The following is a 144,179-nucleotide window of genomic DNA, read 5'->3' as shown; positions in this document are numbered from 1 at the left end:
AACACTGATGTATAGGAATGCATTGATTTATGGGTGTTGATTTTATATCCTGTTACTTTGTTAAATTCATTGTGAGTTCTAGAAGTTTTCTAGTGGAGTTTTTTGGGTCTTCTAAATATAGAATCATGTTATTGGCAAATAGTGATAATTTGAGTTCTTCTTTTCCTATGTGTATCACTTTAATTTCTTTTGTCTGATTGCTCTGGCTAGAATTTCAAGGATGATATTGAATAAAAGTGGTGAAAGAGGTCATCCTTGTCTTGTTCCAGTTTTTAGAGGGAATTCTTTCAATTTTTCTCCATTTAGAATTATGCTGGCCTTGGGTTTAGCATAGATAGCTTTTATGATGTTTAAGTATGTTCCTCCTATCCCTAGTTTTTTCTAGTGTTTTGAACATGAGGGGGGTGCTGTATTTTGTCAAATGCTTTTTCTGCATCTATTGAGATAATCAAATGATTCTTGTTTTTAAGTCTATTGATATGATGAATTATGTTTATTAATTTCTGTATATTGAAATAACTCTGCATCTCTGGGATGAACCCCACTTGATTGTGGTACACCATCTTTTTAATATGCTTTTGTATGTGATTTTCCATAATTTTATTGAGAATTTTTGCATCTATATTCATCAAGGGTATTGGTCTAAAGTTTTCTTTCCTTCCTGTGTCTTTGTCTGGTTTTGATATCAGGGTGATATTGGCCTCAGAGAATGAGTTTGGAAGGATTCCTTCTTTTTCTATTTCATGGAATACTTTGAGGAGTATTGGTATAATTCTTCTTTGAAGGTCTTGCAGAGCTAAGCTGAGAATCTGTCTGAATCCCAAGCCTTTCTTAATTGGTAGGCTTTTGATGGTGTTTTCTATTTCATTTGATTAAAATCATGGTACTTTGTAATATTTGAGGCCAAAAAAAAAAAAAAAAAGAATTCCCCAATCAAAACCCAAATGTAGCTTCTGAGTTTGGTAACTCAGTAATTCAAATTTGCTGTGTTCTGATTTTAGCAGAAATAGTGTAGAATCTGGATTAAAATTTAAGTGAGATGCTAAAAGTTCTTTACTTCACATCATTCTCCAAAATTCAAACTGAAATTGATCATGACATGTATTGAATATATATGACTCAGTAACAACCAAGAATTCATTTGATAATTGTTTGCTAACTGCTCACCCCCTTCCTGTATACATGGACCAATGATTTTGATAGGGGACAGATGAGAATGGCAGAAACATGAGGTTAATAGAATAATTCTATAAAATGGGCTGATTGTCCTGACCCCCACATGTTTTCTTTTCCAAGAAGCAATTTACCTACAGCACTACCTGGCCTAAATGAACAGGCTTTGTCACATTCCTCAGCAAACTACGTGTTACCTGAAGGAGAAATGCAGGCCTGAAATAATGTTGATAAGAGGACCCCAAGTTACCCTGAAGGGGGAGACTTTTGTGTTTCACAGACCAGATCATGAAATTCAGAGAGAGAAGGATAATTCCCTCTAACCATAAAACCTATAAGAATGATGGTTAAGAATCCAATTAGAACTGGTCAGCATGGGCCAAAATGACCTAGAGTTGTCATGGCAATGGGGACTTGAAAGTCTAATGTCATCTTGCTGTCAATTCAAAATCAAGGGGTGAACCTGGGCAGGACCCTCTGGAAACTTCTTAGGGATCCCCAATAAAACTACAGTGAAGGAGAGTGCACTATTCCTCTTCTCTCTGAGAGGACCCACTCTCCCCCTTGAGAGTGTCCTCTTTCCCTTTTCCTATCTTTTCAATAAATTCATGCTGTTACTCTGAGTGACACATCTGAAATTTTTCTGACTTGACTGCAAGAATAAGGATTTGAAAGAGAAGTCTTCATGCTGCGTCAGTCTCCTGGGCAGCCCCAGCCCTATAACATTTTTTTTCCCACTGACTCAGGAGAGACAACTGACTCACTTATTTAACTACATTATAGTTATTAAATAAATAAATAAATACAGGTTAAATAAATAAATATTATTATTAAATAAATAAATACAGGTTCATATTTTATGTGCCCATAAAAAGTTTATATATTTGATCTGATATGTTAAATGATAATAATAGAAACTCACCCATAGGTTTATGGAATTATTAAATGACATAAATGCAAACAAGGCACACAGAAGGCTACCTGATATATATTGAGTAGTCAATAAATGTCAGAAAATGTTATTGACATTCTCATTAGTAATATGGCATAACTGTAGACTGTCACTTTATGAACTATATAACATTTTATTTTATAATGTGCAAATCTCTTCTATGAACTTACTTAACTGCATCCATTTCATAAAAATAGAGATGAGATATCCAGCTTTACCAAATCAGGCAAATGTTATCCCCCAATCTTCTTAAAACATAATTCCATCAGATTTAGCTTGAGGCTCACCACACACTAGAATCCAAGAATTCTAGTACTGAGCATGAAAATACAGTGAACACAGGGACAATTTGATGCCATCTCCCAGGCCCTTCTTCCCATTCCCAAGGTGAATGGAATTCCACACCTGTGGCATGATCATCCCATCTGTGTCTCACCTTTTACTGTATCTAAGTCATAAGTAAATAATAGCTAGTGGCCAGGGACTGATTCTAGTTTTTTTGCAACAGAAACTTGTAAAATCTTTGCAGTCTTTCAAGTGAATTTTTTTATAATAAGGAAATAAATCTTCACAAGTTATAAATTAAAAAAACAAAGAGTATCAGAAACATTTAGAAAAAATATTTTTGTTAACTGACACACTTCTGATATACTTTTTCTCCAATTTTTGAACTTTTTGTTCAAATTTAGTTTGTAATTTAGTAATATTTTTGTTTCTAATTTAGTAATGTTTTCTAGATATGGTTTTCTGAATTAACTTTTTAAATGGATATTATTTCCTGAAGTTTTAGAGAAATATCTACCTAAATAATAATCTAAATACAAAGATAATTTTTCCTTTAGCATGATTAACCAAAAATGTCTTTATTTTTGATAGGTGAAATTCATAAAGTGTGAAACTTTACATGCAGAAATATTCTTTTTTTTTGTGATACTGTTATGGGTTTTTCCCCTATACACACAGAAGTTAGGATAGATTCTCATTTGTAAGGGTTTCCCCCAAAGAAAACAAAGCAGTGTGTTTATAATTTCCTATATTGAGTTTCAAGTCTATTCTTTTTTTAAAAAATTTTTGTTTTAGTTGAACATGGACACAATACCTTTGTTTTACTTGTTTATTTTTTTAACGTGGTGCTGGGGATCAAACTCAGTGCCTCACATGTGCAAGGCAAGTGCTCTACCACTGAGCCACAACCCCTCAAGTCTATTCTTGACAAGAGAGATTGGTGTTTTGATTAGATATCTATGAAAATTGAATCTCCCACGGATAATTTTACATGTCTGACAACTACAAGCTTTTTTGAAACCCAGTTTTTGATTCCACACATTTCAAACCTTGCTGCTTTTGAGCTCTTCCACATTTCCAGTACATGGTGGTACAGAGTATGTTTATGTCCTGAGCTGACCTTGGCAGCACACCTTTGAGTCATGACACTGTACCTGTGGGTCAACAGGGTGGACAGAAGTTTTCCTGCAGGAGGAGGGTAGTGAAGCATGTGGACCCTTCTCACAAAATTCAACTAAATGTGTCCCCAATGGAACTCCTAACTCAGATCAAAAAAAAAAAAAATGCCCATTGTCACTCCAGTGCTACGTGACATCAGGGAAGAGAGACACGAGTTTGTGTGGGACCAACAGTTGTCTTAACAAAGTATAGTTAAAAATGTTTTACTGGTACAAATTTTACAAAACATTTGACCCTGTGAATGCACTGGCAGAATCCTTCCTGGGACTTTGGAAGGGACCCCCAAATGCTTAAGGGACACCGAAGTTTATGTTTCATCAATACTGGAGTAACTCTGCCTCTCATAGCATTGTTATGTACATTGGAAAGTTCTAGATCAATGTGACAGTACGGTTCTTATCTTTCTGTAACATTCTTTTCATCACTCAATGTTGAGTTTTCCAGATTTATTGACACATGTTAAGTCTCATTTATTTAACACCTCTCCACTATTTAATGAAGATGTCACGTTTTATTTTCATTTTTCTCCTTATGGCATTCAGGTTATTTCCAAGTTTTTTTTTCCACTATAAATAATACTAAGTAAATATCCCAGTAGCTATCTCCTTATGCACATGTTGAAGAAGACTTCTAAAGAGGTAGCTAGCATAATGAGTAAGCATGAGCTCTGGGGCCAGATTGCTGGATTTTAATCTTACATGTGCCATCGATGAGGTAGGTAGTTTTTGAAAAATCACTTAACATCTCCATGCCATGAGTACCTCTTTCTTGGAGTAGTAAGGATTAAATGAGTTAATATACAAAACATTTAGAGCAGGATCTGGCACATAATAAACATGTATGGGGGTTTATATTTTTATTTACCAAGGAATGGCATTAGTGGTTTGTGAAATATGCTTATAGTTAACTTTATTAGATGTTGCCACATTGCTTTTCAGAATTTTACATATTTATGCTCCTAATCATGATGAATGAGTGTTCCAGTTACTTTGCCTCATTTTCTACATTTATATTTTTAAACAAAATTTTTGACATGCCAGTGGTATGAATTGATATCCTGTTGTTTTAATTTGCATATTCCTTGTTATTGCTGAGGCTGGACAACCTTTCCTGTGTATTTGGTCATTTGAGATTCCTCTTTTGTGAATTACTTGTTCATATCCTTCACTTTTTTCTTAGTTTGATTATTATTTGTCTTTTATTTATTGTTTATGAAAGTTCTTTATACACTCTAGGTATTAATTTCTTATTGGTTTTATGCCCTAGATGATTTTTCCTCTATTTTGTTGTTTTGCCTTTTAATTTGGCTTGTGATTTTTTTTGTTAGAAGTTTGAATGTACTCATATTTATCAATCTCTTTCCATTAAAATTAGTTACTATTTATATATTTGAAAAATTGCTTCTATGCTTTTCAGTCCTAAAAATATTTTTGCTTGTGTATTTTTTTCTAAATGTTTTTTGAAGTTTTTTTTTATCATGTTTAGTCTTTAATGCACTTACAATTTATTTTTGAATTAACTATCAGGGTATGATAAAAAAAATTTCTTTCCCATGTGGCTAGCTAGTTGTTGCATAATTTCCTTTCCTCTTCCTTAGTTATACCTGCAAGTTCCCATGTATCTGGGGAGGCATGTGTCTGTTTCTGGGCTGTTTATCCTGTTTCACTGCTCTATTTATCCCTGAAATCACAGCATACTTTTTAATTGCTATAGGTTTATAATACATCTTCAAATTCTCAATCTCTAATGGGTCTGTAAAGCTGGTGAATTCCTATTGTCCTTATTCTTTAAAACTGTCTTGTCTATTTCATAGTCTTTAACTTCCATGTGCATTTTTGAGTCAGCATGTTAAATTGCACACACATACCCCACCACTTCATATAGACACACCATGTTGGGGCTTTGATTGAAATTGTATTGTGTTTAGAGATAAATTTGGTGAGAAGTGACATATTTATGTTAAAGTCTTTCCTTAATAAGCACTGTATATATTTTCACTCATTTAGATCTTTCTTTGATAGTTTTATAATTTCATCCAAAAGATTTTTGTACATAGTATTTTTAGAAAAGTTTCTGACTTTGGTTTTTAATCTGTCCCTCTGGATGTATTTTTTGAGAACAATTTTCCACTTTTCTAATATTTTCTTTAGCTGTGTCTAATTGGTTGTTAAACAAATTCATTTGATTTTTAAATTTAGTTGTTGGATTTGGGACTCTTATTTCTATGTAAGTCTTTAAAAAAATACAAATCTCTGCTGAAATTCTCTTACATCATCTACTTACTTAAATGTATTAGCCCTTCTACAGGGTATGCTGTTTGTGTGTGTGTGTATGTGTGTGTATGAGAGAGAGAGAGAGAGAGAGAGAGAGAGAGAGATGGGGGGGGAGAAAGAGAGGGAGATTGTGTGTAGAAAAGGAGACTCTGAACTAGACAGATGCTCCTGAAAATATCCATTTTAAAATACATTTGACTGTTATTACTTTTCAACAATAGTTATTAGGTTAATTAGAACATAATTTTTTAAAGAAAGAACCCATTGTGTTTTCATATTAAAATTCAATTAAGCATTAGAATTTTTGAAATAGTCAAATTATATTATTTTTTAAAACTAGGATATTCCATTCACTTAGGGTTTATAAAGTACCACTAAACTCGGAGGTTTTTTAGGATGGGTTTGTGTTTCTTTTTTCTTTTTGGCATCCCAGTGCTTAGAATAGTATTTGGGATAAGTTAAATGCTCAACAAATGTCTTAAAATTGAAGTGAATTAATACTTCAATACAATTACCTTTCCTGAACACAGCCTGACTAATTAGGGTTAGGGGATTAGAAGATGATTTTGTGGTAAGTCTATAATATAAAGTTTTCTATGTATAAACCAATATGCTACTAAATTATTTAATTAAAAAAAACTATATTCATCTCAATAGAAAACTGTCAAAATGTTAAACTTAGATCAATAAATAATGTAAGGAAAGAGAAGAATGAAGAATTCAGGCATAGAGCCCTGGAAGAAGAAATCCCTCCTGCTCAAAACAGTCCATAACTGTTGGAGACTCTTGGATATGTTCTTTGAGTTTGGGGGCTGGAGAACAGCATAGCGACCACAACTTCTATGGGTTTCAGTACAGAATGGCCACCTAGATGTGGCTAAACTGAACAATCTAGATTAAATATGCTATTTGATATTTACATTTTTGGATAGTCTCAATTGATTATCAGGAGAGAGATTGGGGCAAGGTTGAACATCTGATTGAAGAGTAATTTGGTGACAGGCAAGTTCCAGGTGGCTCCTGTTAGTGATGTTACTGTTACTATCTGCTTAAGGTAGGTGGTACGATGGTTGTAGTTTTCAGTTGTGCCTTCCTTTTAGAAGCTGGAGACAGTTTAGTTTGCAATTAAAAATAAGACTAAGTCTTGATATACCTTGAGAGCAATTTTCTGCTTTTTCAGATTGCCACTAGAAACAAGAAAGCTAAGAGATTTGTCATGTCCACAAGCAATCTAGTTTTGCTGTATAAACAATTTAAAATATAATGTGCTATATGGTCTGATAGCATGTGACATGACCACAGGGAAAGTTTACTTTTTACCTGTGGTCAGTCTTCCATCAACTAGAATACTCTTAGGACTCAAGATGAAAAGTCTGGAATCACATAACCTCTAAATTGTCATTCATCACTTGGCCAAGCAATGGCTTCTGATTGAGCAAACAGGAGTATTATTTATTGGTAGAAATAGTTGGAAAGAAACAGTTTTGAAATTGTAAAAAATAGCCTAGTATTTAAATCAGCTAGTACTCAAAATGCAAGAAAATATCTCTTTATCCATTTCTCTCATTGTTCCAAAATGACCCTGAGTCTTATATAAATGCACACACACAAATAATTATATACTGTTTTCTATGGGAAAAAATAGGATATGATAGATAGGTATAGAGATAAGATTGGAAAACTACTAGAATAACTAATATCTTCTCTCCATGGTGGGATTCTGGATTACTTTTATTTTCTTCTTTGAGCTTTTCTGTATTTCACAAAATATGAATGCATATCATATTTTAAATTTATGTGTTAAATAATAACTCATTTAAAAGTAATTTCCTACAAAATCTTATTAAATGATAAATAGCAATAAGTATTTAAAATTATGTACACCTACTCAGTAATTAACAGACAACCACTTGAAATGATGAGAATGTGAGAAGAGGAAAGGTAAGCTGAGAAGAGCTGGGTTTGGCCACAAAGAGGCAGGCAGGGAAGGATAGCACACTTGGGAAGCATGGGCTTCAAACTTGTTTTCTCCACCAACATAAGGGCACCATAATTGGTGTTGTCTCACAAAATGGTGGGGGCTGAAATAAGTCAGTTGCTCAATAGAAGCAAGATTTTGGTCCTTATAGCAAAGGCTACTCTCTCTTAGGGGTCTTCTTAAAAGAAGCTTCTCTATGGACGTGTGGACATTTTGGAGGGCAGCCCCCCAGCCCAGGGCCCAAACAGCGCAAAGGGAGAGTCTGGGCAAGCCAACTCTATGTCACTGTGACAGTTCTCTGGCATGCTGCCTCCCTCCTGAACAGACCTCCAGCCCCTCTCTCCTGGGTTGCTGCACCTGCTGATGAACTCACCTCTTGCATTGGGACTTCCCTCCTGCCCACTCTCTGCATGGAGGCACGGGGCTGAATCGTACCTTGATCCATGTTGTCAACCCTCTTCCTGCTTCTGTTCTTTGACCTCTTTGAATCATGTCAACATGACAATCAGAATGATCTGAATTCAGTTAGATCATGAATATCTCTATTCCTACCGTTCAAGTGACTTCAAGTTCATCTTATGAGCAAGAACAAAAGTCTTTAGAATGGCCCACAGGCCCTTGATGATTGGGAATTGGCCCTGGCCTGCCTCTCCTCCAAGTGTCCGCCTGTCCCTCCTCTGCCCTCCTGGGTGCAGCTGTGTGCACTGCATGCCTACTTCAGCCCCTTTGTGTTTGCCATTCCCTATGCCCTTATCCCTTTATGCCTGTTCATCTTTCTTTTATTAATAATTCAGCTAAAAATCCAGATAAAGTCTGCTCACCCTTTTATAATTTCCCATGGGAGCTCACACCTTTCCTTCCCAGCATTCACCACTTTATGTTTGTGTTTATATTCATTTGAGTCATTGTTTCGTATGGTGTTGGCTTCATGAGGGTGGGGAATGTTCTGCTCAGTATCATGTCTCTTGTGGAAACAGGGCTTAAGCACATGATAAGAGCTCACTGTTGAATGACTGAATGAAGGTCCTGAAGAGTTGGTTGGAGAGTCCTCTATCCACTCCTCACACCCTTCTAGCTTTAGTCACTAGTTTGAAAGCAAGATTGGAAGCCCACTTGTTCCTTCCTCTGGAGCATCTCAATAAAAAATGGGGATTGTGGGTTGCTGGGCAACCAAAGAAAGTCCCAGAAGAACACACCTGGCAACATCTCCCAGTCAAAATTTTGTATTTGGAGTTCAACATGCTGTTTTATGAATAGCTTCAGCTACTTTTGGAATAGGAACAATTTTTCCTCTCCTGTCTCCTTTCCATTCAATTTTTCCAACCTTAAGATCATTACTGGTCTCAGTTTTGAAGGGAGAGAAGTGCAAGCTCTAAAATTACATCTAAATCACATTTGGATTCTTGGAAGAAAAGAGAATACATGGTCTTTGGGTGGAATTGTATAAGGGTGGATGAAGAAGTTTGAAAAGTGTGTTTTTGCGGTGCATGGCTATAATCTCAGCTATTGGGGAGTCTGAGGGAAGGACTGCAAGTTCAAGGTCAGACTGGGCAACTTAGTGAGGGCCTGCCTCAAAATAATATATATAAAAAGGGCTAGGATGTAATTAATGGGTAGAGCATCCCTGGGTTCAATCCCCAGGACTGTTAGAAAAAAAGTTTCTTAAAAGAGAATGTTCTTTGGAGAGTTGATTTGTTTAATTTGAAGGACAAGATTTTAATTTGGTCATGATCCACCTTTTACTGTTACTCCTCCTTTCTACGACTGGAGAAATTTTATATCCAGGATCAAAATTCCATTTGAAACCTCCAAATTTGCCTCTGAACCTCAGATGGCAAAATGGAGCATCATACTTCAGTATTTGTAAGTAGTTCCTATGGGAACATGACTGTTGCCTTGCAATTAATGATCCTTGTGGTCCTATTCAAAGCTTTCTTTTTACTCTAATGGTTACTTCATGGATTGGCATGGTTTTCAAGCTTATTGTTTAGAATTGTTGTCTCATTCCATGTCTCAAAAATAGCTATTTGATATTCTAAAATCTTTCATTGTATATGTGGCATGTAATGACATTTTATGTTGCCATATCTACTATAAATAGGTTAGAATATATATCATCATCATAAGACATTTTTTATTACTAGCTGTTAGTTAATTTCTCTAAGTGGGAGAAAAGGTGCAAATGTTGTGGGATGGGGAGGAAGAGGTGAAGTAGAGATACATTTAACTTAGTAGAGAGGAGGGGTTGGGGCAATTGTGCAAGTTTGGGAAAGGGGGCTTTAATTTCTGAGGTCTGGAGCAGAGAAATTCTACTCCTTCAACCAACAATGTGGATATTATAGGAGGCACTACAATGGTAAATTTAGAGGTGAAAAAAAATAATGATGCCTATCTTCATGGAGTTTGCAATGTATTAAGACAAAAATAGACATTAAACAAATACTCATATAAATAAATATGCCCCTTCAAATTATGATAAAAATGTAGAATTAAATTATATTAGGCCATATACAGATTGCAGAATCACATCAATTACACATCCATTGATTTACATATTGCCATACTAGTGACTGTCATGTTCTGCTACCTTTCCTATCCTCTACTATCCCCCCTCCCCTCCCCTCCCCACCCCTCTTCTCTTTCTACCCCCTCTACTGACCTTCATTTCTCCCCCTTGTATTATTTTTCCCTTTCCCCTCATTTCCTCTTGTATGTTCTTTTGTATAACCCTGAGGGTCTCCTTCCATTTCCATGCAATTTCCCTTTTCTCTCCCTTTCCCTCCCACCTCTCATCTCTGTTTAATGTTAATCTTCTTCTCATGCTCTTCGTCCCTACTCTGTTCTTAGTTACTCTCCTTATATCAAAGAAGACATTTGGCATTTGTTTTTTAGGGATTGGCTAGCTTCACTTAGCATAATCTGCTCTAGTGCCATCCATTTCCCTGCAAATTCTATGATTTTGTCATTTTTTAATGCAGAATAATACTCCATTGTGTATAAATGCCACATTTTTTCAATCCATTCGTCTATTGAAGGGCATCTGGGTTGGTTCCACAGTCTAACCCACTTGAAGCAAAGTGTGAAAGATGATATATCAAGAACTATGTAATGTTTTGAACAACCAACAATAAAAAAAAAAAAGAAGGATACCACATTACCAAACCATAATATTTTGGTTTATGATTTCTTGTTCATATTTGATGTAATTATGTTCTTTGTTTCTCTAAAGACTTGATAATATTGTTCTATAAAGTAAGTTATTTAATGTAAGTTACTGAGTAGAACTCACATTGTAATTGCTGCTTTTATTAGGAAGCCAGATCTTAGCATTTAATTTAAATGTGTATTGGAATTTGGGCTTCATGGAAGTGAACAGGAAGATTTTGTTGTTGTTGTTGTTTAGGTAATTTGTTCCCTCACCCTAATAGTTGCCTCCTTCAAGTATGACCCAGGACCACAGTTGAAAAGCAGAAGTTATCACACTGTAACCACTTAAACATGGAGAGATATTAATAATGTACATTAAATCTTCAAGATCATGTCTGCCATAAAGACTTGTCTTTATCTTTCCTCCTCTCTAGGCTCATAACTGCTTAGGTCCCAGGTTGTAGCAAGCACAACTGTGAGTCAGAGCTTTTGACTAAACAAGAAGTCTCATTCCAGCTCTTGGCCCCCATCCCTGTTACTCCTTAAGAACCAGACATCCCCCGTCCCCCGCCTATACTTATCTGTGCCTCACTGTGGCTTCAGCCTTCATCTCTACTGGGAGTTTCTATTATTCTGCTGCTCCATGAAAATTCCAACCCTGATTTTTGCCCTAGCTTGGTAACTTCGGATCTAATTTACTACACCCTATGTATTACCCATCCAAATTTAACCTTGTAAATTTCACCAACCTTCAGTCATAAAGCATTTGTCAATAAAAATGCAATGGAATAAGCAGCAAGAAAAAAAATTATATTAGGGATACCTGTTTTAGAAGAGGAAAGAAATTAGGGAAAATTTTTTTATTAAAGAAAGTTGTAGGCTGATACCTGAAAGATAACTTAGAGTCAGCTAACTTCAGAGCACCCCAGGTGGAATACTGGGGTGGAAAAGAATGTGTTGCCTTTAAGAATTTGGAAGGTCAGTATGGCTAATGCAGAGAGCAAGGGGTGAGGGAAGAGGGCAGGCCATGTGGGTCAGAGGCTTGAAGTTTCTCCTTAATGCCATGGATGGCACCTAAGAGTTGACAGTGAGGAGTGGCATGATGAGATTGTGTTTTTAAGTCACTCTGGCTGAACATGGTGGATGGATGAGAACTAAGAGGAAAGATGTTGGGAAAATGCTAAAAATAATGACTGTTGAGATAATGAAAGGCATATTCTCTAAATCTTCCATATCCACAAATCACTAGTGACTAAAATTACCTCTTTGGGTTGAAATCTTAAAGACTTCCTGTGTGTTATGAGGTGGGGAGTATAAACCACTCTGAGGAATCACAATATGAAGAAGTTGGTGTTTTCTGGAGTTGCTGATGGCAGAGCATTAGGGTGCAGTCACTTTAGGAGGATCCAATGGTGCCTTAACCGCTGTTAGTTCAAACAATAATTTCTTTCTTTCTTTTAGTACCAGAGATTAAACCCAGGGGTACTTAATCACTGAGCCACATCCCCAGCCCCCTGCCCCTTTTTAAATATATTTTATTTAGAGACAAGGTCTCATTGAGTTGCTTAGGGCCCGAGGATGGCTTTGAATAACTTATTTCTTTAAGAAAAAGAATTAGAAGGAAATCGAGTAAAATAATAATTGTGGAATATGTGTTTTGGTGCATTGAGAACAAGTTTTTTACCTTACAAAAGTTAGAAGTGTGAAATTAAGTATAGATACTGGGCATGAGATTGCTTAAGTTATCTGTGTGTAGAGATGAAGCACAATGAATCCTGCCATGGTGTATGATTAAAATGCACCAATAAAAAAGAAAAAAATTAAAGAATGAAATCCTTTGAAATTAAACAAAATCATATTTTTAGAAGAGAAATAGAATGGAGCAAGGTGAAGAAAGATGAAAAGGAAAGGGCCTGTTGGTGGACAGTTTACCTACAGTCTCCATTCCCCAAATGCTCACCTCTGGTTTGTCCAATATCAGCCTCTGTGTTGAGAATACAATTCCTTTTTAGTTTTTTTTTGTCAGGGGGTCAGGGTACCGGGATTGAACTCAGGGGCACGTGACCACTGAGCTACTTCCACAGACCTATTTTTTGTATTTTATTTACGGACAAAGTCACACTGAATTGCTTAGTGCCTTGCTTTTTGCTGAGGCTGGCCTTTGAACTCAAAATCCTCTTGCTCCAGACTCCTGAGCTGCTGGGATGACAGGCATGTGCCACTGTGGCTGGCTAGGTATTTTTATGTTTAGCTGTTTCTCACCTCCTTACTGTAATGGAGAAGAACTGGTGATGGAAAGAGAATGAGGAAAACCAAGAAGATGTAATCCCGGCATCAGGGCTGCTGCTAGCACAACTCTGGGAACAAATGTGAATTATACAACACAACTGCCCTGTCTAGGGTTGATTTCGTGTGTGGGGGGAGGAAGGAGGGAGCATGGAAAACTTGAGGGGCCTCAACTGTATCTGTAATATTTTATTTCCTTAAGAAAAAATATGATCCTCCTGCCTCAGCTTCCTGAGACAAGGCCCCAAACAACTCAATGAGACTCTCTCTATATATAAAATACAAAAAAGGACTGGGGATGTGACTCAATGTTTAAGTGCCTCTGAGTTTAATTCCCAGGATAGATAGATGGATAGATAGATAGATAGATAGATAGATAGATAGATCTGAGGCAAACAGAACAAAATGTTAAGCTGTAACAAAATTAATAGTGAAATAATTGCATGTGTGATTGTTAAATGATTTTCTGTCCTTATTTCTGTTGCATATGTCATAACAAAACCTCTGAGATGTATCAGAAGGAAAGGTACTAGGGCTGCCATTAGGCACAACTGCAGCTACAAGCCAGGTGCCGGTGTAAATCTGCCCACAAAGGCCATCGGACTCACTGTGCTGTCTTCACCTCGATGGTTGACTATTGTAGGGAGTAGGGTGGCTGGATTGGAAGGTGCACCGTTACCTAGTTTCCTGGAAAGGATCAGTAACTTGCTATGTTTCCCCTTCCCTAGATTGGAGACAGTGCATCCAAGTCCCTTTGTCTTTCTTTCTTTTTTAAGAGCTTCATGGTCACACACAGTACTTGGGCACATCCCAACAAACTCACACTCATGGAAATAGATTTCATTTCAAGCACCCAAACCTTGCCTCCCCTTTTTCTTCCTCTATTAGACTTCCTTTTGCTCATCTATTAAATTATATTTGATTGGTTCTTTCTGTAATCCTTGCTTCCCCTTTCCTTTATTTTACTCTAGCTTCCACATATGAGAGAAAACATTCAAAATATTCAAGCTTTGAGTTTGAGTTTGGCTTCTTTCACTTAGCTTGATAGTCTCCATTTCTATCCATTTACTAGCAAATGCCATAATTTCATGCTGAGTAGAACTCTGCTGTGTGTGTGTGTGTGTGTATGTGTGTATCACAGTTTCTTTCTGTCCCTTAGTTGCACTAAGCTCCAGAAACTGTTTGGTTTCAGAATGGTTTGCAAATATAAGAAAAGTGAATTTTAAAATATAAGTATTATTTCATGTTAGCATATTTTCATAATCCTTGTTAGGACACTCCATACTTAGACTCTGTGTGGTCTGGAAGAGTCACCAGATGATATCAGAGATTCATTCAAATTTCTGAAGCCTGATGTGTATCTTAATATTAGTGATACTAGAAATAGAAATAAGAAGCATGGAAGCTTCCAGAAGAACTTCTCATTTCTGTAGCTGCCAGCCACCTCAGTGTCTTCTTACTTTTTCTTCTACTTTAAAGGCCCAAGTGTTAACTTTATAAATAATGCTACCAAGCTGCATGAAGCTAATGTCCCTGGTGCTTGGGGAGGTTTGAAATTAAAGCAAACATCATGAAGATTTTAAGAAATAGAAATGAGTTACAGAGGTGGAGAACTGAATGTGTTCATGTATGCTGGGCTTCAGTCTGTCAACATGGGAAATTTTAAAAGAAAAGACAATTAAAAACATTCTCCTGACAAGAAAGAGTGGCTATTTGCAAACCTACTTCCCTTTCCTAACCCTATTGATAAGAAAACAAGATCAGCATCATCAATTTTAAAGGGAACCCAAAGTTCTTGAATAACAATTTCACTTATCTTGAAGGTTTTCATTTGATTCATGGTAAACTGGACCTTAGAATAAAATGTCTTTCTCCCCTTTTCCTGTCCTTAGTAATATCAAGTAAGAACTGCGAAAGAAAAAAAAAATACATATAATTTTCTTAAATTTTCACCTGACAGTTGATAGAATTCCTGTTTTAAATTTTATCTTTTCAAAAAGACCATAAATTCCCATACTAAATATTGTGTGTATATAGTTGCAAAGAGAAACTTGTGTATTTCTTTTCTTGGTTCTCAATGTCTTTTCAACCTGTCAACACAGTAAGCTAAATTGTTTTGTCCAAATAGCATTTTGTGGCAGATGATTATTCCGACATGAATAAAGTCCTCATTTTATGTATCTATTTGATGGTGCTGGGGATTAAACCCAGGGCCTCGTGCATGCTAAGCAAGCATTCTACCACTGAACTACACTCCCATCCCTGAACTGCTCATTTTAAACAGGAAGGCCTAGATGTGTATCACCAGTTCTCAGAAACAGGCAGGACTGTGTTTTGATGCCATTAATGCCTTCTGATTATCAAACTGCTATGTCCATGCTAATTGCTAAATCCTGTGGGATCTCACTAAGATGAGATACAGCCAAGAATCAAGAGTGAAACTCCAATTCAGCAGAGGTGGTGCTTTTAACATCTTAAGACCATATTCATTATAGCTATGACTGTTAAGTTGGTAGAGGCAGGGGCCATTCGTTAATGATTACCTGAGTGGGGTGAGAGCAACCTGTCCTGATGCAGGAAGTTAACTTTTCTGTTTCCCCTTTAGGTCACTTCCAACTCCAGAATATCATACCATTCCTAGATTACTGTGGGCAAAATTAAGCTGAAGATTCAGTCACTTGGACTTAAAATGACATTTTCTTTCAGTTCCCCTGCGTGGTGGAAACAAAGCTGTCTGTCTGTATCCCATGCTTACCCTTCATAACCTGGCCTGATGTCTTGGTGCCGCTTGGGGAGAGCTTTTCCATCACTGTTGAGTTTTCAAGGTGCTGGATTAATCCTCCTCAGACAACCATTCTTTGTCTTCTAATCTTGCTTTTTCATCATTTTGTCTTTTTTTTAATGGATACATGAAAACACAAAAAATGTCTATTAATGGAGTACTCTGTGATGTTTGAATATAAGTGTCTATTAGTTTAATGTTTAAATAGGTTGGAACATATGCATCTCCTCAAATATGTTTCATTTCTTTATGATGAAAACATTCAAAATCTTTCTTCTAAACTTTTTGAGCTATCTCGAACAATATCAATAATCTCCCTGGTGTGCAAACTATAACTTAACACTGTCAATAGACCTCTGCCCATCCCACCCTGCTCTGCTCTCCTGGTCTCTAGTATTCATCATTCTATTTTTGACTTCTATGGGCCCAATTTCTTTAAATTTCACAGTTAAGTGTGATCCATGTGATACTAGTCTTTCTTGTGCCTGGCTTATTTCACTTAAAATATTAATCTCTAGTTCCATCATATCACAAATGACAGGATTTCACTCTCTTTTATGGCTGAATGTGATATAGGTACCACATTTTCTTTCTCTATTCATTAGTTGGTGGACACCTAAGTCATTTCCATTTCTAGGCTATTGTGAATGCTGCTGTGATAGACGTGGGAATGTAGGGACCTCTTCAACATACTGGTTTCATTTCCTTTGGACACACAGCCAAAGTGGGATTACTGGATCATATAGTAGCAGTTCAACATTTAATCTTTTGTGGAACCATTCTCCATAATAGCTTTGCAGTTGCTAATTTTACAGTGGAAAAAAAAAGGAATGTTTGGGTATGATAATTTTAATCTTTTCTGAATTGAGTTGACTAATCTGGTTTTAAAGCAAATTGGTAAATACTTCCTATTATTTTCCCACCAAAAGTGTACAAGGTTATCCTTTTTCCTATGTCCTCCCCCTTTTCTTGTCTTTTAGTCTGGATTTTAGTTGCATTGAGGATGAACAATATCCTTGTAGTATTTATTTCCAGAATAAAACTAGTCAATTTTTCTTTGCTTTTGGTTTCCGCTGCTCTTGCTAATTTTTGTTTCATTTGGGGGGGGGGGTCTTAAACAACATGCTGAGTTGAAAGTCATTGGAAAAACTTCCCCCAAAGTGCTTCCTTATCCCTAATCAGTGAGTGGAAAGGACCCTCTGTTCTTATCAATAAAATAGCTTTCTGGCTATTAGCCAATCCTGTTCTACTCCCACACTAAGGAAACGCCTGTAGATTGCAGAGGATTAGAGATTTTAGTGAACATTTCCTTTCACTGCACTCAGTCCTGGGAAGCACAATTTTGAGACAGAAAGACATAGAGACAGGCCCAAAAAGAAAAGCTCAACCTGATAGAGGAAAGGAACAGGCAGAGATGAAGGCTGAAAGAGATAGCAAGAAGGGGAGAGTGGGGCCAGAGAGACTAGCAAAAGGTACACAGAGGGAGAGCACTGAGGAAGAGAAAGTAAGAGAACATAGAGGGAGACTGAGAAAGAGAGAGGCAAGGGGGGCTGTGACCATTTTTCAAATAGAAACATACTATGTTTGAGAAACATCTAATAACCTATGCTGGCTGGGTACGGTCTCACACTTGTAAACCCAGTGGTTAGGGAGGCTGAGGCAGGAGGATCACAAGTTCAAAGCCAGCCTCAGCAACTTATTGAGGCCCTAAGCAACTCAGTGAGACCCTATGTCAAAAAATAAGAAAGGCTGGGGATGTGGCTCAGTGGTACCTAAATAAATAATCTATGCCTTTAAATCATTCCCAAACACACAGATCTTTTGAGCCCATGTCTTCTGTGAGAGAAAACATCAGAAAGTGAGCTGGAGGTGTCCCTATGACAGGCCAGATTTCCCTGCCAAGGATGAGAAAAATTCAGCTGAAGATTATAGTCAGTAGATGATCAGAATAAATGCTTTGAAATCACCTAGACATCAAACCCATATTAACCATCCAAAGAACCTTCCAAAGCAATGTCATTTTAGAAAGCATGTTAATGAAATTGGGTGTGATGAAATGGAAGCGATTCTCTTGTTTGGTTTTATTAAAATGAGTCCATCTCGTGAAATGGATCCATTTCCCATTTCTCAACATCTTATCAGAGGATGCCATTGCAGTGGGGACTAAGAGCTCCCTTTCCAATTTAATGGGAAATCAAAGGCACAGAGCCACCTGCACAGGCGAAAACCAACAACTCTGAAGGATGACCCTTCAGTGGAAATGCATTCTGGGGCAGGCCATGTGTTTTCCCGGGACTCGTGTTTTAACCCCAGTGTCGTTCCCTGTACTTTATCTCAGTAAGATCCTGGCTTAGGCTGTTCTCTACCCAGTGTCAGCAGTGGGCAAACAATAATTGTCAGAGCTCAGATTTCTCTAAGACCTCATCTTCTCAAAGTGGATGTTATAGGTGTAAAGACCAGTGAAGTTGATAATGAAATAGCAAGTATTCCTTTAGGATTTTGATGTCGGAGAAAGGAACTCATTGTCTCCATTGCCAAGAAGCTGTCAAATCTGCTTTAATTATGATTAATAACATACACATACCTGAGAAGGTTTTTTTTTTTTTTTCTCTCTCTCTCTCTCTCATGCTGACTTTCTTAAAATGCCTCTTTGCTAAATATTATCTCAGAAGCCAATGCAACTGTAGCTTTAGGGACAGACTGGGACAGTGTTGCTGTATGCAATGGTGTTTATAAACATTTCTGCTTGGCTGAATCCATCAGGTTCCAACATCTCTCTGTGTGTAATTACTTTTCTTTGCAGCCTTTTTTCTTTCTTTCTTTTTTTTTTTTACTTAGAGGAGAATTAAATGGGGAGTAATTATAATATTGGTGTAAGAGTTAAGAAAGAAGCACATATTAATTGTGAATTGCAGCTAAATCAGTATAATAGAGCTATCTTTTTAAAATTTTAATGGACACAATTCCTTTATTTTATTTATTCATCTTTATGTGGTGCTGAGGATTGAACCCAGTGCCTCAAACATGCAAGATGAGTGCTCCATCACTGAGCCACAACCCCAGCCCCTAATAGAGCTATCTTGATAGTTATAGTTTAGTAAACAACCTCAACCACTGTTAATCAGACACACACACACCATCAAATGAAGATCATTTATGGTTGAATTCTATGATGCCCAGTTAGCTCTGCATTATTTAGACAGAAAGTGATTTTCTAAAGTATGTGTATTTGAAGAGGATATTATAAAGAGGTATGAATTTTGCACAGGTTTTGACCCCTTTTTTTAAATCTAGACATATCTTTTGCTTATTCTTGTTAACATTCCCAGAGTGTTTTATATTTGCAAATTGCTTTACTCTGGTTTTGCTAGTTATTCCCAATGCTAATACACACCTGACCTCATTCTATTGTTTAGGTAAAGTTAACAGGCCTCAGAATTCAGTGAGTTGATGGCTTCATCTCTGGCTTAATTAGACAGTTTAAGCTCTAATTGGCTGGTGTTAAGTCAATCAATCAGTGAGAGAGTTGCACCTACACTCACTGGGAATTGTGGGAGCAATTGATCTAGTCAGCACCAGACACTTCAGCAGAAATCACTTATTCAGAGCAAAACTATATGTTTCAGAGGGCCCTGGCAGTGAGTGTCTGTGAATTTCTGGTCAGTGCTGTGGCAGTTCAACCCTATCTGTGTGCAGAATTTGAGGAAAAGCACATTGCCCGATCCCCTGTGCAGCCGAAGGAAAACATGTTAGAATTAAGTGTATTTGCTCACCAGGATAAAGACAGAGGTAACTGTCAACTAGAATAAAATTTGCCTTTTGGAAAGGGAAGCAAAGGCAAATTGGAAGGCACAGATATCATGAGACTGCTGTGTAGGCAAGCGTTCTGGAAATGTTGGTATTGGATGGAGCATAGACTCATATATATTCTGAATCCATTGGTTTGTGAATTCCTCAAAGGAAGGACTGGGTCACACCTGTCTTTGTATCTCTTATAGAGTCTAGCCCTGGCCTCATGTGCTGCATTTACTGAATGAATATATAAAACACTTGTTCTCAGAGTGGCTAAACCACTGCTCAAAATGTGAATTTCTTTAAAACTTAGTATTTGTCATTGAATGGCCATTTATCGTATTATTTAAACTTGGTCCAAAAAATGTCCCCAAGTCAACCTGCTCCTGTAGGGAATATGCACAAGAATGTGCTTGTATCACTCTATATACATGGGTTGGTTCTCAGGATACCCACCTTGAAGGGATTAGAATCATTTAATGGCATGAATTCTGATATGTGTAGAACAAAAAAATACCAGCCATTGACACAATGCAGATGAATTCTGAAGACTGATAATGGCTACGTTTAGCTTCGTTATGTATTCTCTACACTTCTGTGAATGTTTAAAAATGTTCCTATTAAAACATTAAATAAAATAATCAACTGCATAACTGATATTCTCACCTTGCACATTTTGATTCACAGACTTGTAGGGCTGCCAAATACTCTAAAATAGCCATTTAGTTCCTATCCTTTTCTTTGCCTGAGAGGGAACAGAAGATATGATGATGGGAAGAGGTTTGCAGAATGGATAGCAAGAGAGCTGATGAAAGAACCAACTAGGAACTTATTTTTCATGGCTTTGGCTATTTTAAAGACAGCATGACAAATAAGTGGTATGATAAATAAATCCAGAAATCAATGTTAACCTGAATATCCAGACAATGGAGGGAAATGGTTTTCAATGTAGTCTTGAATTTTCTTCTTGTTGATTTTGGGGCATTAGACTGGTTTAGTTTATAGCACCCCAGAGTCCCTTCCTGCGTGGTATAGACCCTGCCAACCTCGCTGGGCTCTTCTGCAATTTTCGTCCTGGTTTATCATGGTCCAGCTGGCTTTTATGACCCTTGAATATGCCATGATTATTCCTACCAACAAGCCTTTGCACTTTGCTTCTCTTTGACTGGAACTCTCCTTTGACCATATCTTCATAAGGCTGGTTCCTTCTGACTCTTATTATTTTAAATGGATTTTATTTATTTATTGAACAGTTTTAAGTTCACAGCAAAGTTTAGGGGAAAGTATAGAAAATTCCCATTTATCCTGTTCCTACACTTGTACAGCCTTCCCAGTATCAACAACCTACCCCAGAGTGGTACATCTGTTACAAATAATTAACCTACACTGAGACATGATCAACACCCTAATTCCTATGGTTCACTCTTGGTTTGGTACATTCTAAGGGTTTTGGCAAATGTGCAATGGCCTGTAACCTCCATTGAAGCATCATATAGAATAGTTTCACTGCCCTAAAATTTCTCTGTACTCCATCTCTTCATCCTTCTCTTCCTCCAACCCCTGGGTTACTATTTAGTTATCTACCTTTTCAGAGGAGCCCCTCCTCAACAGCCTAGCTAAAATAGCAGTCTCTCTTGGCCCTGGACATTTTGTACCCCTTATTTTCTTCCATTTTCTAATACTTGGAATTATCATGTCAATTTGGCTGCGTGGTTTTTTCTTACCTGTCTTTTATAAGATCCCTGAGTAGAATATATCGGTCACTGCTCCATACCTTAACTCCTAAAGCTATGTCTGGCATATGTAAATCCTCAACAAATATTTGTGGAGTGTATGAATCTACTGTGTTTAGAGAGGAAGACAGTCACATTCATAAAATGATCTGGCAAGTGCCAGCATACAGCATGCTGCTATGAGAACCAAATGAAGGCCTGTCTAACTCAGACCTGGAGAATCAAGGAAGCTTTCCCGGGGAAAAGAACCATCAGACGAAGATTCAAACATAGGGGAGTTGGCCTGGGAGTGAATGCTACCAGTGCCCTACCCACATCATCTTGGCATTCACCGTCACTGTACCTCCAACTCAGCTCTTTCTACATGTCTGCAGGCCTTTTGTGGCTGGCAGGCAGAAAGTGCTGGGGAGTTAAGTTACTTTCCAGGAGCAGCCCGCAACCAATGACTAATGGGAGCAAGTAGATAAGTACCCCAGCTTCCTTGCTTCTGAGATCCCCCAGGGAGATGGAGCCTCCGTTGGTCACGATATGAACCCATTCAATGGTCACCCATCATCAGCTGCCTTCTCTTCCCCACCTCACATCCACACCCACCCTGCACGTGCTTCCTGACATCATCCCCTGAAACCTTTGTTTCAGGTTCTGCAACTTTGGACATCTGGCAAAGAAAAAAGAGCAAGGTCATTCTGGACAAAGACAACAGCTTTTATAAGAAGCCCAGACTTGTTTTGAGTGTAAGAAATTAATTTTGGATAAGTTGTGATCTGAGTGTTAGGAAATGAGGTTAGAAAAATATCAGACTGGCTTGTTTGTCTCTTGTATGGGTTTTCCGGGGAATAGTGGTAGTAGATCTGTACCATTCTATCTGCAGTTCTCTGCATGTGAACAAGAATATAAGTCTGTCTGTCTGTATGTATCATGGGTTTTCCTCAATGCTGAAATCTGCAGTTCTAGAATACAGCAGAAGTACCTGGCTTAGGCTGGGAATTATACCCATACTCTTGTTCCTCTTTGGATCTCCTCATCAAATGTACTAATTAGACACAGCAGTAATATGGGCAAATCAGTTTTGTATGTGAAGTCAAAATGAGAAAAAAAAAAAAAAACCCAGCCAACATAAAATAATTGGTACCTTGATCTGAATAAAGACCTGAACAGCCTGTCAGGAATAATATGGCCTGTGCCTTTGGCCTTCCCCTGCTGCCTGGCAGATTTGGTGGCAAGAAGCTATCTGTGGCTTCCAAAGTGCTTTGGGTCCCCACGTCCCTGACCTCATGCCTTTTTCAAAGGGGAATCTTCAGAGAAACCCACGCTACATTTAACTTCAGGAGCTCTCTCGTGGGCTTGTGTCTAACCAGACACAGCAGATCTGAATATTTCCTGCATGCTAAGCAGACCATTGTCAGCCGCTTCCTCTAGGCTAGATTGTTATAAATGCTGTTTATGATCCTGCTATGACAACTGTGAAGGACATGGCAAAGAATTTATCACAGGATTATTCATCCACCAGCAGAATACCTAATAAGATTCTAAATGACCCAAGATGATAATAAGATCTAGCTTGTAGCAATAAGGTATTAATAAACTGCTTTTTTCAATAAGGGAGAATCCTGGCATCATTACCCTGACATATTTGTTTTGCTTATATTTTGTGAACAAAGTAGGGCTGCTGGATTGAATAGTAAATTTATAAAAACCCCTGATGTATGAAAAATACAACCCACGTGAAGTGGAACCCATAGGTTAAAGTCAAGAGCACAGTGTTTGCCTATGACATCCAAGTGCCTGACTCCCAAGCCATCGATTCTAATTGTTCCATGCCATTTGCCTTTGTATTTAAAAATTATATAAGAATAATATATCGCCTGCTGTTGACCACAAGGCCATAATTCAAATGAAGAAATTTAGTAAAATCATAAACCAAGAAAAGTGCAGCGTGGATGAATAATGGATGAAGTGGGAACACTGAATTCAAAATGAAACCTGGGAATCTGCTGCATGTCCCTGTTTTGGAAATAAAACTATTCAATATTAAATTAACAAAAAAAAATGGATCCCATTCATTGTCACTTAACCAGTCCTAGTGAGGGAGAGTGGCAGAGATTCAAGAGCCTGCTGTTACTAATTTTTTAAATAGCAGAATACAGAAGAGTTGCCTCTTCCCTTGGAGGTGTGAGTGCACCCTGCTTTGGTTTTGCCTTTCTGCCTCACAGTTTTTCTGCAGCTGTACTGTGCAAGGACAAGACCCAAAAGGCTCAAGATGCTTTTACTTACTTTCTGGCAAGATAGTCTTGTGCCTTAGAAGGTGTTTTCTGGTGAATTAAATACATCAGAGCAATATCAGTAGAGAAGTTAGCAATGTTCTTATTTATGAGATCTAATGTACACATAATAAAATGCACAATTCCTAAGGGTATACAGTTTGAAGCGTTTTAACCAGTCAATTTCTGGAACCCACCACTCAAAACAAGTTATGGAACATTTTCAACTTCTAGAAAGTTCCCTTGTGCACCATTCCTCTAAGCATCCCTCATTCTCCAGCCCTGGCAACGATTGTTCTGACTTCTGCCATTGGATTTGCTTGTTGAACGCCACATAAATGGAAACATGCAGTGTATGCTTTTGTGCCTCCTTTTTCTTACTCAACACCGTATTTTTGAGAGTCACTCATGTCGGTGTGTGATTATTATCCACTCCTTTTTGCTGCTGTGTGGATATACCACACTGAGTTTATCCATCTTCTTGTTGATGCACATGTGGGGCCGTTATGAATAAAGCTGCTATAAACATGTACCAATATTTTGTTAACTCTAAGTGGATCATGACCTAGATATAGATGCTAAAAGCATAAAACTGCTAAGAGAAAATAGAGAAAAATCTTTATAACCCTAGGGATAAACAAATTTTCCTAGATAAGACACCAAAAACATAAACTAAAATAAACAAGTGATAAATGAGACTTCATCAAAATAAAGAACTTGTGCTCTTTGTGTATGAGTCTTTTTGTGAATCCACTTTTATTCATCTGAAGCACCACTTACTAGGTCACAGGGGAGATATTTAAGAAATAGCCAATGGTTCTCCAATGGTTGATGCATCTTACACTTCCACCAACTGTCCGAGAGTATTCCACATATGCCACGCCCTTTTCAACACTTAGTGTTGTACATTTCTCTGGGCTGTTCTGGTAGCAGAATGTTTGAGCAGGCAGCTTGTTCATTGGATCTTTAATTATCGATTATAAACATAAAAATCACCAAACAGGTAGACTGGTGACTGATTGGATTTCACAATTCCCAAATTTCCTTTTGTGTAAAGTTCACAGATTGAACATTTAAGGCAGGATATTCTGATCCCTGCATTTTAGACTGCCAGACCATCTTCAGGTTGGCTTCTCATTCCTTTAGTATTTGTCTCCAGTTCCAGCTCCTTTGCCCAGTTTGTAGACCTAATTCTTATAAAAGATTTTAACACACATTTAATTGAGGATTCCGTCTGATTGGTCTAAAAATCTCGCAATAAAATGACTCAAACTTTAGGGAACATAACACAAATTATAAAAGAGTATTATTTTATGTAGAAGAGAAGATTTGAAAGGCTCCTAAAACTGTCTGTTTAAAAAGTGGCTTGTCCAAAGCCCACCCTAGGGCATGGGTGGAGATGATAGCCTAGGGTAAAAAGCATGCTAGGCCTTCTCAACAAATTCCATTTGGGAACTACATTTATAAAGAGAAATAATGAAACTGCTGCCTGGCATTCGCCATAAGAATCTCTTGACAAATAAAAATCAGAACTTTAACTTCTCTTTAAAATGAATTTATACAATTTTCAGCCCACTGGGTGGGACCCACTTGCGCATGGAATGGGACCTACTGAGTTGTGATGAAAGTCCCTCTATTCCTTCTCTCTGTCACTCATGGGTCACATGAAAATGGCCCTCTATTCCAGGATGGATATCCTCAGGACAGAACTTAAAGAACTCAAGGACAGAACTTAAAGCCAGAAGCCTCCAAGTGTCTGATGACTGCACTGTCCCCTTCTGAGAAAAATAGCCAAAGGCTGTGTGCTGAACACTGTTTGCCCTGCTACGAAGGACCTTGCAGCCCTCATCCCGTTTGACGGCCTAGAAATTCCTATCATTACAAAAGTACTTAGCTATAGGCTGGGCACAATAAAAACGATGCTAAAGATGACAGTAAAAATGGACATTGATTAAACATATCACAGCAACTCTGGTCCACAGCTTAATACTTTTGTTAGGAAGACAACTCCTAATTATCTTCACTGTCATGTTTGGTTTGCTGTACTCTGCCACTAGAGGGTAGCAGCATTGCTATTGTTTCAACTTAAGTCAATGCAAATTTTGTTTACAGTTCTTAATCTTTCTAGGGGCATTTTTTTTTTCCCTCCATTTAGAATGGATATAAGTGATCTTCCAGCAATTTTTAGATAGTAATTCAATTATTTAAGAGATGAACCTGGTGTCTCATAAATGCTGCAGAAGTACAGTGACATAATTTTCTTTTTCCTTTCAATCCATTATTCTATGTCTTCATTAATTATTCTATTTGTAATAGTTTTGCTTGTTAAAAGAAGTGTCTACTGTCAGTAATAAATTATTAGCACATTCCTTCTGTACTTTGCACTTGCCTATAGCTCTTAGTTTTTCCACATCTATATGAGCAGGTGTTATATTTGGGAATTCTTAGAGGAAGAGGACTTGTATCTTGTGTACTGGGGAACATGGCAGAAGACAATCGCTCCAACTCCCAAGGATCTTAAAGTCTGGTTATGAAGATGAGATGTCTGCATGTTAAGTGGACTTATGAGTCTAAAACAGGAGTGTTAAAAATCTCCCAGCATTTTAGAGAATTTATCAATTTCTCTTTGTAATTTGGTTAAATTTTTTGCTTCAAAAAGTTTGAAGTAATGTTCTTTGGTTCATTCAATCTCATGATTGTTATATATCCCTGGAGAACTGGTCCTTTTATTTCTCATAAACTGGAGACTTTCTTAACTTCTAATGAGGGTTTGTCCCCTTAATTTTTTTTTTTTTTTGATCTTAATAGTTTTAAACTTTCTTTGGGTTTGTATTTGACTGATATATCTATTCCCCATTCTTCCCTCCCAGATTTTTGGGTCATTATATTTCATGTATGTCTCTTCCAGTAAGAATATAACTGAATTATTAAAAACACAAGAATGACAGCCATTGCAATACATAGAGGTCCATGGAGATAGCACCGGGCAAGTTGGAGCCGGATGGACCCTGGGCGACTCTGTGCCTTGCTGAGGAAAAGCAACTAAACATGGGCAAAGGAGAGTCTTAAAAAGCTGAGAGGCAAAATGCCATCCTATACATTCTTTGTGCAAATTTGCTGGGTGGAGCACAAGAAGTACCCAGATGCTTTAGTCAGCTTCTCAGAGTTTTGTAAGAAGTGCTCACAGAGGCAGAAGACCATGTCTGGTAAAGAGAAAAGAAGACTTGAAGACATGGCAAAGGTGGACAAGTCTTGTGATAAAAGAGAAATGAAAACCTATATCCCTCCTAAAGAGGAAACGAAAAAGAAGTTCAAGGATCCCAACGCACCCAAGAGGCCTCCGTTGGGCCTTCTTCATGTTCTGTTCTGAGTATCGCCCCAAATCAAAGGAGAACATCCTGGCCTATCTGTTGGTGATGTCCCAAAGAAACTGGGAGAGATGTGGAATCCCACTGCTGCAGATGACAAGCAGCCTTACAAAAAGAAAGCTGCTAAGCTGAAGGAAAAATACAGAAGGGATATGGCTGCCTACCGAGCTAAAGACACGCTGGATGTGGCAATAAAGGGAGTTGTTAAGGCTGAAAAAGCAAGCAAATGAAGGAAGAGGAGGAAAATGAAGAGGAGGAGGAAGAAGAAAATGAAGAAAGTGAAGATGATGATGATGAATCAGTTGGTTCTGATACAAGTTTTTTTTTTTTCTATAAAGCATTTAACCTCCCTGTACACACTCACTCCTTTTAAATAAAAAAGGTTTTTAAATGTAAGGCTGTGTAAGATTTGTTTTTAAATTGTACAGTGTCTTTTTTGTAGAGTTGCACGACTGACTGGGTCTCCATAGCCCTGTCCTGGTGGTATTTTCAATGACCACTAACCTTGCTTTGTAGTATATGGAAATTTAAGGCAGGTTCTTGATGGGAACATAGCAGGATTAGTTGTATATGAGGACAGTACTTTTTCATCTTCAGTTGTCTCTGATGCAGCTTTATACAAAATAATTGTTGTTCTATTAACTGAATACCACTCTAATTGCAAAAAAAAAAAAGTTGTAGCTGTTTTGTTGACATTCTGAATGCTTCTAATATCAGTAAAAGAAAAGAACATTTGTCTTTAGCTGCCCAGTTTAGTCATTTGAATTTCATGATTTAAACATGATTTCTTTGGACTCTTTTCAATCATCTTGTTTGTTGTTTCAGTATTCTGTGCCTTTTCCTGGCTTATTTCTTTCTCTTGCTCCCTCCTTGTCCCTCTCCTTCTCCTTGTCTTTTCCCTCTCTCCCCACCCTCATTTGCTTCTCTTAGATAAACTAGACTTTCTCTTTATTCCTTTTTCCTGCCCCTGCTTGTTTTATTTCGTATCTTTCAGTGGTCATTGACTTTTTAACATGCATTCTTAAAGTCAAAATGTAGTATTTTCCCTTCTCCCAAATAATATCCAAAGATTCATCTTACCATCAATGCTATTTTCCCCCAGAATTTTGATTCTTTGTTAAAAACAAGTCATGTTTACCATTGGTTTTTCAGTGAAAGCTTTAGATTTATCTCACACATTTATTAATTTCTTGCCTCACTACCTGGCAACGGTATGCCTTCATTCTGAATTCAGTTCTCTTCCTACCACAGTACTTCCTTTAGTGGTTCTTTCAGCAAGGTAGGGAAGAGGAAAGTCTCAAAATCTTCATTAGATTGAAAATGTCTTTATTTTGTCATTCTACATGAGTGATCATTTTTGCTGATTTCTTCTCAACACTTTGAAGATACTGTTCGTTTCTCTTCTGGTCTTCAAATATTTGTGTCAAAATACATCGTACATGTTAGAAAGCACATACCGCATGAATGCAGTCAATGCATACATGTGGTCAGAATTTAAATCGAGAAATCCAATGTGTAGACAGCACCCCAGAGGCCCTCATTCTCCCTGTTAGCTACTGTCCCCCAAAGGCTAAACATTATCTAGACTTCTACCAACACAGATTTTTTAAAAAAATCTTAATTCAAATAATAAATAAGGTTTTTTTTAGAAAAAAATCAATACATAATGTACATATTTATGGGATACAGCTTGATTTGATACCTGTATGCAATGTGTAAAGATTAAATCAGGATCATCAGCACTTTCCTAGCAAATAGTTATCGTGTGTATGTGTGTGTGTGTGTGTGTGTGTGTGTGTGTGTTGGGAGCATTCAAATCCCCTGTGCTGTGGAACAGTAGAACTTATTCACCCTATCTAACTGCACTTTGACAACTGTTGTCCAATTTCCCTCAATTCCTCCTCCGTACTGTTTTCCTAGCCTCTGATGACCACTGTTCTATGTTCTAGGTGAAATCAACTTTTTTATGTGAGAAATATTTGTGCAGTATGTGTCTTTCTGTGTCTTATTTATTTCACTGAGCATAATGTCCTCCGGTTCCATTCAGGTTGCCACAAATAACAACATTTCATTCTTTTTAAATGATTGAATAATGTTCCTTTGTGTATCTAATCATATTTGAATAATATTCCTTTGTATATATAATCACATTTTATTTACAACAAAGATTACTTTTGTTTTGTTTTTTATTGATGCTGAGAAACCTGCCATAAGTCTAGTCTTTGTAGTCAGTGTGCCTTTCAAACCCTCTAATTTCTTTTAAGATCTTATTTGTGATAATCTGAAGTTTCATTACGATATGTATAGCTGTAGAATTATTTTTATTCTATTTTATTGTGTTTCTTGGATCTAAAAATATGTTTTCCTAAGTTCTAGAAAAATTGCATCCATTATTTCTCTGAATATTGCTTCCTCTCATACTTTTTACTCCATCTTTCTGGAACTCTTTAGAAATATATACTGGATCATAATCTGTCCTCCATAACTTCTAACTTTTGTATCCTCTCTCTCTTGTATCCTCCGCCCCCTCGCCCTGTGTGTGTGTATGTATGTAGATAATTTTTTTTTCTACACTATATTCTGTATAATTTTTGGATTTGTCTTCCCTTTTGTTGATTCTCTCCTGTTGTATATGATCTCCTGTTAACCCCATTTGTTTTGGTTAAATTGAGTCCTTCAGAAAAGATATGTTGAAAAATAAAAGGTCTGATAAAAACTAAAAATATAAATTAAAAAAGATATGTCCTAACTTCCAGTAATGCAGGATGGGAGTACTGTCCTACAAAAAGAGTGTTCATCTTCTGGAATGAGTTCTTTCTTTTAAAACATTTTTCATTGGTGCATGATAATTACACATTGTTACATATTTGTACATGTACACAATATAATGGTATTATTTAGTCAATTATTTGGCTGTTCCCTAGTACCTTTTCTTTCCCTCTCTTCTTCTCTCCCCTGGTTCCCTTCCTCTACCAGTTTCCCTTCTGTTTTTATGAGCACTCCCTTGTACATTTTTTTCCCTTTCCCTTTTTTCTCTGTCACTTTCACATATGAGGAAAAAACCTATGAACCTTGACTTTGAGTTTGGCTTATTTCACTTAACATAATGTTCTCAAGTTCCACTCCTTTTCCTACAAATGACATATTCTCATTCTTTTTTATGGCTGCATAAAACTCCATTGTGTGAGTATACCATGTTCTCTTTACCAATACATTCCACTGATGGACACCAAGACTGTTTCCATAGTTTGGCTATTGTGAATTGTGCTGCTATAAACATAGGTATGCAGTTTAGAGTATGATCAGTTTAATTCTTTAGGATGAATACTGAGGAGTGGTATAGCTGGGTCTACTCTTTTGAAAAATCTCCATACTGATTTCCATTGTGGTTGTACTAATTTATAATCTAACCAACACTGTGGAAGTGTTCTTTTTTCCTCACCTCCTCTCATTTATTATTATTTATATTCTTGATGGCTGCCATTCTGATGGAAGTGAGATGAAATTTCACTGTAGCTTTGATTTGCAGAAAATAGGGCCTTTTTAAAAAATGATCTTAGACCAAGAGATTTGTATTTTATTTCGGAACATCTTTGACCAACAGAAATAATATGCAATTGGAAAATGCCCCCCTTTATTCTTAATCTAGAAGACATTTGCTTTTATTTTATGATGATGGGGTTCAAACCCAGGGTTTTGCACATGCTAAGCACAAAATCTACCACTGAGCTGTGCTTCAGCCCCTAGCAAAATGTTTTCTCCAAGCATCTGTCTGGAGACTCAGTCATTCAGTGATGACAAGACAGGTTGACCGTGGTGAATTTGTATCTGCCACAGGGGGAGGTGGTGTGTTACTAGTTCACAGAGGCACAGGCCATCTACTACAAAGCCCTTGTTCTCTATCCAATAGCCCTGTTCCTGTGGGCTCAGATATATCCTCTAACAGTGTATCAAGATCATTTGGAGATAACACAGGATTAACAGCTGAAATGAGACAGTTACAACAGAAACTTGGGAAAGTTTCCAAAGCTCTGGGTGCGACCATGTAAAGATTTTTCTTTCTTGTACAAACAGATAAGAGTATGACTGGTATTGTTAATCTTTAGATACCAAGCAAAGTTGTTGCAGTTTCCCATAAAAGAACTGTATGGGGGAAATGAGAAATACGTAATTCTTTGCTTAGAGTCCTATTAGTTTAGAATCCCAGTTTCTGAGATTTTTTCAACATGTGTCTCCATATATATATTAGGAAGAACTTGATACCTTCTATTCCAACTAAGGCAAGGGAAATATAATTAGGTTAAATCAGAAGCCACAATATCTGCCACTGAAAAATGAACAGACAGGATCTTTGGCTGTAATGGAAGCAGCCCATTGCGGTGGTAGAGACTTAGCCACAAGGAGGGGAATACTTTCTTGTTGATCATCTGGACAGTTGAAGATTCCCACTCTGAGGCAAAGGGATGATGGAAAAGGACCATTATAGGCACAGGGTCTTGGATAGAGGTTATACAATTAAAATGAAGGTTGTTCACGTGGGTCCTAATCCACTATGGCTGGTATTCTTATAAGAAGGGGAAATTTGGACACAGAGACATGCCTGGAGGGAGGATTAGGGAGAAGAGGGAAAGAGAACACCATGAGAAGACTGGAGTGACAGTGTTATAAGTGAAAGAGCATCTTGGGGCTCTCAGAAGCTGAAAAAGACAAGGAAGGATTCTTCCTCACAGGCTTAAGAGGGAGCGTTGCTCTGCCAACACTTTGATTTCAGACTTGCAACCTCTAGAACAATGAGGTGATGCATTTCTGTTCTAAGGTGTCCAGTCTGCGGTCCTTTGTCATGACAGCCATGGTGTTATGACACCATTTATTTCATTCTAAATTTCAGTGATTCTGTTTTTCTTTTTATTTTCTAGAAGGACAACATGATTCTTTTCCAAATATATTTCTTCTTATTATACACTATCTTCTTGCAACATGTTTTATATTTTATCTGTTTAATCATTTTAAATACATTTTAAATACAGTTTCATTGCCTCCTTCATAGTTCTATTACATTAAATTCTCAGTCTATTGTTTCCTGTTCTGTCTGCTTACTCTCACTTAGGGAAGATCATTTCCACTTGTGACTTATAATTTTTTTCCTTTTAATTGTGAGCTTCCTTTCAGCAAGAATTTTCCACACCTTGAGGATTCCCATGCCCCTTGGATTGTAAAACTATTTCTATAGAGTAGTTTCATTTTTTCTTAGGATGGTATCTCAGTGGATTTATTGGTCTGTAGCCAATTTTTATTTTAATTTCTTTACTAAGATTTCCTTACAGGTAGGCGACATGAGCCACCCTACCTGCCCTAAAAGGCTTGGAGTTTTTATTTCTTATAGTTGATTTTTGTACCACTTGGAATTAGGAAAAGACAAAGTGCCTTGTGCCTTCCCTTGGATGTGCCTTCTAGAAATCTTGATTTCATACTGAGCTGTCAGTTGCAGCTTTTCCCTTGTACAGCCCCCCTTCTGCCTCTCTTGTTGTGAAGTAGGCATTTTGCTCTGGACTTGACATTAGCGTCTGTGTCTAGCTCACGCCTTACTGGACCACCAGAGCACTGCTGCACAGTTGACAAGATGGCAGCTCTGGCTACACATTGCTCTTCACTTCTGGGATCGGTGCATTTCTTTCTTCTTATTCTCTCTCACAAGAGTTGGGTTTTGTTTCAGAAAAGTTGGTACTACATCTCCCTCAGCATTTTTATGCATTTTTTTTATAAGAAAAGGGTTGGGGCTGTCCTTATACAGTCTGCCATTTCACTGGAACAGAAACCAGGACCAGCGTCTGACATTGAATGATTGTGAGGAATGGGCGGTACATGCTGATAGAGGTTTTCAGGAGGGAGAAATTCACCATGGAGTAGGCTTGCTGAGCACTGAGGAATGCTAGAGAGAGTTCAGAGAAGGGAAGGATTAAAGTGTTTTTTAATATATTTTTACATGTCAATTAGATATAAGACTATATGGGAGGAGAAAGTTATGCGTCTAATGTCCAGTGTGATCACATGTGCATAGTGCTTTTCTACAGATTGACACATCTCCTCTTCTTCCTGCTCTTCCCTATGTCTTTTCCTTTGTAGAAACAAAACTGCTCCGTGAACTGCAGGAATCCAGGTTTTTACAGGAAACACCACATCACTTCAAAACCTTACCATGCTGACTTAGTTCTCAAGGCAATGGATGATTGTGAAGAAAGGAATCAAAGATGTTCCCAGGGTGTATCAACCTGTAGCTAATGGAAGGAAAAGGCTCCAGTCAAAGTTTTGTTTTTTAATTTTTAATTTCATCAACTGTGACTTGGTTGTCTGAAGAGAGTATGGAAAGCGAATCCCCTGTTCCACTTAGGAAATGCCCTCAACACCTTCTAAACTGGAGCTGTCCACCTGATCTAACTCCTGGGGTGGTTACAAGATTAAATGAAAAAGGAGATGTGAACATGCTTTAAAATAAAAATGTGATATGTTAGGCAGGCACCATAATGTAATAGTTTAGAGTACAAATGGTGAGCCACACTGGGTTTGAAGCTAAAAGTCTGCTACTAACTGTTTGGGCATTTTGTTTAAATTACCTGTACTTCAGTTTTCTCACCTGTAAAATGGGGTTAGCAACAGATGTTCTTCTTAGGATTGTTGTACTTGAATAAGAAGGCATAGTGCCTGACATATAGTAAGTTCTTAGTAAGTGTTAGGTTTTTATCATATCTTTTAACACCATGATCTGTAGAAGAGAATTAATTTTAGGTTCAGGAACCCAAAGCAAATCTAGAGATCAGTATTTGAGAACTCTCTAAAATTGAACCCCAGATTTTTGGGGGACAGTGTTGTGTGTGAGTGTGTGTGTGTGTGTGTGTGTGTATAAGTGCATGTGTGCTCACACATGCCCACATGAATGTGCTTGTTATGGAAGAGTGCACATTTTCCATGGCAGACAGTTCATATGTTTTTATCAAGTTCAAATTTAAGATTTTGTTGGACTCTCAGGATCACAGAACTAAATACTTTTAATATTCCAAACAGTTTTTTGGCCCTTATTGAGCTCAATGAGCACTGATGAGGAGATGGGCACTGGTCATCATCCAGGTAGCTCTCTGTGTTCTTAGGGAAGAAATGGTGGCCTACTGAGGGACCTAAATGAGAGCCCAGAAATGCACCCAGGTTATTTCTGCTGAAGGCCATTAATGCCATGTGTTCCTTTCTGGTCAATTTCATTGCCAGGTGAGGCAATCTTATTACTATGATTATCTGTGAAAGGACTAAAGATTCATTTCAAGATTTTACTTGAAAGTAGCATAAAATTTTTTCCTCTTCTCATGAAATACCATGAGCCTTCTGGTCTTCCTAGTGAAAACTGAATGTCACAAGGTTAGGAGGCCTTGTTGAATTATACCAGGATACATGATGGAAAACTCCCCAAACTTGATGAACTGTTAATAGTCACAAAGCTTGCTGGACATGGTGGTATGTGTATGTAATCCAAGAAACTCAGGAGGATTTCAAATTCAAGGTCAGTCTCAGTAACTTAATTTCAAAATAAAAAGGCTGGGTATGTAGCTTGGTGGTAGACCCAGACCCCACCATCCCTTTACCCCTCCCTACCCCTGCTTCAATGCCCGGTATTAAAAAAAAAAAAAAAATCACAGGCTCTTTCCTTCTATCCTTTGTATCCCCTTGACTTAGCCCAGGCACTTCAAGAGATTTGGAAAGACTTGCAAACATGTAAGTGTCAAACTCTATTTCTTTTTTTTCTTTTTTTTTTTTTTTTAAGAGAGAGAGAGAGAGAGGCAGAGAGAGAGGGGGAGAGAGAGAGAACTTTAACATTTATTTTTCAGTTATTGGCGGACACAACATCTTTGTTTGTACATGGTGCTGAGGATCGAACCCAGGCCGCATGCATGCCAAGCAAGCGCGCTACCGCTTGAGCTACATCCCCAGCCCTCTATTTCTTTTTAATGATGTGTGTCATCTAAATAGTGATGCCATCAATAGGGAATGCTATATTTTGTTGTTTTCTTATGTTTTGCTCTCAGATGCCTTTTAACATATGTAAAAATATTTATATAGTTTTTCAGATCCACAGCATTCAGTGCAGAAATGCTCTTTGGAGTTCTCCCTTTTGGTAATTTCATATTTAACTCAAACGAAGTCATAGGCATATTGGGGGCAGATAGTAGGTACAAATCTGACAAAAAGCTAATGAGCTCTCCTGTGATTATCAGGGAGGACGGTGACTCATTAAATCTCATTTCCTGGGCAAGTCCACATAGGGAGAAGAAATTAACTGAAATAAAGGCCTGAGAACCTAATGCAGTCAGATTTATGAGCATCTGTATAAGCAGCCACATGATAATCAGTGCAAATAGTAAAATGTTTTAATGAGGTTCTCTGAAATATTTAATTAGTTACTCTATTAATTTTTTTCAAGTTTTGTTATTTTCTGTTAGGAATTGACCCCATAGCAGGGAGGGTCCTGAAATCAAGCAGGTTGTCTTTTGGCTGGATTCAATCCAAGCTGTGTTCCCCTCTGTAGGCTCTTTATTAACTACGCCATTGATATTCATAGTTATGCTGCAAAGAGGGTCAGAATGGTTAGAATCTGTAAAGATTTCTTTTGGTTCAAAAGTGTATGTCTCTACTTAGAATTAATCCTCTTCCAGGTTCCTTGGAGAGAATTATTTTTCATTCTGAGGGTTTTCCCCTGCTAGGAAGAATTTTCGCAAAACATAAGAGATATGAAGAAGGGATTGCAGTTGGGATTTGACACCTTAACTTCCCTTTATATATCCAATGTCACTTTCCAGGTGTTTCTATCTTATTCCTCAAAAACTTGGTCCTGGTAGCTTTTACAGCATACATTAGTTAAGTAGCAATAACTTAAGACGTTGTTCTGCCTGGAACCGAACAGTCTCTAAGACTGCAAATAAATTCATTGCCGGTGGGAGGATTTGGGATATCATAATCAATTGGGTGGGGTTGTGGTATTTGGTAGTTCTCAAATCTCACCCATTCATCAGGCCAGCTTCTTGGTTTGATCCTACCATGTGTGTTGGGACCTTTAATTCTATTTTCCAGGAATAGTCAGTTGCCTGGTGAGGGGAGACTAAGAAGTGGTCTGTGTGGTACATGTCAACATACAACCAGATATCACCCAGTCACAGGACCTCATTTGGGAACTTCATCCTGACACAGGAGAAGCTGTTCTTAGTTTCTATTCTTTGCCTGATCTTTGTGTTTCCAGACCCCATCCATGCCATTGACTTCTAGACTTGTGACTGAAATCCATGCTTTCTACTATTAACCATGAAGAGACCAGTCACCTATAGGTATGATTTATTTTTAAAGGGCCATATGCAGGATTCCTAATGGAGAAATCATCCCAGATGGCCTTTTCATAGCAAAAATGAGTGTGCCAGTACAAATGTCAGGATGGTTTAGATGAATTCAGATTCCAGCTCATGTTAAATGTCCAATATTTGAAGCTATTTATCTTTTAAGGTCTTCATTACCTATGAAAACATTGGGTTAGACCATGCCAAAAAGAGGAGGTGAGAGCGGGCATGGTGGTGCAGTCCTGAAATCCCAGTGGCTTGGGAGGCTGAGGCAGGACCATTGTGAGTTCAACGCCAGCTCAGCCACAGCAAGGAACTAAGCAACTCAGTGAGACTCTGAATTTTTTTTAAAAAATTAGAAAATTAAATTTAAAAAATAGGACTGGGGATGTGGCTCAGTGGTCTAGTGCCCGTGAGTACAATCTCTGGTATAAAAAAAAAAAAAAAAAAAAAAAGGCAGGGGGAGGTTTGTGAGATTAATTCATAACATGAAAGATGAGTAAGTGAAACTACCATATTATCTGGATTTAATAATACACATAAAAACATTTCAATGTTTTAATAGTTCATGAAATCCTGTTGAGTTCATAAGTATGCTTAATGTAGTAGTTTGTTATTCTCTCCATAAATGTCTGTTATTAAAAAATCTTACAATCAATATTTTCTTGGAATTCAGAAAACACTGTTCATTCTCTCTGGCTAGAAAGTTTTATTCACAAATTATTTGCATATAGGGCCCATAAAAAGATCATGGTTAAATCTCTTTTTTTGGCTGATGAGGGGACAGGCAGGCAATTCTTTAAAAACAAATAAAAGGTGTTCAAGCTGCAGAAAACACACTTGAACTTGATAAATGGTTGAACCGACTCACAGTTTGGACAAGCTGCCCAAGCCCAAGCTGTAATGGGTAAGAACCTGACCCAAGGTCCTGTGGCAGATACGAAGTTAAAGGTGTATCTAAGGTTTGGGCCAAGACAGCAAAAGGGAAGGATCATATTCAAAGTGATACAGGTTTCAGAGGCAGAATCTATAGAGAACAATAGGAACAAAAACCTACGATAATATATTCAGGTATCTGTGCTTAGAAAATGTTTTGGAAGAATATGCCCCAAGTGTTACAGCGCTGAGGAGCAGGTGCTGTGGGAAAGATATCCAAGCACTCTTTTAATTTGTGTACTTATATTGCTAAAATATTTTATGATAGCTTATGACTTTTTAAAGTAAAAAACTATAAAAATAATTAAAGAGATAATTGTACCCCAGAAGTCAAAAAAGCTACTGAGATACAAACCTGGGAAATCCAGAATAATTTATTTAAACAAGTGTTTGTACTTGCTCTGCTTCCATCGCCACATTGCCCCAGTGCCCCACCCTCTGCCTTTTGGGCCTGCCCCTGACAATCTGGGGCCCCAGATAATCTCCCATTCTAATGGAACTCCACTTCCTGTGCTTTTTATGAACAGTGATGGAGGAGATAGCTGACTCATACACTGCAGAGGCTACTGGCTCAAGAAACACCCAGGAGGGGTTGGTGGCTGAGGTTCCCCTTCTGTGAACCTGGAAGGGTAGATCATTTGCTCTATGCCAGTCACAGAGGAGAGGACAAATTCCTGTTTTAGAAATCAAACATTCAAGTTTTCCAGTGCTGTACTCTGAATATGCCTGGGTTCCCCACTCCACCAATGCATGTGTTGAAATTTAATACCCAATGTGATGATGTTGGGTGGGGCCTTCAGGAGGTGACTCAGTGATAGGGATGGAGCCCTTTGAATGGGATTAGTGGCCTTATAAAAAGTTCAAGTTCATTCTTTCCAACACGTGAGGATGTGGCAACAAGGTACCAAAAGTGGAGCAGAAAGTAGCCCTCACCAGACACTGGATCTGCCAATGCCTTGACCTTGGATTTCCCAGCCTTCAGAACTATGAGAAAAAGAAAAAAAAAAGTTTCCATTATTTATAAATTACCCCCATCTAAAATATTATAGCAGCCAGGAAAGGCTAAGATCCCCATCCTTTGGAGTCTTGGGTCAGTGTCTTCCTTGATAGGTACCTTGCTTTCCCCCAAAGGCTGGAAAAGATAGATATCACTAGTGCTCCTACATTCTGGTGCCAGGTCAAGGCAGTTCAAAGCAGAAGAATATTTTTTTCTGTTTCATGTGCAGGATACCAGAAAGTGAAGGTATGTGGAGGCTCATCTGTGACTGTGAGTGGATAAAGCATCCCATAAATCTTCATCCATGATTTAAGTCATGAGGGTGAAGGGGTGCCATTGAAACTACCAACACCATTTATTTCTTTTCCCAGAAGATGCTGGCCCACAGGATAGAGCTCAGTCCATTTTAATTCTTGGTTTTGAGTCCATGCTGCATCTTCCTCCTCTGAGTGTCACTGACTGCCTGTTCCTATGCACCTTTTTACTTAAAATTCTTCTGCAACTTTGGAAATGAGTGTGGCTGTCAGGTGTGTGCATATTTTCTGAGCTGAAAGTGATCTTAAGTGAATAAAAAAAATGCATTAATTTTCACAGGGATTGATAATTTTGCCTGGACCTCTGTGGTAAACATTTTGAAAAATATTCTTGTGGGAATACCCCGAAATGGCTTGTTGGTGGTATCCACTCCCTCCCCTGGGGCCACCTTCTTGTTTCACTGCAGAATTAGCCAAGTGGGCACAGGGTAATAGGTGAACACTCAGGAAACACTATGAGACCCTGCAGCAACCAGTGGAATCACAGAGTTGCTTTGCTATCTGCTGCTGCCACTTTGTATCTATTCTTTTCCCTTCAAACTTTAGTGGTTTTTCCAGTGCCCCGCCCCCCTTTGAAAACAACCAATGTAGCTAGCAATGGCCCGGGAGGGATTAATGTGAGTAACAAATTATTATTCTTACATGTTTGAAGTTATAGGCCTATTATACTTGTCCTTTAGGGAAAAACTGGACTTTACCAAGCTTCTGTTATGCTCAACACATTTCAGTAATTATTTGTGCTAAGAGTTGGTTCCTTAGTTTAAGCTCAGCTTATACAAATTATGCCTTGGGGGAGGCTCCTTGGACTACTTGATTCACAGCGAAGGTTTCCCAACCCTAAAATAATCTTTAAATTCTCTAAATATTTTGCATTTTAGACTTTAACCATGACAAAGAGACGGTGAGCAAAGAGAACCTAGAGAAATTGTGTTTGTTCAGGAAGTGGTGGAGGAGAGGGGGTGGGCACAGGACAGGAGTAGTTTGTCCTTGAAACCCACAGAATGGTTGTTAGGGAGTAGAGGAGAAATAGGAATAGTGTCAATGTTGCAATTAAGTGGCTGGCTCAAATATATCATCAGGTCCAAATCAGTTATGTGACTATGTGGTAACTATAAAATTTCTCAGAGCTATCCTCTGCTCATCTGTAATATAGGGATAATAAAATATTGATTTCAGTCTTTTAGAGAAGTAAATAATATAAATGAAAGTTCCTTACTATGCACATGTTCTTTAAAACATGTTTGTTTTTCTTCTTCTTTTTTTTAATGATAATACAATGATCTTGACATATCATACATTTGAATCAAATGGAGTATAATTTCTCATTTTTTCAAGTGTTTTTTATTCTTTTAAGCTAATAACTAGCTTGCTCTTGAATCTGAAATTCTGGTGATAGTCTCAAAAAAAGAAGACCCTCCAATGGGCTATTTTAACCAAAGAATGTAGGTCAAATCAATACAATAAATTTGCTACTGCTGCTACTTATTTGTGCAGCCAGATTGAAATCCCAGCAGGTCCCATTACTAGCTGTGTGACTCTAGAAAAGTTACTTACAATTTCAATGTCTTGGTTTCTCTGTCTGTAAACCAATAGTTCCTATTTCATGGGATTGTTGTGAGAATTAAATAAGGTATTTATCTATAAAACACTTAGAGGAGCACTATGAAGTTATTGTCTCAGTATGAGATATCTCTGAGCTTCATGGCAGCTCCACAGGGTAATTCTATGGAGATAAGAAGAAAATACATATGTTTATATTTTCTTAGGAGGCTCTGTTCTTCCCAGGGACAGGTCTCGCTATTTCTTAGGGGTGCCATATTGGCATTAACAATATGGTTGGGTTGAGCCACTTCTGGGAGGACATTTATGTGCCCTAGTTTCCTGTGAGTAGAATCTCTAACTTAAGTTGCCCTTCTCTCCACAATTACCATTAAAGGATTAGCTACCTGAGTTACAACAAACATTACAGAATTTTTCATTAACAATAACTTCTAAAACCCCAAATCCCATGGTCTTATTTCCTTTAGTGGAAAAAGAGTTTACTTCCCATTATCAAATGAACCGTGCTATCTGGGTAAAATTTCTGACAGAAAGAAAATAAGTGAATGAATGAAAACATGGTGGAATTAAGATCAGATATTAAGTTACTCAAGTAGAGGATTGAATGAAGTAACACCAAAACATCTTTCACTTAGCATAATGTTCTTCCATTCTATCCAAGTTGTCATAATGCCTTCTTTTCAACACTGAATGGTATTCCATTGTATATATGTGTGTGTGTATGTATATCATTTCCTTTATGCCTTCATCTATTGATGGACACTTAGGTTGATTTCATAATTTGTTTATTGTGAATAGTGCCTTAATGAAACATGAGCGTGCAGATACCTCTTTGACAAACTGATGTCAAATCTTCTGGATTAATATCCAAAAGTGGAATTTCTGGATCTCATAATAACTCTGTTTTAGTTTTCCATAATGGCCATACTAATTTACACCTCCATCACCAATGTACAAGAATTTTCTTTTCTCCATATGAACATCTTCTTTTGGATCCTAGGAGTGTGCCTCAGTGTTGATATATATCCTTTCACTTGAGGATGAACCAAAAGTCTAAAATTGGAGGCTTTTATGGATGGGAAGCTCAGACATGCCCCCAGCTCTGCCTGTGATAGGCAGTTGCTTGGCACAAAGTGTACTCTCCGGTTGGTTGAGAAGGTGCACACACTTGAGGGCTTTGGACACATATGCGTGCAGGGCCTCTTCTGTTAAAAAAGAACTAAACATATTTTACAACTGTCTTGGTATAAAATGAGCATAACCCCTTCTGGATTCATTGTTATATACAGTCATACATTGCTTAATGATGGGGGACACATTTCGAGAACTGTGTCAGTAGGTGATTTTGTCATCATTTGAGCATCATAGATTATACTAACATGCTACAATGTTACTAGGTGATACAATCTTAGAGGATCATTATTACACATACAGCCCTTCCTTAACTGAAGTGTTCTGTAGTGTGTGGCTGTGTTTATCATCATAGCATTCAGGGGTTTTTTTTTTTTCTTATTATTTTAATATAACTCAGAACTATGACTTTTTTTTGTGGTCCTCTGAAAGAATCATGTCTGGGCATGGTGCCTATGTGGGAGGCTTAGATGGGCTGGAGTGTGTTGGGTAATTGGTCCTAGCTTAAGCTCTTCCTTTCCTTGCAGAATTGCTCTTCTCTTGGGCATTTTCTCTGGAGCTTCATTCCTCTGCCTCTCAAGAAGCTCCCCTTCATCATTGGAGAGTCCATCTGTGGGTGCCACAGTATTAGAATTTCCTATTTACCAGTCTGTTTTCAGGCTAGACTCTCAGTTCAAGTTCAAGCAACACCCCTGTCTCCCCAGTGGTAAGCACAGTGTAGTAGAATTAATGAGTTATTCCACTTGATTGGGTAAAGGTATCACAGTCGGGGAAGCAGCATGCATGAATGGGGCCAAGGACATCTTAAGGAGGTTAATTCAGAAAATGAGCAGTGTTTAAAGACAGACTTTTTATTCCCACTTCCTACTGGCATCTGAACACTTGTGGACTTCAAAACGCAGAAAGAAGAGTAGACTTAAGATAATTCGAGAGTCAAGTAGCTTTATAAGACAGTTGCCTGCGCAGTAGGAACTCCCCACTGATTAACATTAACAGGAGCTCGACTCATACATCACACGGAGAACAGACCCCTAAAAGCTGATCTGCTGCCTCATTAGAAGCCAATCAAATGCTTTCAGTGTTGAGTAATTTGTTTGGCTGGGCTGGCTCCAGGGAGCAGAACAGCAACTAGGTTTCATGGTATTTTCAGATGTTGTTTCAAGGGTGGTGCAAGAGTGGTTCTGGCAATAAGGATGTTGTGGCTGCACCATAGGGTAAAGCTCTGTAAGAGGTTGGTCAAATCTGATGAGATTTCTTGCTACTACATCTTCTCCACCAGGCGGAAACATGCTTTATTTCACAGCAATACCCAATCTCAACAGCCACTCATTTTTGCAGAGATTCTTCAGTTGCAGGTGTATTAGGAACACCTGGGGATCCAGATGAGCAAGCAGACTCTAGGCTCATGCACAGAGCTTCTGGATCAATGGGTAGCCTAGAACGTTCAGGTTTAACAAGAATCCTGAGCACATAATGCTGCAGAGGACTTGGATCAGACTTTAAGTACATGGACATGGTTGATAAACTTGGAACAGTTAAAATCCTTTCTTCTGTTTCTGACCCCAGTGGTTTGTGCTGGAAGATCTTGGCTCTTACTTCTTGGATGTCTGGAACATGGTATAATTCTTAAACTTGGAAGGAAACTAGAAGCATTCCCTGTATGTCTCAAACCAGCTCCTTTGCATATCCTAAATCTCCCAAGAGTTCTTGCTCTTCTGATTTTAGGGTTGACCCTTGGATGTCTGCAACAGAGTTGAGTCTTTTTCCAACTCGGAACTGAGTCCTATGCTGTGAAACCAGCTCTCTGGAACTCTGCACTGGGGTTCCATTTGCTATTAAGTGCACTAATGAAGAGGGACAGGCAATTATTATTATTTATTTCACTAATTAGCCAGATAATCATTCATTCTGAAACTACGCAGGGTTGGAAATCTGTTCGTCTGTGCCCTTTGTCTGATGCGGATTCATTTTATTTTTTTTTCCCCTTTCCTTTACAAAAAAATGGCTGCTTTGTTAAATGAGGGGCAAAGGCAGGAGGTGAGAAGGGGAAATTAAAAAAAGAATGAGAGATCATTTCTGAGCTGTGAAGATAATGCAACAAGGAGCCAGAGTCCATAAAAACATCACCTTTCAGTCTCTGAAGACATAATGCTTGATGATAACCATAAAACATGTTGGTGCAAAATAAATTGCTATTCTATTCAAATCCTTAAATGTACTACTGTGGATGTCACTGGAGATATGCAACTCTTTTTTCCAATCCTGAGGTATATTTTATCATAATTTGTGGGGTGGGTGACAGCCTTGTACACATGATTGCCTTTTCTTGCTCAGTTAGCTTGTCAAGGTCAGAGTCCTTTGGCCTTTTATGAATGTAGGACTATTAAGAAATGAGCAGGATAACTGAACAGCATGGAGAGGAAACTTTATTTTTCTTCACTAATAAATACATTTTTTTCATGGTGTTTGCTTTGGGAAGCTACCCTTTTCCATTTCAGGTTCTTTGAGGGGGATGGGAGGAAGCTGTTAGTGCTGCTGCTCTGATGTTCTGCTTTCGATTTTTGTTGTGACATGGAAGAACTTTGGGGAAGTTGCGATTCATCTTCACTGCTACAAAATAAAAGGTCCAGGATCATTTCCACCCTCATGTAGAATTTTTTTAAAAACTTTTTAAAAAAATATCTTTAGCTGTAGATAGACACAGTATCTTTATTTTATTTATTTATTTTTATGTGGTGTTAAGGACCAAACCCAGTGCCTCACACATGCTAGGCAAGCACTCTACCACTAAGCTATAGCCCCGGCCCCTCATGGAGAATTTTTTAAAGGTAGGTAATTACAATGTGAAATAGATTCTTAATATAATGCTATTTTTGAAAGCCATTTTCTAGATAAAACTAGCCTGGTGGATTAAGCTGAGAGTTTTATTTGTTTGTTTGTTTGTTTTTATTTTTTTAAAGATTATTTGGGGGAGATAATGAGATCCAAGGTGATAGAATGGCAGAAGCTATAGCCAAGAATCTCAGTATAAGAAAATGAGAGATGGTGGCCATTTTTTTTTTTAAATATTTATTTATTTATTTTTTAGTTTTCGGCAGACACAACATCTTTGTTTTTTGTATGTGGTGCTGAGGATCGAACCCGGGCCACACGCATGCCAGGTGAGCGCGCTACCGCTTGAGCCACATCCCCAGCCCCGGTGGCCATTTTTTATAGAAATGAAAACCCTTGGTAAGCAGGTGGAGGGAGTCTGAATTTTTGCAAAAACAAAAGAAGGTTTCATTTGCCTAAAGGATGACTTAGGGTGTTAGTCAGCCTTCCATCACTATAACAAAGTACCCGTGATAATCATTATAAAGAGAAAAGGGTTGTTTCAGAGATCCATGATCAGTTAGCATTGCCCGGTTACCTGTGGCAGCTTTTCAGACCTCAGTATACATATAAGTTGGTAGTTAAAGTAAGCTTTACAAGCAGTTGACCCCATCATGGCTCAAGTGCATGATGGAGCGAAACTATTTACCTCATGGTCAGGAAGCAAAAGAGAGTAAAGAGGGGGCTAGGGTCTCATAATTGCCTTCAAGGGCATGCTCCCAATGATCTTAGGACCTTCCACTAGACCCTACCTCTTGAGGTTTCCACACCCTCCCAGTAGCACTTTTAACATATGGGCCTTTGGGAGACATTCAAGTTCCTAACTGTAGCACTTAGCAAGCTACCATAGCTTAACAATGCACTCTGCCTTTTTCTCAACAGGTTGAAGAATTCAGTGTAAGGAATTTCTAGCCTGAATGGTTTTCCCTTTAGTGGGCTCTTGTGTTGCCAATAGCACCAGAAATTGCTGATAGACGACGTCAAAGCTTTCTTGTGCAGAAAGCTTGAAAAATCATTGTTTCCAGGTCTTTGATGGCTCCTACCAAACTTTCAGAAGCCTCTCAGATGAAACTTTTTATGTCCCAGTATCCTGGAGGTATAAGGGCTAATTCTGGTAGAAATGGCAGGAACCATGTCTTGGTATCTCTTCTATCCACCACTGCAGTGGTAATACACTTACCAAAAGGAATAGCGAGAACTTTAAAAACAAGAAGCCCTTTACAATATTGAATGTGTAAATCCTAACACATTAATTTATTGAAGTTGGTCTTTACTTTTTAATAGAAGACAATAATGTCATAAAGAAACGTTCACCCTACTTAAAAGTGAAATTGCCAAATTCAAGAACCACTTAAATATAGTGCTGGCATATTACCAAGGAATTTGAAAGAATTCTGCTCTCGAAAGTACTTTCAAGAGCTCTAGGAGAAGGAAAATTTGAAGGTACTAAATTTCACTAGTCAAGCTGCATTTTTAGACTTTCAATAAGCTACACTTCTCCTGAAGGGCATCTCAGTGAGTTATGCACACTGCCAGATGACAAGAAACAGAGGTGAGTCCCAAATGCCAGAAGCCTGGCTCCAGACTAGTCACTGGAAGGGATTGAATTTTGTAGTAATCATTCAACATGGGAAAAGATAGTAAGAGCTAAGAAAAGAGCACGGCTGAATAGAAAGCAAAAACGGAGTTGGAGGAGGTGAAGGTCCAGCCTTTAGTCCAGCATGGAGTGGGCTGGCAGAGCTAGATCAAGGCACTGGCTGCAGGTGGCAGTGTTTGCTCCCAATAAGCAGAGGCTCCCAAAGTGGCACCTCTTCAGACCTGGAGCCACTTAGGAGGGGTCGTCCAAGTGTGTGTTCTGTTTTCCTGATAGACTGTGATAACAATTTGCATTCTTCCCTTCCCCTCCAAAGTTCTCCCTCTGGTGTCTGTGTGGCTTGCTTTCTAACTTCATTGAGGATTCTATGCAAATATCACTCATCAGCACCCCCTTCTTTCTGCAACTGTCCTACCAAGAATAACTGCCTCCTCTCTACCTCACCTTCCCTTTCTTTTGTTCATAGCAACATAGTATATTGTTTGTCTTCACGGATAGAAAGTAAGTTCAATGACGGGAGCGTGTGTATATGGAACCCCCCAACAATGGAAGTTATATTCACTGCTGTATTCCAGTGCCTGTGGGGTAGTGGGAACCCAAAATATTCTTGTTGAAAGAATAAGTGAACAGTAGCAACAGTGGCTTCCCTTTCTTAGGCACTTTTCCCACGTGCTAACGTCCCTGCACGCCTCAGAGTGTGCCATTGAGATGCCTTACAAGGTAGGTCGCTGTTCTGTCCCACTCTGTTTTACACAGGAGGGTGCGCCTTTAGTGACCACACATGCACAGAACCCTGCTGTAAGGAATCCAGAGCTGCCCTGAAGATATTAACACTATGCACCTTTTCTTAAATAAAATTTTCTATCACACCGATTTAAAAAGAAAACAAAATTAAGAAAACATCAAAGTTACAGAGAAGTTAGTAGGACTGGAGAATTTATCTCAGGCGATTCTTAATTTTAACAGTTTCCTGGAAGAGACCCTTTGCTTCAGGTCGCCATAGTTAGAGGAGAAAACACAAGATACCCACATAAATTTAAATTTCCAGATAAGCAATGGGTATGGATAATGTTTAACATAAGTAAGTCCCATAGAGCATACAGAATAAGTATATAGTATACACTATGTGGGACTTATGCTAAACACTATTCATTGTTTATTTGAAAGAAAACAATATATGGGACATACTTATACTAAAACAAAACAAAAACCCTATTCTTCATCTAAAATTCAAATGTAATTGGCATCCCATACTTTGTCTGGCAATTCTACCTTTACTCATTTTATTTTCTAACAAGATAAAGCAGGAAAATAGTACTGAAAATAAGAGCAATAAAAACAATTACTGTTTCTGCTCCCCAGGAACTGTCTGTTCTTTGCATAAATTATCTCTATTCTTCAAGGGAACCCTGTGAGGTAAATATTATCTCCCATTCATAAGTTATGAAAACTGAAACTCGGGATGAGTAATTTACCCAAAGCTACACAGCCAAAAAGCCCATCTTTTTTCAAAACGCTTATCATCATCTGACATAAAATATTTTGATTTTTTTCTATCCCCCCACTACAAAATATGTTCTATGTCTCTAGGAACCTTCCAATGCCCCAGTTTGTCTGATTCCAAGAATAACGTTTCCTAAGACCCACTCTGTCTGTGAGATGTTAAGTTAGAGCTGATCCATAGTAGTTCTTAACTGAACCCCCAAGGAGCTGCAGGGATCTGGAAGCCCATCTTGACTTTCCTGGACTTCACATCCAAGGACTTTTTGTGCCAAGTCTAGTTGATTCCCTGTGAGGTCACTGAGACTTTTGTATTATTACATTTTTTTTTCTGTTCACTTGAAAATAACTAAGGATAAACAGAAAATAGCAATGGCTTGTGCAATTTCAGTCTCCAAGTCCCATGCATTTTATTCTAAATGACAATATTTAACAACAAAATTGCTTCATTTCAACCTCATTGCATTTCTTCAAGTGGGAGTACTATAATTTAAAAATAATAAATGCAACAGAGTGAATATATTGCTTTCATTAATCCCAATACTGCTTATTTTCAGCACTTTTAAATTATTTGGGTGTGCTCAATAGATTTAGTTGAAGTGGAAAAAGAATCATTCAAATTTCAGACCATTTGCAATTATCAATTTATCTGCTGTTTTCCAGCCAAGTAACTGAACTTCAAAGTAGCATTTAGTTTGAATGATTTCTTCCCCACCCCCTGCCTGGTATAAAACAGTGAATTAGTCAAGTAAAAATGTCTGTGGAATTGAAGGTGCTATAAACAAGGGCATCACAGCCTCTGAATTATCAGCCAGTACAGGTGCTGTTGATTGCATGTCATGGCATCCCAAGGACATCCAAGTGACAAGGGAAACTTCCTGCCTCTATGCCCAAAGTGAAGGAAAGAATTAAGGCAATGATCTAAACATTTCATTTCCCACCTTGCCTTTGCTTGATTTCCTGAAAATTAAAACAAGGCATGAAATCCTAAGGTCCATAAGAACCAGAACTTAAATATGAAGTTGCCAGATAATAGTATAGGACACTTTGTTAAAGCTGAATTCCAGAAAACTGAGTAATGTTTTTAGTATAAGTATGTTCCAGATAGTGCATTCTATATTTTTATTTGAAGAATCTGGTAACCTCGATGGGGACCAAGACTTGGCATCTTATTAATTTACCTGGTACTGTTCTTTAAATACACATGGCAGGGACTAATTATAAAGTCTGGAATTCATTGAGTGATTGTTATGTGCTGAACATTAGTCTACATGCTTTATATTTACTATCACCCAATCCTCACGGCAGTCATGTCAATCAGATATGTTGTTATCCCATAATACAAATACAGGAAAATGAGACTTAGGATTTGCCTATAATCTCAGCAAATACAGGAAAATTAGGCTTAGGATTTGCCTACAATCTCAGCAAACGTAGTGGTAAGTGATGAGTGGTGGTAGAGACGGAGTCCTTTCTGATTTCACTACCCCATTGTGCTTTCTAATTAAGTGGAAACAAATGACCAGTTGCAGGTGGGAATCTGTGACCACTCTACTTTTCTTTAAGGGGACAGATGGAGTCTTAAAATCAGACGGTCATACTCAGCATTAAGCTTTGCATTGTGCTCAATGCATACATCCAGTACTCATCTTCTTGGCAAATGAACTGACCCTTCCCGTTATTAAAAGGAACCTCCCAACTCAAAGAAAAATAAAAATTCAAGGCATGCAATGCAAGGGCAGGAATTGGGCAAAACTTCAAATGGGTTAAAGCGGTTCTCAAACAATTAGTTGTTTTGAATTCAGTAAAACTGTTATTTCATTTAATTTTCAATTCATTATGGGTTGCCCCAAGATGTTAAAGCTTAATTTGAGGCGGGGTGGTGAATTGTAGATTTGCTTAAATTTAAGCTCGATTTCCTAATTGAATAATGAGCAAGTTCATTTGCAAACAGACCATGTTCCATGCTGAGGGTCTCCTAGTAAACATTTCTTCTTAAAAATCGATTGCTTCTAATTATTGAAAATATTATGAAGCAGCATTTTGAGAAAACCCCAAAGAAGAAAACAGTGCCCACGACACGGCACAACTGTTTTCATTTTTGCACATTCCTTTCCTGTTACTGATTTCTGAAGTGGCCAGAACTGACAGAGATTCCACAGAGCTTGTTACAAATGAATTCATGGTTTCTGTCAAGAAGAAACTGCCAACATAGAAGAAAAAGCAGATGAGGAAAGGAAACCCATCTTGCAGTCTGAGCCAATTTTACTTTTGTTCTTTAAAAAAGATAAACAGGGCATGCAATGAAGTGTTAAGTAGCTTTCTCTTCATTCACTATAATTGTTCTCCTTCACTTCAAAGGCAGTGATAAACTGAAAACCAGTTTCTGGGTTCTGAAATAAGGAGGTCCGAGCACCTGCCACAGAATTAATGGAAAGAGACTAACATTGAGGTGGTGCTTCTCTGTCCATCCAGAACTTGTTGGACACTCATGGTCCTGGACTGCATGCTAGAAATTAGCAAATATGTATTAAAGTTGAACTTGCCATTCTGTGACAAAGGTCTGAATGGTTGCAGGCAGATCTTTGTATTAATGTAATAAAAGTATCGACATGATAAGAAGGAAAACAGACTCTCTTCCCAAAGTGACTGCCAGGACACTAGACAGTTTTCACGTGTGCCTGGAAGAACTTTGGATATTTGTCAGGGCTTTCTCCTTCAATCAGTTAGCAGTACTCCTGGAAATGAGAAGACTGGTGAAATACTTCAAGGAAACAATTCTTTGCCAGAGAATGAAGGAAATAGACCACAGCCCTGGCAGAACTGCCTTGTTATGTAATACTACAAATTGTTCAACCATGGGATCCATGCAGGGGCTGTGGGGAGCAAGCTATACTAGCAGAGTCGAGTGATTTACATTTGAAAGCCACAGCTGGTATGAAAATAAACATTGAATCAGTTCCTTCCTCTAACTCCATGTTCCATTAGAATAACTACGGTAGGTGACATTTTTCACATTTTAATTGGTGTTTTGCTGATTTTATCAGAATTTCTGCTGATCGAAGCAAATTGGCTATTTATTTATTTTGCAATGAAGCTAACTGTTCACTGCAAGTTTAATGTACTGTAATGAATTTTAAATATCCTCCTAGTCAGATTACAAAGTGTTTGAATCAAGACGTCCTTGTTCCACTTAAATTATTAATTACTCAAATGGACAAAAGGTAACTTTCAGATAAAATGTCACTTTTTAAATGGATCAATTAGATGGAAATATTAGGCTTGCATTAGAAGGTATCGGAAAATAACTGTTTCCCCTGCCATCTGCTTAACCCACTCGTACCTGCTTGGTTATTAGACATATGATAAATACTTTCATTATTAGTTTATTTTCAGTAGCTTACAGAACAATAAGTTTTTATGTTATTTACACTCCAGTGACTTTGGTTTAATTGGCTTCTTTTATGTTATTTATATAAATATAAATCATACTGGGTTTTAAAGTATTAATGATGCATTTTATGTTGTAATGCTGTTTTTGTCCAGACTAGCACTCTATAAATTCACACTATCCATGGGTAACAGCTAAGGAATTTTACAAAATCTACTTCCAAAGTGGAAGTAAATGCACTCTGAACCTTAGCAGAACTTCATGCATGGGGTGAAAAGATCTACCAAATTGCATTCTATTTGCAATTGAGTTAGCAAATTAATTTATTCAAATAGGGCAATTCTCAGGTCTGTATGCTTGGGAAACAACATAGACTTTTTTTTCAAGGCACCATAACAAAGCAAAGCAAAAAAAAAAAAAAAAAAAAAACCCATTTAAAGAAAACTGAGCTTTGAGTCTTGGTCCTGCCAGTTGCAGGAGTGGGTAGAGTCTACCTCCACCGCTCCCAGTGATTGCACCTGACAAGTGAGGAGGTTGGTTGAAAGATCTTCTGGCTCCATGTAAATTTCTGCAGTTCTAGGGTTTTTTATGTATACCCATTTGGTGATCTTTGGACATTTTTCTCTCAACTCCTAAGAAGATTTCCATGAATAGAGAGAGTTATCTTATGTAGTTTACATTTTAAAATAAACTTTTAGATATAAATAGACTTTTCCAAGTGACTCTGTGCTAACTGGCTTCTTTCAGGGATGAAAAAATATATTTAAAGGGCTGGGGTATAGCTCAGTCATAGAACACTTGCCCAGCACACAAGAGGCCCTGGGTTCAATCCCCAGCACTGCAGAATAGAAATATTAATAATAAATATATGCAAAATAAAGTCAACCAAAGATGTTTTGGATGAACAACTGGTGTCTTTCAATTGTTGGTCAAAAAGCAATGCCCCCAGTATGTGTGTGGTGGAGGACCACAAATAAAGAGGTACATTTAAACTAAATAATCACAGAGTAATGTGACGGGAGGGGATGGTTGGGTTCATTTGGGGGAAATTAGGTGCCCATCCAAAACAGAGTCTTGATCTTATTGGTGACAAGATAGCACATGGAGAATGATGAGGTGCTTCTCAAGCCTTCGTTTCTAAAACATCACTGGTGCCCTACTCAAACTCTGGTCTTCCTATCAAGGGGTGTGGGATGTGAGCTGAAAAACCTGCCTTTGTTGCTGTCTTAATGTTTTCAGTTTTCAAAGCACCCAAAGAGTGGCAGGACAAGATGATTTTACTCTTGCATATGTATCCGATACAAGAACTCTTGGAATTGAAGAGATCTTCTTGAAAGAAAACTTTGATCTAGTTTCTTAATCTCTCAGCCCTTATTTCCTTGTTTGTAAAATACAGATGGTGGTAATTCTTTCCTTATGAGGTTGTTCTTAGAAATCAATGAGGTCTGTGGAGCCCTAGCACGTACCTTGTTCCTAATAGTTGCTCAATAAATGGGTATTATTATAATGCATCTTCAGGGTGGCTACTCCAAACTCTAGAAGGACGTCAACCCATCAGTCATGCTACTAATTTGGGCATATTTTCAACTCAGATGGAAACTACAGGGGAATAACAAGTGTTTGTTTAGTAAGAATTATGTCACTGAGGAGGAGAAAGAACCCCTGATGCTGAAAAAAAAGCACTACACAACACCCTTAAAAAATAACTAGTAGGCAATGGTAGCTGCTTTCAATATGAACTGAATGCTGTTTTAAAAGAAGGTAGGAGGATCAGCTGGTGGAAAGAAACTAAAAGAGATGGCTCTTTTGGGTTTGTACTGGAGCTAACGAGGGAAACTCACATGGCCACGTTGATGAGTGTGGCATAGGTTAACTTCCTTGCCTGGATAGGCTTTCAGCTTACAGGACACTTAGGAATTTTCTCTGTCTGCTGGGCAGCTCAGTGGAGCAAGTGGTTCAGATGTAATTGTCTATTTTCCAGATGAAGTTATTGAGGCTGAGAGAGGTAAATGGTTTTGCCCACAGCAGAGCTTAGGCCAGGACCTCCTTCTCTTCACAGAAGCTGCCTTGCTGAGTAGTTGAACTTAATGAAAATAAATAGATAACAAATATGAAATAATTCATTGGATCCTCACAACCATCCTGAATAGGTAGATTTACTACTATGGACTTCATTTTACAGATAAGGAAACTGAGGCACACAAAAGTTGTGATTTATGCATTATTATCCAAAGTTAGTTGAAAATGTGGGGTTTAAAGACAGAAAGTCTGGCTCCAGAGTTCACATTCTTCACAGAGTACTCTACCTCCTCTGCGTGGACCAGGATTGACAGTATAGTTCTCAAACCTTAACAAGCATCACAATCACTGGGTAGGCATGCTAAAATCCTGATGACTGGGACCCTGCTGCCAGAGCTTCTGATTCAGTAGGTCCTGAGTGGAACTGACATTCTGCATTTTTAACAAGTTCTCAGGTTGATGCTGATGGGTGGGAGGCCACCCTTTGAGAATCAGGGGTCTACGCCAGAGGTAAACTAAATGGTTCCATAAGGACCATTGGCCCAAAAAAGGCTAGTAAGTATCTGACCTGGATAGCGTAACCCAAACCTGCAGCACTTGAGTAGACTTGTATATCAAGGCTTCTGAAGGATCCAGAAAGTACAAAAGGAAATCACTTTCTTGGATCCTCATAGAGGACTCCTCTTGTAAACGTAATGGCTTTGTACAGCTATGGCCATTTCTAGGGACTGGGGATAAGGAGCAAGAAAAATCACTGGATAGCTACCAGTAACCACACAGGTGCTATCAATTAGAATGATTATAGAGGAAGCCTGGAAATGGACAGAGAAGGACAGTTGGAAGGGAAAATAGGAGCATCATCTTTTTGCTGTCCTAACAGGGGCGGGGCGGGGGGCACTGAAGGAAGACAGTATTCAGATCTCTAAAACTATGGCTGCTTTCCTAAAATTTTTGGTGTCATGATTTTAATGACCAAGGTGGCAGTTTGGTAACATTTGCTTTAAAATGTCCAGGCTATACTGAACTTGCTTATTCATTTGCTGACAGGTTGCAATGAAAATAGCACAGCAGTGAAGAATACAGTAAAGACTTTATGTTCTTGTGTGCTGCCATTTAATATTTAATATTGTTGCCCAAGTGGCCTTGTCATTGCATTCATTAAACTTCAAGTGAAAAAAAAAACACTAATCATTCTGGTTGATTAAATTGTTCATATAATAAAATAATAAATAAAGTCTGAATGGTGGTGATCAACTTTGCATAGAATCTGGTGCCTCACCGTTCACCTGCCTAGAGGTCAGTAAGCTCCACCTTCAAGTACCCTCAACTGTGCACATCCAGGCACCTCACATCCAGTCTTCATAGAGCTCCGCAGTCCTTGAGGAGGGGATCTGCTCTGTGTCAGCTTAGCTAAGTATCCAAGACACTGAACTTAATAGAAGACAGGAGTACTTGGCAGAGAACCCAGGGCTGGTGCTTATCAAATTCTCATTTGGGAAGAAACACATCTGGGGAGGATTTCCTGAAGGCAAGATATTCTTCTTCCCCTTGTCTACCATGGTACAATGTTGGGTAAATCACCAGAGTCAGGGACCCAGTACCATCATTTGACCATCTCCCCACTGCTTTACCAAATTGTTCACACTGAATCGTTTCCTTCAGCGTTTACCATTTACTTGCACTGAGCAGTGTGAAAAGATGGCTAGAAGACCTTGTACTCATATTTACTTCAATGAGCAATGAATTGCAACATCCTTATGTTACACATACAAATCTTTATGAAAATTTTCAAACATATAGAAAATAATGAGCTCCAAAGTAGTCATGAAAAAGTGACTTTTTGCCATATGTATTATTTTTGAAAAATAAAATGTTATATAGTTTAATGCTCCTCTCCAAATCATTCCAACTCCCCAGAGTTATCCACTGCTCCAGAATTGGTATGTATCTCTCTTATCCACTTTGTGTATGCTGTCAATGCACATTCTAGGGTCTACAAACAGTATGTAATATGTCTTTGAAGGTTTTCAAAAGTTTATGTAAGTATCATACAACATCTCTTTTTGCACAGAGTGGGCTCTTTATGAAGACATTGAGAAACTTTTAGTGGGTCTTATGCTGAACTTCTAATTTGTTTTTCACGTGAACATCATGGGACATGAAAATGGTATTCCTCTGTGTACAGAGGTGGTTGGGAATCTGGACTCCAGTTTGTCACACTGCTTTATCAATTGTGGGAACTTGCAGTCACATTGTGTTATCTACTTCATTGAAACAGTTCATCAGCTTATTTGCCCATGCACTCATTTTGCCATTTAAATTCTTGACACTTGCATTTATGTTTTTGTAAGAATAAATTTATTTTCAAAATTGTTTTTGAGCTCTACCTCTTTTTTTTTACCCCCATTCAATGCTTCCTCAAATTACACAACACCTGCCACTCCTTTACCCCTGAAACGTTGAACAGGACAATTGATGTTGTGCTTAGCAAAATTAATTTTATAAATATAAAATATGGATGCATCATCTGTCAGTATCCAAGAACATGGATGTAAATGTGCAATGGATTTCCATGTTAAAAATACTTCTTAGCTGGGTGCTATGGCACATGCCTATAATCCCAGTGGCTGGGGAGGCTGAAACAGGAGGATTTCAAGTTCAAAGCCAGCTTCAACAACAGCAAGGCACTAAGCAACTCAGACCCTGTCTCTGAATAAAATACAAAAATAGGCCTAGGGATGTGGCTCAATGGTTGAACAACTCTGAGTTCAATCCCTGGTACCAAAAAAATAAAAAAGTACTTCTTGCCCAGAAGTGGATATCTGTAGTTTATTCTCAAGTCCAAAACTTGTTTTCAGTAGTAGAAAAAGCCTTAGGATAGAGGCTGATGGGCATGTATCATACTATTTTTATATTTCTGAGCTAAAAATGATTGCATGGCATAGGATAAGAAGGAGCCTGGGGAGTTATTAGCAAAATAAGAATTTACTGTTTATCATTTACACCAGCATAAGAATGTGAATTCCATCTATAAAGAGAAGCATAGAAAGGATGTGTTTTGTGAATAAGGTCTCAAAGCTGTAGATAAGAATCTTTGAGAGTCACTGTGTGCAGCGTGTTATTAAAATTTCAGAACTTGATGTTTTACCCTTGGAGCCTTGACTCAGTTTCCCTCTGACTTACAGTTAAGCAATGACTCTGGGACTCTTCCTAAAAGTGATCATTCTAAACACATCTGAACCCATTTTCTCAGGGTTGTGTTAGCCACCTTGACTGGCTGTTAGCCTCAAAGATAATCACATAATCCACCAACTTCCACCAGGAGACAAAAGAATTACATACAAATTTTAGTATAAAACAGCATTTTCCGGTATTATTAGACATCAGGGAAATATTTGAAGAGGGGCAAATGATTATATAAACCATAGAGACAAATGGGTCTTCACAATTTGTTATTTAAAAGCAACAAAGATGAATCTTAATAATATTTGCTAATCATCTGTGTGTTCAATTAAGACTATCTTTTTCATACTTAACATGTTATAAGTCCAACATCTACATAAGTTACTGTGTTAATATATGAATGTCGTTTTTATATGCTGACATTACTAATGTCATACCTCATTCACCCATCTAAGCACATATTCATGTATATTAAAAAGCATTTTCTGAGTTTATGTTGTGTTGTAGACACTCTTGGGTACTGGAAATACAAAGATGAGTGAGGCCTCTACCATGCTTTCAAAAAACTTACAACTAAGGCAGAGAGAGAATTACAAATAACTAGTCAAATATGATAACTGATGTGGCTGATGAAAATATGGTGTTCTGAAGATACTGACAGAGGAGTAATTAATCCTGCTGAAGCCAACAAGGAAAGTCAGAAATAGTAAGCTACATTTGAATAAGAATAGCTTAAGAAAGCACTTTCTGACTCTCCAAGGCAGATTTAATCATCCTTTATTCATCTCCCCAGAATAATGCATATTATCTCCATTAGATTTATTATCATATTTCATTATAGTTAGGGATTCCCATGTCCTTGGATTTTAGGAACTGAAAAAGGGCAGCAGGGGTGGGGGGTGCACATGCAATGCAGTTGCAAAGTACAGGTTACAACCTTTAAAGTATTCTTACCAAAGTGCTCAGTCTGAATCTAACCAAACTTTTCAACCTTACTTTGATTTGGAGAAAATATGAGGGATGAATGAATAGTCAACACTACAAGGAAGTAAATAGACAAATATCAAATGCTGCATCCTCTATAGGAAGGTAGAAGAAAAAGGAGGAGGCAAGACCAGGCAGCAGCCAGGAGAGAAAGAGGGAAAAAAATAGGGGGAAATAAAGTTATCAAAGAAATTTTTCCTACACTGAAGAAAACACTTCCCTCAGGATTCAACATTATAAAGTAAACAAAGTTTTTTTTTTTTTTCTTTTTGAGTGAAATATATGTACCTAGTTTTAAAGCCAGTGAATAAAGAATTCACATCTTTCATGCAACTTTTAAACTTTTCTTGTAATTGATTATTGGTCACAATATGTTTCATTTTTGGTTTATTTTCTTAATGGTAATGTTTTTAAATTTTGATTTGCAAATTTATCTTAAATTGGATTTTGATCTCTCTTCCTTTTTCTCCTGCCCCTACCTTTTCTACCTGGCACCTTCACTTGGGAAACAGCTTATACTGGTGGCTCTGGCTCCCATATTGTGATAATAAAGATGAACCCACCCCCTCCCCAAAAAAAAAAAAAAAAACCTGGTAGCATCTTGGCTGCATTGTCTTTCTCTTTCCCTCATTATCCTGGCAATTCTTCACAAAGTGTCCTATAAGAATTGCACTATTTGTCAAGTCGTATAAACTATCCCCCTGGCATTTTGAGATTGGCTTGATTTTTAAAGGAGATAATTGAGATGATTAATATATATATGCAATACTGAATTTTCCTATCTACAAATAGAATATATAGCTTACTTTTTGGTCTTTTTGTATCAGTTAATGAAGTTTATAAATGATTTTCATATTCTTGTACTTTTTTTGTTTTTTTCTTAATTTTCCAAATTAGCTATTGATATATAGAGTTCTTGATTTTTATGTCACCCTTACATCCAGCCAGCTTCAAAACTCTTATTATAATTATTTAAAAATTGTACATAATCTAAATAGTCATCAATAGGAGAATGATTAAATTAACTATGGCACATCTATTCCATGGAACATTGTACAGCTATTTTAAAATTATATCGATTAAGGCGGGGGGGGGGGATGCAAGTAAACTTAAAAAAAACAAGTTGCAGAATAATATAATATAATTAAAACACAAAACTATTCTGTGTTAATGTATGCATTACAATATATTTCATAATTTCAAAAATGCATCCCAATGTTAACATTTTTCCTAAAATACAAATTTATGTATTGTGTTTGTAATTACAATCACTTTTAATGTAAATACAAGATGCTGGGAAATAGACAAGTTGATAAAGATTGACCTGGAGGAAGCTCTAGGGAGACTAGGTAAAAGTCCATAGAAAAGCCTCACGGGTCATTAATTTCTACAATATCTTTAAAGTCACTTTCATTTGGCTTTGGAAAATCTATGGCACTACAGAACCCATCAAGGGGCATTACCAGCATCTGTTAGAGCAGAAAATGAAGATAAAATGTAATACAACTGCCCAGTGAAATCACTAGAGACATCCCATTCCCAGTGCCTATTTCCTGTGACTCCTCCTAGGAGAGGGACACAGACTAGTGAAGGGTCTAAATGAATTAGCCAGCTAAGTGAATTGGATCATTTTCATCTCCCCTTTCTCATTGCCAGGTGGAAACCAGGTGAGCACAGCCCTTGTTTCCTAGGTCTCCCTGGTGCCTACAGTTGCTCCCCAGAAAGTCTTCTAACCTGAATTTAGAAAGAGGATCCCTGTTGGTTTGACTGAATCAGGTGGGTGGAGTCACCAGCATTTGCCTTGAAGCAAGGCTCTTCCTTGGCTTGGCACATGGTCTTCATGGAAATGTCCGCGTATGGGTTTGTAATTGCCTACACAGTACTCTTTTGAATGAGAGCTGTATCTTAATGTGTCATGAGCAAGTTTTGGTAAATGTGTGGGCTAGGCTTTTATTTGTATAACACATTAAATGGAGATCAATGGTGAGCAATTAGCACAGTGTCTAGCAACCCTTCTCAAAGTTTAATGTAGGCATTGCCTCGGGATGCTGATTCAGGAGGTCTGCAGTTAGACCCTTGAACTTGAAATGTAAGAAAGGTTATAGGAATGTGCTTGGTTCAAGAGCTTCACAAAACAGTAAGAGTTTACTGTATAGCATATGAATTGTACTCAATAAATATCTGTTGAATGAATCCTATTCTTTTCTGATCCCCAGAAATTTGAAACCTCCTTCCTCTTCGTTCTCCTCTGGATAAGACTGTAAGGAATGTGCACTCTCTAGTAAAAAAAAAAAAAAAAAAGCTTTCTAGAAAGAACACTCTCAAGAAATTGTGTTTTACGAAATTCCACTCTTCCTGATTCTACTCACATGGAGACAGGACTCAGGGCTGCTTTTCTCTGTTTCTCACCATGTGCACCCTGATCTGGTCACCCTTTCCCAGCACCATCTGGCCCAATTAACAGCTTGTTCCCAGCATAGGTGCCCCACTGAGGCTATAGGTCAGCCTCACAGACCAGGCCACAGGGGGAGCAGGAGACCCCTCTGCAAGAACAGGTTCTCTCCAGAGCCCTGAGCCTCTTTCCTCCTGAGTTAGGGACTTGGTCAAGCACAAAACTCAATAACCATAAAAATTAAAAATCAAGCAGCTCACAGACTCCAACCCAGAGGTGTGTCCTAAACTGAACAAGTTCTGAAAATTAACAGGGTTGGTACTTGAGAAATGTATTGCCTAATTAGTTTTCCCTTCCATTGAAGGAAAAAAAAATGTTTACCTATTGAGCAACAGTGAACATGCCTCATTAATTAAAACCTCAAGCCTGGTCCTTTTGGGGTGTACATTTACAGTAGAATCAAAAGCCAAGTCAGAAAATGATTGAAATGTGTGTTGAAATAGTCCTTTGCAATGATAAAGGCATGACTGGAATGGAGATGTTAGTTTTATTCTATAAAATCATGTTTTAAATTTTAAGACTTGTTCAAGATCACTGAATTCTGTAGACAGAAAAATTCTGTTGTGATCAATTTAACAGTTATTCTCGCTTATTGGCTGTTCAGCTGGGAGCTCTGGGCAGTATAATGTTAAGGGAATTCACAAGGGGGTTGTAGCACGTGCACATTAGCAGAATAGATTGGCCTGTGATTTGTAGCGTGAGCCTGGTTTTACAGGGAGCATTTTCCACCCACCCACAGCTCTGTGGTGATGTTGGAATCTGTCTAGTCGGTGGAGGATCAGTAGCTTAAGGAGCTAATGAATATTCATTTCTTTTCCCTGGGTACAAAGTAAAATAACCAGTAATTAGTATAATATTTAATACTTCTATTCAAAATAAATAAATCTTTTGTAAAAAAAAAAAGCCTAATTATTATAATGTAGCAAATTCTGCATCTATAACTGGAGTTAGATGTGGTGTTTTGAAATGCTTCTAAGCCCTAATTTACATGTTTTGAGATTAGTTAATTATTCCCCTTGTATGCATAAAACAAAACTCTAAATTTCTACCTGCATTTATTATTCATTTTCCCATCTCCCAAGTTTAGCTGATTCTAATATTTAAATTTGTGGGGTTTTTTTTCTTTCAACCAAGTTATTTGTATTTTGAAGTAAGGTTCTGACTTTGAATTCATTCTGGTCTCCCCCTTCTTTTGTTCCACAGATTAGAGACATATATGGTTTATGAAGATTGCTAGCTGCTCCTCACCTGATCCTAAGTTTATGTGGCAAGGTTTTGCTATCCTGAGTTTTTAAAATCTGGACTTTTGAGCACATGGGAGGCATTGTGCAGGTTGTTTTCATCTATGATTATGTTTTTATTCTACGATAATCCTGAGATATTTGTTTTTCTACCACCATCTATAGATTAGGAAACCGAACTCAAAGACGTTCACTCCCTTGACATCAAGTGTAGAATTCTAAATTATTCATGTATCTGAGTCCAAATCCAGTTTATGTCACAACTACAAAGTTCTAAAGTCCACTCTTCCCAGATGCTAAAGGGAGAAAGGTTTGGGAGAGTTGATAGTATGCTGGTTGCTATGGTTTGGATCTAAATGTTTCCCAAAGCACATATGGTAAAGACTTGGTCAGAAGCCTCTGGGGATATTGGAAAGTGGCGAAACTTTTAGGAGGTGGGGCCTAGTGGAAGGAAGTTAGGTCATTAGGAACGTGCCCTTGAAGGGGATATTGAGACCCTTGGCCTCTTTGCTTCCTGGCTGCCATAAGGTGAGCTGCTTTGCTCCACCACATGCTCCATACCACGACATTCTACCTTGCCACAGGCCCCAAAACAACATGGAAACAGCTGACCATGGAACGAAACTTCTGAAACCATGAGCCAAAATAAACGTTTCCCCCTTTGTTTATCTCAGGTATTTTATCATGGTGACAGAAAGCTGGTGTATTAGAATTAGGCTTGGGAACCTATGGGAACCAATGTCTGTTAAGTCTGGGAGCAGTGACCCAGGCAAATACTTTCTGTGCCTTTGATAAACAAGGAAGCTTCTGATCTATAGCATAGGGTTTTTGCAGTGATGCTGGCTAGTGCCTCTCAGAGTTCACATTCTTGCTCATGCAAATGGATAGATATATGTTGGATTCATGAGGGCCTAGATGATTCATTGTACTACAATTTCTTAATAAATGCAAATCCTGACACGTAGGGAATTTGAATGAATCACCCAGTGTCGGGAGCAGAGGCAAGAACATCTATTTTAAATTCGTTTTAGAGACTTCCAGGACAACTAGAATAAGATTCAGAGTTCTGAACATGGCCCACAGGCCTCATGCAGTCCAGCTGCTGCCTGCCTTTCCCACCCTGGCCTTAGCACCCTCTTGCCACAGCAGTCTCCTTTCAGTTCCTCTAAGTTGCAAGTTTGTTCCTGCCTCTGACGCTTGGCATTTACTGTTCTCACTACTTAGAGAGCTCTTTCTTCTTGTCTCCACATGGCTGTCTCTTTCTCATCTTCAGTGCTTGATTCAGAAACATTCTCACACACAGCTTCCCTGATCCCCTGCCTAAAGGAAACTCCCTCCCCATCTTCCACAAGACCCTGTTTATTTGACTTCAGAGCACTTTTCTTCCTGAAATTATCTTTTTCATTTATTAGTAAATGTCTTACTTACCACTCTGATACCTTGAACTGCCCAAGCACATACATCTATATTAAAATGAATGAATAAAAATATGACTTACACAATTACAATGATAATTAGATTTACCATGTACAACTACACAATTAGACTTCCAATATACAATTACAGTTCTAGAGTTTGAGGGCACTTGGTAGCTAATCTGTCTCAACTTTATATTTAGTCATCTCTAGTTAATGATTTCTAATGAGAGAAAACACATTATAAAACCACATCTTCAATTTTTAAAGTCCGAGGCAGTCTGGAACTGTGGAAATCAAATGCAATTCACCTTACTTAATTCAAATCCAAATCTATTACAAACTAACCATGGACTTTGGTTAAGCCAGTTAATCTTGCAAAGTCCTATTTCCTCATCTACAAAGGAGGTGACCCACCTGGACAAATTGTTATGGAAAATGAAACAATGTTTTCAAAGTGTCATGCATATTTATATGCACATGATATAGAGAAGGTGAGCATATTAAGGGAATCAAATAAATATTAATTTTCTTCTTCCCTATCAGCTCACCCTGTATTGCCCATCTCACACATATTTAATCCTATCTGTGAGATAGATACTCTGCATGAATCCTCCTATTTCACAGATAGGGAAACTGAAAGTAGCACTGTTAAATGATATCGTCAATCACAAGACCTACCTGGGAAATAGTCCTGCCACTGAGTGATCAAATTTTGTTTCTATCCAAAGTCACCTCTTTCCTCTGCCCACCAAATAGTACACAGATGGATGAAATGGAAGGTAATGAACCTACCAGCTGATCTAACTCTCGAAATGGCAGGGTGCCCTGCTTCACCCCAGAGCACCATTGCCTACTGGAGCTGGAGGACCTGTGCCAGGGGATGAGCAAAAGTGACATGCACATTATTATATTTACTTGTCACTATTGTTGTATGTTAAGGGCTCTAGCAAATTGCTACTAGGTACTATAGTGTTCTAGCTATAGTTGTTGGTGACATGTGAGCTAATTAGCATATAAGTGATCACTTGGATTTAGAGTCTTACTTGAGTTCAAATTCCTATTCCATAAAAAAAAAAAACCCACTGTGTGATTTTGAGCAAGTTGTTTTCCGTTTGTTCCTTCTATGAAATAGGAATAATTCCATCTGCTTTATAAGGCTAATTAGAGAATTACACATGCCCAGAACAGGTCTACCTGTAATATCTGACAGCACCACCAGCCTTTTCCTTCAGAGAGCATTATTCTCTGGGTGAAGTTGACAGAAATGTTGGAAATATCTAAGGACTCCCACCAGCACTCTGTGGCAACAAGTCAAAGCACGGAGGCTCTCCTTGTTCTCGACTTGTGCTTTGTTCTCCAAGTGTGATAAGTGAATTCTGGGAGAATTTGACAATTTACTTCTGAACACATCTTAGATAGGGTGGAAGTAATGTGAGTAATAAATTATTCTCTCTTCCCCAAGATCTTCCTGGTCATTATTCTTTAATGTAATTAGAACGCCAGATACAGAGCCATCCATCTTCATCAAGAAGCAATGGTAAACTGGGGAAAATGCTTACTGCAAAGGAACATCAGCGTGGATTTTCCATGGGATGGCAGAGATTCAAACTTTAAGAACTTGAGCTGATGTGAGGGCTTCATTGTGCTTGCTTCTTAAATATGCATGTCTGGTTTTTTTTGTTTTTTTTTGTTTTTTGCTTTCCTTTTAATAGCTAATCAAGAGTCTATGTTAGAAATCTTCCTAAATTCTCTGGAATATACTCTTGCATATGTGGATTTCCTACCTTCAATGTGATAGTAAAACATCCAGGCTACCTGGGGTGACCTCCTTCTACCTCCCTCAAAGGTTCTAGGAACTAGAATCTAAGTTATAAGGATCATGTGTGGTTACACCATGACATCTTTGGTTTTCTGGGAACTTTGTGTATCTAATGCATCTAAATGTTGTGTCAAAATATCCATTATGTGGACCTAGATATTACTAAAGAAGACCCATACCTGACAGAACTATCTCAAGCCTCAAAAAAAAAAAAACAATGTACATGCTTCTCTCCATAGGAAGTGTAATCAGATAGTGTTATCTGAGGACCCATTAGAGACCACCTAGCTCAGAAGTTTTCTTCTCTATCTCTAATATAGTCACTGAAATTCCTTCGTTTTCATTCCCCTTCCTTTTTTACTTTCTCTTTCTCATTCAGTTATTCATCCAGATGATCTTTCATGTGAATGGTTGTATCTTGGTGAAAGCAGAGATCCTAGTGATCTTGATCACCATTGTTACACTAGCACTTGGGACATGTAGCAAGAACTCAACACGTTCTTTCTAAATAAAGGTTTGAGTGAACATTTACTGAAGTACCTATTAGGCTCTTGATTCCTTAATCCTTAGATTGTTTCCCAAACTTATGTTATTTACTGGGAAAGGAGAAAGGATTTCTTTTCCTCACCCAGTACAAGATTATAAACCTTCATGGTTTGAACATAAGGGGTGCCCCAAAAGCTCCTGTGTTAATGCAGAAATACTTAGAAGTGAAATGATTAGATTAGGATAGATGTCTCCTAATCTGCCCATCATAGTTTGAATGGTCTGACTGGGTGGTAACTGCAGGCAAGTGAGGTACTGCTGGAGGAGGAGGGTCTCTGGGGTGTGCTTGGAAAAGTGCATCTTTCATCTGGCTCTTTCCCCTTCACTCTCTCTGCTCCCTGGCTTCCATGAGTGGAAAAGTGCTCCTCCACCAAGCTATGATGTTCTGCTTCACTTTGGACCCAGAGCAATAGAGTCAGCCAACTGTGAACTGAAACCATAAGCAAAAATAAACTTCCTCCACTAGGTTGTTCCTGGCAGGTAATTTGGTCATAGCAATGAAAAGTTGACTAACATTGTAATTGAGACTTCTGTAATAAGAATAAATTAACAAGAGGAAAAGCACTCAAATTTTTAAAATGTAAGTTTTATGTGACATGGGAACTTTCAGAAACAGGGAAATATTATATTTTTACAGACAGTTATACAGACGTATGATTGGAGGAAAAAAAGGATGTGATCTGTTGAGGGCCACAGCCAAGTGGGAATAGCGGAATAACGCCTGGCGTTTTGCCAGAGGGAATGGTTGAAAGGTGATGCCAGCAAGCCATTGAGATGATGATGGTTAGTTAAGCTGTGTATTCAGTTGTATATTAGACCTTTGCTGTCTGGCAATAGGGCGGCTCTTGCTGCCTCTGCTACTTTGGAGTTCCTGTTGAGTTCTCCGGGGTTCCGAGAGAGTTGGGGCGGAGCCCGATGGAGAGCTGGGAGAGTTCCCGGGGAGTGTGCATGGAGTGCTGGTGGAGTTCGGGAAATAAAGTTTCCTGTTTGAACATACAAGTGCTTTGTGGCAGCTCAGTGATTTATGCCCAGCCAGACTGCGGCAGTAATCTAATGGTAATAAGTGGAGAGAAGCATGCCAAGGCTTGTTTGTTCAGGTCCTTTTTGGCATCCCTGTGTGACATTCCTCTCTTCATGATATAGGGTAAGAAACTTGTCACATAATGGTCTTAAGGGGAGAAAAATGGGAAAAGTCCAGAGGGTGATACTCCTGTAGTTTAGGGCAGGATTTAAGGGTCAATAGTATAGGAATATCAGAGATCTTCGGTTTGTGCTGTTTTCCTAAAGGCCAAATGCCGTATTCTGGGATTGCCTTATCATTGATACTGCCTTCTGGGTATTCTCCAGATCTGTAGGCTACTTTTTCTTCTATTTCTTTGACACTTTTACTTAAATTGACTCTTCTGTATACTTTGCTTTATCTAAAGCAATATCTATTGACTGGGAATGGTTGCACACACCTGTAATCCTGGCCGAATCAGGAGAATCACAAGTTCAAGCCTCAACTACTTAGCAGACCCTGTCTCAAAAATTAAAAAAAAAAAAAAGGTGGGGTAGGGCTGGGAGTATATAGCTCAATGGTAAGGATTCCTGGTTACAATCTCCAGTACAAAAAAACTTAACAACAACAAAAAAAAAAAATTGTCAAAACAATATCTGTGAAATTACAGATTTGCTGGCTAGTTATAAATTTTTTTTAAACTTTCATTAAACTTGTACCTACTGAAAAAAAAAAGACATTTGTATCACCTCAAATCATACTAAGGCCTCCATTAAAATGCAAGTGATATCTGTGATGACTTTAAAATATTATTGCCCATACCTATTAGCTCTGAATCTTGGGGGGGCGGATGGAAAGGAGACCCAGGTTCTCCAGAGGAAGGGGTCTGATTCAGGGGATGAGGTGGACCACAGTGGGTAGTGTGGAAGTGTCTGCAATTTTTGGTTTTAGCTCTTTGAGACTTTGATTGGATAAGTCATTTTCAAGTTAAAAAAAAGTACTTGAAAAGGGTAAAGAATCATTTATCTTCAATAATAACTATAAGGCAGTTGCACAAAATTTTTAAAATTTACATTATTATTAGATCAGTAAACAATATGATGTTGAATGCTAAAAAGTAGTGTTATCATTTGGGTCTCAAATATATCTCAAAGGCCCATGCATTAAAGGTGTGGTCTCCAGTTTGACACTACTGGGATGTGAAGGAAACTTTTAAGAGGTGGGGCATAATGGGAGGTCTTGGGTCATTTGGGATGTGGCTTCAAAGGGGATAAGAAGAGCCCAACCTTTCCTCTTTTTCAGGCCTTTCCATGAGGTGGATGGGCCTCCTTTGCCATGCACTCCCACCATGATGTGCTTGCTTTACCACAGGCCCAAAGCCATGAGGCCCACCAGTCATGGATTGAAATTTCACAACTGTGAACCAACATGAACTTTTTCTCTTTTTAAGTTGACTTATCTCAGTAATGTTACAGTAATGGAAAACTGACTAACACAAATATGAAGGATTTACAGGAAATGAGATACTGAAGAAGTATCTCATTTCTTCATTCTTTCAGTTATTCAATAAATACTCAATGAAGTTCTAGCCCCATTACTAGGTATCAAGAATATGAAAGCAAAAAGACATAGTCCTTCCCTTTGTAGTCTAGCAGGAGAAACAGTTACAAAACAATAACACATAGGTTTATTACAGCAGTGGTCCTTAACACAATGAAATCACAAAGTACAAAAGGATAAAGATAATGTACCACAGTGGAATTAACTAATCTGAGGAGAGCATTCTTGCAAAAGTCACATTTAAATGAAAAATAAATAAATAAAATAAAAATATATAAAAAATAAAAAGAAATCTGAAGTGTAGCAGGACAAAAGGCCACAGAACCCAGAAAATTTTATGCAGCAACGCATGGAGAAGAATTCCTAAGTATAAAGAATTGAAAATGGCTGGGTGCAGTGGGTGCACACCTATAATCCCAGTGGCTAGGAAGGGTAAGACAGGAGGATCACAAGTTCAAAGCCAGTCTCAGCAACTTAGTGAAGTCCTAAGCAACTTGGTGAAACCCTGTCTCAAAATCAAAAATGGGCTGGGGATGTGGCTCAGTGGTTAAGCAACACTGGGTTAAATCCCTGGTACCACACCCCCAAAACAGAATTAAAACTCTAGTGTTCCCCACTTTTCATAGGAATTCCCTTTACCAAAGAAAAGAACAAACATGGGAGACATAGAATTAGGGTTTGTGAATGTAGGAAGGCTAGAGATGTGTTCTGTGAATGTGAAGATGGCACTGCCCAGCCCATGGGGCCTCCAGGTCCTACTGGAGGTTCCCCTGCTAGGTCATTTAGCAGAAGTGACCATTGGCAGGTACTAGTGGAAACAATAATTATTCTGTTCATAATTAACTGGCCTCCTGGTGCTTAGTTCCTCAGGATGTTTCAATGTATTTATTTTTCTTTGGTTGATTTTTTACAACAGGAATTACATATTGATTATAGACAAAAAAGCAAATAGAGATTGACAAAAGAAAAGTTAGATAACAGCCATTATCTCACAACCCAGAAAATGTTAACAGGCATAAACCTTTTGGGGTATACCTATATAGAGCTGCAGATATTGACAAAAAAAAAATTAACTTGATATTTTACTGATAAAACACTGTTGGTAGTTGCTTTTACAATTTTTCCTGCTTTTAGCTTTCAATGGTGACTTTTTTTTTTTAGAATGAACTTTAGCCTTCTGAGACAAATGTCCTAAAAAATCAATTAAGATTACTCACCCTAATAATCCACAATTCACAATCCCTTTGAGCAGAAGTTGTTAGCCCTGGGGATTAAACATAGGCCCCATCTCAGTGCCATTGCAAGTAGCTGCTCATGTGGACAGAGGTTTGGAGACTGCTGAGGCTGGGCAGCATTTTTGCACATTTGCAAAGGAAAGAGTCACTTAGGATTTTCCTCTTCATTTCTCCTCAGTTTCCAGAATCAGAGAAATAGTAATATTCTCAAGCAGAAAAACTACTTTAACTATATTTGGTAGGAGTTCAGTATTTTGGAGGCTGTCAGAAAAAAATTCACTCTACAGAAAGTAAATCTGTGGTTTAAGGAAGATGAGTTTGAACTCCTGGCAGCAAGATAACTGTGCTGGAGTTAGGACACAGGATGAAACTCCAAGCTGCAGTTGTTTCTCCTGTTTTGTGCTTGCAAGGTGGTTTATAATACTACCATACTATCGGGGTGTTTAATTAGATGGCTCTCCTACCCAACATCTGGATGCTTTCTACTTGGCACCCCCTAACATCCAGAGACCATTAGGCTCTAAACTTCCAGACCACATGGCCTTTCAGGGAGAGAGCTGGATGTAGATGGAATTATCTGAAGATTTGTGCTAGTGAAAGATTTTTTTTTTTTTTAATGAGCACGATGCACTTAGCTAACATATTAGAGAAGGTGATTACTATCTTGCTTTTGCATGCCCCGTGTTTTGTTTCTCCAAAACAAAAACAACTAAAAACAGTTGAGGTATGTATTGTATGTGTTTACCTAGATCCACTATAGTAATTAATATACTTTGGGCATTCTTTATGTCTGAGCATTATTTTATTTATTATCTTATTTAATTCCAACACAAACACTATAAAATAGGTTCTATGGTTTGCTCCATATTACAGAAGAGGAAACTGGGTCAGGTCAAAATTTCCCCCAATCCGTATTCTTAACACCAAACTCGCCTGGTCGTCCCAACTTACTTTGTTTTGTCCTTGTGACATTCCTGCAAGAGTACAGACTCTCTTGTAACATGGGAGAGATGAGTCTGGAGTTCTGAGTGATTCTTGGAGAACTGGAGAAACTTTGCAAAGCGTACTACCAATCATTCTACTCTTGGGAACTCACATTTCTGGGCTTCTAAGACCAGGACAGAATGATAGGTTTTACTTTAGACAATCAACTTGGAATGGAAACAATGTGTACAAATTTGTGGTGCTCAAAGATGATTAAACAAAAAAAATAATAAAAAAAAAACAACCATGATTTAATAGAAGTTGCAGTTTCACTTTCAGGCTGAGACATCTTGGAGAGGAAAAAACACTAGAGCAGAGTCAGGAGACCTGGTTTGTGCTGTTCCATTCAGCTGTCTGGCCTGGGTCAAGCTCTTCATTTAAGTGAGGCTTGATTTCTTCATAGGTTAAATAAAAAAGGCTGAATCAGATCATCCTCATTCTCTCTGGGTTCTAGGAGTGGGAGATGTGTCTACCTCTGCTATAGCTGGGAAGTTGCAGAAAGAGAGCGCTCTCTCCTTCTCTTCCCCTCTCCCTTTTCTCTTTGCCTCTCCTATTAGGAAAAGGCTTCTGAAAGGGCTCTTTGAGAGTCAAGGTAAAGACAAACTTGTCCTTTAGTCCAGAGTGGAGCATCACAAACCCACTAGTTGTAGAGGTCAAGTAAAAGCAGCACCTCCACTCTCACTCCCCACCCCACCACCTACTCACAAAGAGGACAGGGCCCATGCCATGCTCAATGCTATTTAAAAAAAAATATTTATTTATTTACTTACTTACTTACTTATTTGGTGCTAGGGATTGAACCCAGAGATGTCTTACCACTGAGCCACATCTCCAGCCCTTTTTAATTTTTTTTTTTTTTTTTTGTTGTTGTTGTTGTTTTGAGACAGGCTCTCATATAAGTTCTTAGGACCTTGCTAAGTTGCTGAGGCTGGCCTTGCATTTGTGATCCTCCTGCCTCGCCTCTTGAACCACCAGGATTACAGGTGTGCACCACCACACCTGGCTATTGTTCTTAATCCTATTCTGATTTTCCCATTTTGATAGACAGTGACATAGAAAAATATTTGTCTATTATGAGGAAAACCAAGTAGGCACATTTTGCAAGTTAAATCGTGCACAGGTAACTAGGCGGGCGGTAGACTACCAGTTCACTTCCTGTGCTCTGGAGGTTAGGCCTCTTAGATCAACAAAGTGACACAGTTTTAAAACCTTGAGGAACTATTGCATTGTGGTCATGCTGATCATTCATATTCACCCAATAGTTTCCTTATGTCTGAGATCTGGCCTCCCCAAAAGTGCCTAGAGTCATTCCCAATTAATTGTGCAAAAGGAGGAAAAGAGGGGAAGGGAGCTTGACCCAGACAACCCATGAGCAATTCACACTGATTTTGGAAGTCTTATTTCCTGGAATCTCATATTCCTTCCTGGTGTAGTACTTGACACATATCTGGACCCTCAAAAAGCATTCATGAAATGTGAGTATGGTGGAGAAAAGAGAGGTTTTTAATAGAATAGATCAAAGAGCCCTAGACTAGAAGACTACATCCTGTGTCAATGATTTAGGTAGCCAGTTGATAGCAAAACTGGGCCTGAAACCCAGGTCTGCCAATCCCAACACAGGGCTCATTCCACAATCTTCACCCTGTGCACTTTAGTTCTTTTAATTCATGCAACTACAAACCAATGGTCTCAGGATGCTTTTTCATGTTCAAATTGCATGATATCATCTCACAATTGAAAGAGGTGCCTGCACCCAACAGGTAGAGTGTGATTGCTGCAGCCACACAGACCCATTTCTTCCCTTTCTGTTGGTAAATGTGGACATGTAGATGGGGTAGACAAGACATGAGGGAAAGAAGAGCTCTCTCTTCATCCCTCTGTTTGTCCAAAGCTGGATTCCTCTAGGTCTGCACAATGTTAAGCAGAAGCCAAGTTGCTAGCCATCTCTGGCATCTTCTTAGAATCTTCAGATATAATGCAAAATGTTTTAACTGAGAACCAGAAACCTCTCAGGTTTTTCATCAGCAGAAAGTAAAGTCTCCTCTAGCCTCGGATTTGTTCAACTCACTCACCCTCTGCTTCTTCTTCCCTTGGTTTCTCTCACTGAAATATCATGAAGAATAGTATTTCTACATTGTTAGAGAAACACAACCTGAATATTTTGGTGTACTTTGGTGATGTGCAAATACATGTAACTTGAAGATGTTAAAGAATAAAATTACTTGTACTAATAAGAATCAAATCAATATTAATGTTAAGGTTCTTAGAAAGTAGCTGTTTGATTTTTTTTTTTTTTTTTTGGTACCTGGGATTGAACTCAGGGGCACTAGACCACTGAGCACCATCCCCAGCCCTAGCCCTACTTTTGGTATTTTATTTAGAGACAGGGTCTCATGGAGTTGCTTAGTAAGACTTTGCTTTTGCTGAGGCTGGCTTTGAACTCATGATCCTCAATGCCTCAGCGTTCTGAGGCCTCTGGTATTACAGGTATGCACCACTGCGCCTGGCTTTGAATTTTTTTTTTTTAATAATTCATGTCCTAATGAGGCAAAGTACTCACTTCATTAAGAAATAAATAAAAAAAAAATTCCAGGGTTTTTCTGGCTGAGTATTTTTATCTCTAGCTCTCTATTTCTGTTATTATTATGAATAATTCAAAAAAAAGAAAAAATAAATAACCATGTACTTGTTTCCTATATTTCACAAGTTGTTAACCTGTTCCTTTAAATGGTTCACCAAATTCTTCATGCTAGAGTATTTAAAAGAAAATTACCAATGACGTGGCTTTCCCTTCTAAATATTGTAGCATGCATCTCTAGAAAACAAAAACAGACTGCCTCCCTTGTAACCAAAATATCATCTCACCTGGTAGAATCGTTGGAAATGACTGGATGTCATCTGGTAGCTGGTAGCTGTTCAACATCTCACTTCTCCTCAAAATGTCTTTAATAGTTTGATCAAACTAGAATCTAACCAGGGATTGCACATTACATTTGGCTAGTATGCCTCTTATGGTTTTTAAAATGTAGAACTAAATTATACATGAAAAGGCAAAACTAGAGAGGGACTATGAAACAAGAACCTGGAATTGATATATCAAGCTCTAGTCCAAGCTCAGCCACCCACCTGCTACCTGCCAATGGGCAAAGTACCTACCCCTGTGAGCCACTTTGATCTCAGCAGCATAATTCATGCATTCATTCTTACACTTCACAAATATGTATCAACTATCCAATATGGCCTTGTTCTAGGAAGAAGTCAGTTTCCAAAAATGATAGAATTCCCTAATTATAACTCTTGTGGATTACCTCTGCCAGGATCCACCTCAGAAACCTCACCATTTTCATGACTTAATCTATTGAGGATACAAGGCCATTTATCCTCTAGAATGTATCACAATTCTTGAATTATCTGGGGATCCCCCCCACCAAGGATATCATTCATCTTGTTCACCCTGTATTTTTTTTAACCTGGAAGTATATGCAAAGGCTTGACTAAATTGGGGTGATATTTTTGGCAAGAATGTTTTGTAGGTGGTCCTGGGTACTTGGTACTGCACCTCATCAAGAAGTATATGGAATGGAACCACCATTTGACCCAGCTATCCCACTTCTCAGTTTATAACCAAAGGACTTAAAATCAGTATATTACAGTGATGCAGCCACATCAATGTTTATAGCAGCTCAAATCACAATAGCTAAGCTATGTAACCAACCTAGATCCCCTTCAACAGATGAATGGATTAAAAAAATCTGGTATATATGATGGACTATTACTCAGCCTTAAAGAAGAATAAAATTATGGCATTTGCCAATAAATGGATGGAGCTGGAGAATATTGTGCTAAGTAAAATAAGCCAATCCCCCAAACCAAAAGCCGAATGTTTTCTCTGATATGTGAATGCCAGTTCATGGGGAGAAGGGTGGGAAAGAATAGTTATTTTAGATTAGGTAGAGGGGAATGAAGGGAGGGGAGGAGGTAGGGGTTTGGAGGTAGGAAGGATAGTAGAATGAATCAGACATTATTACCCTGTGTACATATATAACTATATGACCAGTGTGATTCTACTTCATATACAACCAAAAGAATGAGAAATTATACTCCATTATATATGATGTATCAAAGTGCATTCTACTGTCATGTATAAATCATAAAAACAAATAAAAATTTTAAAAAATAAGTATATGACATCTGGCTGTCTTGCTTTTATATGCTAAGACTGATTATGGTTTTGGATGTGATGGCCTGATGCCCCAGTGTGCACAAACAGTGGCTTGTGAGCAACTTGGGGAGGATGATGGGGGTAGTAGGGTAGTATGTTGATATCATATCAACCTGGTTCCCATGTTGTCCATAGATGAGCTTTGCTCGAATCTTAGTTCTTGAGGGACCCTGGTGATTCTAATTTCATCAGTCTGTAATAGTATAAGTTCATGGCTGACATCCTATAACAAAAGACAAGAGAATGCATAACACGTTTATTTAGCCAAAGCCTTACATAATGTGAGAGGCTTTATAAATGCAGACTCCAAGTACTGAGGAGCATCTGTGTATCTTTATGCTTAGGTGTGATGAGTGCTCAGTCATTGCCATTGGACAGCAGGGGAGGACTGATGGTAATGAGGTATGCTGAAATACCAAGGCCTGTTTGCTCAGCTCCTTCTTGTTATCTCTGCATCTTCATTCCTTTCCTCTGGGTATGGGACAGGACACATAGGTCTGGACACATCGACAGGGCTTCATGGTCACCCTATGAGTTCTGACTGAATCAGAACATAATCCTTTCATTTATCAAGTTCCAGAGTAAGGAGAGGGTGCAGTGCTTATTCTAGTGATAACAAATGGGGGTTTGTTTGCTGCTTTGCTTCCTGAGTATCATTAGGAACACAGGAATTTTTAGATATTCAATGAGCTTCAATCCATTACAGTCTATTACTCATTCTGATGCATAAATTGTCCCAACTTTATGTGAGTGTCCCATTGGGTTGGGTCAGTGTTTAAAGATGAAAATGATGGAAAGATGTTTTCAGCAGAAAACACATCCAAGATCTTGGTGTCAGTCTGCCCTTGGGCTGGATGTGGGGTGAAGAGGGCCACGTGCACTGACTTGGGTTAATGCTCAAAAGGTAAGTCCCAAAAGTCTCAGTGAATAATGAAAAGCAAACTGCTGAGTGAATCTTTGAATGTGCCTTCCCTCACCAGGCAAATAGGGCAGATTTACTCATCCGTGGCTTCCCAGAGATGCAGCCAGGTAGCTAATTTAGCAGGTGGGTAGACAATGACTCAAATCTATAAAGGTAAGTCAGAACCGAGGCCTTGAGTGGGTTTCGGTTTTCATCCTATTTCAGCTGTTCTCCTAACTGAAGTTACAGCAGCCAAATCAAAATGATCTCAGCATTTGAGACACAGTAGTTGAGAGGGAGGGGTAGAGTTGAGAGGAGCTGAGAAAAGCAGGTGTTGAAGAAAGAACACTGTCTTCCCTGGGTACTTATCAGCTGAGTAACCAAGGCAAGGCAGATAGCTATCTTCTGTGGGCAGAGGCAGAGGTGATGAGCAATGCAATATAGAATTGGACTAATTGAAAGGCTTGTTACTGTTGGATAATAATGGTAGGAGGACATTTGCCAGTTGTCCTAGGGAATGTATCATGATTCTGGAATCATATGCTGTTTTTCTTTTGTAGTATCATTTATCTTGTTCTTTTACGTTTTGCATATTATGAAATTTCCAAGTAGGACCAAAAGCTTGGTTAAATTCTGGTGAAATGTTTTTGACAAGAATATTTGGGAAACCTAATTACCTTTTAACCTGAAATAATGGCAGTAGATCATATTTATTCACTACTTAGATAATGTTTTCAACTATCTCTTTGAAGTAGGGACTGGTTTTGATATCCATTTTACAGTTGAGGCACAGAAAAGTTAAGTGATTTGCTCAAGATCACATAACCAATAAATGACAAACAGAATTTGAATTTGAATTAGGGCTCCAAAGTTACATTTCTTAACCATTCTGCTGTGGATGAATACTTCCTAAAGAAATCTATAATAGAAGCCTACATCATTTACTTTCCATAGTGCACATTTGAATTTTTAAATTGGGCTTCTAGGGAGCAGAAGAACATTGGTGATGTTTTAGGCAACAATATTACTAAAGCAAAAGTTTTCCTCCAAGATAGGCTCTGTATATCTTTTTTTTTTTAAATTTGTGCTATAGTCATCTTCTCTAGTGGGTATCTGGAGGGATTAGACCACCTGCCTAGAAAAGCAACACTAATGCTGTCTGTCATTTGCTATAACTTGGAACAACCAATTTACACACTTTGGATGGCTAGATTCCCCCATCCCAGGGCCAAGGACCTTACTTGGGGCAGGATAGTCTAGTGATTACACACCGAAGGCATGCATGAGCTTGAGTGGGGCTTTGCAGCTTAATTTGCATTTTACGTTAGGAGAATCTGTCTAGGGTAGCTTTAAGTGTGTGAACTTGAGAGTAAGGCTGCGTACATTTGCAAGTGATACACACAAAGCTTGGTGCAGGGTAATCACTCAGGAAAGGCCAGCTATTGTTATTGGGATGAATGGCCTTCTTAGCTCAAAAGTGGGTTATGAAGAGAATCTTGGGGCTCTTCTCTAGAGATTGATAAAACCAAGAAATGCTAGGCCAGAGATTCCCAAGGAGGGTTCTAATACTACCTGCTGGGTGCAACCTACTCCGGGTGGGATGCAGGGTATTCATAACAATGACAAGGAATTCCCCTCCTTCGGTCCCTGCACACGTGTTACACCTGTGTCTTGGGACAAGCTGGTGTTAATCCCCGCTCCCCCTGCCAAACAGCAAGTGTCTTTGAAGTACCACTTCCTGTGGATTCTTCCTGCTGTGCAGCTCAGCATCTTGAAAAGAGCTTTGAAGTCTCACTGACCGGCTTGCATCCCATTCTCCCCACAGAGGAACTGTGTGACTTTGGACAAGTTACCCAGCTTTCCTGAGCTTCATCTTCCCCTCTGTAAAAGAGAATCAATCGCATGCATCATCGTGAGCACTTAGAACTGACAATATATAAAACAGTGCCATGACCACTGGAGGCTCCCTCCTGTGGCCACCTCGTCAAGCCACTGAGCCTCCTTAAGAAGTGCCCAGGAAAATGGATGTCGTTTTTATTGCTGTTTTTATCAGCAGAAATGGGACCTTAAAACAGTGAATTTAAAAATCTACTTAAAAAAAAAAATCTGCTGAGTTCCCCCCCACCTTCACACATAACATCCCAAACAGAAATAAGAAAAATAATAGAACTGTGAATTATTGAATGAGATGATTCCATTGAAAGCACAATTTAGTCTTTTCAAAAGTAAAAGTTTGATCCTTTTCTAAAACATGTAAGATTGATTTTTTTAAAAATGCTTACTCTGCAGTAGTCAAATTCGTAGAGCAGAAAGTAGAATGTTTGCCAGGGCAGAGGAGGGAGAAATAGGGAGTGACTGTTTAATGACTATGGAGTTTCAGTTTTGCAGGAGTTCTGTGGATGGACAGTGGCCATGGCAGTCCCACAGTGTGGATCACTGCACTGTGTATATAGAAGGGGCTAAGTGGCTAAATTTTAGGCTACCTGTATTTCCCCCACCATCTTTAAAAATTAAAATAAAATTTAACTGTTCAGAATATAATTGAGCACAGTTTTTAAGTTCCCTCAACCTTTGAGTCTTGGCCAGGAGGTTGGACTGGAAGCACATCTGGCACTGTGTTCTAGATTCTAAAAGTGAGAGACCTTTTCAGGGCCAGCGTCCCTGTGTGTGGTCCTCAGCTGCCCACGGAGGCCAGTGACAGGGCATTCCCAGGATCTGGACACTTTTGTTTCATTTCTAAACCTGAGCTGCCCAAGAGGAAGGAACCTATTTGCCGGAGGACTCTGCTAAAATCAGGTTTGGGAGAATTTTCAAGGAAATAGCTCCATAAATTGTGGGTAGATACAAAACTAACAGGCACATGAAAGATTTGTATTTTGAAAACAAAACCCCAGTGGGATTCTCTCAGCAGAAAATGAAAAGGTCTTCTTAACATTCAGTTGAACTATTAGAGCCATTTTTTGCTGTTGCAAGCACTAATGCAGGTACCGCCACTGCCACAGCCCCAGATTGCAGGACAGCAAATTAGCAGGGTTTTAACTTGGCTGCAAATATCAAGCTGGCTGCTTGTCATTATGCAAAAAGGGACAGGGTGGGAGGGGGACCAGCACCTAGCAGCAAAGCACATTATAATTGTTTAAGCAGGCCCCACAAGTCATGCATTTCAATTATTTGTTCAAAGCAGCCTGCAATTAGGAGTCGCAAACAAGGCTTTTGAATGCAAAGTCAGACAATTAAAATGTTTCATGAGTGCATTAGAGAAAGAAGTTCTGAATTAGCACTTTGAATACACAAGACCTCTTTTTTTCTAATCTCTAGTCCCTTTCACTCATTGGGAAAAAAGAAAAAAAAACAGAAAGAAAGTGAAAGGGGAGACATTTTGGGCTGTAGTGCAGATGATTTGGGTGTTTACTTATTTATATCAAATGCTTGACTAATCCGGGGAAGATTGAACCATCCTAATCAGCCCCTCGTACATTTCCATGTCTCTTGTTACTCGCCGATAGTTCTTGTCCCAGCATAATGGCCCAGGTGCCAAAACCCCTCTCCTAGGGGGGTCTTAAATCACTTTAAGCATCTCTCCTCCTCCTTCCCTCACCACTCCCCATTCTTTCCTTTGAAGAAGCGGGTCTATTTGAACCAGTGATTTGTGACTTTCTAAGATTTAGGGCACAACCCCAAGCTGGTTGCTCGAACACGTGGGATAGAGGGAACCGGTACACTGTGCAGTGCTGGAGATCAGGGAGGAGCGGTTCTGTGTTCTGGGGGTTCTGGGGAGCAGACATGCTTGCCTGGAGAAGCATGAAAAAAGACGCTAATTTGCCTTATTTCTTTGAAGGAAAATCAGCTGCTGAACTCCTTTCCCTCCCCCACCCACAGCCCCACCCACACATTCTCTTCCCCAACCCACAAATACCCTACTGACATGCAAATTTTATTTTATGATTTATTGTATTTTAGGGCTTCTTCGACATTTTTCATCGGACAGCAGACTTTTAAAAGAGGAGGTTATAGCAAACAGAAAGAAAAAGTGAATGTTATTCCTTCCACCTTTCTTCCCCCTGAATAGGAAGGCTTCCTAGGGAGCGGTGTTTGTGAGCAACCAGCCAAGATCGCAAAGGTAGAGAGGGCAATCCAGAGCACTTTGTTATTCGTCAACGTGAGATTAAACAGGGAAGTTTGGACAATTTAAAATGAAAATTGCCAACATATCAGTTAAATGTGTGCATGTGTGTGCGCACGCGCCTAATTTGAGTGTCTAGGGGCTAGTAAATCTTAATTTATCATTTCCTGACTGTAGTTAATTTATGAAATATCATTTAAATAATTCTATTGGGTTTTTTTCCATAAAGAAAACAAATTTTAAAAATTATTTAATTCAGGTAGGGGAAAATTCCTTGAACAAAACAAAACAAACATCTTCTTACATGAGTATTTTGAATATTTCTTATGCTATTCTTTTCTAATTACTTTGTCTCCAAGCAGTCATTGAGAATTGAGAGCACTGTTAAAATGCCAAGAATCTGATAGGACTGATGAGCCTTTATATGATCAATATGTTCTATTAGTTGGAACATTTTAATGTTTTTCCACAGGACATATTTCCATAGGCCCACATAAAAATAAGTTGTTTTCTTTTTCAATTAGGCCATGAATAACTGAGGATATGGACATGATAAGCATTAACGTCATATCATTTTAATGCTTGGGATCTGTAGGGACAACAAAATAGATGCTTTCTTTCTTTAATTGGCACACTTTTGAATATCTGGCTTTCTTTTCTTTTTTCTCTTTTTTTTTCCTTAACAACTTTGACATTTTAAATTATCTTTAAAAAAGCCAAAGTATTGAGTTGAATCATTCTAGATTGATTGGCTTGTTGTAACCTAACCACATTAGTTTTGCCAATCTGTTTTTGAAAGTAGTAAATGCATTTTTTAAAAGGACTTTTATTTTAAAATCAAAATAGCTATGCATTCTCTACTACAGACTTGTTAAAGGTAATTTACAATAGAAAGGGTGGGGGCAGCTGTGGGAAGCCCTGCATGAAATCTCACTTTGCTGCAACACTATTCTCCTTCCCAACACCCTTTAAAACATCTCCCCTGAGTGGGACCCTTAAACCTGAAGGCAAACTCACTGAAATAGATTATTTGTGCCTGCGGTCAAACCACTGGTGAATGGTAATGCGTTAAGAGTTGATTTCATGATTTCTATAGGCTTTGGCCTGCTCCTTTATTTACTCACTGGGCTTGTGAGTATTGGGTCTATAACTGGCTTCTTTTTCTCAAAAGAGGTGATTTTACCAGAGGGTGTGCCTCCAAGTTGTCCCGGCATAGCTGGAGTCCAACCTAAACAGCCTGAGAGCTAGTTCAAAGGCCTTCTTAAGTTGACTTAGGGAGAGAAAACAGAAAAGAAAGAACCCCCCCCCCCAGCTTTTCCCTCTCAGGTGATTGTCGCTAGGAGATGTCACCCTGAGGGTGTCTAAAAGAATGCAGGTTGCCCTTCTTCCAAGCTGCTTTTTTGGAACTTGGGCCTTGGGCCTCAGATACCTGGTGGGTTATCTGGAGGACAAAGGGAAGCAACCAAGCTATCCCTACATCATTCCCACTTACATCAAACAGTTCGTTCCAGTTCCTTTCACAACCAAGAGGTGATGGGAATTTTGCCACTGAAATGCCACCATTTTGGGAAGGGAGGGCTGGAAGCCAACCAGCCCTTTGGGCATCTCAGTAGGAGGCAGAGAGAAGTTTCTGCTGAAGGACACCAGTACAAACGCCTTTTATGCGAGGGGACATGGGAATACTTCAAATCATCTACCTTCAAAAGCCAAGTGTTGGAGTCTGTGAAATGGAAAAACAAAGGTGTTCAGGGCTGAGTAGCGGGAGGAAGGCTTTTCCCAGCTGTAGAATTCAAGGATGATGAAAGAGAGACCCAACAGAATGTAAAACAAATTGTGCACTGGAGGGTGGAAAATACAGATTTGAAAGTTAAGTGTCTGGAACAAGAGAGATATGAGTCACTGGAATTTACAAGTTACTGTAGGAAACAAAGATAAAGAGATCATGAGAGGAGTAGCAGCGCCAGTAGCAAAATGGCATTTCGTTAACTGCAAAACTAGATGGTGGCAGAAACTGTTCATCAACTCAGGAAAGGGGTAGTAATTATGGGAGACAACAGCAGATAATAACATTTACGCAGGAACCTAGGGGGACAGAATCAGGTGTTTGGCAATTATGTCAAATGGGAGCACAGATTTTTTTTCTTCCCCTTCAGCATGGTAAATCAGAGGAAATTCGGACTGGAGGGCGCTTGGCATCCAGCAGGGGAGACAGGAAAGCGTGGTCAGCCAGGAGGCACGGTGATCCAGCCAGGGGAAGCTGCTTTTCTCTGTACAAACTGCGTGGCCCACTAATGTTGAGGTAGAGAACACATTTGGCTTTTTGAACTTCGGTGTGTGGATGTAACTATGTGTGTGAGGAAAAGTATTATGAACACCTGAAAACTGCTGCTTGGGTCCAGAACTAGGACATTGCCAGCCCCGTCTCACAGCCTTCCCAACTCTCTGTAACAATTCCTACTGTAACAATTCCTTTTCTTTTCTCTCTACTTTTATGACCTATGTATATTTCCCTAAACAATACAGTTTCACTTTGTCTATTTTGGAGCTGCATATATTTATATAGATAGAGATCAAAATGAAGTATTGAGGGAGTCTGGCATCTCTTGCTCAACATCATTTTTGTGAAGTTCTCTTGTGGCAGGCATGGTCTGTTCACATCCACTGCCAGATCACATCCCATTGCATGAGTGGGTCACTGTGTCTAATAGACATGTGTAAGGGATGTCTACTATTTATAGAGATTTTGGTTTGGGGTGGGGATTAGTAGCAAATCACCACTCCTGTGTTCTCTTGGGGCCCTCTTGGGCATGCCTGGACAGCATTTCCCATCTCCTATCGGTAAGATATGGGCATGGAGTCTGACCTGGCCCAAATGAACCTCACCTGGACTGGAGATGATCTCTGGGTGATCTTGGAAGTCATATGTGAAAGATGGTGGAGCTATAAGATAGACGAAAACAGGACTCTTCAATCACTGCTAGGATGAGAGCTGCCCAGGAAAGCCTCCTGGGTAGGAGTATCCACACAAGGCTAGTGTGGGAGTAAGAAATAAACTTTTACAAGGTCAAGTACCTGAGGTTTGGGAGTTAGGGGTTACAGAAACCAGATTATCCTTAGCTGGTATGGAGTTGTTTCTGGTTTGGGCAATCATGGAGACAATGCCACTCTGAAGTCTTAAATTTATATCCTGATGTTCACAAGTTTGCTTTCTGCAGGGACTACACTTAGAAGTGAAGTTGCTGGTTCAAAGATCATGTATGTCTCCAATTTTATGAGATAATTCCAAATAGCTTCCAAAATTTACTATTTCTAATTTATACTCTTCACCAGCAGTATATGAAAGTGCCTGGTATATATTGAAACCTGACTTTCTGATATGATCATAATTGTTAATTTTTGCCAAGTAGAGAGATATAAAATTTCCATTTCCTTGATAATAGATTTCTAACATTTTTGTGTGTTTATTGACCATTTTGGTTTTCTGCTATGTGTATCTGTCCAGGTCTTTTGTCAAATTTTCTCTTGGGCTGTTTTCCTATTGGTTTATAGGAATACACACACACACACACATTCTGTATAATAGGTTCTCATTAACCCTGTTTTGGTAATTAGCCTCACCCATTCAATGAGCTATTTTTTTTTTTTAGCTTTTATAAAGATATCTTTGGTAAATACAGTTTTAATGTAGTACAATTTATTGATCTTTTCTCTTATGGTTAGTATTTTTTTAGTGACTTAAGAAATCCTTCTCTAAGAATAAAATTATATCATTTACAAAAAAATGAGTGGAACTAGAGGGCATCATGTTAAATGAAATAAGCCAGACTTGGAATGTCAAGGGTCATTTGTTTTTCTCTGGAAGGAAAAAAAATAAGATTTGAGGGCTGGGATTGTGGCTCAGCGGTAGAGCGCTCACCTAGCATGGGCAGGACCCGGATTCCATCCTCAGCACCACATAAAAATAAAGGCATTGTGTTGTGTCCATCTACACCTAAAAAATAAGTATTAAAAAAAAGAAGATTTGAATATCATATGCTGGGTGTGGTGGTGTATGTCTGTAATCCCAGCAGCTCGGGAGGCTGAGGCAGGAGGATTGCGAGTTCAAAGCCAGCCTCAGCAAAAGCAAGGTGCTCAGCAGCTCAGTGAGACCCTGTCTCTAAATAAAAAAATACAAAAAGGCTAATAAATATGACTCAGTGGTTAAGTGCCCCTTAGTTGAATCTCTGGTACAAAAAAAAAATCTCATGAAAATAAAAGGTAGGTCAGTAAAGTAGAGGAAGGGAATTGGGGTAAGGAAGGAGGAGAAGGAAAGAGGAGGTCCTGGGGAATTAAATTGATCAAAGTATATTATGTATGTGTACAAATAGGCCACAATGAAACTCACTATTCTGTATAATTATTATGTAGTAATAAAAAAGAAATATAAAAAAGAAAAAATAGATAAATCCTTCTCTATAAAGAACAAATTAAAAATAAATAAAGGGAAATGTATTATTTAAAAAAAAAAGAAATCCTTCTCTCTCAGAGGTCATAAATAGATTACCTCTATTATCTGCTAAAGTCCATAGCTTTGTCATTTGTATTTAGTTTTTTAAACTATCCAAAGTTATTATTTCATAATTTATGAGATGGGGGTCTGATTTCAATTTTCCTCAAACGATGCTGAACTGTTCGAGCATTGTTAATTGAAAATTTGTCATTTCCCCACTTTGCCACTTCTATATCAAGTGTTCAGATGTCTGATTCTGTTTAATCTCTGCACCAAACTTGTCAAGAATTCTTTTCAAAATGCCTTTTTCTTTGTGGTATTATGAATTCAACCCCCAGGGTGTTCTACCATTAGCAATCCCCAAACCTTTTTATATTTCAATTTTGAAACTGGGTCTGACTAAATTCCTGAAACTGGCCTGAAACTGAACTTGAAATTCTCCTGCCTCAGCCTCCCAAGCAGCTGGGATCATAGGCATGAGCCATCATGCCCAGTTCTGTCTTGAACTAAATATTTAAGCTTTTTACATCTCCATGAATTACAATCATCTTTAATTATCCCAAAATAACTGTTGAGACTTGAAGTGGGATATAATATTCAGGGAGAATTGACAGATTAATTGATTCTTCAAAGTCATTTTTATGGCTCATTTTTATGTAGATCTTTACTATTGTCAATTGATCTTTATGTATTGACTTTGTATCTAGGACTTTCCAAATTATGCTAACCCTAATAATTTATCTGTAGATTTTTAAAAAAAATTCTACTTGCAGAATCATTATCTATGAATAATGAGAACTTTATTTCTCCCTTTCTAAACTCTATATAACTTTTATATTTATTTTTCAAGCTATGTGTCACCTAGTACCTCTGATACAGGATTGACTAGGAATAGTTGTAGCCAGCCTCCTCGTCCAGTTTTCAATCTCAAAGGGAAAGCTTTTAATACTTGACTATTAAATATTATGTTTGCTCTAGGATTTCTGTAGATTATTTTTTCTGTCACATTAAGAAATTTCCTCCCTAGTTCTGGTTTGCTAAAAGTTACTATAATTATCAAACATTAAGCTTGCCCACTGGTATAAATATCCCTGACATGTTTTATACCATAAGTGTTTCACAAAGGCTCTATGTTGAAGGCCTAGTCCCCACTATTGGGAGGTGATGGAATCTCTAGGAGGTGGGGCCTAGTGGAAGGAAGTTAGGTCATACAGAAACATGCCCTTAAGGGAATATTGGGGAGCTGGTCCTGCTCTCTTTCTCTCTTTGCTTCCCAACTGTCATGACCTAAGCAGCTTTTTCAGCACACACTCTCACCGTGATATATGGCACTGCCACAGGCTAAAGGCAATGGAGCCAACCAATCATGGATTGATATCATGAGTCAAAAATAAACCTTTTTTCCTTATAAGTTTATTATCTCAGATATTTTGTTACATTGATGGAAAGCTGGCTAAAACAACCCTACTTGATCATAATTATACATTATTATATATTTATAATATTATAGAATTCAAATATTATAGGATTTTGCATATAAATAATTTCTTAAGAATTTGTTTTGCATTAGTGTGCTGAGAGCCACAGCCCAGTCGCAATGATGCATGGCATTTTTGCCAGAAGGGAGTGGTTGAGAGGTGAAGTCAGGGAGCCATTGAGATGATGATGGTTATGTTAAGCTGTGTATTCAATTGTATATTAGACCCCTGCTGTCTGCCTAGGGCGCCCCACTACTTTGAAGTTCTCACAGGGATTCCTGGAGACTTCGTGTTGGTTGGGGAAGTGCCGGAGGAGGGATTTCCGGTTGGTGGTGTTCCTGGAAGGGCTGCGTGGGTGGTGTTCACGGGAGTTCAGGGGGATAAAGGAGTTCCTGTTTTGAACCTACAAGTCCCTAGTGGAGGCTTGGTTATTTTGTGCCCAGCCAGACTGCGGCATTAGTGCTCATGAGTTTATGAACATGTTCATGTTCATGTTCATTTGCCTTTCTCATGTATAGTGCTTGTAAATTTTGGAATCAAAGTTATACCAGTTTCATATGAACTGAGGGTACTTCCTCTTCTTCTGGTCTCTGAAGGCTTGTGTAAAATTGTAATTACATCTTAATTATATATATTTTTAATTAATTAATTAATTTGTTCTAATTAGTTACATATGACAAAATGCATTTTGATTTATAGTACACAAATGGAGTACAATTTTTCATGTCTCTGGTTGTACACAAAGTAGAGTCACACCATTCATGTCATCATACATGTACCTAGGGTAAAGATGTCCATCTCATTCCACCATTTTTGCTACCCCCTCCCCCCCCCTTCCCCTCCCTCCCCTTTGCCCTATCCAAAGTTCCTCCATTCCTCCCATGCTCCCCCTCCAACCCCCATTATGGATCAGCATCCACACATTAGAGAAATCATTCCAGCTTTGGGTTTTTTGAGGGTTGGCTTACTTCACTTAGCATGATATTTTTCAACTCCATCCATTTACCTGCAAATGCCATGATTTTATTCTCTTTTAATGCTGAGTAATATTCCATTGTGTATATATATACCACCATTTCTTTATCTATTCATCTGTTGAAGAGCATCAAAGTTGGTTCTACAGTTTAGCTATTGTGAATTGTGTTGCTCTAAACATTGATGTGGATGCATTACTGTAGTATGCTGTTTTTAAGTCCTTTGTATATAGACTGAGGAGTGGGATAGTTGGGTTAAATGGTGGTTCCATTTCAAATTTTCTAAGGAATCTCCATACTGCTTTCTATATTGGCTGCACCAATTTGCAGTCCCACCAGCAGTGTAAGAGTGTACCTTTTTCCCACGTCCTTGCCAACACTTACTGTTGCTTATATTCTTCTTGATAACTGCCATTCTGAATGGAGTGAGATGAAATCTTAGAGTAGTTTTAATTTGCATTTCTCTAATTACTAAAGATGTTGAACATTTTTTCATATATTTGTTGATTGATTGCATTTCTTCTGAGAAGTGTCTATTACTTTTACACTTGATAGAACTTCCTGCAGAAGCCACTGGAGTGTTTCCTTATTAGATTTTTTCTTAAATTGATCTATTTATTGTTTTACAACTATTTAATTTTTAAATTTCTTCTTGAGTCAAACTTTTCCAGGATTTATATAAATCATCAAACCAATAGGCAGAAAATAGTTCATGATTTCCTTGCTGTGGATTTTCTGAATATATGTAATGCTGTTCCCCTTCTCCATATGTTTATTTGTGCCTTTCCTTTTTAGTTTTTCTTTTCCTTCTTTGTCATTCTCAGCTGTGGCTTATCAATTTTATTAACCTTTTTAAATAACCAGTGCTTCTTTATTGATCTTCTCTATTATATACTTCTTATACATTTCATAAGCTGTATTGTAGTATTTAGTAATTTTTTTAGTAATTCCTGTTGCCTTCTTTGAATCTTTTATAGCTGTTATTATCTTTTCTTATGTTCAGTTAGTAAGAAGAAATAATAATGGCATCATTGGCTCTCTCATGGAGCGGAGGAGAGACGAAATATTACCTAGCAAGAACTCTCCTTAGAAGTTGTACTAATGGGGCTGGGATGTAGCTCAGTGGTTGAGTACGTGCCTAGCATGCACAAGGCCCCAGGTTTGATTCCCAGCATACTCTCCCCCAAAAAAAGTTGTACTCATGAAAGAATCACCATTGTATAACTCAGATGTCATTTTATTTATTTTTGACTTAGAAAGGAACACAGAAGTTTCTCTATGGTTTAGGGTTGTGGTTTTTGGTAACTGCTATTTTAAAAAAAAAATTGAAATTAAGAAACTTAAGGGGAAAACCATGATTGTGGGGAAGCAAGAGATGAAACAAACCTATGAAAGCCCACTAAATAGTCATACATTCACTAAACTAAAACACAGAGACCACACTGTTAACAAAAGCAATCTCAATGACGTCTTACATATTTCTACCAGTAATACCGAAATCAAATCGTTGGTTTCCAGTGATAATTTCTTGTTCTATAGAATTTTTTTTCAGTTTCAGTAGAAGCCTTGTAAATTCATTGTGTGTGTATGTGAGTGTGTGTGTGTGTATCTGTCTCTGTGTATTTATAAATATGCATACTAAGCACTCTTTTTTTCCCCCTTGGGTCTCATATGTCTTTTAATGCCTAAAACTTTTTTGCATTTATAGTTCAGGAATTATTGAGTTTACCTACCCTTCAACCCCTGTTTTTATATTTACTACTCTACTGACACTATTGGAATGCATTTATTTGTCCTTCCTTCCTTTCTTCCTTCCTCTCTCCTTCAAACATCTATTAAGAGCCCACTGACCAGGCATTGTCCCAGGGGGACAACAACGAACAAAACAGAGAAAAATTCTAGTTCTTTTGTAGCTTACAAATCTAGTGAGGGAAGACAGACAGTAACCAAAATAAATAAATAAAATGGAAATGTCAGTGCCATGGAGAAAGCAAAATCAGGTAACAGGGGACAAGGAGTGCCCAGGAATGGGAAATAGCATTGAGAGAAATTTGCAGTTCAAATGATGTCACCAGGGAAGACCTCCTAGGGAGGTGACATTCAAGTAAGACTTGAGAATGAGAGAGGCACCATGTGGCTGTGGGGAGTACAGGCAGAGAACATTCCAGGAAGAAGGAACAAGTGAAAGTGCCAGACCATGATTAGACTTGTGTTCTGAGGAGAATAGGGGTGGCCACAGGAAGGTTGTAAGCAGACATTATGGTGCAGAAGCATCACTCTGGCTGTTGTGTTGAGAGTCAGACAATAGAGAGTGAGGATGGACTCGAGAGGCCAGGAAGGCCCGTTCAAAGGCTGTTGGATGAGGGTGGTTCTGGATATATGTTTTGAAGAGAGAGGACAGGATTTGCTGATGGATCAGATGAAGAATGTGAAACAAAGTGGAAAGTCCAGAATCACTCCATTGTTTTTTGATCTGAACAACTAGAAGGATGAAAAGCTAATTATACAAAGGGATGTAGCTATAGGAGTAGGCTTGGAAGAGGAGATCAAGAGCTCAGTCTTCAATATCCTACATTTGCGAAGTGTGTAATGCAACCATGTGTGTCAATTGGGCAATTCAGTCCACACTGAGGTACAAGGTGGACTGTTACTATTGATTAGGGAATTATAAGCATATAGATATTTTGTAAGGCTCACTTATAAAGTTTTTTTTTCTTTCTGTATCACTGACTTTATCTCAATTTTTTTTTTCTGCAAACATTCACCTTCTCTCTTTCTACTTATGCCAAACAAGTATGACTTTGCTTCTCTGGAAATAAAATTCTCCAGGTTTGGCTAATACATAAGAAATAGCTCAAACATTCACACAGAATTATTGCTATTATTATTTTTTGTGGTATTGGGGATGAAACCTAGGGCCTTGTGTACACTAGGTAAGAACTGTACCATTGAGCTACATCTCCAGCCCCATACTGAATCATGATTTTTCTAGAATACATGCAAATTTTTCATAAGAGAAATATAAACTTAAAAAGGAAAACAGCAAGACAAATATGCAGTTGTTAGTTATCTACAGACCTATTACAGACTTAAGACAATCACATAAGGAGTTAGAATTTAGAAACTCTAAACCCTCGAGCTCATTTAATGCTCTCTTTCTAATTTAACTTAATGACAGTTCTTGCTTATCTAAATGTTGGTTTTTCATTTTGCTTTGAGAAATGCTGTTATGTTCCTCATGGATGTTACTCACAGTCTCTGTTCCAAGTTTCCCTTTCCATGGCTCTAGGGGTCAAGCCTACCTTGCTCAATGATGGTGTTAAAAAGGCTCCTGGTTCTTCTTTTCTTGGTATTTACACTGTGAAAACTACTCATCACGTGCAGCTCTTACTCTTAGCTCTCAATAAGCAAACACTTTCAGATAAAATTCCCCTTATCATTCTCTTTTTCCTGATATTGGCCACATCAGAAAGTCAAAGGAAAGAACAAAGTTCTTTCTCTTCATCGTAATGATACGGCACAGATGATCTTCCTACCAGGAGTCATATTTGAAATATTTAAATATAAGATCATTTTATCATTTCTTCTCTAAGTATTCTATTTGCCTTTCCATGCAACTCTCCTTGCATTTATTCATTCAACCATTCATCTACCCACTCATCTATTTAACAAGAATTCAAGGTTTTCTATAGTTTCTAAACTGCTTTCATTGTACTGAATGAAGGTAAAACAATTTCTATATTTATGTGACCTAGGACCAGTGGACATAAACACAAAACTTATTATGTATTTCTAGACATTCTTCCTCTTGTCTTTCTTTTCAGATGTTACTGATCCTTAGGATATCCCATTCTGGGTTTTCTTTTTTGTTGTTGTTTTTTCTTTCTTTCTTTCTTTCTTTGCATGCAATGTAGTATGTTCTAGCATTCTAGTCATGGCTTCTGGCAGCTTCTTAGAATTTATTGTTTTATCTCTTCATTCAGAATTACACCCAAATATTCCCCCCAAACCCACTTCCTGGGACTTGAAACTTTGCGTATATTAAAGCCTCTCATGCAATCTTTAGTAAAGAAATCCAGGAAAACTGGAACACTGTCTTAATACTGGGGATTCAGGTTTTCTTCTCATCTCAAAGCCTTTCCATGTCAGATCTCTTTCTTCCATTTTAGAAGAGTGTCATTTACCATGCCCAGGCTAATCCTTCCCCCTGCGCTGTTGAGTCCACCACTACCAACTTCTTTGAGATTTTTGCCTCTCACCTCTTCTGACACTCTATTACTTTCTTGCATTTTGACTCTCTTCTCCTTTGTCTGCTAGCTCCTTTCCTGTGGTCTACAACACATCCAGGTGCCTCAAGCTCTAAGGTAGCTTAGCTTCTCTTTTGTCTTCTGCAAATATTTCTTGATTTGCCCACCAGCTTCTCAGCCTTGGCACCTTGTAGACACTCTCCCTCCCTTGCCAGTCTCTTGACTCTGATAATCCTTTCCAGACTCGAATCTTAACTCTTTTCTGGACTGTGACAGAAGGAGCAGTTGATAGTTGAAGCAGGCTTTTGGTGGAGAATGACTGCTAGTTGAAGATTTGGTTTGCTTACCTTGATCTTGTCTTCAGCCTTATAGATCCAGAAACTGGGCGTTTTTCCTAACACCCAGACATGAAAATACCCTGGGGAATAAGATAACACTGAACTCCCAAGTGGTATGGAGGGCTAATGTTTTAAAACAATGGCAGACTGAATTTCTTTCTTCCCTGGTACTTGGCATCCAGCAAGGCTTGATGATACCCCACTGTGAACAGTAGTGATGATGTGCTGTGGAGTTAAACAGATCCGGACTTCACATGGACTAGTTATTTAATTTTGGAGATTTTGTTTAGGCTTGATAGTCATGCATTTTTTCCTCTTTCGTAGACTTCTGGAACCTTTTTTGAATAGAACAAGTTGAAGCAGGTTTGCCCTATGAACTATTAGAATAACATGGATTTTAAAATCAAACCTGATGGAAGGGGGATATCTAATTCTGATTCCTCACTAAAGAGTAAAGCTGTTGGTCATTGTCATAGAGGATGACGTGGATAAAATCCCTCACAATGGACTACCTACCCCTGAACTAGAACCATAGTCACTCAGCAAATGTACATTTCTTTCACTTCTACTCTTAAATCACAACAAAAATAATATACAAGATTTTTTGGATTAACAGATTATTTTATTCTTAATTTAATTTTTTTTCCTTTTTTTAGTTATACATGACAGTAGGATGTATTTTGACATATTATACATACATGGAGTAAAAGCTCCCATTCTTGTGGTTGAACATGATGTGGAGATACACTGATTGTGTATTCATATATGAACATAGGAAAGTTATGTCTGATGCATCTACTGTCTTTCCTATTTCCATTCCTCCCCCCTTTCCTTTATTTCCCTTTGTCTAATCCAATAAACTTCTATTCTCCCCCCCCCCACACCCTTATTGTGTGTTAGCATCAGCATATCAGAGAGAACATTCAGCCTTTGGGTTTTTTGAACTGGTTTATTTCACATAGCATGATAGTCTCCACTTCTACCCATTAACTGGCAAATGCCATAATTTCATTCTTATTTATGGCTAATAGTCTATTGTGAATATACAAGATTTTTTAAAGAACCACTTAGACTCCCAGTGGGCTGATCTGCAGTTGGTACACATACTTTCAACTTAATCTCTATTTACTGCAACCACACTACTTAAAAAAGATTGCTATAACTATGTATTGACCAAAGGCAATGCAGGATAAGGAATCAAAGGTTGACTCAATTATGTTGAGTAAATTAGAACACTGAGCTGAAAATGCATGTTAGGATTCAAATTCAGCATGAAGAGTTAAAATGGACAATGTTCTTCTGCTCTCAATTATCAAAAACATAGTTTATCATCATACCCAAGCACTTGGCATCATAGAGATTAGATCTGTATTGGTCAGCTGTGGTGCCGGTTTTGTTTGATGATGTCACCTCTGATGTCATCCTTATCACAATAGTGCAACTTTGCAGAAGTCACCCTTTTTCAGTAGTACAAGAAGAGAGTGTCTTTCTAAAGCCTCCAATCTTTTCACTTATAAGTTGTGAATTGTTACCAAAAATTAATCTTTACCCATCAGTTTATTTTAATCCACAGTAAAAAAGAGGTTGACTGTTTGCATATGAACTTTTTTAAACTTAATTTCCTGTAAAAAGTGGAATTAAATAATAGATACAACTTGATACCATTTTTTTTTAAAAAAGACAAAAGATATTTTATAGCAAGAATGTTGTCACTGTAATCTTATAGAAGCAAGCATTTTATAGCATATCACTCATAATTTAGATTATGGTAAGAATCCTAATTTCCTTTGTTAGAGGAAAATTTTCAGGTAGATTTAGGCATTCTCTTGGTCAGATTAGTTGTATCCCAAAGAATATATATTTCTAATATGTCATTGGTTAAATCTGTTTAATATGTACTCTTTAGAAAGAATGAATGTCTACCATCTGTATGTGTGGGACCACGTACATGTGAGTAACTGGATGTCAGACAGCAGAATCAAATGTCTTCTTTGTACACAGATTCAATTCAGTAACCATGAGAAAATGGATATTGGTTTTCAAAAGGTTTTTTTGGGGGGGGGTGCGGGGGAGGGTTCTGGGAATGGAACCCAGGGCCTTACTTACACCTATCAGGCAAACTCTACAACTGAGCTGCATCCCCAGCCCTCAGAAATTTAAGTTTTAACCATAAGTCTATGTTCTCTGTGAAAGGTATTTTTACTTTAAAATGGGATAAATGGCTTTATTTTCTTGCTCATTAGTAATGTAACAAGCAAGTAATAGCTATATTTTGATTACCATTTGATTAACTGACATGATCCTCACATAAAAGATGTGAAGGAGTGAAAAAGTGTAGAAAATTAATGGTAATTTCATTACATCAGTTATTTTAGAAGAGGTGTTGGCAATGAATAAGAGAATTTTGTTATGATATTAGGTGGCTGGATATCACTATGGTAATAAAGAGAAAAGTCAGTAAACAATATTACATCAATATGAACCTCCCTCATTCTATGTCACTACAGTTTGCTAGTTTTAGGTAGCAAGTGTGACTCCAAGTTGGCCTGGAACTTTCCTGGTATTATCACTAAAAGTTTCCCCTAGACCCAAACAGAGATGGTTGGTCACCCTGCTTATAACCTTAGATATAAAGTAGCCAGTGCCTCTTCAAAAACATTTAGAGTGCTACCCGAAGGATAGGATAATGCAATATGTTTTGGACAGAAATACTAAAACATTTGTCATTTGAATTTGGCAGGTTATATCTAAAACAAGTGACATCACATTTTCCTTTCCAATCTAAGTATTCCTGGTTCGGGATTGGCATCACTTTCAACCCTTGGAATAACATCCACCTCTACAGGTTTCCTGGATCTCTTTACCCCAGCCCTAGGATATCAACCTAACAAAACCACTAAGATGCGCAGAAGCTTGAAGCTTGAACCGCTTTGTTTATGGAATGAGAGAAAGGGCATTGCAGACAGGCAGTCTAACTTTGTGCAAGGCTTGCTGCACCTCATCAGACCCAAGGTCCCTATGCAGCCGGCTTACACTGGGCAGTAAAAGCACCTCCTTGGTTTGGCAGTGAAATGGCTAAATGGCCTTCGCTGGTGAATTCCAATTCTTCAATTAGATTCTTGTCCCCCTGGGTGTTTACTCCGAGTTCTAGCAGCAATTCCCTCTCCAGTTGCAGTTATTTTGCCACAGAGTGAGTCCCTGATAGGCGCTCCATTCAAAGTAGCAGCAGGTCTGGAGTCACAGGGAGGTTTATGGTCTGGCATTGCTGGTTTGCCCAGTTCTTCCCAGCTGTTGAAGCAGCTCAAGGGGCAAAAGGTGACTAGGTCACTTCTACTCCACCTGCTTCTGTTGTTGTTTCTTTTAAATCCTCTTAAATGGGCTTTTAAGTGTGAACTTTTCAACCACATCCTGGCCAAAGAACAACCTCAGAGGCAGCTGCAGCTTGTTCAAAGAGAGGGGCTGGGTGGGAAGGCCAGACTCTCACTAATCTGGCCACCAGGTGGTTAGTGCCAGTGTTAACTGAGGGGACTTGCAAACATGTTCAGTTACCCACAGTCTGCACAAGGTTGGCAGCCGGAACCACTGAAGTCTGAATTTCTCCCATCCAGGCATAAATTGGGAAGTCAGAAATCACTCTTTGCTTTCTGCTTAAAATGCAGAACCTGGGATGGACTTTAGAAGTCAGCTAGCTACAATCACAGCTTTTAAGCCTAGAAAGTTTGCTTTAATGGACTCCTGCTATGTCACAGATGACCCCTTTTACTGTGAAAACTAGAACAGTTTAGTGGTTATTAACAAGGGCAGTGGAGCCAGTCTGCCTGATTCAATTCCTGGCTCCCCTGTTCATCAATAATATGACTTCTGACAAGGTATTTAAACACTTTGTGCCTCAGTTTTTCCATCTGTAGAACAGGGATAATAATATTACTCATGTCAGAGGCATTTTGAAAACTAAATGAGTCAATGTTTGTAAAGCACTTAGAATAGCTCCTGACACAAAATAAAAACTATATATTTCTTAGTTAATATTAGCAATATTACTATTAGAAGATGAACAGATCTAGTAGTCCCTCTAACCTGATATGGGCCTCAGTTCTAGGAATTACATCATAGGTTTGCCATTATTGATCATTGCCACTAGTTTTTTGTCTGCTTAATGTAAGATCAGTGCTAAATAAACATTTTACACATTGTCTCTGTTTTAGTCAGCTTTTGCATCACTGTGACCAAAATACCTGACAAGAAGAGCTTATAGAAGGAAAAGTTTATTTTGGCTCATGGTATCAGAGATCTCAGTCCATAAATGGCTGACTCCAACATCTTGGGGGAAGCGAATGAAGAAGGGAAGCTGCTCCTCTCGTGGCAGCAAAGAAACAGAAAGAGGGAGGAGGGGAAAGGGTCACAGGGAAGATGCACCCCCCAGGGTATGACCCAGTGAACCACCTCCTCTAGCCATGTCCTACCTGCCTACAGTTACCACCCAGTCATTCAAACTGGGATGGACTTATTAGGTTCCAGCTCTCACAATTCAATCTCTTTATATCTGGACATTCCTGCATTATTAGTATAGAAGATATTGGGGCACACCTCATATCCAAAATATAAATTTAAAATGTATAAACACAATGAATTTGATGCTGTCGTAACTCCTCTGCTGTATAAGAGGGAAATGAACCTCACCCAGGCTAAGTATTATGCTCAAGGTCACCAAATGGTAAAAGAAAGAGCTGGGACTCCACAGCCCAAAGATTTGACCCCTTTGCATCAAGCCAGATTCCTTAGAGATGAGTCCTTGCACCAAAAATATGCGCAAGGACCAACTAGTTAGTAAGTTTGGATCATATCATCCAAGGACTCCCTAGTTGTGCAAACTCTGCATGTGGGCAATGTTCATTGACTAGTACACATTTCCCCCGGAAGGGAACAGCTGCAGCTACTTCTGCTGCAGAGAGAACTAACAGAGACCAACTCTTACTCTCCAAGCCTTGCAAGTTTGAGACAGAAATCCAAGCTACCAACAAGAACACTGGAAAGACCAGCAACATCAGCTCCGAGGAGTTTGTTCTTCAGGGGCAGCAGGTTATTGTGGAAAGATGTGGATTTAGAACCTGAGAGATCCTAGCTCAGATCCCAGCTCCTAGTAGTTACCAGTCTGCCCTCTAAACCTGTTCCCTCTTTTGTGAAATGGGGGTAATATTCTCTATTTTGAGAGGTTGTGTGAGCATTAAATGAGTATGTAGAACCATATTGTTAGGACCCAAATTCTGGCTCCTCTGTAACTTTACCCTGGGCAAGCTACCTAAGCTCTTCTGTGTCTGTGTCACTGGAAGAATGGGGTTAAGGAAAACTCCATCCGTTCTACAGGAGGGACCAGTGATGTAGTCTCAGTCAGAGGCTGAAAGTCTGTAAGCTTCCTGAAGAGACCCTGGTGTGTATCCACATTCCAGCTGAAGACTCTGGAGTCTGATGTCCATGGTGACAGGAGCAGCCAAAATAAACAAACAAAAACAAAAAGAAGAATCAGGTTAGTAAGTGCAGGGAAGCTTCCCTCTCCCTCCACTTTTTGTTGCATCCAGGCCCCAGCCTATTGGAGGGTGCCACCCATATTCAGGGCAGGTCTTTCCCCTCAGTTCACTGACCCACATGCAAATAGTCTCTGGAAACACCCTCACAGACACACCCCAAAGTATGCGTCATGATTTTCTAGGCAACTCTCAATCCAGTCAAATTGACAACTAAGATTAGCCATCATGGGCAGAAAATATGTCAACAAACTACTTACCGGAAATGTGTGCTTCCTTTCGAGAGAAAGGAAAACCCACCCTAAAGGTGGAGTCTCAGGATAGAGCAACGGGCCCTAAAGATGGAGTCTTGAGCCAGACAGGATGATTACCAGTTCTTAAAACCGAATGTATTTTCCATTGGATTTTCAAATTGCTTGGAAGCAGTGGCTCCTCTCTTCTGTCCATTTTCTCCTTTCAGAATGGAAAGTCTGTCATCCTGTACCAGTCCCAGCATTGTCTCTTGGAAACAGGTAACTTAACAGATGGGGATTCTGCCCCAGGATGGATCATAGAGTGTCACATATGATTGATTTAAATGATGCATTTGGGACTTTGGGGTTGGTCATGTTTATGTGAGATTTCAGACATTAGTTGATATAATTAGTTGTTATAATGGGTTGAGACGGTGGAAGGTTTTTTTTTTTTTAAAGAGAGAGAGAGAGAGAGAGAGAGAGAGAGAGAGAATTTTTCAATATTTATTTCTTTTTTTAGTTTTCGGCGGATACAACATCTTTGTTTGTATGTGGTGCTGAGGATCGAACCCCGGGCCGCACGCATGCCAGGCGAGCGCGCTACCGCTTGAGCCTCATCCCCAGCCCCTGGTGGAAGGTTTTAAAATGGGGATTAATTTACTTTGCATATGGGATGAACATGAACCCTGAAGGATCATGGTGGTAGACTGAATGAGTCTCCCAGAGATATCAGGTCCTGCTCCCTAGAATCTGTGAATCCTACTTTATGTCCAGAAAGGACATCACAGATATGTGTCAAGTGAAGATCCTGATATGGAGAGATAATCCTGAATTATCCAAGTGGGCCCTGATGCAATCCTGTGTGTCCTTATCTGAGGGAGGAGGGGGAGACCTGTACCCACATGAGAGAAGTCAGGGTGATTGTGGAGGCAGAGACTGCAGGGATATGTTGAGAGGGACCCAACGAATGCTGGCAGCTACCAGAACCTGGAAGGGGCAATCAGTGGCTTCTCCTCTAAAGTCTCCAGGAGAAGCCCCTGCCAACACCTTAATTTCAACTCTGTGACACTGATTTAGACTTCTGGCCTCTGCAACTGTGAGAGAATATATTTCTGTTGTTTTAAGCCACCATGTTTGTGGCAGCTTCTTATAATTAACATAGGAAACTAATACTAATTACTAATGATGATAATTAACTTTTAAATCCCCACTTTTTTTGTATTTCAAGGGTATATATATTGAGTAAAACTTGTTATATCTGCATAGTCATGCCTACATGAAAGACAAATCCTCTAGTCTATGCAAAAGGCAGTGATTCCCAAATGGAGCTAACCATTGGGATCACCCAGGGAGATTCAAAATGCAAATGCCCAGTCACAACCCTGCAAATGACATCAGAATCCAGAGGAGAGAACCAGGCACCTGTACTGCTTAAAGATCCCCCAAGTAGAGCTATGTCTGAGAACCACTGATTTGAAAAGAAGGCAGAAATATTGCTATTTGTGCTTAGACCTCTACCTGTAATTCTAGGTTCAAATTTCCAACATCTTAGGAAATGTCCTCACCTGGCTGCCTCTATGGCACTGTGAACTAAATGTTTGAGAAACTTCGTTCCCTCCTTGCTCCCTGTCCTGTTTGCACCATAGGTGAGTACTGGTGTCACCATTGACCCTGCCCCCTTGATATCAGTGGCCTCTCTGCTCTGCACTCCCTCCATTCTGCTAGCCATGGTCCCCCAAGGAAGGGCCTTCAAAGACTGTGGAGGAGTTTCAGTGTCTTGGACCATTTCAACAGATTCTTGGAGCCAAGGGGCTCTTTCCACGTAGCAGTCTGTTGAAATGGTCCAAGACACTGAGGCACCTACCCTCCCACCCGCTACTTTCTAAAGAGGGACTTTTGGGCTAAAGCTGGTTGTAGGGTTGGGAGAGTGGGCTTCTGTTGGCATCGCAGCAAGTACTTGCCAGGGACTGGAGAAACTGACTTCCCACGGGGACTACTTGGTTCCTTCCCAACCCTTCCAACATTCTACAGATTCCCATTTCTGAAATGAACAGATAAAACGGTTTTAACATTGTCAAAAGGACCCACCTTTAGAGTTGATTTTTTTTGCAGTCAGAATGGCCAAATGCTGCAGTGGCCGTCAGTCTTGTCCCCTTTTCGGCTGGCCTGAAAGAGATCATTAAAAACTCACTTATCTGTTGATCTGGCTCTCAGCTGCAGGATGCCTTCTGCTACTGAGGCTCCTAATGGTAGCTTTGAAGTCCAGTGCAAGTGTGAATTTACTGTTTTGTAAAGACTAGATTCTTGAACAGGTCATAAATTACCTTGTCAGACAAAGGCTTCTGGGGAAATGTAATGTGTTGAGATCCTTCAGTGGGTGATTATCCTAACACATTGCTGGCAGAGCAAAGAGCTGGCACACAGACACCAACATCCAACAGCTGCCAAACTCCAGAGAAGCGCAGCCATGCGAGGCTTTGAAATCCTAGTTAAACCTTTTTCCTAGGTGAGAAAAAGAGAAAGAGAGAGAATCATATATATATATATTTTTTAAATTGGCTTCCTATTCCTTGTCATATTTAGAAGTCTGGAATCCATTAAAATGTAGCTAATGACTAATGGATTTGGGTGAAACATAAGAAGAATTCTTTTAATTGTGGGTCCATCATCTTTCCTGCCTGGGTAGGTGGACTTCTCAGAGCTCAGACTCTCACAATTAACTCGTTGACACTGATCATTGATTGGCAATAGTTGGAGCCGCCTCTCTTCTCACAGACCTGGTGGGAAACACCAGCCTCGTTAGGAAGCCTGTCTGCTTCTCTCTCCTACAGCAGAATTTCTGCCCTGTACAGCTCAATAGAGGGGCTTAAAGTGCAAACCGAAAATAAAATTGGGTCCAAAACTGAACTATAGGCTTTCTTTTAGAGAAGTGTTGAAAATGTGATTACAAAAGTAACATATGCTCATTGTAGAGAATCTAGAAAAAGCAGAAAGCAAAAACAAAAACAAAATAAAAACACAAAAAAAGGAAAACAAAAACTACACTATCTCAAAACCTCAAAAGGGCTATTATCTACATTTTGACTTTAAAAAAAAAAGAACTTATACAAGGTATATTGATTTGTATTGCTTTTTCATGTGACTAAATATCACTGACATTTGTTCATGTCATTGAAAACTTACCTACAACATCTTTTTCCTAAGTTGGTTAGTTGGATGACAATGCTAGTATTGCTCAAATACTTGCTTGGTGAAAAGTTGTGAGATATAATTTTCTCTCTTTCTGTGGGTCAAGGACATAATTAATTCCTTTAAAATATTTATTAACAACCTACTATGTGTCAGATACTAGTAAAGGTGCTAGGGATGTAGCCTGAATAAGATGGACAAAACTCCCTGTCCTGATAGAGATACATTGGAATGCTTTTATTTTTTTTTAATTGGTGAACTACCTTTTACAACTGAGGATATTGGTTGTGTACACCAAACTCTTATCAAAGAAAGGCCACTAATGTCATATAAAATCCTCCGAAAATATTGATAGCTACCCTAGAATTTTGAGTCTGTTTACTTACTTTATTAACTCTATCTAGCATAGGACCTGGTACAGAATCAGCACTTAACAGATATTGGTTGAATGACTGACTGATGAGTAGTAGTAACTGAAGTTGGTTTGCTTACCAAATGTTAGAACTTTCCTGGAATTCAGGAAGCGAGATAAAGCTTAAGTATCAAAGGCAGCTCTTGTCTTCTCGGACAGGTATCCACATAGGACAGGATAAATGGAATCAGACAGCTTTGTCAGGAGTCCCCTCCAAGCAGAAAGTGCTATGTTCAAGTTCAAGAGACATTCTTATCATGGCACTGCAACACGCCCTCCAGAAAGGAAGGGCCAGGTCAGCTACACACCGTTCAGATGTTCTCAGATGAGGAAAGTGAATTGGCTTGTTAATTCCAGCAGCAAAAGAAACAGTTCTTTGCAGAGAATGTGGGCTTTGGGGAATACATTAAAGTATGTGCTGTCCCATCCCAAAACATGGGCTTGATGTATATGGTTTTCAGGGGCTTAGAAACTAGAAAAGGCAGAGATTGGATCAGGTTTTTTTTTTTTTAAACCTGTTTGATTTGTGTCTGATGCCCACATTTTGACAGATAATTAGCAGGTCATATAGAGTACCTGGAAGGCACTGAAATATTATAATTTTGGGGTACCTGCCTCTGAATGGTAGTCTGCATGTTAAGAGTCATCCTGAAGTTGAATTGTCAGATCTCTGACATTTGCAAAAAATGATCATAGAAAATGTTTGAATATGCTCTAAGGCAGGACCTAATAAATACATGTGCATTGTGGGAACTGAAGCAATAAACCTGTTATTTTTGCTAAGGACTAGCTAACCCATTTGAATAGAAAGAGAAGGAGGGTTTGCTGAATTAGGGAAACATAAAATATGTTAATTTCATTAAAGGAATTTAATATTAATGAAGCATAGATGGTTTCCATAGGTGAAGAGCTTTTGGACTCTAGAAGGGATATAGAAAAGATCACTAGTAAATTGATGGTCAACAAATGGTTCTTTGTCAGATCTCTCACTGACTTTTGTGAAACATTGGGCAAAAATAACCATCTTTTCTCTAGAATTGCATCACTGAATTAGTCAGTTTTCTATCACTATAATGAAATACCTGAGATAATTATCTTGTAAAGAGAAAAGGTTTATTTGGGCTCATAGTTCTAAAGGTTCCAGTCCATGACCAATGGGCCTCATTGTTTTGGGCCTGTGTCAAGGCAGCATTTTATGACAGGAGTACATAGCAGAACAAACCACTTACCTCATAAGCCCAAAGCAAAAGAGAAAGAAGAGACTGGGGTCCTACTCTCCCCTTTGAGGGCACACCCCCAATGATCTAAGAACCTCCTACTAAGCTCCATCTTCTAAGGGTTCCTTCACCACCCAGTAGTGCCACCCTGAGAACCAAGCCTTTAACATATGGACCTTTGGGAATATTCATCCAAATCATAGCAGAGAGTTACAGGTAGTGAGTTTCACAAATGGAATTCAGGCCTAGGTTTGTGTTTCAGGCATTTTACTCTTTACCTAGTGGATAAAGGGGGCATGCTGCAGCCCAGACCTGGGCTTAACACTTAGGCACTGATACTTGGACACTTTCCTCTCACCCAGGGGAAATATTCTTATCTGAGTAGTAACTCATAGATGGGAAAGCAGATCAAATTAGTTTTACAAGTTCTGTTTCCATGTTTAAGCTGGTGGGAATGGATGTTGCTTCTGGGTCCCTCAAACCTCTTAATTTTTCACACACACCTCAGGTTCTCTACTTTGAAAACATGCCCTGTGTGGTTTGCAGAAGCCAGTTGGGACTATCAGCGGTATCTGTTGCTGTCCCCATATCCCACTAGATTGCAAGCTCTGGGAGAGAGAGGATAGTAATGGTATTGGTCTCACTATCAGCTCATCCTCCCTACCTGGCTGAGCACCTGACACACTGCAGGTGCTTGGTGTTTCCTTCAAAAATGAAGGATTGTCTCATCCTTCTATCACTAGTTTCTCCCCTTTCCAGGAACATCACCAGAACTAAAATACTAAACTGATGTTTTATCAACTTTAGTACCTTAACTGACTCCTCACTGCAAGTTAGAAAATATGTGGAGGGCCCCCTGATAACTCTGCCCGCATTCATGACCTGCTCCCCTAACCCTTCTCTGATCTCCAGCTGGGTAGAAATACCCATTCTGGGCATACCACACCTTCATACCTCTTAATTTTTTTAGCTCTTCCTTAAGACTGGAGGCAGACAGATCGATGAGAACAAGATGTCAAAAAATATTTGAGAGTTTTTCAGTGTCAATTAACATCAAAGTTATGTTACTGAAGATCAGAGAATGCCACCCCCAAATGGGAAATTTCAGGGATTATTTTGAGCTGGAAGCAATTAGCTCTCTCTACCCACTCCCCTTCTCTCTAAAAACAGGACATGAATTTCTCTTTGTGAAAATTGAATACATTGCCATTATAAAGGTCTTCCATTCCCCTCTACCAGAAAATAGAGAATGACTCTTATCTGCATAATTTTATTAAACAGCCCTTGCTTCCTAGTACAGGAATCATTTCCTAGTATGCTTTCCATAATTTACCCTTCCATGTTCCAAGCCCCTTTCCCTTTATCCAGCCTCTTCTCTATATTCATTACCCTTTGTTAGGATGGTATAGAAGATCTCAATTCTAGCTACACTTTTGCATAACTCATCACTAAGTTCTCCCACATGTATTTGCATTGCACACATAAATAAATCATTTTATTTTCTCCTGTTAATCTGTCTTTTATTAGCTGAATTCACAGGCTTTACTGATGAAACCTAATACTATAAAGGAGAGCGGTTTCATTTCTCTCTATATTTTTCAGAGGAGGTGATTATTCAGATTAGCCTTTGCATTCTCATATAAACATGTTGTTACTGAGAAACAGATTTGTGAGGGCTCATTGTTTGAGCATATCTGTCAAGGTGACTCTTAACGGTAGATGAAGTTTTTATTCATTGAAAAAAAAAGAGAGAGAGAAAACCTTATATATAAATGAACAACAAGAGCCACCATGCTGGAATGTCCTTCACATCCATAAAAAGATCATATTCTGTTGCCTTCAATCAAGTCCAACTGAGAACAGAAAAAAATCTGGAACCTTTTGGAGCTCTGTCTCCAAAAGAAGGTCATAGACTGAGGTGACTTGGGGGACAAAACTGGTAGTTAAGAGAATGGTCCTGAAGTTTGTTTTCCAGGAAGCCTCTAGAGGAGAGTTGGGAACACCTAAAGGAAGAGTGAGTGGGTGAAAGGGACCTGACCTCTGTTCAAATCTTAATCTTCAAATCACTGTGTCTAGCTTAAGATGAGCTCAAGTCCATAAACACACTTCAGGAACCCCCAAGGCTTGTTTGAGTTCCTGTTTCCCACAGCACTGGAGCAAATCCAATTTGTGGTTGTCCCTTAGCCCCAGAAAAAGAAAATAACAACACTTTCCTTTCCCACCCCAGCTTCCTTCCTTTCTCTCCTCCCTGCTCCATCCAAGAACTTCTTCTGTAATTCATAAAACAAAACCCATTTTGTGACAGAGTTGTGTTCTTTTTCTCCTGCAGAGGATGTCTCTGGTCACTATATTTGTACCCATTGTCATGTCAATTCCATGAGAACTTCCTGTTATCCCTGTCACAAGTTAGGGATCCTTTGCCTACTTTCTAGGAAGTGGAGAGTTTTAGGGGTATGTGGAAACAGGGAAAACCCAAGTCCTCCAAAGAGGTTAGGTATTGTTGACCAATAGGATCAATACTGAATTCCTGGGGAATTTTAGACTCATCTATCATCACAAAGAGTATATTTTTCTCAGGTTCTGAGTGAATTGGTCCCGTCAGTACATTCTTACCCTTGAAATTTAATTTTGAATTTTCCAGTTTCTCTGTGTGTTCCATAACTCCTGTGATTGGCCCTTCATCTCTCTTCTTCTCCCTTGGGCCACTTGATGTCAGTGACACAAGTCTAACAACAGCTCCTCTTTTGACGACGTGGGTCCCTGTGGGTATCCAGCAGGTACAGGGAGGTCATGGAAGCAGCAGCACTTGCTGTTTAGTCAATATTTCCTTTTGAAGGTGTGGAAGCCCTGGGTCACCAGCCTGCCTTTGCTTGACAAATCATGAAGATAATGGGAGTGAAGGTGCAGGGCGGAACAACCAAGAGTCTGGGCATGTCTCTGATCACCATCTGTTTGGTGAGCTTGTTATTCCCCACCTTTGAAAGGCTGGCAGGCTGCATGAACTGGTCCTGGGCCTGCAACCACCCAAATCCTGGAGCAAAGCAAAGTTGAGTGACAGATGAAGGGAGTGTTTTGAGACAACATTGCTTTCTCTAATTAGTGCAGAGAGCCCCCCACCCTGCCCCTCGAGGAACGTGGAGTGACCTTAGCCTTGCAAAGCTCAGGTATTTATCAGAAGTGGGAGGGCTGGAAACCTTTTCACTTTGCACAGACTGGTCTGGAAATCTTGAAAGAATCTCATTTCTTTTGACCTAAGGTGCTTCTGGGTGTGTGATAGGTTGGAAGCTTCTCAGAGACAATCATTCTCATTTTTCTTTTGGGTCTGATGTAGTCTATGCCCAGAAAAGTTTGCATTCCTGGTTTTTTCTGCTAGAGATTCCAAGAGAAGATCCAGACTCCCCTGTACATGACTCCTGAGCATTTCCTGAAAGTATACCTCTCCAGCATTACCTTGCATACTGGGGAGGAGAAAAAGCAAGAATGCTTACTAAGGTCCAAAGCCTTATTGTGCCCTGGGCTTTGGAAGACAGAAATTGTCATCACAATACTATGGAAGAGAAAACTGAAGCTCCAAAAGGCTTAGATACCTTCTAAGGCCCTACAGCAGGTATCTAAAAGGACAGAATTTGTAAGCATGACTGTCTGGCTCTCAGCCACCAGGGTACTACCTTGCATCCTTTGAGAAAGGGATGGGTGAAGCCAGAACTGTGGCACACACCTGTCATCCCAGCTACTCTGGAGGCTGAGGCAGGAGAATCACAAGATAAAGACTAACCTGAGCAACACAGCAAAACCCTCTCTCAAAAATGAAAAGGGCTGCCAGGCACGACGGCGCCCGCTTATAATCCCAGCGGTTTAGGAGGCTGAGACAGGAGGATTGCGAGTTCAAACCAGCCTCAGCAAAAAACGAGATGCTAAACAACTCAGTGAGATCCTCTCTCTAAATAAATTTCAAAAGAGGGCTGGGAAAGTGACTCAGTGGTCGAGTGCCCCTGAGTTCAATCCCTGGTACCAAAATAATTAAATAAATAGGACTGGGGGAATGGCTCAGTCAGTGGTAGAGTGCCTTTGGGTTCAATCCCCAGTATCAAAGGAAAAAATAAGAATGGTTGATAAGAGATACGTTGGTATGAAACAACCTCCTGAGTTCAGCTCTGCCTTAGAAGATGGAAGCAGAAGGGACCAAATAGTGCACATTTTACCGTGGCCCTTTTAACCACAGCACTGACAGCTTGGCAGGACACAGATAGACTAGGAGTCAGAAGTATCAGATCCTGGTTAGACTCTGCTACTCCCTGACCACAAGAACTTGAGAAAATCCCCTGAACTTTCTGAGCTGATCTTCTCATTGGATAATGGAAAAAATATGACCTGCCTTTCCCACTTACAAGATGGTTTTGAAGGAGCTTTGTGGACTGAAAAGTACTTTACCAACCTAAGAACCTCTTGGATGGCACATTTTCAAAAAAAGAGCTGTGATTACAGAGTACTCGAGGCACACTTTATTTTCTCATGATAGGTTAAGGATGTGTTTTAGATGTTTTAAGCCTTCACAGATTCTCATCTTAAAAATACAGGACAGTGAGCTCCTAGGCTTCTCTGTGTCTGAGTTACAACAAAATAAATGAACACCAATCCTTTGTATTTGTTAGGAAAGACAACTTCTTTGAAAGTCTTTTCTTGGTAGGTACTCTTGGTGCAAATGCTTCCCAGTCTAGTTAGATAAGAAATTTAGTATGACCTTCTTTTGTGTTGTTTATTGGCCAATATGTTTCATGCCTCATTTGCCCTCAAATTCACATTTTTATTTGTCAGACTATTTGCTCTGCTGTGTGTGTATGTGTGTGTGTATGTGTGTATGTGTGTGTGCACATGCGTATTTACTACACAGTCATAGAAAGCCTCTGCACCACAACCCCTGACCACATGATAGCATATTTGCATTTTATTTTGCCAATAATGTGATTTTTACACATCACTTTAAAATCTAGAGCAAAGGAAAAACAATTAGAATTTTGCTTCAAATGAGTAGCCCATGCCATGCCTTAAATGTTGAGGGTTGGTATCTACTTCACACACATCTTTTAATTAAAAGCATCCTGAATCAGGGTGACCATCCCTGACCTGCAGTCTCTTTCCGGGAACCGTGCATGCTGATAGGTGCCATTAGAGTGCCATCCTTCATGTGAGTCAGTGATTCTGTCATGCCCTCCCAGCAGGCAGGAGAGCTAACGCCAGGTTGGTTTCCTTGCAATTAATGAACAGCAATAGCACATAATTATGGAATTCCTAAGGAGGACTTTCCTGTTAGCAAGTGGAGAGTTCATCTCTTCTTCCTCTTGCCCATTCCCACACCCCAGTTACAAATTGTCAGTGCTGGGGATTTGGTCATTTTTAATTAGGAATTTTCTTCATAGTCTTTTTTTTTTCATTTTTAATTATTACTGGTAGAATATTTTTAAACTCTCATAAATTGACTTTAAAAAGTTTAACCTCAGAAGAAGATGGTGAAGTTCATCACACTTCTCATTTCATGTATTCCTTCCTTCCTCATTCCTGTTCCTTTGCGAGCCTGTGCAGGTTAACATTTCAGTGTGCTTATACTATATATTGTGTGTCCATCAGCTTTCCATTGCTGTGACAAAATATTCAAATAAGTAACTTAAAGGGAGAAAAGTTTTGTTTTTGACTCACAATTTCAGTGGTTTCAGTCCATGGTTGATCAGTGCCATTGACTTTCTGTGTGTGGCAAGGAAGTGTATCATGGTAGGAACATGTGGTGGGTAGGTCACTCACCTGGCCAGGAAGCAGAGAGTGAAAAGACTGCAGTCCAGGTTTGTCCTTCAAGGGCACATCCCCAGAGACCTAACTTCCTTCCACTAGGTCCCACCTACTAAAGGTTCCACTGCCTTCCAATATTCCAATAATGCCACAGGCTGGTGACCAAGTCTCTAATACATGAGGCTTTGGGAGACACTTCAGCTCCAATCTATAGCCGTGTGTATGCGAGTGTGTGAGTGTGTGTGTGTGTGTGTTTGTGTGTGTGTGTGAAGGGGGGAGAGAAAGTGCCAATGAGGGGTGGGATGGTGGTACAGGAGACAGAGAAACAGCAAGAGCAAGACTGAAAAAGACTGTTCTGGTAAATGGCTGTGGACCTTCACTGTTGATTTTCCTCTGTATCAACTCTTTCTCAGGAGGTTTCAGTTCACCTTGGATGTGTTTTTTGTTTTCTGGCAAGTGAATTACATGTTTCACCAAAGTCTGCCATTTTCACCTGGAAATGCGTTCAGAGTTTTCAGAAAGTCTGTCTCAATGAGTCTTGAGAGGTACTTCCTATGACCCTCCTTCCATTGCAGAAGAAGGCACTAATGCGCAGAGGTGACAAAATTGAGATGTGGGGAGATTTGAGTGTTAACAAGACACTGGAAACATAGACACTTTAGTCAGTCACTAGGTATAAACCACTCAAAACCTCAGTTTTCTCACCTGTATACTGGAGTTTGTATCTGCTTTGCAGGGTTGAGTTGCAATTACATGAAACAAGGTACTGATGAGGGCCAAGCTCAGGATCCAACAATATTCAATAGGTGTTGGTTGAATCGAAGGGTCATATCTGGAGTGATTTGAAGTTTCCTGGTGAATTCAGGTTCTAGAAAGGAAGTCCAAACTCAGAAGGACAGAAAAAGATCTGTGTAAATTACTGCTAGGAATTATATTTCTCCCCAAGAGGAAGGCAGGTATAAGGGATGGCCATGGGTATTTTCAGAGCCAATTAACAGAAGTGGAAGGTGCAGGAGAGCAGGTACAACATTGAAATATCTATCTGTGTGTCTGTCTAGCTACCTTAATGTATTATTTCTCCAATCGCTCATCTATGGAAACACTGACTATTCTGAACCAAGAGGGAAGAGCTTGAATCCAGGACTCAACTATGGGCCTTGATTTCCTCTTGATTTTCCTCAGTGCAAGAGGGAAATTGGCATTTCCAAGTGAGAATAATTCTGTATAATTCTTTACTGCCCTGGACAATGGAATTGTGTCCACTGTGGACACAAGAGCTCCCAGTCCTTGCTACAACCTCTCTTCTCTCTCCCCATTGCACGTGCCCTTTGTGGTAAGTATGTAGATCTCCAAACTCCCTTCCAGTGCTTTCTTTCAAGGAGTTCACCCAGTTAGTTGTTCAGAGTGGGTACAAAAGTACCATTGTATTGTTAGGGATAAATGGCCATTTCATTTATTTACTTCAAATCACTTTCAAGAAAGAGCAGATGTAGGCTGGTATAACGGTAACCAGGGAAGATTATATTCTCTCTGGGAGCACAGCTTTATTCTCTGTAATTAAGGTAAAACCTCCATCTCACACAATGCTTCCAGAACTGACTCATGATGATGTTCACTAAGGCAAAAACACAGTGCCTAACTTATACCATGTGCTCCATATTTTTTTTAAAGGACCCTTGTTTTAATGGTTAACAGGAGTCCAATATGGAAATTTTTGGGGATAATAGCACATGTATCTATGTGTGAAGAACTGGAATATATATACGTATATACATACATCATAGACATTATGTCACTTTCTGTATTTGTCATACATCCTAGTGAATGTCAGCTTCTCTGGATGACATTGACAGCAGGCAGTCTTGTCTCCCTTCTTCCCACTATACTGCACATACCTAAAGGCAAAAGGCCTTTCAGGCTCAGTGATATCCCAGACTCCTTAGGGTGCACATTCTGTATACATTCTGCAATAAGAAAAGGAAATGGACCGGTCACAGTGGTGCATGCTTGTGATCCCAGCAGCTTGGGAGGTTGAAGCAGGAGGATCGCAAGTTCAAAGCCAGCCTCAGCAAAAGCAAGGTGCTAAGCAAATCAGTGAGACCCTGTCTCTAAATAAAATACAAAATAGGGCTGGGGATGTGGCTCAGTGGTTGAGTGCCCCTGAGTTCAATCCCTGGTAACCACCCCCCAGAAAAAACAAAGAAAAGAAAATAGAACGAGGTCAGGGGAGCCTAGGGGAGGGGTATAGAGCATTAACCTCCCACCTCTCAGATAACTTTCATTTCTTTGCTAGAAATGCAGAATAAAGGTGTTCAATGGAACACGGTCATTGTTATTGCTGTGCTGAGGTCCTTGATCTTTACCTTCAGATTTGGACACAGGGAAGGGCCAGCTCCTCTGCTGCCATTTAGGTAGTGCTGGATGGACAGTGAGCAGCAGCCGGTGACATTTATAGAATCAGACCAGATGCTTTGAACACAATAAATTCAGACTTTGGATTTATATTTAAACATGTATATATTCTCTTTTCTCCTTCTAATTTTGATCTTTGTATTTCTCCCACTGCATTGGGTTCAGGAACACAATCATTGTGATTAGCAATATTTATTTAAAATTAGGAAATATTTATTTTGCTCTGAATTTATCTCCCCACTATTTTCAAACGCAATAAAGTCAAACATCCTTATGATGAAGAAGACCAGAAAGGGAATTTAACCGGATAGCCCTTTCCTACCTGAGGATGATTGTGTCGTTACTGCAGCAAGCGGGTGGGGAGCGCACTTGCTGGGGTTGGTAGCTCCAGGTCTGGTGTCCTCGTTTCTCACCATCCACTGGTGAGGAGGACAGTGATCAGGAAAACCTCAGCAATCCCCATTGACGGAGGGCTGGCTCTTCCCAGTCTGCTCATTCAGATAGAAGCAGTTCAAGAAAGGTCTTTCTGCTACTGTGGGAATATCTGGGCTTCCTCCGACTTTTCTAGAGTCAGAGGGTGCTAGAGCTTCATCCTTTGGGTTTTATCTAGCAGAGAGTTTCTGTTCAAGTTCAATGTTTACATCCTTGCCCGGGTGTCACATTTCTGTTTAGGGCTTCTGATAGCAGCAGGCCTTGATGTAGAATGTGCAGAGTTCCTGGGGTGTGAGGACGGCCTGTCTCCTGACGCAGGCCTCCCAGGGCCCTCTGTAGCTTCTCTGGGACACAGGCCCAGGGCTCACTTTGCACTTCTTTCCTTCAGGGCAGTGGTTAGGTATGTCATTTAATCAATCTGGGATGCTAGCCCAGGGCTGTTGAAAAGCAGGTGTTGATCATGGGAGCAAACACTGAGGGCTGCATACCCCAAATGATTTATAATCTGGGATCTAAAGCAAAAAAAAAAAAAATTAATTCTCACATGTCAGATCTCCTTCTCTCACAACCTGCCTCAAATGTGTGAAGTGTAATTAATCCACTTCTGAGCACCCTACCTGCCATGAGGTGTCTTGCTGCCAGACCTGGGAGACATGGCTGTAGATCGACACTTACAGCAGATTAGTGTACTAAATCCACACAAAGGGCCATCCCGTCCTTCGCCAGCTCACACTTTATAATGCTCAGTCTGAAATGACCTTTAAAAAGCCAGATAATATTTTATTTACCTTTTTTCTCCCATTTACTGTTAAATGTTAATGAAGGTAAGAGATTCAAATTCCTGCTAATAAAACATTTTAATTGACTCGACTGTAGCCCTAACTGTAAATTGGCTACTTTGCACGAACGACCTCAGAGCTTCCCTGCCCCCAGTTCTGTGGCCTGTGCGATTTGGGGAGTTGGCAGCAGATTTTTTCTTTGTTCTTCTTGGGCTTCACATGCAGCCAGGAGACCTTCAACTCTAGGACAAGCAGCCAAGAGTGACACAGGATCCCTCATGTCAACAGAATTAACTGTCCCTTCACCCTCCCATGACCTCTCTATGGAACTCCTTCAGGTTTGGGGTCTGTGTGAACCATCACCTCCTCCAGGAAGCCCACCAGATCTCTACTTCCTTCCCTTCCTCCAGATGGCCACAGTCTTGTGACATTTTCCTGGGGACACTTTTCACTCTGTCTTCTGTTATGGTAACTTTTGTGTCTGTGTTAGCATTTTGCTTAGATTACATACTCCATGCATAAGTTGATGCTTAATAAATATCAGTAAGTGAGAGGAAATAAAAAGAGATTTCACTGACCTATGTCATACTGACTCTCTAGGGTGTTCTTTTTTGGGGTGGGGGGTACCAGAGATTGAACTCAGGAACACAGAACCTCTAAGCCACATCCCCAGCCCTATTTTGTATTTTATTTAGAGACAGGGTCTCACTGAGTTGCTTAGTGCCTTGCTTTTGCTGTGTCTGGCCTTGAACTCTCGATCCTCCTGCCTCAACCTCCCGAGCTGCTGGGATTACAGCTGAGCACCACTGCACCTGGCTCTAGGGCATTCTTCAAAGCATTCAAAACAGATGCTGTTTTCTGGCTTTCTTGGGCAAGGACACTCAGTATTCATTATGTGTTAGAGAGTTTCAACAAAGAAGAAAATGGCATAATCTGTGCCTCTATATGGATCTACATTCCTTCATAATCCATAGACCTCTGTAAGAATCTAAGTGTCTAAAACACTGGAGGGGTCCTCTGTGTGATTTGTGCATAGAAAGGGATTGAACCTAGTTGAGCTGAGCCATATTGGTGCAGCTGTGATGGACCCAGAGCCATAGCTGCATGGGTTGCTGATGGTTTGGGATGGCAGATGGGCCAGCTCCCGGAGAGCAGCATCTATCACAGTGAGTGCAGGGCTGGTAGAAAGAGTGGCTCTAGCCACGACTGTATCTGAAGACAAGCAGAAGAGCAGGGGTTAAGAGAACGGCTATTTAGCTGCTTGTGATCTCAAACAAATTATTTCACCTCTCTGTGCCTCAGTTTCCTCCTCTGTAAAATGGGGATAACTGCAGTACCCTCTTCATAACCATACTTTGACAATGAAGTGGTTAAAGTACAGAGAACCAAAATGAAATGCTCTTGGAATAATGCCTGGTACACAATAAATTTTCAGTAAATGTTAGTTTTTATTATCTTTCCTATTCTGGAAGCAGAAGAAAAGAACACTGAAAAGAAAAAAAGGGTAAAATACTCTTTCTCCTTTTCATTAAAGGGCCCTGAGCTTTTGGGGGAAAAAATTCACTGCTCATATCTAACCAGATTCCTTCATCTTGCCCACAATTGTGCCTCAGAATCTTTCAACTCCAGGCCCTGGGAAACACCTTTTCCAGGAAGCCTTCCTGAATTTCCCCATGTCACAGCATTTTGACACCTGTCACAGGGCATTTCTCCTAAATATGACGATACCTGATTTCCAGTTTTTGGAGGTCTCCTCCACGTTTCTGCAGCATTTTGACACTGACACAATGTACCTGCCTCCAGACTTGGGGGTTCTCTTTCTAATCACTTAAGTCAGTAGATCTCAACTAGTTTCTTATGGAACACCTTGATCCCAGAGCTAAACAAAGATGTTCTGCTGCTGAGATTGAATAATAACTGTCACTTCTCTATTCACAAAAAATAATAATAATAAAAATAAAAATTAATGGATGGTATTTTCTCCATTTTAGGTCTCCCATAAATTCTGCCTATTTCGTCAGCACCTGTCTCCACTCAGTCATCTACAACTATAGCCTTCATTGCTGGCTCGCTTGGGGAACATTAATAGATATTACTTGGGCTTCATGCCTGGAATTTTTATAAAACAAAAATTCTGGGGGTGGACGTTGAGGGTCTGTCAAGTTTTTAAAGTTCCCCAAGTGATTCCAATGTATAACTAGGGCAGGGGACCACAGTTCAATAATGATATTCTCTAAGAGAAAGCAGATGAACAATGAGTAAACATATCTTAAGTATATTACAGGTTGAACATCCCTTATCCAAATACTTGGGATCATAAGTATTTCAGATTTTGGAATATTTGCATATACATAATGAGATATCTTAGAGAAGAGACCTGAGTTGAGACATGAAATTCACTAATGTTTCATACATACCTTATACTCACAGCCTTGAAAGGTAGTTTCATACAATTTCTTTTAGTGCATCCATGTTTTGACAGCAACCAGTCACATGAGGTCAGGTGTGGAATTTTCCACTTCTGGTATCATGTCAGAATTCAATAGTTTCAGATTTTGGAGCATTTTGGATTCAGATTTTTGGACTAGTGATGTTCAACCTACAGTGGAAATTTTTAGAAGTAGACAATCTGGCTTATCTTCATGGTTGAATTAAAATGTGGCTATGCATTTACATAAAAAAAACTTAATGTGTCTATTTGGGGTATGCTGTTCCATGGTGATTTTCATTTTGGACTGACTATTCTATGTCATGGCGTGTTCCAATGAGTGGTTTACCTCCTGAAATTGCCCGACTTAAGCAAATGAATCTGCTGGTTAACACCCACATTGGCCAAGCTTTTGAAACCATAAACTCCTGGACAGTGTGCCCTGGTTAACTGTAGCTGTAGACACTTCTACTTAGACAGGCTAAGTTTATCAGTGTAGCTTGTTGGCCACCAGAGGGACAAGGAGAAATGATATGAATGAATGACTTAGCACAAACAGTTCCACTAAGAGGAAAGTAGAAAACACACTGTTTCCCAAGACGGGACAGTAGCCTCATCTTTGTATGGGATCAACAAAGTACAATAATTGTGATCTTTGTCTCAAATGATTCTACAGAAATTTGGAAGTCAGGGAGATATGTCCAAATTGGATCATTACCCAAACTATAAAATATCTGTGAAAATTGTCTAAGTGCTCAGCAGTTATATTGGAGCTAGATACACTAGGAGCACTGTCAATAATTTCTGTGTGATGGTTTGAGTAAACTTCAGAAGAGATATGAAAAGCAATTTGTTTATTGAAATAAATGTAGAGAAGCTTCTAATTAATTTTATTAGGAACTTAAGGAACAGTTTATGGTCTCCTCATAATTTTTCATATTTGTAGAGAAATTAGGGTAGTTTTTAGTTAATGGTTCAAGTAAAATTTTGTGCCTTTTTTAAAAAATATTTTTAAGTTGTCTATGGACCTTTATTTTATTTATTTTTATGTGGTGCTAAGGATTGAACCCAGTGCCTCACACATGCTAGGCAAGTGCTCTACCACTGAGTTACAACCCCAGCCCCATTTTGTGCCTCTTGATAAAAAAATATTTGTGGCACCAAGATTAGTTCTTATAACTAAAATTCCTTCCACCTATCTCTCAGATTTTAGTTTTTTTTAAAAAAAATGTTTTTACTAGTGCATTGTAGTTATTATTCATAATAGTGGGGTTCATTTTGACATGGACCATTTCAGTCCCCCGTGCTTCCTCTTTCCCCTCCCTCTACTCAATTTTAGTTTTCCTTCTGATTATTTCTTATTTTTTAACTGGTACTTTATAGATATACATGAAGGTAGAATTCACTGTTGTGTATTCAGATCTGTACATAGTATAATTTTGCCAGTGTCATTTTGCAGTTCCTCCCTTTTCCTGTCCTTCCCCTCTCCCCTTTAATCCCCTTTATCTCCACTCTGGTTTTGTGGGATCAGCCCCCCTTTTTTACTTACTTTGCTTTAGCTTCCATATACAAAAGAAAACATTCAACCCTTGACTTTCTGAGTCTGGCTTATTTAACTTAGCATGATATTCTCCAGTTCTGTTAGTTTACCAGCAAATGTCATGATTTCATTCTCTGTAGTGGGGTAAAACTTCATTGCGTATATATAGCATATTTTTTTTACAAAATACCTTTATTTTATTTATTTATTTTTATATAGTGCTGAGGATCAAAATCAGTGCCTCACATGTGCTGGGCAAGCACTCTGCCACTGAGCTACAACAGCAGCCCCCATACCACATTTTTTTTTTATCCATTCATCCGTTGATGGGCACCTGGGCTGGTTTCATAACCTGACCGTAGTGAATGGCACTGCTATAAACATTGCGCCTGTATTGCTATAGTATTCAGCCTTCAGTTTTTGCTCCAAGCATGAGAAAGACTCAGTCAGGAGCCAGGCTGATCATTAACCCAAATAGATATTAACCCATTAATATCAAAGACTAGCAGGACACGGTGGGGCATGCTTGTAATCCCAGCAGCTCAGGAGGTTAAGGTAGGAGGATCACAAGTTCAAAGCCATCTTCATCAAAAGCTAGGTGCTAAGCAATTCAGTGAGACCCTGTTTCTAAATGAAATACAAAATAGGGCTGGAGATGTGGCTCAGTGGTCAAGTGCCCCTGAGTTCAATCTCCAGTACTAAAAAAAAAAAAACAAAAAAAAACTATTTTAGCCACCTTATAATATGTGTATTCATTTTGCTGGCCCAGGCTCAAAAATTATTTTTCCATCTTTTAAAACTACAGAAAAGTTTGCATGGCTTATGCTGCAGACTCCTGATAGTGAGAGACTTACATGGCAGGAGGGCTGTGGCAGGTGGTCCCAGGGCAATTATCCCCGTCACTGGCTTGCTGCTTTCTGTGTGCTGTTTCCTCATTGCCCCACAATGCTTTAATGCCTCTGTGAGATAAAACCACCCTCAGTGAGTCAAGGAAACAAGGCCTGGGAATGCTTTTGTGTGGTTTTATCTGTCTTCAATCTCCCCCTTACTACCTGTAGCTTAGACATGACAGGAACAACCCTATAAAATTAGCTTCATGGGATGAGACAGGAAGAAAAATGTCAAGAAGTCATCCCCCCTCCCCACCCTCTGCTCAATCTGTGTTAACATAGCCCCACTTTAGGAGATTTTAACCCGCTGGACAAAATGCTCTTGGGCGCACTTATTGGTTTAATAAACAGACCAAACTCTTGAGGACAAAAGAGGACAAACCTGGCCGGCTGAAAATTATGTGACTCGGGCTCTTAAAAAGCTTGTGTTCTGCTAGACTAACAGCGCTTCCTGAACTGAGTAAATTGATTGTGTCCCTCATCACCTCCTGTCTACACAGCCGTTAGCGCCTGTGCGACCAAGTGTTTATTGTCGGCAGCAACCCAGGGCGAGCAGGATCGACCAGTGTCTTGTTAGGAAAACATTTCACAGGTTTTGTTTGGTGACATTCGGGGAAGTGGCTTTGAGGCACGACATATCTAAGGTTAACGCGTCCTGGATTTTAGGGATGTGGGTTTTTTTTCAAAAGGATTTATGCCTTCAAATATGGAAAACAGGCTCTTTGTGGGAAGTGTGCTTTCCCTGGTACAAAGACTGAATTTGTAAACATCTGTTTATGAAAAAACTGCATTTCTCAATATCGTGGCATGATCTTCTAAACCAATACATAAATGGATCTTTAGTGTATACGGAAATCTTTTGCATTTGAATATAAAAATCCATTGAGGGAGGGAGGAGGGAGAAAAAGAAATGGGTAAATAAATACAAAAACTCTTAAGAGCTTCTGGGCTGGTTTCAAGAATGCCCCACAAAACAGGTTTTCATGGTTGTATGGGGTGATGTGATCCTATTCAAGTTTCTTTCCTTTCTTTAGAATTTCTGAAGAAGCTGTTGAAAATGGCTTCGGGGGCTGTTCCTAAAATAGATTTTAGAGATGAAAAAATGAGAGAATGCACATACAATCTGAGACAAATGATCAGCTCTGATGCTGAAGCTGAGATTGTAAATGACTGCTGTGCCTTGCAAGAAATGAATATTCAGGATGCCCCTGCTGGGTGCCTTTTCCTATTTGAACCAACTACTGTTTGGGCCATGATTCACTTGTTACCAAATTAAACACTCTTTGCACACAGCAGAGCAACTTTGCGAAGTCGGATTTTGAAGTGCAAACATCTTTTCTGCTCTGGCCACGGAACCTGTCACAATCTTCATCGGGAACTGAATTAAGTTTAAAATATCATCAGAGGGTGTTGATCTCTCTTGGGCCTGGAGCTGTCCTCTGTACATCCGGCATTTTTCTGTTGACACTGCGTATCACTTAGCAACCGGCCTGAAAGGCCCTATATGCATTGATTGCGCACCATTGTCTTTAAGGGGTGGAAGTGTTAACCGAATACCCCCTCCCCAACCCCGGGTGACCAGACGGTCATTCCTCTCATGTTGATCATCTGTTTACATCCAAATATTGTTTATTCCATTCTCTGATCCTGAGTTTTACATCTCGGTCTAAGAACACAGTTAATTCCCTGTGTGACTGAGAACCTCAATTTACTCTCCTGACAAGGTGCAATGAGGGCAGTTTTGTTCCTAGTTCCCTTGAAAAAGCATTACATGCATTTGACAGCTGCAGACGATAAGGCAAAGTTTCTCCTATGGTTTCCAGAGGCTGCAGAAGTCACAAGCCTGCAATTGTCCCATAAAGAGAAAAATAATCCCTTCTGTTTGTGCATAGTTTTGAAATGGTTGGATGTTACACAGCTGTGAAGAGGATAGGGCTTTCAAATGGATGGCGGGCTCTGACATCATCTGAATGAAAAGGAAATATGGCCTAACCAAGGAGAGTTTTCAGAATGAATGAAATTTCAGAGTGGAAATTCTTGCCTGAGAGGCAAGGGTAGAAATCATTTCTGCATCAATAGGCTTGGCTAAAGCAATAGACCGGACTGGTGGGTCAGACAGGCATTCTACCTCAGACCTCTCCCCTTTACAATGATCTGTTTCAGAGACCTTCCACTGAGGCAGCTTTTTCAAAAACATCTCAGACAATGAGAGCATTTCAGCAAAGGGATTTTACATGTAGGTGAAGATCAAATTGGTGGATTTAGAGCTCACTTTCACCAAACCACGCACTGGAGGCCAAGCAGAAATTTTGTGGCTGGCTATCTTAAAACTCCTACTTTTGAGAAATCTGTTTTGCTTTTTGGTGAATACTATATCCAACCAAGAAAAGGAGAACTATCTATTAATATGTCCTAAGAAATGTACCCCACCCAAAAATGAAGTTATTTCAAAATCAGCTTGGCCTTGGCATCACTTTGTCTGGGATAAAGGAGCTGGAATAAAAATAAGAGTTCCAAAAGTTTCTCTGTTTAAATCTTATCTCTCCACAACCTTCTTCTCAAATAGGAAATCTATTTAATTCTCTATGCCTTAGTGAGAAGAAAAGTGCAATCTCAGAATTTGGGGCCTGGATTACATGTGAGAAGGAGTTGAAAACTGATTTAGGTAAAAGAGGGGACCACCCTGCGGGGCAGTGATTCCAGATAAGGTTTCATGTTTAACCAGGGAGAGCAAGGAGAAGATCTTCGTTATTAGAAATTGTTTTAAACTGATAGACAGGCTTTTAAGTGACACCCACTTCTTCTCTCATCCTTATTCCCCTAAAACTCCTTACTTTGTTCTCTACACATTAATCCTGTAGCCAGTCATCTTGGCTTGGTTCGGCTACTAAGTGAATGCTGCTTCTATAAACATTTCACAGGTACAAGTTGGATTTTTCACAGCATTAACTTTAACTACATGGATGTTTGTAATGGAATAAAACTCCAAATTGATGTTTTACTGTATTGCAAGTTAGGAAAAAAGAAAAGAAGAAGAACAAGAAGAAGTGGGCTTCAAATGGAGATAGATGTGTGCCTCATTCATGGAAAAAAATGCTACCTTGTAGGTCAAGTTGAAGTTGCTTCACCAAGAAAGTTTTAAAGAAAATACGTGCAGCACCCAAATCCCTACTTCTTACATGAAATTCTTCAACAAACTTCCACCCACACATGCATTTGAAATTGATTTTAAATCCGTACAAGCTTAAATCAATTGAGAAGAAAATAACAGGTTTCAACTAAACTGTACTATACAGAGCTGTACTATGCAGAGCTCTCTGGTGAAATGACCTTGTGAGGAGCCCAGGGAGTAAGTTGGAAGAATTTGTTCACCATCTCATTCAAGGTGTTTGCCAATTTCTTCTTGCCAAAATGCATTTAAGGACAAAGATTCTAACTTCTGGCCTCAAATCGAAGGTTTTCTTTAAAAGAGACAGTCATCTCTGCTTTGAACTCCATTGAGTGGATGGTTGTGGTTTGTACAAATCAACACTGCCATTACCTGACTGCTGGGTTTCATAAGAGGGTTTGGAGCAAACATCATTTGAATTGCAATGTGTCCTGTCTTGAAGGACCCACGCCTCCACATGAAACATTTTCCTTTTTCTCAAATCATTATCTCATCTAGGTCTAACAATGCTGATATTAAAATAATAAAAGAGAAAAGGCTGGGAGACAGCCCCTCTTTATAGTTAAATGTTATCTGCTTAGACTAATATTGCAATTGCCACCCACTGACATAATTTGTTTCACAGTCACAGCTTGGCAGCATGAATCAAATGTTGACATTCTAATTTCATGCACACATGGGCGTTTGGCCGAGCAGGCCCGCAGCCTCCAGACCATTCTCTCTGTACCTGTGTAAATCAGGCAGACAAGGCATGCTTGCGACAGCCTGCCAGCAGAGTTGCTCTCTTCCGTTGAGAAAACTTTGGAGCCTGGATTCTCCCCGCCCCCCCACCCCGTGTGTGTGTGTGTGTGTGTGTGTGTGTGTGTGTGTGTGTGTGTTTATGCTCTGTCTTGCAGAGCATCACAGAGATACTCTATTACTCTGCTGGAAAGGTACTTTTCATTGCCCCCCCTTTTAATTGCAATTTTCGCAACTTGAGAACTCAACTCCCAAATGATTTCTCTCATTGCTTTCTAAATTAGTTGCAAATGTTTCTTTGAGAAAAAGACCCATGGAAATTAAGTAGTAGGATTAAAAGACACTCTGAAACCTGGAAAGAGGAGACCCTGATTTCCCTTTATCGTGGACAAGATTGTGTGCCTCCCAAAATTGGTAGTTTGAAGCTGCAACTCCCAGTGACTGTATCTGGAGATGGGGCCTTTAGGGAGATAATTAAGGTTAAGTGAGATCATTAGGGATGGCATGAATCCAGTGGGACTGGCATCCTTACAAGAGACACTAGGGGTGCATACCCAGAGAAAAGGCCACCAAGAAGAGAAGAAACCAACCCTGCTGATCTCTTGATCTTGGACTTCCAGCCTCCAGAATAGTGAGAAAATTCCTTTCCGTAGTTGAAAGCTCCCAGTCTATAGTATTTTGTTGTGGCAGTCTGAGCTGACTAAGACACCCTCCAAGTAAGGATCAGACATTCTGTGAGTGCTCTGCCATTGACCAAGTGGCTGCTAGAACCACCTCAGCCCATGGCTTCCCCACTAGACATTGTCAGTATGAAGTGAGTTTTAGGGTCACAGCCATCAGGACCTTGAATGAAACCAGTGGAGCGTTGCTGGGCAGCCTCTGTTTGAACCTCTACTAGGGAAGGATTAATGGTTAGCCCTTTGTGTTAGAAGAGGATGCTCTGGCCACACTCAGCCAGACATCAGGGGGTGTAGTTTCTTGCTTCCAGTGATAGGCTGGCCTAAGCTGGTCCCATACTAATACTCAAGTTTCCTAATTCATGAGTGAGCTGGGAGGGGGCAGGGGGGCTGGGAAGGACTGCTATTATTAACTCAAGGACAGAGTACAGCAATTGATTTGTACAGAGATGGGCCCTCATTAAGCTTAGTGGCTCAAATTATCTTGCCTTTTTCCAGCTCTGATTTCATTGCCTCTCAGGATCAGTTTTTTCCTTCTAAAAGGATATTTTTCAAAATAAGCCCAAATCCATGTTCAGTATAAAATTCTTCCCAGAAATAATTTGTCACTTACTCATTTATTTGACCATTAGACTTATCATTCTACTTGCTGCCCTTAAGTTTCACATAGTAGCACAAAAACACTATAGGTATTTTCCTCTTAAACAGCTGATATTTTAGAATCTTTTTTTACAGAGAACTATAGAAAACTATGATATATTTCACCAAAGAGCAAATCATATATTCTGGAGGAGAGGAGATAAGAACAGCTTGAGTGCCAGTGTTAGGGTCTGTCATTTAATTTCCTTGGCCTTTAGCATCTTCACTTGTAAGTAAAAGTTAAGCTCCAGGGTCCCTTCCTGTTTAATGATTGGATAATTCTTCATTTTAAAAAAATGAAATATGTCATGAAAGCCCCTAAGAGAAAAGAAAAGAACATCAGTGATTCAAATTTAGTTCAACTCAGCAAAAATGTATTGAGTACCTGCCATGTGCCAGGCACCATGCTAAGTGCCGAGTGTGCAGAAATGAGAAAGATACAACTCTCAAGCCCTAAATAAAAAAAAAAATTGAGATCAAGCATCAGGGGAGGAAGAAAGCTTGTGACAACAGAGTTGTTGTGCAGTGGTTCATTTGTCTGTTTAAGGGCAAATGTTATTTACTAGACTGAACTCAGTTTACAGAAGAATACTGTGTGTTACCCTTGCCCATGGGAATAAAACTTAATGACTACTAATTAACTGTGTGATCTTGGAGGAGCACATAACCTGTCTGGGTCAAGGTCATCTCGTTTTTTAAATACAGGGATTGACTGATGCTGTCTAAGTCTTGTTCCTTTTCTAACATTTTATAATTATGTGACTATGAACTAGCTCTCTGAATAATACTCCAAGAACCCCACAAGTAGGGGAAATGACAGGATTGTTTGGAAAACTCTTTTGCCTCATTTTTTTCTGGCATAACAAGGTTTGCTACTGTCTACATGTTACAAAGACATCTGTGAGTCAATTAAAATACTCAACAGAGGTGAGTGGCAATAAGTAACATTCTCTGGAGAAATTTGTCATCCATGGATTCTGCCCTTGCCGTCATCCCAATTTTGAATTCCTTTGTCTCTTGTTTATTTAAAACCATATTCTGGGGCTGGGGTTGTGGCTCAGCAGGGGAGTGCTCACCTAGCACGTGCGAGGCCCTGGGTTCGATCCTCAGCACCACATAAAAAATAACTAAATAAATAAAATAAAGGTATTGTGTCCAACTACAAAAAAAAATTTAAATAAAGAAAACCATATTCTGGGTTTCCTTTTGGCATAGTACTGCCATAGTGAATTTCTAAAATACCTTTGCATATTCCCTTGATTTGTCAGGCTGAACCCCAACCATCTGGAGCTGTGATTCAGGGCACCCAGCAAACCAACTTGTGTTCTCCCTTTAAATATTGTTACCTTCGCAACAGAATCTGACTTTAGCAGGCCAGGATGTCCCCATCACTTGCTCACACACCATCACTTGACCTTTCTTTAGCTGCAATGATCCCTGTCTGCTTCCATACTTCCTGGGAGGTGCAGGTTTGATTCTGCCTCCTTTTTGAACATTCATCCCACACTTAATTCCCCAAAGCGTATTCCTCTCTTTTACTCCATGCCACATAGACTTGCTGCCTCACACAGGCTCATATATTTCATTTGAGTGCTTCTCTGACCTCTAATGAATCATCATCCGGGTTCTTTTCCAACAGCTAAACTGGAAACTCTTCTGACACACACACCATGTCTTCCATGGTTTTATACTTCCCATGAAGTGTGGCTTAGGGTTAACCACACAGTGATGCCTAATAAATGCCTATAAAATCTGGTTGAGAAAATCAGAATTTAAATATTTAAAAATAAATTTTAAAATATATTTAATCTAGTTGAATTCCAACAGTGTTTTCTCATTGCTAAAGCTGTGGAAGAGGCCTGGTGACCAGTGAGATCCTGAAGCTTAAAGTCAAATAGATTCATGTCTAAATCCCATCCCTGCTAATTGTTCTATCATGAAGCATTTGTGGAGCCACCACTGTTTGGGACACACGGTGCCACAATTGATGAATAAGTAGATTAAAAAGGATACTATCCTTGCTTTTAAGGAGTTTGAGGTCTAGGAACTATATGGTTTAATTCTCTCTATTTATTTTTGTGGAACTGGGATTTGAACCCTGGTCCTCACCCATGCTAGGCAAGCATTCTAACTCCAATCTACATCCCTAGCTCTTTTGCTTTTTAAAATTAACATATATTGGACTGGGCATGGTAGTGCACACCTGTAATCCCAGCAGCTCAGGAGGTAGAGGCAGGAGGATTGCAAGTTCAAAGCCAGTCTCAACAATGGTAGGTGCTGAGCAACTCATTGAGAACCCTGTGTCTAAATAAAGTACAAAATAGGGCTAAGAATGTGGCTCAGTGCTCGAGTGCCCCTGAGTTTAAAAAAAAAAATTAACACATACTGATTGAACAAATGGGATCCACTGTGATATGTCCATATATGCATATAACATGCATTGATCATATCCAACTATACTTCTTCATCCTTCTTTAATGAATACTATTCTATTGCATATGTGTATGTATGTGTATATATGTGTGGAGATATATATATATATATATATATATATATATATATATATATATATATTCTTTATCCATTCATATGTGTGGAGAGATATATATATATATAGTGTATGTATATATATATTCTTTATCCATTCATCTGTTGATGGGTAATGAGACTGACTCCATATCTTAGCCATTGCAAATAATGCTGCAATAAAGATAGGTGTACAGTTTTCCTTTTTACATGCTTTTTCATGTGTGTGTCATGTTCTTTGGATATATCCCTAGGAGTAGGATAGCAGAATCACATGGTAGTTCTAATTTTAGTTTTTTGAGGAATTCCATACCACGTTCCAGAGTCGTTATACTAATTTACATTCCCATCAACAGTCTAGAGGTTTCTTTATGTCCACATCTCACCAGCATTTATTATTATTGTTTTTAATGATAGCTATTCTAACTGGGGTGAGATGGTATCTCAGTGTAGTTTTGATTTGTCCTCCCCGATGACTAAAGATATTGACCATTTTTCATATATTTATTGGTCATTTGTATTTCTTCTTTTGAGAAGTGTCTATGCCAAACATTTGACCACTTTTTAATTGGATTACTTAATTTTTTGGTGTTTTTAAAAAATTCTTGACATATTCTGGATATTAACCCTCTATCAGATGATTAGCTGGCAAAAATGTTCTTCTACTCTGTATCTTGTTCTTCACTGGATATTCCCTTTGCTTTGCAGAAGCCTTTTAACTTGATGTAATCCAATTTTTAATTTTTTGCTTTTGTTTCCTATGATTTTGAAATCCTATCCAGAAAAACATCGCCTGTTCCAATATCTTGAGGTGTTTCCTCTATGTTTTCCTCTAGTAGTTGCAGAATTTCAGGTCTTGTTTTAAGGTCTTTATCTATTTTGAGTTGATTTTTATACAGGGTGAAAGGAGTCAAGTTCCAATCTTCTACATGTGGGTTCCAGTTTTCTCAGCACCATTTATTGAACAGGCTGTTATTTCTCCAATGAATGTTTGTAGCACTTCTGTTGAGAATCAGTTGGCTGTGGATGTGGGTTTATTTCTGTGTCTCTTCTGTTACATTGGTATGTGTATGCCAATATAGTGCTATTTTGGTGATTGTCTTGAAATCAGGTAATGTAATGCCTCCAGCTTTGTTCTTTTTGCTCAAGATTGTTTTGGATATTCAGGGCCCTGAGTGATTTTAGGATTAGGATTGATTATTTTTTCTAGTTCTGTGGAAAATGCCATTAGTTTTTTTTTGCTGTTGTTGTTGTTGGTGGTGGTGGTGCTGGGGATTGGACCCAGGATCTTGTGCATATGAGGCAAGCACTATATCCCCAGACCACCATTAGTATTTTGATGGGAACTGAATTGAATCTGTAGATTGCTTTGGACATTTCAGGTATTTAAAAAATATTAGTTCTTCCAATCTGTATACATGGGACATCTTTCCTTCCATCTTTTAATGTTCTTCAATTTCTTTCTTTGTTGACTTATAATTTTCATTATAGAGATCTTTCATTTCCTTATTTCATTTTATTGTGGCTATTGTGAATGAGATTTCTTTCGTGATTTCTCAGCATATTCAGTGTTGGTGTATTGAAAAACTACTGGTTTTTATATAATGATTTTGTATCCTCCTGTTTTACTGAATTCATTTATCAGTTCTAATAGTCTTTGGGTTGAATATTTATGTTTTTCTGTATAGAGAATCCTATCATCTGCAAACAATGATAATTTAATTTCCTGCTCTTCTATTTGTATGCCTTTATTTCTTTCTCTTGCCTAATTGGTCTGGCTAAAATTTCTATACTATATTGAATAAGAGCAGTGAGAGTGAACACCCTTCTCTTGTTCCTGATCTTAGAGCATGCTTTCAATTTTACCCTATTCAGTATACTGGCTGTGTATTTGTCATATGTAGACTTTATTATGTTGAGACATGATTCTTCTATACCTTATTTATTCTGGGTTTTTTAAATCATAAGGAGATGTTGAATTTTATTAAAAACTTTTTCTGCATCTTTTGAGATAATCATGTGATTTTTATTCTTCATTCTACTTATGTGATGTACTACATTAATTGATTTGCACATGTTGAACCATCCTTGCATCCCTGGAATGTAACCAACTTGATCATGGTGTATGATCTTTTTGATGTGCTGTTGAACTCAATTTGCTAATATTTTGTTAAGGATTTTTGCATTTATATTCATCAGGGATATTGGTCTGCTTCTTCCTTCCTTCCTTTCTTTCTTTTTCTTTTCTATTGTCCTTGTCAGGTTTTGATAACTGTATAATACTGGCCCCATTGAATAAGGTTGGAAGGGTTTCACCATTTTTTTTTAGTTGTTGATGGACCTTTATTTTATTCATTTATTTATATGTGGTACTGAGATTCAAACCCAGTGCCTCACCCATGCTAGGCAAGCGTTCTACCACTGAGCCATGACCCTAGCCCTTCACCCTTTTAATTCTATGGAATAGTTTGGGAAGCATTGGTGTTAGTTCTTTTTAAAAGTTTGGTGAAACACAGCTGTTCCTGAATATTTCTTTTAGTTTAATTCTGATTTTTTTAAACTTTCCTTTGTATGAATGACCTATCCATTTGTGGAAGTGGAGTTTATTGTACTGATAATGTTTGATTCTTTTAATTTCTCTTTTGTATATCTACATTTCAATGGAATTTATAGTTTCACATGCTATCATGGTGGTGTTTATCTTTCTTCCACTTCTCCTTTAAGTGTCTTTTGTGAGTAATGATTTCCTTTAGTCTTTAATTATCTTATAGAGTCTTCATTGCTGCTTTGATTGCTTGGTGTTATAATGTTGGCTGGCCGTTATTTTCTTCCAGGACTTAAAATACATGATTCCATGTCCTTCTGTCTTGTAGGGGTTCTTCTACTGAGAAATTTGCTGTCAACCTAATGGGATTTCCCTTAAATATGATGTGGCACTTTTCTCTTGCAGATTTTTAATGTTTTTTCTTGTCCTAAACTTTTGACAGTTTGACTTAATGTAATGATGAGGATTTATTCTTGTCATAGATATTTGAAGTCAATAGCACTCCAGTACCCATATGTTCATATCTTTCCCAAGATCAGGGACATTTTCTACTATTCATTTATTAAATAGATTATCAATGCCCTTAACCTTTTTTTCTTCCCCTTTGAGTATGCCAATAATGTGGACATTTGATCTTCCAATGGTGTCCCAAAGATCCTGTGTGTGTTCTTCATTCTTTTGTTCTTTTATTTCTTTCTGAATGTGATATTTACTTTTAAACTCTGATATTCTTTCTTCTGCTTGATCTAGTCTATTGTTGAGGCTTTCAACTGAATTTTTAATTTGACTTATTGAGCTCTTCATTTCCAGAGATACTGATTGATTCTTTTTCAAAACATCTACCTCCTTGTTGAATGTCTCATGCATATCCTGTATTGTTTTCCTAACTTCATTTAACTGTTTATCTGTAATCTCTTGAATTTCACTGAACTTATAAAAAAAATTCTTTTGAATTATGTTCCAGTAATTTAATCCATTATTATATCTTTGGAATCTGTTACTGGAAATCATGATTTTTGGAGGTGTCATTTTATATTTGTTGTGTTCCTAGGTTGAGATTTGTATAACTCATGAAAAGGATATATTCCTATCCATTTTATGAGATGATCTTCTTAGAAAGAGACTTTCTCCTGAAAATGTGTCTTGGGATATTGACTAGTTAGACCATATTATTTCTGGATGGGTAGCATAATGTAATTTCCTCGTAGCTTATTTGGCTGTGATTAGTATGGTTGGGCATAGTGCACACAGTGTTAGAGCCAATGAGACCCACTGTCTCTATAGGTGATGCAAGAGTAGGGACACTCTAGCAGTTCAGGCATGTATGGTGAAGACAGCAGAATACGTAGGGTACACCCTATGTGTCTACTTCTGTAACAGGAGTGGTAGCCCCCATCAAGTGATGGGGGTTTCCTCAAGCACTGTTGATATTGCCTCTGTAACTTGTAAGGCTCTCTGGCCATGGCTGTACCAGTAGTGGTAAGGGGCCAGAAGCACTTGTCCTCTGAATAAACAGTGGTGCAGACACAGGTGTTTCACAGGGAGAGATGAGGGCAGGAACCACAGCTCTTCCTCTGTGCACTCATGCCCAGTCCTGTCAGCAGTGCATGACCAAAGTGTGAGTGTGACTGATGGTGGGACACATTTAGGTGCAGTGGCAATAGGAATTGTGGTGTCCTCTTCTGCTGCTGAGTGGTTGTGCCTCCCCAGGAGCAGGATCTCAGAACCCCCCTATCTGTGCACATAGAGGTATGGAGTAATGGTTGGGGCTTTTCTTTCTCTGATGCTTTTAGCTATAGTGCTGGCCAGTCATGGGCAAGAGTGGGTCATGGCTGGAGCTGGGCAACATTTCTCTCAGCTGAAGTGCTTATGGGAATGAGTGAGAGCAGAACATAGTTGGTACTGGGCAAAGGTTCTCTCCAGATATTCTTAAGCTATATACACCAGAGAAAGGGCAACAGTCAGAGCTACAGTGCTTCTTAAGACCACCCCAGAACACCCATGTGTTGGGGAGAGCAGTGGAATTCTGTCCCCCCTCATTAGTGACAGGTGCCCTTGTGTGGCACTGGGGAGAGAGTGGCAGGAACTGCATGGGTAACTGTATTCAGTCCTGATGCCATCATGAAACCACACATGACATCTCGTCAGGAGGTCTGGCTCCTCAACTCCCAGTTCCTGAGAGTGAGAGTTCTACATTCCCCTCTATGTCACAACAACCATTCCCTCCAGCACAGCACTGTCAGGTCTCTGTACTGAACCAAGTTGGGTTCATGAGTTAGTTACCTACCTGCCAGTTGTGCAATAGGATATCTGTGGTGTCCCAGGGTTGGGAATATGCAGGGGTTTCTGATCCCTGAATCAATCCAAATTCAGACAATAGGTTCCTTCTCCAAATAGCTCCTGGCTGCAGCACATGGGAAACTTCACTGGGAGATGATGTGGATTCTTTTAAAGCTAGACTATTTTACAGATTTTAGGTTAACTTCTCTAGTAAGGGTGTAAGCCTACAAGGGTTATAAACCTTGCAAGAGCTAGGATTGCCAGTATCCACGCTGACAGAGTTTGCTGGCACCATCACTGTCACCTTTACCTCTCTAGAAGGGAGACACACGTCTCCCAGCTGAGGGCGGGTGGTGGGCAGGAACTGAGATATTTTGTTTCTCTTACTATGCTGTTTTCTTAGTCTCTGAATCTTGTAAGTTTTCTGGTTTTCTGTTCATTTCCAGTATTCTCCCAAGACCCCTCACCTCAGTATGTAGCTGCACACCTGTTACTTTGGTTCTTCTTTGTGGAGGAGTGGGAGACTGCTGGGTACCTTTATTCGGCCATCTTGCCCTCCTCTGAACCTTTATTCTTCAACTCAAAAAGAATGGCAGCTATTTTATTGGCTTATGGTAGATACTTCAGTAAGTATGTGTTTTCTTTTCCTCTTCTTTTGTATTCTTACTTCTAAGAGTCATAAAAGAAATTGATTTCCTAATGGTTCTTTTTTCTCCATTAGAATTCATGGCTAATTCATGAATTATTATATTCTGTATTATTGTTAGCTATAGATTGTACATGGCCCCATACAAAAAATAAATCCAAGTACTTATTCTGATACTAATAATCTCAGTGTCAAAAATCAGAGGTTTTTTTGTGCATTATCTTTATCACATAAAATTGGTTTGGGGACTACCCTTAGGAAGATAACATTTAAAATTCAGGGAAATGAAGCCTGTCTCAAATATAAATGATTCATCCATGACTAGGCCTGATTTAGATTTAGTCTCAGACTGGCAAATGCAGCTAGTTAGGTACATGCCAAAGGAGCTGAGATGCCGTATCCTAGGGACCAGAGATAACCCAATAGGAGATGTGATCACTGAGGCCTCTATTAACAGTCAGAAAAATCTATCCTGTCTCTGATTTCTTTGACTCCCACATGTATTTTTCCCTTGGGAGAGAAGTTTAGTATTATATTAGAAGTGAGCTGGATCCATCTATCAAGCAAGCACTGGTTCCCACCTCTCCCAGCAGAGCAGCCATGAAAACAAATGCTCAGTTACGGGGCCTTCTTCTTTGTCACCAATAAGGCACATTCCAGTTGGTCTAAGGTGCTACTTTGGTAGACAGAAGTGACACTGTCTAAGAAATCAGTCATGCTATAGAATTTGGCCCTAAAAATTTGCTGAGGGTAATGTTTGAATTTTCATCATGGCATATACAACAAAAAAAGGTATTTAAGTTGGATAGATTTGGAGAAAGTGTTGACTTAGCCCTAAGTCTGATTTAGATTCCTCATGTTTCAGATGGAAGGGACTGGAAGAATGATCCTGAAAATAAATAAATAAGTGAACATTGTCCCAAAGTATCTAAAGAAGTGAGAGAAATTGATGAATGTCTGAAAGTCTGTTTTCCTCTTCTAGGACATTGTGTTTTGTATTAGCCATGGTGCCGACTATGGTATTTGTAGCTATATCAAATTTGGGGTTCTTATTAATTACTAACTACTCTGATACTCTGCCAGGTTCCTTACCCTTTGTTACCAGTCTTCCACTCAAAGGAAGATCAAAATGCCACCGTTCCTCCAGTGTGTGATAGAAGCTGAATAAATATGTGTTAAATTATGAGTGAGGATTAAGCATAATGATGCATGTAGAAGATTACATGGTCTGTAAATGCTGTGTGATCTTTTTCATTGTCAGAAAACTCCTCTTCCCTCAGTTCAGTCATCACTTCCTCAGAGAAGCCTTCCTTGATTGTCCTCCATATGACAGAGCCCCCAGTTGTGTACTCTGATGGGACCATATAATGATTGTGTGTGGAATTGGCATTGACCTTCTTCTATTTTGTTTGTGAAATTATTTGATCATTTTCTTTCCCCTACCTAGGCTTGAACGCCATCAGATAAGACCTCCAGTTTATGATGCACATACCTCATCTATTGAAGGGAACAGGAAAAAGAAGGGAAGTACAAAATAAAAAATATAAATGTTTTCAATAATGTAGAGTGGTTGCGATAGTTAATCATAGTTGTCATGACTGGAACATGAGGTGCCCAGGTATCTGGTTAAACATTATTTCTGCCTGTGTGAGTGTTTCTGGTAGAGATTAGCATTTGAATTGATGACCTGAGTAAATCAGATTGCCCTTCTCAGTGTGGGTGGGCCTCCTACAATTCATTGGGGGCCTGAATAGAACAAAAAGGTGTACAGAGGGAAGAATCATTTTGCTCTCTCTTTCTCTGCCAGACTATGGGAGTGGGGCATCCATCTTCTCCTGTCCTCAGCATTCCTGGTTCTCAGGCCTTCAGACTCAAACTCTAATTGGGTGTACCAATGGCTCTCCAGCTCTCTGGCCTTTGACTTTTCCTGAATCTCCAGTTTGCAGCAGAGAGATTGTAAGGCTTCTTAGCCTCTACAATTCCATGAACCAATATCTTATACTAGACTTCTATCTATCTATCTATGTATCTATCTATCATTTGTCTACATATTCTATTTCTCTAGGTACACTGATTAATCAAGTGGCAAAACTTTGCCAAACAGAGTTACTTTGAGTAGCTTGCTGGATGGATCAACAAGAAAATCTATTGCTGTCCCAGAGCTCCTCAGTGACACCCGACAGGGGATAACTAATTTGCCAACTATTATTTACATTGTATTTCTAGCCCTAGATTCTTCCAAAATCATCTGAGACTTTCCCAACTTGTACAAGTAAGAACAATATCAAAACAGATTGTCTAAAGGAAGCACACATAGCAGGTCCCCATGTCCTGCCTCTGGAATATGATGGTGTTACAGAAATTGGGGACTGACTTGAGCTTGTGTTTCCTGGCAGCTCAGGCAAAATTCAGAATGTGGAAGGGAATGTCCTCTGCACAGCATTGTTTTTCTAACAAAATAAACCATTCAGATTCATAGCAGACATGAGTACTTTCCAGGCATCAAACTCAAGCAGAAATTTCTAAGGGGGTGGCTCAGGTTCTTCCAAGAAGGGTCTGCCCAACAGGGGTTGGGATGCTGTAACCTTCAAGCAAAGCCCTTCCACATTCTGAATTTTGATTATAGGCAATCGCATTAGAGAACACCAAACCAATGTCATTCCCTCAGCAGGATGCTATTTTCACTTAGATTTAATGCCTGAAGTTTCCTTGACTTCTGAGCTCCCCAAACCTTCAGAACTGCCTCCTGTCCTCTGTGTAATGAAAAGGCAAGACTGAGAGTAAAAGCCTTCCCCCAGGCCCTCTACCACGCTGTGACTACTTGTCTGCTCTCAACATCTGGATATTTCCTGTGACAACAGCATATACAGCATATCAGTATTTTATTAAACAAAAGCAAGTATGTGTTTCCTCCTTACTCTCTTATTTATTTATTCACCATCTGGCTAGATCAGAAGATGAAATCTAGAAGGAAATTTTTCCTTCTTTTTGCTAATGAGAATCTGGCAGAGGGGCAGAATGAGCCAGGGGCTGGGTGAAATTCCCTAGAGCAAAAGGAAGGACATTTGTCCTGTCCTGATATGTCTGGTAAATTACCTGAAGGCAGCCCACATCGGTGACAGGCAGGTAGGGAGGTAGGGAGGTCTCACTTGAGATAATGAGGTGCCCGAGCTACCTGGGCTTTCTTCTGCTCTGTGGAACAACTTGAGGTAGATGCTATTTCAATACCTTGCCAGAGTGGCACATATGAGCCTTCTTCAGACACCTGAGCCCACAGTGAGAGCCTGTGAGTAGGAGTGAGGAAGGGGTAAGAACAAGCTGTGACGTCAAGGCTGGGTGGTGTGAGAATTCCAAATTAAATTTGGGTAAATTCACTTTCCCCCTTTAAAATGATGTTTGTCTCAGGAGGGTCAAATATACTGAAAATACATTATGAAATGTTATCAGTTAGGTCCACCTTTTAGTTCAACAGAAACTTATAAGGCTTAATGCTACCCACCCGGCCCCCCACTTTTGGTACTCAGGCACTCTGCCACCAAGCTATACCCCCAGTCCTTAATGCCACATTTAAATAGCTTAGCACCTCACCCCCCCTCCCTGCCCCATTTGTTAAAGGAAAAATTGTGCTTGCAGGTAAGAAAAGGGAGACAGCAGTCTAAGCAGAGGAAGAAGCCTGTATTGCCAGAAGGAAACCTTAATAATCCTTTGATCTCCTTTCAATTATTTTCTATTGTTTAGGAAGAAAACTGATCTTTGCTCCTGCTAACATTCTTTTAACTTCTCTTGCCCAAAGTCATGTACAGTAGCAACCTTAGAAAATTCTAACTATAAGTACCATTTCTACACACTGGAAAGGCAGAATTCTTTTTTATTTGAGGTCACTAATATGAAGTAATGAAGTCTCAGATCACAAGAAAAATGAGCCAGGACTTACTGCTGTGTGACTAATTGAAAAGAATCCACCCAGATGCACCCACCCTGAACTTGCCTACGCAGCGTCCTGTCAATTGGCTAATTTGAAATTGACTGCTATCTATAGAATCTGGTAACAGCAAAATGAAAAGCACGCATCTTGGGGAAAATCCCAGACTCCTCAAGCAGAACCTTGGCATATGTGTTTCAACTTCAGGGGTGGCACCTGCCTTGATGTCATTTGAAAGACAAAATACACAGGAAAGCCACTAGAAGGGAAATGTGTCTTTAAAAGAGAAATTTACTCTTCTGTTAAAGCACATGTTCTCAACTATTGGCAGTTCTCTGTTTCCACCCCTGGAAATATTTGATAATATCTGGAGACAGTTTGGATTGTTACAGCTGGAAAGAGTGCCCGGGATGCTACTGAGCCTCCTACAATGCATAGGACCATCCACACAACAAAGATTTGGCCAACCCAGAACAATACTCCCTTCTAGTGTGGAGGTTCTTCTGTACCCATAAAGAAGCCATTGTCCCCTAAGAATGTTTCACTGATGTCTTTGATACCAGTTCTCACTATTCCCTGAAGGTTCTAGTTCTCCATGTGGACCTCAGGTGGTACATGCAAATTCCAAATGATTGATTAAAAGAGAGAGAGTGAGTCTCCCTAACTGTTTGTCTTGCCCTTGTCCTTAATCTTGATTTGCCCTGTAGGTTACTCTTATCATAAAGACAGTATGAATGACTGTCTCAGCGCCTTTCCTCATTAATGCTGCTGGAAATTGATGAGTAGTTCCCTGGAACTGTGGATTTTTTGGCAAGAATTATAGCTGTTATTTATTTTGGAGAACCCCGTGCAGCTTTCTAAGTAAATATATGTAGAAAATTTCCCCAAAATAAACACTACAAGTAATTGCCTGATAGATGAAGTTGACATTTTGGCTTTGTGATTTGCTATGATATGTAAAAATCTAATTTTCTCCATGGAATGATGCCACTGGAAAATTGTGAGTACATTAGAACCAGTGGTTTATTTAAAATGTGAGTAATAACTTGGGTTATGATGTATCAATATTTATTTACAGTTTCTTAAATCAACCTAAATCCATTTGGCAAAGTGTTAATTAGATGAGTAAATATGGCAGTGGAGTGATAGAGGTTTCCGTTTTCCCTTTCTGAGCTGATGTGTCAAAATTCTCTTTGAGAATATACTTACTTGATCATTGAAGATTGGAGACCCTTGGTACACTTTCTAGTTGGCAGAAAACAAATTCCTCCAGTCTGTAATCCGTTTCAAGCTGATCTAAGTCAAAAATTCTTCCTGCTTTACCATCTGATCAGTGAGACATGAAAGCAACAGCAGTCCTGAAGCACATTGCTTTGAGCAATCAATTTCTATATTTTGATATCTCAGTTAGTATAGAAAGAACTAGATAGAATGTCCCAGCAAACAGCCCAAACATTGGGAAAAGTTACCTCTTAGATAAACATTTGCAATGAAAAAGAAAAAAGGTTCAAATTAGATCTAACAACATCTCCAAATAAATAGTTAGCAAAAAGTTACTCATTAAGTGTCACCCCAAAACTGAAAACAGGGACCTTTGCTTGTTTAGGTTCATCTGCCTTAAGCTCTTGTTTTGTTTTTTTTTTTGTTGTTGTTGTTGTTTTTTTAATTTTTTATTGTTGGTTGTTCAAAACATTACATAGTTCTTGATATATCATATTTCACACTTTGATTCAAGTGGGTTATGAACTCCCATTTTTACCCCATATACAGATTGCAGAATCACATCAGTTACACATCCATTGATTTACATATTGCCATACTAGTGTCTGTTGTGTTCTGCTGCCTTTCCTATCCTCTACTATCCCCCCTCCCCTCCCCTCCCCTCCCCTCTTCTCTCTCTACCCCCTCTACTGTCATTCATTTCTCCCCCTTGTATTATTTTTCCCTTTCCCCTCACTACCTCTTGTATGTTCTTTTGTATAACCCTGAGGGTCTCCTTCCATTTCCATGCATTTTCCCTTCTCTCTCCCTTTCCCTCCCACCTCTCATCCCTGTTTAATGTTAATCTTCTTCTCATGCTCTTCGACCCTACTCTGTTCCTAGTTACTCTCCTTATATCAAAGAAGACATTTGGCATTTGTTTTTTAGGGATTGGCTAGCTTCACTTAGCATAATCTGCTCTAATGCCATCCATTTCCCTGCAAATTCTATGATTTTGTCATTTTTTTTTAAATTTTTTTTATTGGTTGTTCAAAACATTATAAAGCTCTTGACATATCATATTTCATACATTAGATTCAAGTTGGTTATGAACTCCCAATTTTACCCCAAATACAGATTGCAGAATCACATCGGTTACACATCCACATTTTTACATAATGCCCTATTAGTAACTGTTGTATTCTGCTACCTTTCCTATCCTCTACCATCCCCCCTCCCTCCCCTCCCATCTTCTCTCTCTACCCCATCCACTGTAATTCATATCTCTCCTTGTTTATTTTCCCATTCCCCTCACAACCTCTTATATGTAATTTTGTATAACAATGAGGGTCTCCCTCCATTACCATGCAATTTCCCTTTTCTCTCCCTTTCCATCCCACCTCATGTATCTGTTTAATGTTAATCTTTTCTTCCTGCTCTTCCTCCCTGCTCTGTTCTTAGTTGCTCTCATTATATCAAAGAAGACATTTGGTATTTGTTTTTTAGGGATTGGCTAGCTTCACTAAGCATAATCTGCTCTAGTGCCATCCATTTCCCTGCAAATTCTATGATTTTGTCATTTTTTAATGCAGAGTAGTACTCCATTGTGTATAAATGCCACATTTTTTTTATCCATTCGTCTATTGAAGGGCATCTAGGTTGGTTCCAAAGTCTTGCTATTGTGAATTGTGCTACTATGAACATCGATGTAGCAGTGTCCCTGTAGCATGCTCTTTTTAGGTCTTTAGGGAATAGACCGAGAAGGGGAATAGCTGGGTCAAATGGTGGCTCCATTCCCAGCTTTCCAAGACATCTCCATACTGCTTTCCAAATTGGCTGCACCAATCTGCAGTCCCACCAGCAATGTACAAGTGTACCCTTTTCCCCACATCCTCGCCAGCACTTGTTGTTGTTTGACTTCCTAATGGCTGCCAATCTTACTGGAGTGAGATGGTATCTTAGGGTGGTTTTGATTTGCATTTCTCTGACTGCTAGAGATGGTGAGCATTTTTTCATGTACTTGTTGATTGATTGTATGTCCTCCTCTGAGAAGTGTCTGTTCAGGTCCTTGGCCCATTTGTTGATTGGGTTGTTTGTTCTCTTATTGTCTAATTTTTTGAAAACTCTAACAGAAGATGATTTTTTTTTTTTATAAATCCACTTTGAGCTTTTTAAAAATGATAATGACAAATGTCAATTGTCTGGGAATTTTATGTAGTAATCTGTGCTGATTTACAAGTAGAATAAATTATGTTGGGTATTAGTATTGTCTTCCTTTAAATTTATTTTGAGGGCAGTCTATGCATAAATGCCTGCAAATGTTCAGCACAGCTCTGGTTATATGACAAACAAAGGATTTAAAAATCAAGTGTTTAAAATTATGGAATTAAATCAGTTTTAGAATATTCCTATGATAGAATATTATGCAACCACTAAAACAGTATCAACATGGAACAATGATGATGGACTAGTAAATTAAAACAATTTGTTACCTATATAACATGCATAATATTAAGTGATTTTTTTAGTATATATATTTGTGGCCATCAGCCACAAATGGGTTGCTAGAAACCTGGGTATGCATGTATTGCTGTAGTATGCTTACTTTAATTATTTAGGATAAATACTGAGAAATGGGATAGCTGGATATTTTGGTGGTTCCATTCATACTCTTTTGAGGAATCTCCATTCTGATTTCCATAGAGGTTATATTAATATACATACCACCAACAGTGTGAAAGTGTTCCTTTTTCCCCACTTCCTACTGCTTATGTTCTTGATGACTGCCATTTTAATAGGAATGGAATGAAATCTCAATGTAGTTTTGATTTCCATTTCCCTAATTGCTAAAGATGTTGAACTTTTTTTTTTTTTACATTTGTTGGTTATTTGTATTTCTTCTTTTGAGAATTGTCTGTTTGGTTCATTTGCCCATTTATTAATTGGGTTTTCTTTTCTTTCTTTCTTTTTTTCTCTTTTTTTCTTTCTTTCTTTCTTTTTGTGTGTGTGTGTGTTTTTTGAGTTCTTTATGTATTCTAGATCTTAATCATATGCCAGAAGAGTAGCTAGCAAAGATTTTCTCTCATTCTGTAAGTTTTCCCTTCACATTCATAATTGTTTTCTTTGCTATGCAGAAGCTTTTTAATTGGATGCCATCCCATTTATTAACTCTCGGTATTATTTCCTGAATTCGTTGAGAAAGTCGTTGTCTGCACCTACATGTTAGAGTGTTGACACTACATTTTCTTCGAGGAGTAGCATAGTTTTTTGGCCTAATTCTTATTTCTTTGATCCATTTTTAGTTGACTTTTGTGCATGGTGAGAGATAAGGATCTAGTCTCATTCTTCTATGTGTGGATAACCAGTTTTTTCAGCATCATTTATTTAAAAGGCTATGTAAAAGTGTATGTTTTTGGCACCTTTTTAAGGATCAGATGACTGTGTCTGTGTGGACTTTTCTCTGTGTCTTCTATTCTGTATCATTGATCTCTGTGTCTGGTTTTATGCCACTACCATGCAGGTTTTTTTTTTTTTTTTTTACTATAGCTTTGTAGTATAATTTGAAGTCAGATATTGTGATGTCTCCCGCATTGCTGTTTTGGCTTAGAATTGCTTTGGCTATTATGGATCTTTTATTCTTCCAAATGAATTTTAGGACTGTTTTTTTCTAGTTTTGTGAGGAATGTCATTGATATTTCAATGAGGATTGCATTGAATATATACATCGCTTTTGGTATTGTGGCCACTTTAACAATATTAATTTTGCCTATCCATGAAAATGTGAGCTCTTTCTATCTTCTTGTGTCTTTTTCAATTTCTTTCTTCAATGGTCTATAGTTTTCATTGTAGAGGTTTTCCACCTTCTTGGTTAGAGTTATTCCTAGGGTTTTTTCCTTTTCTTTTTTTTTTCTTTGCAACTATTGTTAATGGGGATGTTTTCCTGATTTCTTTCTCAGCAGATTTACTATTGGTGTATAAGATAGATGTTGTTGTTGTTACTATTATTATTATTGGTACTGAAATTGAACCCAGAGGCACTTAACCACAGAGCCACATCTCCAGCCCTTTTTTTATATTTTAATTAGAGACAGGGTCTCACTGAGTTGCTTAGGGACTCACTAAGTTGCTGAGGCTGGCTTTGAACTCATGATCCTCCTGCCTCAGGCTACCAAGCAGCTGGGATTACAGGTGTGTGCCACCAAGCCCAGCTAAAGTTATTGATTTTTGTATGCTGAGTTTATAACCTGCAACTTCGCTGAATTTGTTTATTCGGTCTAGTAGACTTCTGGTGGAGGTTTTTGGAACTTCTAAGTGTATATGGTCATATCTGCAGTGATAATTTGACTTCTTCCTTTCCTATTTTTATCTCTTTTATTTCACTGTCTTGCCTAATTGATTTGGCAAGAATTTCTAGCACTATATTGAATAGGAGTGGTGAGAATGGACATCCTTTTCTTGTTCTGGATTTTGAAGGAAAAGTTTTCAGCTTTTCCCCATTGACTGACATTGGCTTTGGGTTTGTTGTTTATATCCTTTATGATATTGAGGTAGGTTCCTTCTCTCCCTAGTTTCTTCAGTGTTTTTATCATGAGTGGGTGCTGAATTTTGTCAAAGGTTTTCTCTGCATCCATTGAGATGCCTATGTGATTTTTGTCCTTAAGACTATTTATGTGTCAGGTTATATTGATTGATTGGTATATGTTAAACCATTCTTGCAACCCTCGAATAAAACCAACTTGGTCATGATATACAATCTTCTTAATATGTTGTTGAATAGGATTTTCCAATATTTTATGAATGATTTTTGCATCTAAGTTCATCAGGAATTTTGGTCTGTGGTTTTCCTTTCTTGATGTGACCTTATCTGGTTTTTCTTCAGAGTGATTCTAGCTTCATAGAATGGACTTGAAAGAGTTCTACCTCTGTCTATTTCATGGAATAATTTGAGGAGAATTGGCATTAGTTCTTTAAAAGTTTGATAGAATTCAGCTGAGAATTTATCTGGTCCTGGATATTTCTTTGTTAGAAGGCTTTTTACTACTGCTTTTATCTCATTCTGTTTAGGTCTTTTTATATCCTCTTGATTCAATTTTGGCAATTCATATGTATCTACGAATACATCCACTTCTAGATTTTTCAATGTATTGGAGTATAACTTTTCAAAATAGACCCTAAAAACTCTTTTGATTTCTGTGATGTCTACGGTGTTTTCTCCTTTTTCATCTCTAATTTTATTAGTTTGGGTCTTCTCTCTTTTTCTTTTGGTTAGTTTGGCTAAGAGTTTATCACTCTTGTTTATTTTTTTCTTTCTCTTTTTGGCATGGGGAGTTGGAGATCAAACCCAGGGTCATTTAACCACATAACTACATCCTCACCCATTTTCATTTTATGGGTTTTGTTTGTTTGTTTGTTTGTTTTTAATTTGAGACAGGGTCTCACTAAATTGCGTAGGGCCTCACTAAAGTTCTAAGGCTGATCTCAAACTTCTGTTCCTCCTTTCTCAGCCTCCAAATTGTTGGGATTATAGGCATATGCCACTGTGCAAGGCTTTTCAAAGAAATAATTCTTCATTTTATTGATCCTTTGTAATTTTTATCCTCTATTTCATTTATTTTAGCTCTGATTTTAATTATACTTTTCCTTCTACTAATTTTATTCTTGTTTTTTCAAGATTCTTGAGATGTATCATTAGATTGTTTATTTGGAAACTTTCTGATTTTCTTATGTAGGCAATCACAGCTATAAACTTTCCCTTTAGAACAAACTTTAGAGTATGTCTGAGGTTCTGGTATGTTGTATCACTATTCTTATTTGATTCTAAAAATTTTTAAATTTTTCTCATGATTTCTTTTATCACTCATCATTCAAAAGTGTATTGTTCAGTCTCCATGTGTTACATTATTTTTGGTTGATTTCGAATTTCATTCCACTATAATTACATAAGATACAAGAGATTATTTTGATTTTTTTTTAATATCTGCTAAGTGTTGCTTTGTGGCCTAATCTATTTTGGAGAAGTTTCCCCAAGTAGTTGAGAAGAAAATGAATCTGACTATGATAGATGAAATAGTCTAGAAATATTCATTAAGTCTATGATTTATGGTATTTTTTAGGTCTAAAGAGTCTTTACAGAGTTTATGTATGGTGAGAGAATTGTGTTGAAATCACCTAGTATTATTGTAACAGGGTCTATCTGAGTCTTTAAGTAATATCTCTTTTATGTAATTAAGCATAATGATGTTTAGGGCATAAATATTTATTATTTTATTTCCTGTTGGATCATTTCCTTTTCCAGTATAAAGTACCTTCTTTGTCTCTTCTAATTAAGTTTGGCTTGAAATCTTCTTTGTTAGATATGAGAATAGCTACACCTGCTTGTTCGTCTTTACTTTTTTAATGGACATATTTACTGTTGGTAGGAGAAAAATATTTCATTCTGAAAAAGAATTCTTCCTTTTGGGGGAAAAAGGTAGAACTGAATTTCTTTTTTTTTAAGATATTAATTCTTAAGTTTTAGGCGGACACTATATCTTATATTTATGTGGTGCTGAGGATTGAACCTCAGTGCCTCGCGCATGCTAGGTGAGCACTCCACCACTGAGCCCCAGTCCCAGCCCTAGAATTGAATTTCTAGAACTCTAGATCCTGGCCAAAGTTTCCAAATACCATGAGTGAGCAGTGGCAAGGCCAGGTAAAATGGCTGTAATTGACAGTTATGCCTGAGGATAGATAGAAGGCAACTAGACATGATGATGGATGGCTGAGATTAAAAAAAGAAAAGAAAAGAGAAATCATAAGACAGGCTTTCTACCATCTTCCCTGTAGGTGTGGAGTGTGTGGTTCTGCTCAAGGCTACTCTGTAGAAACTGGTTAGTTAAATTGGCACAAAGAATGAATCTACAGAAACAGCAAAATGGCTTCATAGACATGTCCACACTTTCTATGTCATGAAAAAGGTAGAATCTTGCTCCTGGACTAAAAGAGGGAAAAATTGATCTGCCATATGGGGAAAAAGGGAGACTATATTGTGGATGAATACTAGGATTAGCCCTCTACTCTCTATCACACTGTCTGATATTCTACCATTGTTTTCAGTCTTGGATTATTTTGGATTTTAGGGTCAACTGACTAATGCCAAATATTTCTGTCTAAGGTGCTCATCACAAAGGATGCTGACAGCCCTTGGATAGCAAGATACTTTAGAAGTGAGATCAAGGGAGTTACCCATGGTGAGTTAGGATAAAGAGAGGAAATACTGAGGAAGCTTGGAATAATCTCATGATAATATCATCACTTGAACTTCATTTGTTTTTCTATTGAGAATTTTTTTTATCAGAGATTACTTTAAATATTTTCAAATTTCCAATTGTAGACTAAAAATGACCAAGTATCTCCAGATTTTTGGTATAATAGTATCTCCAGATTGATAAAGTAAGAAATTTCCAAATAATCATATAAATACTAGAAAGTCACTTTTTTCTTATACAGGTTTTTAAAGTTGTCCCCTTTCTCTCTCTCCTTTTCTCCCCCTTATGTTGGCATCATCTTCTCTTGTCCTTGAACATCAGAACTTAAGGTTCTCAGGCTTTCAGTCACCAAGTATTATAGCAGCATCCCCTTAAGTTCTCAGGTCTTTGAATTCAGGCCAAATTATACATTTGTTTCACCTTATAGATAGCAATGTGGAACTTCTCAGTCTCCATAATCTTGTGGACCAACTCTAGAACACTGACTAGTACACTTGCCTCCCTTAGTCTAGGGATTTTTTTTTTAGTAGTTATAGAAGGACAGCACACCTTTAATTTATTTGTTTATTTTTATGTGGTGGTAATGGTCGAACTCAGTACCTCACACGTGCTAGGCAAGCAATCTGCAACTGAGCTACAACCTCAGTCCTAGTCTAGGGATTTTGTCCTCTTACATAATCTGTATATAATTTCTTATGCTTTGTTTGAGTTTATAAAATGCTAGATAGAGTAATTGTATTATTTCAACTGCATTTCATAGTATACTTGGATCTCTTGCAAGCCACTTAATCTTCAGTTCATCCTCCATCCTGCTGCCAGAATGATCTTCCACCCATGAATTTGCCAACATTCATACCTGCTGGAATCTCCTTTGTGTATTCCTTGCAGGTAGGATAAAGTCCCACACCTAACCCCAGCCCAGCTGTAATAATTATTTGCTGTTGTGTAATAAACCTCTACCTTAGACCTCACGGCCAAAAGCAACAATCTTTAATTTTTATAGCTCAAATGTCTCTATGTCAGTTGGAGGCTCTAATCTGGGCTCAGCTGAGTCATCTTACTTGGGAAAGCTCTGTTTCCTGTGTTTCACATTCTTTTCCTGGGACCAGTGGACTAGCACGGCATGTCCTTTCCCTGGAAATGGAAGAAGTAGAAGTGAGAAAGTGCAAGTATACAAATCCTCTTGAGACCTAAATTTGGACATGCTCACTGTCACTTCTGCCTTATTCTTTTGGTCAAATTGAGTCCCATAGCCAAACCCAGAATCAGAGAAGAAAGGTTCCATCAAATTACACAGCAAAGTGTACGGATTCAGAGAGGGATAAAGAATTGAAGCCATTAATGCAATTCATTCCATCAATTATCCAGGCATTTCTTAACACTTCTACCTGGGAGACTATATAACACATGCTCCTACTGTCACAGTAAAGGGGAGTTCAAGGAGGTCTTTCCAGAGGCAAAGTAGATCTCTACTCAGACCTTCCAGGTTCCTGACATGTTGCAGAAAAGAATTTAAGGATACATCATGTTTAGCAAAGAGGAAGAAATTTTTTAGAAAGTAAAAGTGAAGATATGCATTCTCAGACAGAATGTGGGCCATCTTGAAAATGAGAAGTATTTGGGGGGTCTTGGACTCTTCTTTTAAGGGAAACTTTTGTGGGGTACAGTGTCTCATGCCTGTAATCCCAGTGACTGAGGAAGCTGAGGCAGTAGGTTTGAGGCCAGCCCTGGGCCCAATCCCAGTACCACAAATGAAATAAAATGAATAATTTTCCAGGCTGATAAGTAAGGCTTATAAGAGCCTATAAGAGCATAAGTAAGGCTTATGCTCTGCTTCAGTTTATAAAATGCTAGATAGAGGAATCATATTCTTTCAACTGCATTTCATTTCATATCTTTTAGATATGTAACTGCAATCTCTTTTTCCTTTTCTTTTGTTTCCTTTATACCCAACTGTATTTCTTCTGTCCTACCTCACTACTATACACAATTTTTAAAAAATATTTATTTTTTAGTTATAGGTGGGCACAATATCTTTATTTTATTTTTATGTAGTACTGAGAATCAAACCTAGTGCCTCACGCATGCTAGGTGAACATTCTACCACTGAGCCATGGCCCCAGCCCCTATACACAATTTTTTAACCCTCCAAACTACACATACATCTATACTTTTCTCATCTCTAAGCACTTGCCCAATGTCTTCACTCCAACTAGCGCTTCTACACAATACTTTGTACTTCTGTTCACATACTTCCACTCCCACCAAATTAGGACCTTCTCATATTTAGGATTGAAGTGTAGAGTCCTCTTCTCCAGAAAAGCCTCTGTGTAGAGTGGTGGGACCAATTTATATAGTTCATTGCTATTCACTTTTTTCAATTCCTTATTCACTGTGACATGTTGAAACCTTGAAATTAGCCTTAGAAATCGGCAAACACTACAAATCAGCTGTTAAAGATTTAGCAGCACAATACTAGAGCCCCTCCTGATACCCTTACCTCCGCAGTCAGTACTTTACGGCTTTCTAAATTTCTAAGTCCCTTAGACCTTTCTCCCTTCATTCATGTCTGTGCTCCTCCCTGATAACACTAGAGAGTAAGCCCCATAGTCAAGGCATGTGTCTTATTGGTCTCATGATCCCAGTACTAAGCACATCAATACTTATTGTAAGCCAGGCATGGAGGCAGTACCTGTAGTCCTAGCTACTCAGAGGCTGAGGCAGAAAGATCAGTTGAGCCCAGGAGTTTGAGAGGCAACATATTGAGACCCCTCCATCTCTTAAAAACAAGTGAACACTCAGTGGATACTAAAAAATAAATAAATGAACTGTTAAATGAAACATGCAGAGGACCAGCTGGAATTGCTTAAGTTGAGAAGATGATCATGAGACTTGAAGGGTCATAAAAAGATTTGCCTGGAAAATAAATCCCTTCTCCCCAGGTCACTACTGTTTGAGGCACCAACTTTTTAGCAAGCCCCAGGTGTTATATACATTCTTTACAATGAACAACCCTTCAGCACCTATGGGATGGAATCATTTATCAAAAGATTCAAACAGAATATCAGTATGGCTTTCCGAAGCAATAGTTTGGGAACTATGTCTTTAGGTAGTAGCAGGATGACATAGTTTGTTGCAGCCAGATCTCACAATAGGGGGACCAAGAGTGTGAAAATGGTACTGAAGACTACCATTAAAGTGACACAATGATGATGGCTACCTTGGAAATGCTGCCTTTAATACTTTGAGATACTAGCACTTCTGTTTTGGACTTGACTGGATGTGGGACACAATCTGAGTTTAAACTACTTATTGTCAGGGTAGGGGAGAGATATTCATGGGAAACCTCTTTGATGTGCCTTGACCTATATTCCTTTTTAAACTTCACAGAGACTAATTCTAATTCTGAAGAAGGGTTTCTATAACTTCTGCCATGTAAGATTAATTCTCAGTTTCTATGGCATATTTATGACAGCTTTGAATTTTAAAAGTAGAACCAAGTTTCATTTGGAAAATAAACCAACCAAGTATGTCTCTGTTGACAAATTGAACCATGGTGCTGTAGGTCTGTCTCTCTCACACTTAAGGTAAATGTATTTTAGTGATGTGACATGGAAAGAGGTCAGGCTGTGCAGGGCTAACATGGTAGTGAAGTGCAGGATTAAAAGGGT

At 38.8% G+C, this 144,179-nt stretch overlaps 1 non-coding gene and 1 pseudogene across 1 annotated transcript; one reads left to right on the top strand and one right to left on the bottom strand.

Annotated features, from left to right (window-relative positions):
- Positions 1 to 15,459: 15,459 nt before the first annotated feature.
- Trnaa-agc (transfer RNA alanine (anticodon AGC)) lies at positions 15,460 to 15,534 on the bottom strand. Its single transcript has one exon. It is a non-coding gene; the product is annotated as a tRNA-Ala (tRNA).
- Positions 15,535 to 26,811: 11,277 nt separating this feature from the next.
- Positions 26,812 to 95,196, top strand: LOC124104098 (high mobility group protein B1-like; annotated as a pseudogene).
- The last annotated feature ends 48,983 nt before the right edge of the window (positions 95,197 to 144,179 follow it).

This window comes from Marmota monax, unplaced genomic scaffold, assembly GCF_021218885.2.
Source record: "Marmota monax isolate L192 unplaced genomic scaffold, Marmota_monax_Labrador192_F-V1.1 WCK01_AAM20220418_F8-fsc00001, whole genome shotgun sequence".
Taxonomy (NCBI): domain Eukaryota; kingdom Metazoa; phylum Chordata; class Mammalia; order Rodentia; family Sciuridae; genus Marmota; species Marmota monax.
Note: the sequence above shows the minus strand (reverse complement) of the source record. Positions and strands in the feature narration are given on the sequence as shown.